Source organism: Corylus avellana, chromosome 4 (assembly GCF_965113065.1).
Source record: "Corylus avellana chromosome 4, dhCorAvel1.hap1.2, whole genome shotgun sequence".
NCBI classification, from domain to species: domain Eukaryota; kingdom Viridiplantae; phylum Streptophyta; class Magnoliopsida; order Fagales; family Betulaceae; genus Corylus; species Corylus avellana.
Genome location: NC_142493.1, coordinates 27,346,497 through 27,460,284, shown reverse-complemented (window position 1 = coordinate 27,460,284; position 113,788 = coordinate 27,346,497). Strand labels below are relative to the sequence as shown.

Here is a 113,788-nt window from a genome sequence, read left to right as displayed (position 1 = left end):
CCACTACGCTAACTTCTGACTTGTCTTCGATCTAGTGTTCCCCACATAGACTAGAGTGTGCAGTTTCATTTTTGAGTGATTTCAAGTGATTTTTTTCTCAAGTTTAGCCAAGTTGATGATCTACAGCATCCATCCAATTCCAAGATTGCATTATACGTACCAAGATGGAGCTGATTATGTCCCTCAACAGGTTATCGCAAAAAGCCTAAAGTGAAATGTTACTCTTTTATAAATTCCTAGTTCAGCATACGGCCATATTGCTGAAATAGGACTTTTTTCTTTTTGGTTGAAATCGGTGAACTAGGACTTAGAAAAAAGAGGATATAATACCTTGCTTAAATGAATTCATAATCATCAGTAGTGGTGGAAGTTCCAGTTCACAAGGAGGGTACTTGATGCAGCGTGACTTAGAGGGTTGCAGCGAAGAATATCTATAAAGCAGCGGATAACTAATTCTAGATCTTGAGTCTATCAATGACCTAAGAGTTTTTCTCAAAATATAAAGTCTATCTATGATTTCAAGGAAAAAATATGAAGAAATTAAAACTCACCTATAAGTAATTCTTATTCAACAAAATCAATAATAAACAACTGATAAATTAGAGGCTATAAGCATGTATTTATAGTCCCAAGACTCCTAGACCTAGTAAAATATGAAATAAAGACTCCTAAACCCTAATCCTAGTAAAACAAGGAAATAAAGACGGCTTAACTTAATTATAATGCGAAAAAATAACATAAGCAGCTCCGTATATGATCGATTGCAGGTACAGATACGTTCGATCGCAGGTACAGATGCGATCGATCGTAGGTACATATGCTATCGATTGCACAATTAGGGGTTTGGTGCGCAAGAGTCTGGAAGTGCACTCGATCGCACTCATGGTGCGCTCGAGTGCACTACCAGGGGCTTCTCTTATCCGAGCTGCATCAGTACTTCTTTGCGAGGCGGAATTAGCAATTGGAGTTTGGGGGGCAAGACTAAAAATAAAAAAACTTCTAGGCTAAAATTTTAATTTTTAAAAATTTTAAAGACAATTTTTAAAATTTTTAGGGAAAACATGGTGCCTTGAGGGGGCACCATGTAGTTCCGCCGCTGCTTCTTTCTCCTAACATGCTGCTGGTAAACAATTAGTTCCGTAAAAGAAACCAAACTATACTCACGGGTCACTAGTTGGTGGTTCAACCACTAATGTTGTCTGAAGACCTAGTGGCCCATAACTGAAGGGCCCAAAAAGGTTGACGGTCCACAACTAAGGGGTCGGGCAAACTTCAAATAGCTTACGGTCCACTCCAATCGAGTTTTAAGAAAAATTCTGTCTATATTTGTAAAAACTAAAAAATAAAAGTAAATAAACTTTTAAAATGAATCAAGTTGCTGGTGCCTTATGAAAATAAATAAATTTAGGATACATTCATTCCAAGTGAATTTTAAATAAATTATTTTTTAAGAAGTACCCTTTATAATTATAGTGAAAAAATATTTCATTCAAATAAGTTTGGTTTAGTTTAGAAGCCTAAAAGTAACTGTGTACGTAATGATGTTTTATGAGAACATAAAATAACCTTTTACTTTTTATTTTCTAGCTTTTATATACGACTTCGATTTCTTGAAGCATAGTTTTCAGCCAATTAAACTACTTCTTAGGGATCATAAACATGATCCTTAAACTTTTACGTTTTAAGGAAAAACACGAGATCTTATTATTGTATTATTTATAGTTGACTTTTGTTTATGAGAGGAACATATATATTTGATTCCTTTTTCAGAAAAAAAAAAAAAAAAAAAAAAACCCAAATAAAAAAACGCAAGAACAGGACAAATGGTGCAATTAATTAATTAAGTGGGTGTTTAGTGACATATATAGTTATCACTGTTTACTAAATAAATCATTTTTGAATTTCAACTTTCTTCCTGATAGGGGCCGTTTGATCTAGGGGTGCAAAGGCGGTTACGGTTAGCGGTTAGTGGCAATAACCGCTAACCGTAACCGCCTTAGCAGTTAGTAGATTTCGCTAACCGCAACCCTAGCGGTTAGCGGTTAGCGAAATAAATAACCGCCCGCTAACCGCTTTTTTAAAATTGGGCTTTTTTTAGGACTTTTTGGGCTTATTTTTTTGGGCTTTTTTTTACCCTAATTTTTTTTCTTGTATTTTTAATATCTTCTTAGGCCCAATTGCTATAAAAATAGCCCATATTGAAAAATCAAAAATATTTGACCCAAAATTTACATTTACTTTTGTACTTTAAAAAAATTTCCTTAAATATTAAATCATAACCGATTAACTTTTTTTTTTAAAAAAAAAAAAAAAAAAAAAAAAAAATTCAACACAACATACAAAAAAAAGTTCAGAATTCAGACAAATGTCACAACATATAAAAAAATATATAAAAAAAGTTCAACACAAAGCATATAAAATAAGTTCAAAAAATGGTTAAATTTCTTTTTCTAAAAAATGTTCAAAAAATACATTAATACTTCAATTGTGATTATAAGTAACACATTGTTGAATCTAATGTCAATTACTTAATTTGATATTATATAATTATATAGTCTCATTAAATTATATCATATGATTAATTATTTAAATTCTTATCATATTTACTTATAATCTTTTTTCTTTGAATTGAACTTAATATCTAATGGTAAATGATAATGTTCAAACTCCTAAATCCTAAATTCCTAAAGTATCTAATAATGCTTTAATTAAATTGTAGACTTGTAGTTATAAGTAATATATTGTTTAATTCAATTGAATCAATTGTGATTATCATTGTACATGAATCATATGATTAACTTGTAGATTTATGACTTATGAGTTATGTCATATTATATATGTATTATTTATTATTATATAATCATATGATTTATTGATCAAGTCATCATGTGATATAATCATATCAATTATAGTGATAATATATAAATTACAAAAATTATAATGATAATACATTAATACTTAAATTGTGTTTATAAGTAACACATTGGTTATTGTTTAATCCAATGTCAATTACTTAATTTGATATTATACGAATCATATCATCATTGTACATTAATAATATGATTCACTTGAAGTCTTGAATAAAGTATTTGAATTGTCATTGAATCATATGATTAAGTATTGATATTATACATTTATATTATTCATATACATATGTAGACTTATATAGACTTATAACATATATAGACTTATAAGTTTATAACATACATTGAAAATAAGTCTCTAGATATTTAATTGTTGTATTAGTATGAATTGGTATACTTATGAGTTATGTCATATGTATAATTTGTTATTATATAATCAAATGATTTAATGATCAATCTCATGTGATATAATCATATAAATTATAGTGATAATATATTAATACTCAAATTGTGATTTAATTATTTTTTTAAAAAAATTGTAATTTAATGATCAAGTGATTATGTTATATGTATAAATATTTTTATAATTATAATTATAAAAATATATTATATAAAAAGGTGGTTAGCGGTTACGGTTAGTAGACCTAATAACCGCTAACCGCTAGGCGGTTATAGCGGTTAGGCGGTTAGCGGTTAATGCGGTTAGGCGGTTGGCGGTTATAGCGATTAGTGGTTAGCGGGCGGTTTTTAACCGCCCATCTTTACACCCCTAGTTTGATCAAGGTTGAAGAGTCAATCTTGGGCAGATGGGTGGTTTAGGTCTCAACTCTCCAACCACCGGCCAAGAGGTCTTGATGCGAACATAGAATCGTATTGTTTGATATTGATCAAGAACTCCCGGACAATTTCCGGCGAAGTCATTGGGATAACCTGAACACCTGCCAGACGGAGACAAGCAATTTCCGTGTTGAGTTCTTTCATAAGGCCATGTATCCACTGGAATGCTGGCTTGTAAAGATATAAAGAGGAACTGATTTTTTGTTGCCATTAATTTTCCAACTGCATTTAGCGGAAATTCTGAGGCAGGAAAGAGAGCTGCTTAATGCTCATACGACTAGATACTTAGTAAATTAAGTAGCTTGAGGTCTGATTTGATCTAGACAACAAAAATGGATCCTTAAGAAACCAACATGGATCTTTTCGCTATTTTATACTATCGTAAGACAATTGGATATATATTTTTAATCTATGTTTTTGAATGATTATTGAATTACTTGCAGAATAAAAAAAAAAAAAAAATCTGTAGCGTACAACATGATAGTAAACAAATACTGATTCAAACTTATTGAGAAAATAATAATGGTCGGTCGTCTGCGGATGAGGTTGGCACTGTTGATGTGGGAACAACATCCCACAAGTCGTTTATTTCAGCTTGAACATATTGAAGCTCTTCATAGTTTTGTTGAAGGTTAGGAACTTTTTGCAACATTTGAACTGCCTCCAACTCCATTGCGACTTCTTTCATCGTAGGCCTTTTCTTCCAATTTAAGTTCAAGCACCTTTTCGCAAGGTTTGCGACCGTAATGATATCTTCTTTTTAACCTTCATTCAAAACTCGACTATCAATAATATCAAACAAATGGTTCTCCTTCATGGATTGAATGAAATATGTGGCTAAGCTTCTAGATTCTTGTGTCCTTGTTGAAGAGATCGCTTTTTCGCCAGTTAATAGCTCAGCAAGGACAACTCCAAAACTATAAACATCACTCTTTTCTGTAAATTGGCTTGACTGGAAATATTCAGGGTCTAAGTATCCAAAAGTGCCATGCACTAGTGTGGTTAAGTGAGTTTGATCAACAGCGATGGTTCTTGAAGTCCCAAAGTCGGCCACTTTAGCTCTGTATTTATCGTCTAAGAGTATGTTAGTAGACTTAATGTCTCGGTGGTAAATGGGGGTGGAAGCTGCTGAGTGTAAGTAGAAGAGAGCTCCTGCAATTTCTGTTGCAATTCGTAAGCGCATATCCCATGTTAGTGGAATCTCCTCAACTTGGCCATTGACATATTGGAAAAGAGTTCCGTTAGGAACATACTCATAAACTAGCAGAGGAACTTCCGTCTCCAAACAACAACCAATTAGCTTAACCACATTTCTGTGGTTAATTTGTGAAAGAATGACAACTTCATTAATGAATTCTTCGAGTTTTGCTTCATCAATTACTCTGGACTTTTTCACAGCAATGATTCTTCCGTCCGCCAGCATGCCTTTGTAAACAGTGCCTTGTCCTCCTTGGCCAAGTATTCTATTCATATTAAAACGGTCAGTAGCCTTCTCCAAATCTTTCGAATTAAACAATCTGATGTTCTCAACATTTGCTTCATGTGAAGATAATTGTTGTTGTAACAATAAACCACCATTTCGTTTGAAAAACATGTTCTTTTGTTTGATCATCTTCCTTTTCTTTACAACTTTATAGGACCACCATCCACCAACAAGTAGAACGAATAATCCAAGGCTGCTGCTAGTACCTGCTTAACGCAATGTACGTAATAGGAAAAGGTTACTAACGCAAGTTCAAACAGGCCAGACTCAAAACACATTCTTGTTCAGGTGGTTTCTGGCTCACTTTTCCAAAAGAAGAATAAAAATGGGAAGCCTTACTTAAACATTTAGATGTGAGAAAACATACCAATTGTGATCGCTCCGACCTGAGGCTTCAGGGGGTCAACTACTTTACAACTGAAAGACCCGTAGTTATTTTCACAATATCGAGTACTCCCGGCAGATCCATTAGAGGAATTGCAACGGTTTGGTATGCGATCGCATTCGTTAATATCTGACATGTAATTAAGGAGATAAGCACGATTAGTATCTAAAAAATCAAAAGCAAAATTCAAAGAATTAAAAAAAAAAAAAGAACTGTAGTCATTTAAATTAATATTATAATATTTTTTGGGTTTAAATTCTTACTCAACAAACAAAGTCGGACATTAATATCATTAATTATCCAAAAACTCAAATTGATTAAAAAAATAATAATAATATATAACTTGTGCATCAACGTGTGAGCGCAGGGAGCAAAACTTAAAACAAAAAACAAAAAAATTTAGAGACCATTTTAAATTTGAACATCCACTATAGACATATGCTTGTGTGATATTAGTCATGATCACGTGAGGCTCAAGTGAGAAAAAAAGAATAAATAAATAAATAAATAAGAAAAAAGAAAAGTTGATTACCTTCGCTTAAATTGAAAGTTCAAGAGAGGTAACAACTCGATCAAGAGGCTACAAGCCTACAAATGTAAAACCCAAACCAAAAAAGAATAAATTCATAAACTTCTATAATTAAATCACTTGATAAAATACCCAGATAATTCTGTGCATGAATGATTACTTCAATTACGTACTTATTCCAATAGTTCATTTTCTATTGAATATTCCGTTTAATACTCCTATGGGTGATTAGTTCAATTACTTATTCTGATTGCCCATTATCTATGAAGACTTCCATTGCCGAGATTTGAAAAGTCTTCAATAGAAGTTTTAATAGAAAATGGACTGTTTGAATAATAATTAAACTATCTTTAAAGTCTTCAATGGAGGCTTCGATTGAAAATAAACTATTAAAAAAAAAAGCAAATATCTAGATATTTTATCTACTTCATTTTCAATAAATTTTGTACTTATCTGAAATAAGATACCTGATAAAACATAAAAGAGGAAAGAACAAAAAAAAAAAAAAAAAAAAAAGATAAAAGAAAAATTAGGTACAAAGCTTTCATTTGTTAAACTAAATTTCAGAATAATATACCAAAAAGAGAAAGGTTTGTTTTTCGTCTTTTATTTATTTATTTTTTGTATCTTTATATAAGATTTGAGCAAATCCACCATTAAATATGTGAAACCACGTGCAAATCCTACGTATTCAATAATAGATTTATATAAAAAAAAATGAACAAAAAATGAATAAGGCACATACGTGTATGTGGTGACGTTGTTGTGACGCATGTGTTCTACAAGTCATGTTAATTCATAGAACTATATATTTAACGCAAACAAAAGAGAGAAGAAGAATCAAAGAGATAAATAGAGTGCTGCAAAAACTTTACCTTGACATCCTCCAAGAAGATAGGGATTTCCTTCAAAGCCGTTGTTGCAAGAACATGTAAAAGCTGTGTTCCGGCCGCTCACCGAAGACCCGGTACAATTATAGGTAATGTTTGCGAATGAGGCATTTTTGGTTGTCGGAAGCGAGTTGAATGATGTTTGAAAAATCCCCCATTCCAACACCACAGGAACGTACGGCATAATATTGGAGGATGTATTTTGTTAAAATAACTAAAGAAGACTAGAGAATATAGGGATAAACTGAATATTGTATTTCTGTGTGTTTAGAACTGTATACAATGAGGCCTATTTATAGTTGAATACGGCCAGACAGAATAGGAAATACAATCACGGAATTAATGTACAATATTACAGAATAATATCAATGTATATACAGGGAAAGTATATCAATCAGCAATTATGGTAGTATATCAATCAGCAATTATGGTGATTGGCAGAATATAATCAGAATATATTCTGATTATATTCTAACATCCCCCCTCAAACTCAAGGTGGTAATGTAGATGCCAACTTGAGTTTGGAAACAAGATCACGGAACCGTCCAGGTGGATGTGCTTTGGTGAACACATCGGCCAACTGATCAGCAGAAGCAATGGGACAGAGACGAAGAGTTCCCTGTAAAAGATGATGGCGCACAAAATGACAGTCGATCTCAATGTGTTTAGTACGTTCATGAAATACATCATTATGCGCAATTTGAATCGCACTTCGATTGTCACAAAAGATAGGAGAACTGGAGGTCTGAGAAACACCCATATCATGTAAGAGCCAGCGAAGCCAGAGGAGCTCAGAAGTGGTGTCAGCAAGGGCACGATACTCAGCTTCGGTGCTGGAGCGGGCAACAACAGATTGTTTCTTACTACGCCAAGAGATGAGAGAATCACCAAGTAAGAAACAATAACCCGTGGTGGAACGACGATCAGTGGGATCACCTGCCCAATCAGCATCTGAATATACATGTAAGTCTAATGATGAGTGAGAAGAGAAATGCAAACCATGAAACAAGGTGCCCTTCACGTAGCGAAGGATGCGAAGAACAGCCGCATAATGAACTGAGCGTGGCGCTGTCATAAACTGACTAACAAGGTGGACTGCATAGGCAAGATCCGGTCGTGTCACAGTAAGATAGATGAGACTGCCAACTATCTGTCGATAGAGAGTGGCATCAGAAAGTAGCTCACCATCAGTGGCACGAAGTTTGACATTTGTCTCTAGAGGACTATCAACAATTTTGCAGTCAGTAAGGCCAGCTCGTGAGAGGAGATCTGAAGCATACTTGGCTTGAGAGAGATAGTAACCATTTGGATCAGAAGACACTTCCAATCCAAGAAAGTAGCTGAGAAAACCCAAATCCTTCATCTCAAATTGTTGGCTAAAAAACTGTTGAAGGCTACGAATACCAACAGTATCATCTCCAGTAATAATCATATCATCAACATATAGTAAGAGGAGAATGAGACCAGCATCAGATCGCCGGATAAAAAGAGCAGAGTCATAGGGGCTAGAAACAAACCCAATCTGCGCAATAGTGGAACTGAATTTGGCAAACCAAGCCCGTGGAGCCTGTTTCAGACCGTACAATGCCCGGCGAAGTCGGCAAACCTTGTGTGGCGGATGATCGTACCCAGGAGGAGGCTGCATATAAACTTCTTCACTAAGATCACCATTAAGAAATGCGTTTTTCACATCCATCTGAAAAAGATCCCAACGACGCACAGAAGCCACAGCAAGGAGTGATCGAACAGAAGTAAGACGAGCCACTGGTGCAAAGGTCTCCTCATAGTCAATACCATACTCCTGATTGAACCCCTTTGCCACAAGACGTGCCTTGTATCGCTCAATAGACCCATCAGATTTTGTCTTAATCTTGTATACCCACTTGCACCCTACCGCAGTTTTGCCTGGAGGTAAATCAACTAAGTCCCAAGTATGGGTTTTGGAAAGGGCATTAAGTTCTTCTGACATAGCATTCTGCCAAAGAGGGTTAGCATAAGCCTCACGGAATGAGTGAGGTTCATGGAGAGTAGCAAGGGCAGAATAACAGTGATAATCATGAAGATGGGAAGGAAGAGATGTTACCCGAGTAGAACGACGAGGGATAGAGGGAGCAGCCTCAAGAGTAGATGGATCAACAGGCAGGGCAGTGTCATTGGGGTCGACCGTCGGAATGTCGTCTGGAGAGCTTGTCATCCCTGCATCAAGATCAGTAGTGTCGGGGAGCAAATCCACCGAGATATCAGTGAAGATAGGAGAAGAACTAGAGGGGCGAGTAGGAAAAGACTCCATATCACTAAATAGCCTATGTTCCCAAAAAGTGACGTGCCGCGAGATGCGGAGCCGTTTGGAAATAGGATCATAACAACGATATCCTTTGTGTTCAATGCCATACCCAAGAAAACAACATAGACGAGAACGAGGTTCTAATTTTGTTCGTTCATGGGGTGGAAGGAGCACAAAACAGACACAACCAAAGATGCGGAGAGATTGGTAATCAGGAGGAGATCCATACAGGAGTTCATAGGGGGACTTATTTAAGGTAGTGGGAGACGGGACCCTATTAATAGTATAAACAGCGGTAAGAGCAGCTTCTCCCCAAAAGTGTTCAGGGATAGAAGCAGATAGGAGTAAAGCCCTAACAGTGTCTAAGATGTGCCTGTGTTTACGTTCAGCTCGACCATTTTGTTGAGAAGTATTTGGGCATGAGCGATGGGGAAGAGTACCATTTTGTTTGAGAGTAGTAAGGAAGGTAGATTCACGATATTCCATGGCATTATCAGAACGAAAAATTTTTATGTTTCGAGAAAATTGGGTTTGAATCATCCGTTGAAATTCAGAGTAAATTTTCGGAAGTTCAGACCGATTTTGTAAAAGATAAAGCCATGTGTATCGAGAAAAATCATCCACAAAAATGACAAAATAGCGGGATCCACCCATGGTGGGAATAGGCGCAGGGCCCCATACATCAGAATGCACCAAATCAAAAGGAGCAGAAGAAATAGATGCACTATTATTAAAAGGTAAAGCACTTTGTTTTCCAAGTTGACAAGCAACACAATCAAATGACTCAGACTCAACAGACCCTAATTGACCACTTGTAGCTATAGAACGAATACGAGAAATAGATGCATGTCCTAAACGAGAGTGCCATAAACTGAGGGTGGTAGAGGAAGACCGAGATGGAGTGGCAGCTGACACAGCATGAGGAAGATGGAGTGATGAAAGCTCAAACAGACGTCCAATCTTACGGGCGGTCCCAATTAGCTGTCCCGTCTGTGGATCCTGCACATCACAACCTCGGTTAGAAAAGTGCAATTCTAAGCCAAGTTCACAAAGTTGACCAACAGATAAAAGATTTAATGAGAGATTAGGCACTAAGTATGTATCAGACACAGATAGTTGATTAGTAGAAACAGACCCGACATGACTAACCGCAAGATGGGAACCATTAGCTGTGTAAATGGTGGTAGGCTTAGGTAACACAGATTTTGCAGAAAATATGGAAGAGTTCGGTGTCATATGATTACAACAAGCAGAATCAATATACCAAGAGGAATTACCTAGTGTGGTGGACATGGCGGTATTAAGATTGGACTTAGATAAAACCTGATGAATGAGAGCTTCGATTTCTGCAGGAGAAAGAGTACTGGGTTGGGGTGCAGTATCGGTGTAAGGCATATCTGATGTATCAGTATGAGCGACCGCAGCAGCCTTATGACTAGGAGCTCGATGATTCTCATTCCCACGAGAAAGTCTTTTCCTGCATTCACTATATCTGTGGCCAAACTTTTGGCAATAGTGGCACTGGATGTTCCGATTGGATGAGGAAGATTCGGCAGGAATAGAATTAGGAGCGCGCGCATTGCGGGATGCAGTGGCCATGACCATCTCAGAAGTGTGTAACTTCATAGTAGAGAATCGAGTCTCTTCTGAAACAAGTTCACTAAGAGCACTTTCCAAAGATGGCAGTGGTGAGCGGTGAAGAAGAGAAGCTCGAGTATGCTCAAACTCATCTCGAATTGCTGCAAGAAACTCGGCTAGGCGCATGCTATCGCGAAAAGCGATGTACTCAGAGGCATCAACCTTATCCCTCCACTTTGGCTCACATAGTGCTAATTGATTCCAAAGACAAGTCATTTGTGAATAAAAATCAGTAATACTCTGACCTGGTTCCTGGCGCATGTGATGGAGCTTGGTCACAATCTGAAACCGCTGAGCAAGATCAGTCGTGCTGTAGCGCTGAGCTAACATGTCCCAAACATCTTTGGCATTGTCAAGATTGCCAAATGTCATGCTGATGGAGACAGCACAAGTGTTGGAGAACCAAGAAATAATCCTGTAATGGATACTTTTCCATGTGCGGAGGCGGGTAGAGAAAGCCGCAGCAGGTTCCTCTTTTCCAGCAAGAGGCTTAGATTCTTCACCAGAAACATATTCCCAGAGACAATGTCCTTTGAGCCACCTACTCATATTTTGAGACCAAGCCGGGTAATTGGAGCCATCGAGAATAGTAGGAATAGGTTGGGTAATATCTTTGGTGTTTGGGAGAGTGGTAGGAGGTACGGCCATTTTTTTTTTTTTGGATATAATCCGGTGTGGTTGGGTGTAGGATAGGTTCTGTGAGCCTGGTGAGAGAGTTGAATCCGGTGTGGTTGAGTGTATGATAGGTAATATGAGCTTGTTTTAAAAGGTTAGGATTTGGTGTGGTTGAGTATATAATAAGGAATATAGGCTTGGTTAAAAGGCTGAAATCTAGTGTGGCTGAGTGTATAATAAGTGTGTGAGCTCAAAAATCAGAGAAAAATCTGGTGTGGCCGATTGTAGAGTAAATAGGTGAGCTCAAGAATGACTTACAAAGGGGGCGGCGCGTGACGGCGCGTGGCGGCGCGTGGCAGCTCTGGGTGGCGCGTGCGACGGCTGGTTCGACAGATCGGCAGCCTCCGATCACGAATCTGTGATTCGTTTCTGAAAACGGCTGAGAATGGCGGCGCGTGGTGGCCGGAAACAGCGCGGGGCGTGTTCAAAATTCCACAGAAAGTTGTGGCGGCGCGTGGGGACTCCTGGTGGCGCGTTCTTTCGGTAGGTCAGTAGGTCGGCAGCCTCCGATCTGGATTCTGGCAGAGTTTTCTGAGAACGGCTGACTTGGGCGGCGCGTGGTGGCCGGAGGCGGCGCGTGAGGCGCGTGAATAGTGACACAGAAACTTCAGGCGGCGCGTGAGAGCGCGTTGAACCTCAGAACGGTGATCTGATAACTCCACAGGATTTATCGGACCTTTTTGAGCCTGTTGGTATAATAATTATACCAAAACAAGATCGAAAAGGCTTTTGAACGAACTGACTTCCTACTTCTCTAGAGAAGGCCAAAACTTGGCTTTGATACCATGTTAAAATAACTAAAGAAGACTAGAGAATATAGGGATAAACTGAATATTGTATTTCTGTGTGTTTAGAACTGTATACAATGAGGCCTATTTATAGTTGAATACGGCCAGACAGAATAGGAAATACAATCACGGAATTAATGTACAATATTACAGAATAATATCAATGTATATACAGGGAAAGTATATCAATCAGCAATTATGGTAGTATATTAATCAGCAATTATGGTGATTGGCAGAATATAATCAGAATATATTCTGATTATATTCTAACATATTTATTGAACCACGTTTCTGGAACCACTCTTCTTCTACCAAGACTGCAGAGTTGCATCCTTGGGTACTATTATTTGGCGTTGGAACAATAGTTGTCTCAAACGCATCGAGATATGAAGGAATTGTGGTTTGGCAGCAGTTGTTAGTACCATAGCAACTACTACCATTTGTCACTTTATAACTTGAATCACAATTTGATATGCACCCAATAAATGAACCATCCGAGGACTTGATTGAGGCAGAGTTATTGCAACCCATGGCAATGAATTGGTTTTCGGCCTGGGAGAAGATGAAAGGGCTTTTTGCTAAATCCTCATTTTTTTTTGGTTTGAACCATTTGTACAAATAGAAAATGTCGGATAATTGACGCGAACTGTACTGCTTCGTAAATAAATGCCTACTCCAAACGAAATATTCAGCACCTCCAGGTTGGGGCTCCTCAAAACAGGTTTGGGAGAGCCCGAAGAGTCATTATTGCAAACTACTTCAAACCAGTGATCAAGGTAGCATGAAGGTCGAAATCAACTCTTATGAGGCTCTAACCTCTCTCTAGAAATTTTTATCAACCTTCGTTTTTTTCTTCCATCTCCCTGGTGAGAGCAGCCACCTCCTTAGTGAGGTTTTTCTGGGGAGGAGATATGGAGTTTTTCTCAATTCTCCTCCCTCTTCTCTGTCTATATTTCCTGTTTTTGGTGTTTTCTTTTGTTGTTTTTGTTGTTGTGCAGTCCGACCAGACCAGGAGCTCCGGCCTCCTTCATCCTCTTCGATCAGCCTCCGTTCTGTTGCCGTCCGTTCACCGTTGTACAGCGCCGCCCGCCTCCTCAAAACTGATTGGGTTTTTAGATCTAGTTTCTCTTCGGTCAGTTTTCCACCAACACGCGTCATCTCACCTTGTTTCTCGGCCTTTCAACTTCCCAACGCCACCTCCTCCGGCCAGATCCGACCACCACGCGTTGGCGCGTGGATCTCACGCGCCGGCGCGTCAGCGCCACGCACCTATCAGTGCTCGCCTTTTTCCGTTCCCCGGCCGTTGTTACTGTTTTCTGGTCTTTTTGTTGTTGTTTTCCTGTTGTTTTTATGTATTGTCGTTTTTTGTTGTTTTTGAGGTTTGTGGGTTGCTGTCTCCTAGCTTTTTATTGGTTTATTTCTTTAGTGGAGACTTTTGTAACTGAATTTGTGGTGGTTCCTCTCTTTACAACTGTCCTTAGTACGGACTCTAGCAGTGCTTTTATCACTTCAACCTCCTTTTGGCGGTTGTTGCTGGTTACAAGTGGGGGTTCAGATAGGTTCGCCTTAATCTGTGCTCCTTTTGCATCTAAAACCGCCTTGCGCGGCCCCTTAAGAGGACCGGGGCATTTGTTTGTCCCATTTCCTACGTTTTGTATTTATTTCCACACTGCTTTAGTTTGTTTTGGGTCTATTGTTGGGGAGCCCACCCCTTTTTCGTTTTTAGGATCGTCCTCTCTTTCTTCCTTTTGGATCAGGAGTGGAAATGATCATTTCCTGTAACCCTTTCCTTAATCAATTAGAAAAAAAAAAAAAAAAAAAAAAAAGTAGCAAGAAGGTCCTATTCCAAAAGGATATGGAATGCTAACATTCCCACAGCTTGCTTGGCATGAACTGCTAATTGATTGTCCAGATATTGCATCAAATATTGAACACAACAGCCAAAGGATCTGAAATACCATTTGCAGTTGCACCACCACCTGATCTCTCTCTTTCTAGGATATTGATGAATTGGCGTGAGATGAGTGAAGCAGCAAAGCCTAAGCCCCCGGCCGCTTTTTATAACGCCATGCAATATTATCGTCCTTTTCTAAAAGTCGCCAAGAATTGTCTGGAAGTTGCCAACAAGACCAATTCAAAAAAATAATAATAATAAATAAATAAAGTTGCCAACAAGACTTATTCCAAGTTGTCTTGATTTCTGTGGGCTAGTTTGTTGTTTCTGTACATGAACCTAGCTCGCTAGCAGTCATGATTGACCTTCCAAAATTAAATTACCAGGAAAATAATATCCCATATGGATGGGATATTTTAGGTTTATGTTTGGCGAGGAAAAAATGAGTATAATAATGAGTATAGAAAAGTAAAATAGTAGTATTGAAAAATGAAAAAAATTTATTTTGTAATGATTTTTTTTATTTAAATAGTAGTAAAAAATAAACGATGTGATATAAAAAGTGAATTATATGATATAAGAGTGAAAATATTTTGATATTAATTTTTTTGGAGAATGAAATAAATAGTATTGGGGAATGTTAGTGTTGTTTAACAAACAAGGCCTAGAAGGCCGTCTCACGCATGAGGATACCACCCTTAAAATTTTGTAACAATCAATGAGAAGGCCCCACACTAACTTCTGACTTGACTTGTCTTCTGTTAACAACGATCAAATAGCCAAGTTGATGATCTAGGCCATTCATCCAATTTTAGGCTATGTGGAGTATGGTTTGTATCTGACTTGGTTTGAAGTTGGAAGTGCAAATTTTTTTTGACCCGTTTTAGTGTTTTGACTCAGTTAAGGATCGTATTTAAACTCACATATGACTTTAGGATTTTGTACGGATGTAATTGACGCATGGTGTAATATGGTTTCTCAAAAAATAATGAAACTTCGTTGAAATTCTATATACGTAACTTTTAATGGTGAACAACGTAAATCTTTATGTTTATGATTGCTTGTTTTTGCATTCTTCTTATTTTTCGCATGCATCTCACTAATTCTGAAAAATATGATAAATTTCATAACAAATTATGTCAATATAGATGATATATGTTGCAAAAAGCCTAAAAGTCATTACATTGACTTTTGGTCACAAAACAGTCCATCTTCGCGTCTTCGCAAAAATCCTATTGAAAAAAAGGATTATTTTTGACGACATACATGATCTAGACAATAATAACCCTTTTACGACCACAATTTCCTCGCTATTGCCACTTTATGGTCATAGCCAAAAATCACCTCATGATCAGCTAGAGGTCGCTAATAGCTCCCATATTAGGGATGACCATAGCGTTTTGATGAATAAATAGCTTTCATATCAGTGTTGGGAAGGTAAATGATTTGAAATTTATTACCAATAATACATTAAAATATATATTTGAACACCACTCTAGCTCAAAAGCCTAAGCTAATGAGCTTGTGTCGACTTAGGTATATTAAATACTATTTTATTTTATTTTTTATTTTATATTTTCTCAATATGAGACTCAACACTCTCAAGTATATTCACAACAATCTCTCCCTCACTTGTTACATGGAACACTCTTGGACAATATCGACGACATTTACTGTCACAAATAATTAATTAATTTAAAAAAGGAATATAAATTTCTAGTTAGTAAACAAAAATATTAGTAAATATTTACAATATTTAACTGTAATTTATATTTACAATATTGGCATTTCACAATATTTCATTGTAACAATTACAATGTACTCCTACAGAATATGTTTAATTATGTAGTAAAATAAAATAAAGAAATAGAACAATATCTTATTAACCAAAAACATTTAGAACCAAAGGCTAGATTCTTGATTACGTACCCTCCATGTTGTTGCTCCTTAAATCTCCTGATCAAGACACCTCCTATAGCAACATTAAAAAAAGCGTATTCTTGCGGTGTTGCAAAATTTTGGGTTACCAATGTGAATGGTGGAAATTAAGGTTTATAGATTGCTTGATTAATGGTGGAAATTAATGGCATTTCACAATATTTCAAGACACCTCCGGAATGTTTGACGAATATTCATGGTTGATTGATTTTATATTGACAAATGCGCACTCTTTTGATGCTGTAGTAGGCAGAGTTTCTAAGTCCTTCTTCAGAACTTTGACCATGTCATAAGGACTCATAAAAAGTCTTTTAACACTATTCCTCTTCCTATCAACTACAATATTTTTATTTTTTATATTATATTAATTATTTTTTATTATTTTTTGAATAAATAAAAATCACTACAAAATAATTTTTTGTTTATATATATATATATATATATATATATATTAATCAAATTTATTACAGTTCTCATCCTAATAACCTAATCTTTTATTTTGTTCTTTGTTTGCTTTCATCGTCTTTTTCAAACTGATCGAGAAATGAATGATAAGGACTTTGGACAAGTCCCAAAACATGCCTAATAATCTACATTTGTTTCCAATAAAATTTATAAAATATTCAAGCGGCTTGAAACTTGCTTAGAGCTTAGAACATAAAGCATATGGTGGGCAAGCATTATTACTTTTCAGACTAAAACTGGTTCACCACAAAATCGGGCTCTGCTTCTTGTTTTGTTGTTTTCAATAAAAAATGCGAAAGACGAATTGATTTTATATTGCAGGATGATACAACCTTAACTTTTTTTGTCCAAAATATATAAGTTCAACTTTTGCCTTTTTATTTATTTATTTAATTTTTTTTTTTAAATAAAATAAAAAATGAAAAAAAAAATGTCTGAAGCAACTCTATTTATTTTTTGTCCTTATTTTATTTGGTATTTTTTTAAAAAATAAAAATGATATTTTTCTTCATAAAAATGGTCATTTTTTTTTAAATGTCATTATTATGAAAAAAAATACCACTTTTTTTTTTTTTTTTAAATTCCAAATAAAAGAAGGACAAAAAATGGGTAGGGTTGCTTCAGACATTTTATTTATTTTTATTTTATTTTTAAAATAAAAAACGCAAAAGTTGAACTTATATATGTTGGGCAAATAAGTTAGGCCTTTAGCATTTCCATATATATATATATATATATATATATATATATATATATGGAAAAAATATAAAAAAAACTCTTCAAATTACTAGCCGTTTTCGATTTAGCCCCCTAATGTTTTAAAAGTGATAAAGTAGTCCCAAACTGCCAAACTATTGCATTTTGGCCACTCCGTTAGTCAAAACCGTCAGTTTGGACGAAAACTGCAAAACGACGTCATTTTGTAGGGGACTACTTTATCATTTTCTGAACATTATAGGGTTAAAATGAAAACGGCTGATAGTTTGAAGAGCTTTTTTATATTTTTCCCAATTTTTTTTTTTTAAATGGCATTATAGTAACTTACCCATAACAAAACAACGTCGTTTTGCAGTTTCGGTCCAAATTGACAGTTTTGACTAACGGAGTGGCCAAAATGCAATTGTTTGGTAGTTTGAGAGACCACTTTGTTACTTTTAGAACAATAAGGAGTTAAATAAAAAACGGCCCATAGTTTAAGAGGTTTTTTTCTATTTTTCTCTAATCCTTTCCTCCTCTTCCTCACAACTCACAACTCCCCTCTCCGCCTCTCTCTCTCTCTCTCTCTCTCTCTCTCTCTCCTCTTCTTCATAGCACTCCCATCTCCCATCTCCCCTCTCCGCCACTTTCTCTCTTTGTGTCTCATCTTCTCTCCTCTCCCTTTCTCGGTCAAGAATGGGATTGAACAAACAAAAAATGGAAGACCAAAATCTTCAAAACGATGAAACACAAAATCCTCAAAAAGCATAAATCACAAATCCACAAAAAATCTTCAACCCAAAAACTTTGAATATTCCACCACTCAAAATCAGCAGAAATCAACAAACAAAAAATAGTACCCAGAAATAAACCAAAAAAGAAAAGAAAAGAAAAGAACATGAACCTAGAAATCAATGGAGCCGAGTTGAGAGACGAGGATGAGAGAGAGAGAGAGAGAGAGAGATTCAGAGACGGAGACGAGAGAGAGAAGATGTAGATGTGAGAGAGATTGAGAGATAAAGAAGAAAGATCCAGGGACAGAGATGAGAGATTGAGAGAGAAAGAGCGAGACAGAGAGAGAAAAGCCACAAATGGTGAGACGGAGAAGAGAGAGATGGGGGAGAAAAGACACGATTTTTCGAGATTAAAAAAAAGAAAAGTAAAAGTAAATAAATATTATTTTAATGATATATAGAAGATTTAGGAACTTTATAGTAGGGTGTATTTAGATAGGAACCAAAAAGTAGAATTATTTCATAAATTTAAGAAAAATGGTTGGTTATCTGCTGCTAATACTATTAGATTCATTGTTTGTCTTATAATTCCAATCGGAGACCTTTGCCGACTTGTATTGGAAATTGTCCAACTTGTTGGGTACCGATCCAACTCAGGCGGGCCCAACCCCGGCCGACTATAGTAGGGCCCAAGTTGAGCCCTTTTCAACTTGCAGAGGATGCTCGACTATATCTGCATAGCTCGAGGCCCCCTCGGTGATACGACTGCATTTATGAAAAGAATGCGGGAGATGGTCTCCTGTACCCAAGACTGTGTCCACATTTATTAAAAGAGGCCGAAGATCCAGCACATTTATAGTGAGGGCACAGGAGGTCGCTTCTCACCTTGAGAATGCAGTCAGCATTTACGAGAGTGGTGGTAGGTAGAACGCATTTATGGTGAGGGCACAAGAGATTAATGGTTAAAATCTCTTTAAAGTCATAAATAAAATATTTGTCCCATTAATTAAAAAAAAAATTAAAATATTATATATAATTTTTAAAAAAATTATAAAACAAAATTAGAAAAAATTATAAAAAAATTAAGGAGTGGTTGGCCACCCCATTGGGGGTAGCCGGACCACCCTAGTTGGGGCTGGGGGTGGCTTGACCACCAGTCTGGGGTGGTCGAAGCCACCCCATGGCCCTTGGGGGTGACCACCCCCAAGGGCCAAACATTTTTTTTTTTTTTAAAGTTTGGGTTTAGGGGAGTGGCCAAACCACCCCCAAGGGCCATGGGGTGGTCTAGCCACCCCTAGCCGGCTATTAGGGTGGCTTGAGAGCCACTCCCAGCTAAAATGGGTGGTCCGGCCACCCCTTATGGCCTAGGCCATCCACCTTTTATTTTTATTTTTATTATTATTAATTTATTTTTATATTTTTTTTTTAATTTGAATTTTTTTTGTAATTAGATATGTGTCTTATTTATGGCTTTAGAATTTTTTTAAAAAATTTCAGGTATAAATTAAATATTCTCTTATTTATTATAGATCGAAGATGATCATTTTCTCAATGAAAAATGTTAAAAGCACAACACAAACTCAACTCAAAATCAACTTCTCTCCTAGGTGGCTTTTTTTTTTTTTTTTAAAAAAATAAAAGTTGAAATTTTAAACCATTCGGATCGTCTTTTCCCCTTTCAGATCCAAACATCCTCTCTCAGTCTCTCACTCCCCCTCTCGCGCTCATCCTCTTTCTCCTCCGGCGAGTTGTTCGGCCACCGGCGAAGCTGTCCGTACGTCGCTCCTGTCTCTCTCACTCCGGCACAAGGTTCCGTCTCTGTCTCTCTCACTCCAGCGACGTCTTCGGCCACCGAGTACTCCAAGAAGCACGTCGAGGCCCCAAAAGCAGCCGCCGCGTCCGAAGAACGCTCCACCTCCGACGACGACGACCTCAAGGCCTGGGACGCCGAGTTCGTCAAGTTCGACCAGGCCACCCTCTTCGATCTCATCCTGGTGTGTCTTCTTCCTTATAAACTCAAATCCCCCTGTTAGATCTTTTTATTATTGATTTTTTTTCTTCTGATTAGGGTTTTGGTTTTGTTTTCTACGCTTCAGTGTCTTTGATGTGTTTTTGTTTGGTTGGTGAGAAATATTCAGGGGGAATAGTAAATAGATTTGAGTGCTTCCGTTGTTTATTGACCAAACAACCTTTAAATATGTTATGGCGTTGAAGTGGCATGAGAAGAAGTAAATAATCAAATAAGAACAAAGAGAAAGCATGAGAAGAAGTAATCAAATAAGAACAGAGATTGCTGAAGATGTCAAATGAGACGGTTTTGTTTATGATCGAAATCTTATTTCTCTTTGATTTATTCATCATACTATTATAATATATGATGACCCAAAAAGGCATGCACATGTATGTATCGGTTGTCCAAGTTTGTTCTTTTTTAATAATTTTTTTTTTCTTTCAATTTTCTCGTTTATCTGGTCTCTAACAAAGTGAGATTTTCCCGAAAGTACTTATATTTGCAAAGACTATGTATAGAACTTGGTTTGAATTGGTGAGCGGAGAAAATGATAATGAAATATTCCAGATAATGACCTCTTCATATCTCAATCTTTTAGCATTGTTGGGTTAATATATATATATATATATGTTAGATTGGTGGCTGAAGCAAGGCATGAAGGAATTGCCAATGGCTTCATAAAAGTGTTTGAAGTGTATGGTATAAGTGTGCTTGCAAAAGTGAAGCATCCATTATCAAGGAATTGTCTCGGAATAGTTGCTAGTGTTTAAAGTGTTTGGAATGGCTGCAATGCACTGGCAATTGGCAAGTGCTATTATTAAGTAATGGATCGGAACATGGACTTATGGGTCTTTGAAGTATTAGGGTCATCATCTAGGTGAATTTTTGGCCAAGTGAATATTGCTTTTATCAGGCTTGTTACTTTTTCCAGTCTTTTATTTAAGGAATTCGTTTGGTAGTTCTATCTGTTTTCTTTTGTGAAGTATTGCTTCTGTAAGCGTAGGCTCTCGTTTGTTTTTTTCTTTTTCTTTTTTTCAATTTTGAATGTTCTTTCCTTCGTCTCCATAAGTGGGTGTTTATCTCATTTACTCTATTTCTATTTAGGTTGTGCCCCTCTACGCCTTACCTTCTATGTCTTAATAAGATTGAACTACTTTTCCAAATACAATCTGGTTTATGCTTATGAATCAGTTGATGACTAAATTTATCAGATTATGGGATTTCTCTCCTTCTTGAAGGTCCAGTTAGTAGCACAAGTTTTTTGGACCTGCAATTTGTAGATCATCATGGCGGTAGATTTTTTTTTTGGGTGTTCCTTGAAGGGTGTTTGTTCTTGCATTTAACATGCACTAAACTACTATTGCATTATATGAGTAACTTCAACCATATTCACACACCTTAAATTTCAATCTCACTTTGGAGTATGTCTGATTGGCAGGCTGCAAACTATCTGAACATCAAGAGCTTGCTGGATTTGACTTGCCAGACAGTGGCTGACATGATCAAGGGCAAAACTCCTGAGGAAATCCGCAAGACATTCAACATTAAGAATGACTTCACACCAGAGGAAGAGGAGGAGGTTCGCAGGGAGAATCAATGGGCCTTTGAGTGAAGATCCAAAATAAAGCACATCTGTTTTTTTGTGGCTTATGTTTCTCATTTGTGCTGGCAAAAGGGGATGTTGTTTCTACCTATCTAAGACTTCTTAAGATATTAACTTACTATTCTGGCAGTTACTATTGTAGACAATGGTTGTTTTGCTCAAACCTTGGCCCCACTTCCCTCCCTCTCCATTTATTTTTCCCATGATGTTCAATGGATCTTTTTTTTCTATGCTAATATGGTATATGCTGTTTTCATTCATTGCTTTGTCCTTGTGATTCTTTTATCTACAATTTAGTCTTTGTTAGATTAAGGCAATTCACCATTGACTTTGCTAGAGGGGATCCAATTGAGCTTTGGTTGCAGAGGTCGTGAGACAGGGGGTTGTCTCATTATGCTACGTCCAAAGAGATTTCTTCAGTAGGTTGTTTATAATAGCTCTATCTAATGAGCCAGATGTAGAATTTTGTAGGTGCTTCATTTATATTGCTATGTATATGCTCCTTATCTCATCCTAACATTTATTTGATATTATCTTCCAATGATAATGTGCTAAAGAGAAATGATCAACCTTAACAGCATCCAAAGTGGTTAAACATCATCATAATCAAATCCGTTTTTCTGGTTTTAGCCTTCTGCAATCAATCTTGCTTTGTATCTTTCAATCTTCTTACCATTTGCAGTGAGTGTTTCTCTTTTCTTTTCTTTTTTTTTTTTTTTGGTGCACACTAATTGTGGTCAGGATTATACTCCAATCTTATTTTGCTCAACAAGATACGTGCACAAAAAACATTAATAAGCACGACAAAATTTAGATCACATCATCACATAAAACGCGAAAAAATCAATGAATGGAATTTTCATCATTGAATACAAATTAAACATCGTATGATTATATACATAAACAAGTCCGGCGGGTATGATAACAATGACTTCAATGAAAGAATTGAATTCAATGAAGAAGAAGAAATTCTCATGCTTTCTATACTGTAGGCAAAGATTGTGTCCTTTCCTATGTAATTGCTACACTATAGAGAATTTTTCCCGGAAAATAATCAAACCTGCAGCAAATGCTCCAACATCTTAAAGAAAGAGTTGTCTAAAGGAAATTGTTTTGTTCACACTCTATTCCAACAGTGGCTCCATTATAGGTTTCGAAAAAGGGGTATGGAGTTTCATGGTGTATGTAACTGCCACCCCAACTAGTAAACAAAATGGTGGTATGAGACCCAAACCAATCCTTGTAACTGAAATATAGACATGTATTGGACTGGTCAAATGAACTGCTGGAGAGGAACCTGCAGTAGGAGCATATATGAAGTTAAATAGAATTTAAATTGAGAACTATTATTGGCATTTGAGAGTAAGAACTCATGAATTTCACACAAAAAAAAAATGGGGGGGAAGAGGGGGGGGGAGGGGGGGGGGGGGGGTGGAGGAAAAAGTGTTAATGCTACTGATTGAGTCTGCAAATTACAAAGACAACAAATAACAGAGGAATTAATCTGGAGATTAGAAGAAACTACATGTCCGGAAAAACCAGTATCAAACTTTGATCAAACTACATGGCACATGTACTGGTTCTTGGTGTTTTCCACCGTTTTGGTTCCAGATTACAGAATCTTTACAGAAAACACCAAGAACTAGTACACAGGAATCAAAACAGCACTAACATTTGAAACAAAAACAACAGCCCAGCAAACATTTTACAAGCTCAACAAATAGAAGCCGTTATGTTTTCAGTGGTCAATGAAAAACAGTTTTGGGCTGACCACTATCTTATGCTGCTCCAAACACGCAAAAAAGGAAAAAAAAAAACAAAAAAAAAGTTTTCCAGACAATCTTTTATGCCGAAATAAATGGGGCCGTAATACTTGAATAATCATGGGTGTGCAGAATCTGCAGATACACACCCAACAAAGTACCTAGTATCATATGAGAAAATCCTTTATGTTAAAGCTGTTGCAGAGAATGAAGATTCAGATGACATACTTTGAAACGACTGAAGAACATACAAGGCAAGCCCACATGCGATTTTGTCCAAGAAGCTCAATGATCCACACACAAATGCACAGCCGCCAAGATTCTCACCAATTAGAACACTTTGCATGCTTACTCCAGTCACTTGTTATATTTGAGAAAAAGTTAAAATTTAAAAAAGAACCAAGATGAAAGTAATTACAAACGAGATCATATGCAACTAAGATGGTTTTTGTTTCTTTCCTATATATATATATATTTGGGTTTTTGGTCATGCTAGGATTTGAACCGCTCTTCATGTGGTTGTTATTTACCACCTATCATTCTATCTACTGCAAATTGGAATTCAGCTCCCATATAAATTACATTGACCGAAACTACAATAAAGTGTCCACACCTCTCTTCCCAATATTGCCAAAAAAAAAACATTTGCACAAAAGACCATAACCAACCTAACCGAATGTACTGCAATTGATGTAGAATACTCTTACATTGTCATCTAGTAAGTTTCTTTTCCCCTGATAAAAGAAAATATTTTTTTTATAACAAAAATTTTATTTTACTAATGTTAAATCCAGAAAGCAACAATCAACTTTGAAACAGTCCAAAAAACTGAGATATATAGAAAACCAAAGTAATAATAGAGATATTCATATTGGTACATTTTTATTCACAACATTCATAGTGTTGTTACTAAAAGAAATAATGCAATACAAGGACTTACATTTGACAAACCGCAGAGAATAATGCAAATGCGAAATCTGACCAAAAACTATCTTTCTCGGGCATGAACAAACACAGCCTCAACCAACAGAAAAAGAAGTAAAAACCTAAACCCTAAATAATATTCAAAAAACAGAAATCTAAACCCTAAATACACATAAATCTAATACACTATTCTAGCACCCACTACACATAAATCAAAAAGCCCTAGATTTTGAATGTGGATGAGAGAGAGGGATTACTTACCATCGGTGGAGGAGAGAGAGAGCCTTTGGCTTCGCCGGAGTGAGAGAGAGACAGGAGCTTCGCCGGTGGCTGTAGACGTCACCGGAGTGAGAGAGACAGTGGACGGAACCTTGCGACGGACGGACAGCTTCGCCGGTGCCGAAGAACTCGCCGGAGGACAGAGAGGGTGAGCGCGGGAGGGAGAGCGATGGAGTGAGAGAGGATTTCCGGTGGCCGAAAAACTCGTCGGAGGAGAGAGAGGGTGAGCACGGGAGGGAGAGCGAGGGACTGAGAGGGGATTTCCGGTGGCCGATGAACTCGCCGAAGGAGAGAGGGTGAGCGCGGGAGGGAGAGCGAGGGACTGAGAGAGAACTTTTAGAATTCTGAAAATTTGACTTTTACAGACCTTTGATTTGGTTTTAAAAAATATATATAATAAAAAATAAATAAATGCCATGTAGGAGAGAAGTTGATTTTAAGTTGGGTTTGTGTTTTGTCTATATCAAATCTCTTTCTCAATAGGTTGTTTCTCACCTCGGGAGAACGATCAACATTGATGAAGGGAATGGCTAGTTCGGCTCATTTATTCCAAAAGCATGAGAGGTCACTTTGGCCTTGGAAGGGCAACCCACACGCTGAAGGTAGAAGTGACAGGTTCAGCTAAGCCTCCATAATATGGTTATCCAAATATATGATTGGACAATTAAAAAAGGGGTAAAGATAAATAGGCACGACGGCAAAATTTTTTTTTTTTGGATTAAAATATTAAAAAAAAATGTTTGCTGCCTGGGCGTGCCTAGCACGAGACGTGCTGTGAATCATGGCCCTTAAAAAAGAGGGCAAACTTGTATGAACATGTTACATATGTAATATAGGACCAGGTATTGCAAAATTATGGGCTATCAATGTGAATGGTGGAAAGGTTTTATCGGAGGCATGGCTACAATGCACTTGCTGGACATTCAGATATAAAGTATGACACTTTAAAAGGAGCAGATTATTAAGAACATTAAGGAGAGAGAAGAAAAAAAAATCTAGTAATTATAGCAATTATAGTTTCCGAATGTCAGGAGTAATAGAGGGAACAAAAAACTCAAAATCGAGTTCAAATATAAAAAACTGTGTTTTTACAAGGAATGCATAAATTTTTGAGGTTGCCAAAGACCATCAACTTGGAATAGGATATTCTCCGATCTAAAATGGACTAGAGAATATCCAGTTCATGGTTAGAATTTCTTCTTAAAAATACTAAAGCCACAAATAAGACACATGTCTACTAACTGAAAATAATAATAAAATATTAGTTTAAATTTAAATAAAAATAAAAAATAAAATTATAAAATATTAAGGGGTAGCTAGCCACCCCATTGGGAGTGGCCGGACCACCCCAGTTAGGGGCTGGGATGGCCGAAGCCACCCGATGGCCCTTGGGGGTGGTCTAGGGGCCAAATCTTAAAAAAAAAAAAAAAAAAAAAAAATTCCGTTTGGCCCTTGGGGCCATGGGGTGGGCTTCGGCCACCCCATACGGCCGGTCTGCGGTGGCCGAAGCCACCCCCAGGCCCAATGGGGGTGGCCGGACCACCTCCAAGGGCCATAGGGTGGCCGAAGCCACCCTATGGCCCTTGGAGGTGGTCCGGCCACCCTAGACCAGCCGTATGGGGTGGCCGAAGCCACCCCCAAATGGAATTTTTTTTTTTTTTTTTTATTTAAGATTTAGCCCTTGGGGGTGGCCAACTACCCCTTAATATTTTATAATTATGTTTTTTTTTAAAAAAAAAAAAAAAAAATTAAATCTAAAATAATATTTGATTATTATTTTTGGTTAGTGGACATGTGTCCTATTTGTGGTTTTAGGATTTCTTCTTCCATAAACTCAATATTCTTTCGTCCAAAATGGACTGGAGAAGATCTGATTCCCATCAACCTAGCATGTAGGCCTGGAATTGAGATCCTCTCCAATTGAGGAGAAATTAAAGATTCTTCAATTGTTAATCATGCCTATTCATTTTAAATTCAATAGTCTATAAAATACCAACTGCTTTTGTATAACTGATGCATTAAATACTGGCTTTTGTTTTACCGAGGCTTAAATGATTTTATAGACCATTAAATTTAAAATGAAGAGTTACGATTAACAATTGAAGAATCTCTAATTTCTCCCCGATTGGAGGAAATCCAGATACGTAGGCCTGCCCTTACATCAGAAAATAGAGCAACAAAAAATATTAACCTTTAAAATTTCTTACAAAACTAACCTTTAAGGTTAGATGGTTGGTTGGGTCTTTGGGTTTATCTGAAATTATTTTATTAGTAATTGGATATAAAATAATTTATAACATTTTGTCTTGTTCAAGTCTGTAGGTTTTTGCTTTGGTAGCTTGTAGTTGGTCTTGAACCCTCTTGGGTTTATAGTCTCGATCTCCTTAAAAAAACAAAAAAACACACAAAAAAATGCCAAAATACATAGTCAAACAAGAATAAAATAATGAAAAATACGTGTCAAAGCAGCAAACTAAAAACAATATATATATTAGGAATAAAAGAATTGAAATCAAAGGAGAAAGTCAAGACGCCAACTTTCTGAGTTCAATCTTTAGTGATTAATTGAAGCTCTAAGAGTTAAATATAAAGGAAATTGAAACTATGAAGCTTGTTGTCCAAGCAAGAGGGTTATATTAATTGATCATTAGAGAATGACCAAACTGTGAGTTAAACTGGTACGTACGGCATTGCTCCTTCAAACATGAGTCATGAGGTGAAGCTTCATGGGACATGGCCTAGTCCATTCATTTACAGAGTCATATGGGCTCTGAAACAAAAGGGCATTCCATATGAATACATAGAAGAAGATCTTTTCAACAAAAGTCTTGTGCTTCTTCAACACAATCCAGTCCACAAGAAGATCCCTGTGCTTGCTCACAGCGGAAAACCAATTTGTGAGTCCATGGTTATCGTCGAATATATCAAAGAGATGTGGCCACACAACCCCTTGCTGCCCACTGATCCTTATGAGAGAGCCATTGCTCGCTTTTGGGTTAAGTTTGCTGAAGATAAGGTACATGCTTGCTTCCCCTTTTGCCACTTGTTCTTCTGTTTTTAGTTGCTTCATCTTTTCCTCAGTAAGTAGCTTGGTGGTCGTTATTATTATTTATTGTTGTTGTTATTATTATTGATCGTGAAGTATTCATGCATAACCCAAGCAAAAGCCTGTGGTCGGACAAGTACTAGGGTGCAGTCCCACTCTTGTAATGAAAAATTTTAAAGTTAATTAGTATTAATTAATTATCTTGAGTCTCACGGATGCTTTGATGGGACTTGGTCAAATTATAATTCAGTCAGACTTGAGAAAGTGTCTGCAGTTTTCGCCATCTAAGTCTCTCTTGTGCTTCTCATAACGGGCAGGTGCTATACTATGATCACGCCCACATAAAATAACCCGCTTGCCTTGAAGTAAAAAAAAAAAAAACAAAACAAAAAATATCTGAGTTTATTGATTTGATAACATGCAGTGTCTCTGATTTCGTTAGGGTCCTGCAATGTGGGTAGTTTACCGAACTAGTGGCGAAGAGCAAAAGAAGGCCATCAAAGACACCCTGGAGATGCTGAGAGCCATGGAGGAAGATGGGCTCGGCCAGGACAAGAAATTTTTTGGTGGGGACAATATTGGGATAGTGGACATTGCCTTTTGATGCAGCGAAGGATAGTAATGAACAAGAAAACAGCAAGTAGAAGGGATAAATATTTCTAAGATTGTGAGACTATCACAAGAATCAAAGAAACCTTCTCAAATCAATAGATGCTATCTATAAATTTAAGGGAAAAGTGATGAAGAAACTCAACTCTGAGTATTCTTTTTGAGAAAACCAAATAATAATCATAAACTGAGTTTGCTAGAGGCTATAAGCATGTATTTATAGCCTCCAATACTCCTAATACTACTAAAATACAGAATAGGGACTTTCAAAACCCTAATCCCAACAAAATAAGGAAAGAAAGTCGTTTTACAGCGAAATAAATGCGGAAAAGTAACATAGGCGCCCCTAGTGCGCTCGATCGCAGGTAAACTTGCGATCGATCGCACTTCTAGAGGCTAGGTGCGCTTAATCATGCGATCGATCGCCGAAACAGGGGCCATCGGTCGCAGTTCCAGGAACTCCATTCTCCAACACAGGGGAACTGCGATCGATCGCAATCAGGGTGCGATCGATCGCACTTCCAAGGACTACTTCTTTTGCTGCGCGAGTCTGGGATCGTGTCACCATCTTCTAGGGCGTCTTCACACACTTATCCATTCCCGTCTTCCATACACTTCGGTCTACATCATCCTCCCCAGGTTGGAGAGAATTCGCCCTCGAATTCGCATCCTCGTCCGAAGAATCTTCAGTGAACGGGATAAGGTGTTTGACATTAAAGACATCAGACGTCTTAGTATGGCTAGGCAACTTCAAGTGATAAGCATTTGAATTGTATTTCTCGACAACCTCGACTTGACCAATCTTGCGAGCCGCCAACTTGTTGTATTCTCCCACCGGAAACCTATCTTTAGTCAACACGGCCCACATGAAATTTCCCTCCTCAAATTTGACAGCCCGGCGCTTCCTATCCACATCCGCCTTATACTTTGCTGTGGAGGCTTGTAAATTTTGAATGGTGAACTGGTGACCCTCTATGATCTGGGCTACTAAATCTTCGGCCTTACCATGAGGTCGCTTCAAATCCGGAATAGGCGCCAAATCCAATGAGGCACGAGGATTACTCCCATAAATGATTGTGAATGGGCTAAGGCCGGTACTCCGGTTAGTGGAACGGTTGTAGGCGAACTCGGCTTGGAACAATTTCTGGTCCCACGACTTGAGGTGCTCCCCTACCAAGCTCCGAAGTAAGGCTCCTAGTGAGCGGTTGACGACCTCTGTTTGCCCATCCGTTTGGGGATGGTAGGCGCTGCTGAAGTCAAGCTTAGTACGAGACAAGTGCCACAAACATCGCCAAAAGTGGCTAAGGAACCGTGTGTCTCGATCAGAAACAATGGACAATGGTAGCCCATGTAGGCGGTAGACCTCTCGAAAATACAATTGTGCCACATATACCGCATCGGCTGTCTTCTTACAAGCAATGAAATGCACCATTTTAGAGAATCGATCAACAACCACAAAGATAGAGTCGTTACCTCTTTGGGTCTTTGGTAAGCCCAACACAAAGTCCATGCTCACATTGGTCCACGGCCCCTCTGGAATGGGAAGGGGCATATACAAGCCAGCATTGGTAGCCGACCCCTTGGACACGTGACAAATTCGGCAATTTTTCACCAATCTTTCCACCTCTTTCCTCATGCTTGGCCAATAGAATTGGTCCGCCACCAGTTGTAGTGTTTTATCCCGCCCCATGTGCCCCTCATTGTGGCGCGTTTTTGGATAATCTTCAAGCGCAGGCTGCCCTCAGGAATGCACAGTTGAGTACCTTTGAAAAGGAACCCATTGTACAAACCAAAGTCATCTCTGACCCCTGAGGAGACCTCTCCAACAATAGGACCAAAAAACGGATCAATAGACAAAGAATCTTTCAATAAGTCAAAGCCTAGTACCTCCGAACTCATGGCGGTCAACAGAGATGATTTCCGGCTGAGGGCATCGGCCACTTTGTTCAAAGTTCCCGACTTGTGCTTGATTGTAAATGAGAATTGTTGGACAAAGGCAGCCCATTTAGTATGTCGGGATGATAACTTATCTTGACTATGGAGGTGTTTGAGGGCCTCATGGTCCGAATACAAGATGAAGTCATTGTAGGCAAGGTATGAGCTCCAATGTTTCAGTGCTTGCACCAATGCATAAAACTCAATATCATATGTGCTATAATTAAGTTGTGCATTCTTCAATTTCTCACTGAAATAAGCCATAGGCTGGCTCTTTTGGCTGAGTACTGCCCCAATGCCAATCTTTGAGGCATCACAATGTAACTCAAAGGGTAAGTCAAAGTCCGGAAGGACTAGTAATGGAGCTGTAGTCAATTTTACCTTTATCAACTCAAATGCGGTAGTTGCAGCGTCACTCCACACAAATTTTCCCGCCTTCATACACTCCGTAAGAGGTGCCAAGATGGTACTAAAATTTTGAATAAAACGCCGATAAAAAGATACTAACCCATGGAAGCTACGTACCTCATGAAGTGTTGTTGGGAGAGGCCAATCCCGAATTGCTGCGACCTTTGACTCATCCACCGCCAACCCATCTTTGGACACCACGTAGCCAAGGAAAAGAACCGAATCGGCCATGAAAGAACACTTAGCCGGTGCCGCATAAAATTTTTCTCTGTGCAACACACCGAGGACCTCCCGTATATGTCGAATGTGTTCCTTCGCGGTGGAGCTATAGATGAGGATGTCATCAAAGTAGACGACTACAAACTTCCCGATGAAGGGGCGGAATGCTTGGTTCATCACCCTCATGAAGGTGCTAGGAGCATTGGACAACCCAAATCGCATCACCAACCATTAATAGAGCCCTTCGCGCGTTTTGAACGCAGTCTTCCATTCATCGCCAACCTGCACCCGAATTTGGTGGTACCCACTCTTCAAATCCATCTTGGTGAAAACCCTTGCCCCACTCAGTTGATCCAATAAATCATCCAAACGAGGGATAGGAAATCGGTACCTCACGGTGATTTTATTGATGGCTCGGCTATCTACGCACATCCTCCTTGTTCCATCCTTCTTAGGCGTGAGTAAGGCGGGGACTGCACATGGGCTTAAGCTCTCCCGAATATGCCCTTTGCCGAGAAGTTCTTCCATTTGTCGCCTCAATTCTTCATGCTCATTGGGACTCATGCGGTAATGTGGGCTGTTGGGAAGACTAGAACCGGGCACCAAGTCGATTTGGTGTTGAATGTCACGAAAGGGTGGAAGCTCCTTGGGTAACTCTACCGGGAACACATCGGAAAATTTGTCTAACAAACCCGTGACCGCAGTCGGAACTACCTCCGTAGAGCCACACTCCTTGCCATATAAGAGATACACACAATCCGAATCGAGCATCTCCTTAATGAACTCATGCTTAGCTAGCAATGTTTGACCTGCCCCTTTAGAAGGTTTGGAATCTTCTTTCAAGTTTGGAAGGAGAGTAAGTTTGACATTATCCACCAAAAAACTATAGGTATTCTTCCTCCCGTCATGATGAGCACTCCGATCATATTGCCATGGCCGTCCAAGTAATAAATGGCATGCATCCATGGCCACCACATCACACCATGTTTCATCTTTATACTTATTGCCAATCGAAAAATTCACAAGGCAACGTTTGGATACTATTACCTCGTTTCCTTTCTTAAGCCACTCCAAGCGGTACGGTGCCGGGTGTGTCTCGGTCCCAAGGCCCAATTTCAGAACCGCTTCCTCCGCTACTACGTTCTCACAACTGCCCCCATCAATGACAAGCTTGCACCCTTTGCCCCCAATTGTGCATGTTGTCTGAAACAAATTATGGCGTTGGCCATCGTCGCTCTCCGCCTTCCGTGGTGTAAAACACACCCTCCGAAGCATTAATAGAGGGCTGTCATCCCCGGTAACAAATTCTTCATCCACCCTACCATAGTCGTCGGACACCGCTTCATGCCCATCCTCCTCTCCTTGTTCTCCGAAGGCGTCTCCCGAGTCAATGAGTAGCCCCTTACCATATCTGTCTCCTTTGCAGCAATCCGCCATCCGGTGGCCCGGTTCTCCACACTTAAAACATTTAGGCCCATTGGATGTTGCAGCTCGAGTCGGTGGCCCCATGGTGGTTGGGGTACGGCCTTGGTTTGGGGTGGGAGTGGTGCTGCGTGCCGTGAAAGGCCCACTTGATCGGTTTGTGCTGCCCCCAGTCCCTCGACCAAATCCTCCAAAGGACCCTCTAGATGTCGTCCTTTCCAGCAATAGTGCCCTTTGATGGGCCTCGGACACGCTAGGGGGATCAAAGAGGTTTAGGGAATCCTGAATTTGTTGGCGCAAACCTCCAATGTATCGTGACACTAATTGGTCGTTTGTTTCGGCTAGATCCACGCGAGTGAGATACTTGTAAAATTCTTCCGTATATTCATCCACGGACTTCGAACCTTGGCTCAAATTTTGCAGCTTTTGATACATGGTTCGGGTGTAATTGTATGGTAAAAAGGCCGGTCGCATATGCTTCACAATTTATCCCAGCTGTTGATTTTCTTCTTGCCCTGCCGCTCCCTTGCTTGCTTCAATTGTTGCCACCATGCTGCTGCTCTTCCCCGGAATTTGGTTGCGACCAAAGAAACTCGTCGATCCTCAGGCACCCCTTTGAAATCAAGAATTTCTCCAACTGCTGCTATCCAATCCAAAAATTCTTCGGGTTGAAGGCCCCCGTGGAATTCTGGAATATCGAGTTTGAAACCGCTCTCCCATCGATTGGCATGGGCTTGTACATGGGGTTGATGGCCTTGTACTCGGTGCCCTGCAAAAGGGTTCCCAGCTTCATTCTCCGTACCTTGTTCGTCTTCCCCATCCGAGCCAGGCGGTGGGGGTTGGTGGCGACGCTCACGGTGGAACTCCGGATTGGCCAACCGAGTATTGGCGGCTGCAAGTTGTGCCCTCAATTCTGCGATTGTGTCCTCCATAAGTTGCCATTGTGCTGCCACTTGTTCTCCACGAACTGAGTCCTCACGTTCATACACATTCTCCAAATTTGCATAGCGGTTACCCCTTCCTCCTCTTGTGTTTGGTGCCATGGAAAGAAACTTGGGCTCTGATACCAACTGATGCAGCGAAGGATAGTAATGAACAAGAAAACAACAAGTAGAAGGGATAAATATTTCTAAGATTGTGAGACTATCACAAGAATCAAAGAAACCTTCTCAAATCAATAGATGCTATCTATAAATTTAAGGGAAAAGTGATGAAGAAACTCAACTATGAGTATTCTTATTGAGAAAACCAAATAATAATCATAAACTGAGTTTGCTAGAGGCTATAAGCATGTATTTATAGCCTGCAATACTCCTAATACTACTAAAATACGGAATAGGGACTTTCAAAACCCTAATCCCAACAAAATAAGGAAAGAAAGTCGTTTTACAGCGAAATAAATGCGGAAAAGTAACATAGGCGGCCCGAGTGCGCTCGATCGCAGGTAAACTTGCGATCGATCGCACTTCCAGAGGCTAGGTGCGCTTAATCATGCGATCGATCGCCGAAACAGGGGCCATCGGTCGTAGTTCCAGGAACTCCATTCTCCAACACAGGGGAACTGCGATCGATCGCAATCAGGGTGCGATCGATCGCACTTTCAGGGACTACTTCTTTTGCTGCGCGAGTCTGGGATCGTGTCACCATCTTCTGGGGCGTCTTCACACACTTATCCATTCCCGTCTTCTTCATGAAGTCCCATACACTTATGTCTACATCACCTTTGGACAGATTGCTCAATGGTTGGGAGTCATCGAAGAAGTTGTCGGGGTGAAGATGCTTGAGGCTCACAAGTTCCCTCGCTTGCATGCATGGATCAAGAACTTTAAGGAAGTGCCTGTAATCAAAGAGAACCTTCCTGATCGTGATGAAATGTTGGTCTTTTTTAAGCGTAGAAGGGAAATGTGGCTGCCATCTTCACAAGATTAGTCTTTAATCAACTCATGAGTTTTTGAGTCTCCATGTTTTTTTTTTTTTTTTTTTTTTTTCTTTTCTTTTTAATTTTCAATGTCGTGGCTGCTTTTGAGTGAGAGAATAAAATGTAGTTCCTAGTGTTATTAATTTTTGCTACGATTGAGATAATAAGAAAAATAATGAGGATTAGATTATATCCTTATCATAAATGAGGATTAGATTATCTTAAGTTAAGAGATTCGATTAGGATTGGTTACATTTAAATTATCATACTCAAACACCCACCCACACTATGTTTTCCATTACGTAGGGCACGTGTGAAAAGTTCTTTTGAGCGTGTAAGCCACTAAAATCTTTTTGCAGTATGGTGGAATGGGATTTCTACCCATCGACCAAAGTGATTACAGGTTTGAACTCAAATTTAATGCTAACTCAGCCTGAATTTATTAGTATCATTATTAGCCTGAATTTATTAGTATCATTAATCATCTATGGAAAATGTTTTGCTCTTGTAAAAATGGTATTCTATTGTCATGTTCTGTTGTAGTATATATTCATTTATTTTGTTCTTTGATTGCTTTCGTTCTCTTCTGCATTTTACTCATTTGATCTAGACCAACAAAGAAAAAAAAGAAAAGAAAACAAAGGATCCTAATTATAAAACGAACATGGGGCTTTCGGCTATCTTCTACTATAATAAGAATACCAAATATATATGGTTAATCCATGTTCTTGAATGATTCTTGAAATTACTTGTAGGAATACAAAGAAAAAAATAAATTATGTAGCATACAACATGACATTATACAAATATTAATTAAGACTATAATAATGGTTGAGCATCTATGGAAGAGGTTGACACAATTGATGTGGGAGCAGCATCCCATAGCTCGTACACTTCAGCTCCAACATATTCAAGCTCTTCATAGTTTTGTTGAAGGTTAGCACCTTTTTGCAACATTTAAGGAGAGAGAGCATCGAGTTTGGTCTAGTAGTCCAAAATGGAAGTGTTGAATTCTAATGATTTTGCTTTGCCATTAATGCTCGAACTATAGTGGAAATCCTGAGGTAAAAAAGAGAGCAACTCATAGGACAAAATACTTAATAAAGTAGATTAAGGCCTAATTTCACATAGACAACCAAATTGATCCTTAACATGGAGATTTTTGCTACCTTATACCATCATAAGACAATTGGATATGGTAAATCCATGTTCTTAGAAGATTCTTGAAATGACTAGTAGAATACAAAGTGCACAACAAATTATATAGCCCACAACATGACATTAAACAAATATGAATAATTCATACTGATTGAGAAGGTAATAATGGTTGGGCGTCCACAAATGAAGTTGACATTGTTGATGAAGGAGCAGCATCCAATGGCTCATACATTTCTGTTTGAACATATTCAAGCTCTTCATAGTTTTGCTGAAGGTTAGGAGCTTGTTGCAACGTTTGAACTGCCTCTAACTCCTTTGCGACTTCTTTCATTGTGGGTCGTTTCTTCCCATTTAAGTTCAGACACCTTTTCGCAAGGTTCGCAACGGCACTAATCTCTTCCTTCTTACCTTCCTTCGAAACTCGACTATCAATAATACCAAACAAATTGTTCTCCTCTATCGATTGAATGAAATTTGTTGCTAAACTTCTGGATTCTTGTGTCCTTGTGGAAGAGATTGCTTTTTCTCCTGTTAACAGCTCAGCAAGGACAACACCAAAACTATAAACATCACTTTTTTCTGTAAACTGACTTGACTGGAAATACTCAGGGTCCAAGTATCCCAAAGTGCCATACACTAGTGTGGTTAAATGAGTTTGATCAACATCGATGGTTCTTGACGTCCCAAAGTCAGCTACTTTAGCTCTATATTTATCATCTAAGAGTATGTTTGTAGACTTAATATCTCGATGGTAAATAGGCGTGGAAGCTGCTGAGTGTAAGTAGAAGAGAGCTCCTGCAACTTCTATGGCAATTCGTAAGCGCATATCCCATGTTAATGGAAACTCCTCAACTTGGCCATTGACATATTGGAAAAGAGTTCCGTTAGGAACGTATTCATAAACTAGTAGAGGAACTTCTGTCTCCAAACAACATCCAATTAGCTTAACCACATTCCTGTGATTAATTTGTGAAAGAATGACAACTTCATTAATAAATTCTCCGAGTTTTCCTTCGCCAATTACCTTGGATTTTTTCACAGCAACAATTCTACCATCTGCTAACATGCCTTTGTAAACAGTGCCTTGTCCTCCTTGGCCAAGTATTCTATTTGCATTAAAATGGTCAGTAGCCTTCTCCAAATCTTTTGAATTAAACAATTTGGTGTGCTCAACATTGGCTTCATGTGAAGATAATTGTTGTTGTAACAGTAAACCACCATTTCGTTTGAAGAACTTGTTCTTCTGTTTAATCTTCATCCTTTTCTTTACCACTTTGTAGGACCACCATCCACCAACAAGTAGAACCAACATTGCAAGGCTGCTGCAAATACCTGCTTAACACAATGTCATAGAGAAATATTATTCATTAATTGCAGTAAAATGTTATAGTAATAGTTTTGATTGATAATATTGACTTAAAATAGAAAGACATATAGACATATTCTCTTAATGCTAGAAATTAGTATGAAAAACTCTCAGGTGACAAAAAGTATGTTAATATATTTTGACTATTAAAGTATTCAAAAAGAGGAGATGGTAAAATTCAAAAAGAGGAGATGGCAAAAGTGGGCTATTGGCTGTGGAAGATGATTAAAAATAAAAAATAAAAGAGCATGAAAGTTTAAAGGTTTGCATTAGAATCCCTTACCTGCATTTTTTTAAGATTGTAACCATTATTTTAAGGCTTCGTTTACTTCGACGTAAAATGGTTTCCTTTGTAAAATATTTTCAGGAAAGTCATTTTCCCTGAAAATATTTTCCGTCGAAAACATTTTACGGCGTTTACCTTGCACACGGAAAATAATTTTTTTTAATATCTTTTTTATATATATATATATTTTCCAATAAGGTCCCCGCAAGGACCTGCACGGGACTTGACCGGGACCCCCATAGGACTTGATCGGGACCCAACCAGGCAAGTCCCAGGCGGGTCTTGGGCAGGTTCGGTCAAGTCTCGGGCGCGTCCCGGCGGGGTCCTAGACAAGTCCTGGGCGGATCTAGGTCAAGTCTCGGAGGGTCCCAGTTAGGTCCTGGGCAGGTTTGATCAAGTCCCAGGCGATTCCCGGTCAGGTCCAGGTCAAGCCTAGGGCGGGTCCCGGGCGGGTCTTGGGAGGGTCCTGAGCGGGTCCCGGGCAAGTACCGGTTAGGTCCCGGTCAAGTCCCGAGCGGGTCCTAGGCAGGTCTCGGGCGGGTCCCAGTCAAGTCCGGGAGGGTCCTAGTCAGGTCCCAGGCAAGTCCTGGGTGGGTCCCGGTCAAGTCTCGGGCAGGTCCCGGCCAAATCGCGGACAGGTCCCGAGCGGGTCCCGGTCAAGTCCTGGGAGGGTCCCTGTCAGGTCCCGAGTGGGTCCCGAGCAAATCCCGGTTAGGTCCCGGTCAAGTCCCGAGTGGGTCCCAGGCGGGTCTCGGTCAAGTCCTGTTCAGGTCTCGGGCAAGTCCTTCGGGGTCCCGATCAAGTCTCGGGCAGGTCCCGAGCGAGATCCAGTCAAGTCTCGGGCAGGTCCCGGGCGGGTCCCAGTCAAGTCCCGGGAGGGTCCCGGTCAGGACCCGAGCTTGTCCCAGGCAAGTCCCGGTTAGGTCCCAGGTGGGTCCCGGTCAAGTCTTGGGTGGGACTCGGTCAAGTCCCGGCGAGGTTCTGGGCGGGTCTTGGCAAGGTTCATCTATTTAAGAATGAAATGTTCATAGTCGGAAAATGGTTTACGGTTTTCAAAACCGTAAACCATTTTCCTAAAATTAAATAAAAATTTTTGGTCAAAAATAAATATTTTCCGTTGACCACTATTTTACGTCGAAATAAACACCGTAAAATACGAAAATCATTTTTTGAAACTCATTTTACGTCGAAGTAAACGGAACCTAAATGAAAGGTCATGATTTTGTAATGACATCAATTTTGAATTTTTTGTGAAAAAACACTTATAGGAATTGATTTCTTTAGCCAACACCTAAAGAGGTTGTGTGCACCACCCCTTAATATTTTTGGGGTGATATGCTATCCCAAAGAGGTGGTCAACCACCCTCATATGAGCCTTGAAAATTGGCCCAACCACTCCCTCAAGACTTGAGGGGGTGAGTGACAAACCACTCTTCCAAGGTTTATGGGAGTTGGTCGGCTTCTGATCATGATTTTTGGGATGATTTGGCCACCCCAAAACCTTTTAGGTGGTGGTCAACCACTTTCTTTGAGTGGCTAGCTAAAGAATCTAATTCTAGCAATTTTTTTTTTTTTTTTTTGCCTCAAAATGATTGACTTGGCAAAATCTGATTGTCCATTTAAACCATTTTAAGAAGAAGGATCTTGCAATTTTTGAGAATTTTGTGAAATTCTGATCCAAAAGGTTCCAATATATCTCAAAGATAATAGTAAGTGAATCTTACGGATATATTTATTTAAAATTGATTGCATAGAAAATGTACGATAAAATATATTAAAAAAAAGAAAAAAAGAAAAGAAGAAGTGATTTGATTCTCTACAGGCTTGGAAATACTTCAAAGATTGGAATATAAGCACTTTACAAGGAGTATAACCGAGTGGCATAAGTCTTAGAAACGTAATGGTCATGATGAGCCTATTTTGATCCTTTTATTTTTTTTCAAAATATGTGCTCAATTTTTTTTTTTTTTTTTCTCAAAACATGTTTTAAAATTAGAAATAAATAAACATACCTATCGTGGCCGCTTTTCCTTTATGCGGAGGAGGCTTGGTGGGGTCACTTATCCTACAAGCGTAATACCCATAAGTATTTTCACAGTAGTACTGGACACTCCCACTAGTCCCGGCTGTATTGTAAAGGGAACAAGGCTTCGAGCGCTCGCATTCGTTAATATCTTACATGTACGGAGACAAACAATGTTAGTATCTAATAAATCGAAAGCAAAATTCATAGTTTTATTTAAAAAGAATTTAAAAAATAAGAAATTTAATTATTTAAATTAATATTATAACATTTTTGTGGGTAACAAATTCCTACTGATCAATAAGAAAAGTCTAACAATATCATTGATTATTCCAAAAGTCTAAATTAATAAAAATAAGAAATTTAATCATATAACATGTGCCTAGTCTAGATGTGTGGCAATTTATTAGGGACAGTGATCTTCTCAATTTCACGATCATGATTTAAAATCTGTGATTTCACATTATTTAAATTTGTAAAAGATGTGTTAAAGATTGACTATGTATACGGTTAAATGACATCAACTTTAAATTTTTTTTTTTTTTTTTAAATTAGATCAATTTCATTTAAAATTGAGAGAATCATATTCTATTAACACAAGCTAAGATAACAAGTGGTTGGAAAAAGCAAGGTCTTGTTTTTAAAGGGACCATCCACCCATGGTAATAGGTTAATATGTAGTTCTTTCATCTAGCTAGTTCTTATCAATAAATTTTGTACTTATCTGAAAGAAAAAAAAAATTAAAATGGAAAAAGGACAAAAAAAAAAAAAAGACTTGTAAGATACTTGATAAAACATAAAATAGGAAGGAAAAAAAAAAAATTAAGTATGAAGCTTCCCTTTGTCTAATTAAATTTCAAAATGATCTATCAAAATGAAATTTTATTATATCATCAAAATTATCAATATATTTTTTTTCTTGGGACCATATTGGTGGCCACACGTGTAATTCAACACTACACAGGTTTATACTTGTGGTCTGCGCACAAGGGACATGAATGTACAAGTGTTAATTCATAGAACCAGATATTTAAATAACACAAATAAAAACGAAAAAGAAAAGAAGAATTAAAGAGATGGATAGAATAGTAGAAAGAAGTTTACCTTGGCATCCATGAAGAAGATAGGGATTTCCTTCAAAGCCATTTTCGCAAGAACATGTATAAGTCAAGTTCCAAGTACTCCAGTTATAACTTAACAAAGAAGAAGAAAAGTAAGTAATATTAGAACAAATGTAGCTTGGGAACGTATTATTATAAGCGGTGGAGGCGGAGACATTTATATAGGATATTGGAAGTGAGTAGAACATTGCATCAGGAATCCTCCATTCCAACACCACAGGAACGTGTGACATAATGGAGCTTATATTAATTGAATGTTTCTGGAACCACTTTTCTTCTACCAAGAATGCAGACTTGCATCTTTTGGAGTGGTAGTAAACGTCTTTATTTGCTGGCCCCATACTTGTATTGAAGGCATCGAGATATGAAGGAATTGTGGTTTGGCAGCAGTTGATGCCGTTGCAACTACTTGCATTTACCAATTCACCGAGACTAGTACTGCCACAAATTGATATGCACCCACCCATAATGAATGAACTACTAACAAATGAACTAGTAGTATTTCGACGATATAAGTCCACCATTGAGGCAAAGTTGTCGCAGCCGATGCCGATGAATCTGTTCTGGGACTGGGAGAAGATGAAAGGGCTTGTTGCTAACTCCGTATTTAATTTGCTCCATGAACGATGCTCGAATGTATCATTACACATAACAAATGTAGGATAGTTGAGGTGAACTGTGCCTCCTAATAATGAAATGTTGAGCACCTCCAAGTCGAGCTTCTTCAAAACAGGTTTGGGAGAGGACCAAGAGTTGTTATTATTGCAAACTACTTCAAACCACTCATCAACGTAGCAACCTGCAGCTCCTATCCCAAAAGGAAATGGGATGTTAACACCCCCACAGCTTGCTTCACATGAACCATTAATTGCTAAACCCGCAGCTGCTTGTACAAATATTGCATCAATTGAAAACAATACCAAAATGATCTGAAATACCATTTGCACCCCCATCTGATCTCTCTCTCTCTCTCTCTTTCTTTCTAGGATATTGATGAATGGGAGTGTGAAGCAGCAAAGCCCAAGCCCCCGCTTCTTATAACGCCATGCAATTATTATCGTCCTTTTCTAAAAGTCGCCAAGAAATTGTAAGGAAGTTGCCAACAAGACTTAGATCGACCAAGTCGTCTTAATTTGTGTGGACTAGTTTGTTTTTTATGTGCATGAACCTAGCTAGCTAGCACCCATGACTGACCTCTCATAATTAAATTACTAGGAAAATGATCCCATATGGATGGTCCAGTTTCAAATATTTTTATTATTAAGAGACATCATTATAACTCCAATGACACAAAACAAGTTTTGGTCTATGAAGTTTGTGGGCCTAATTCATCTTATAAAACTCATTCAACAAGAAAGAGTGGTCCACTCTTTATAAACATGCTCAAAGTCTTGTTTACAAGTAATGTGAGATTATTCCTCAATACCCTCCATCATGTGCAAGCCAATATTTTTAAGCACTTCGAGGTCGAGTCTCCTCAAAACAGATTTGGGAGAGCTCAAAAAGTCATTATTGCAAACTACTTCCAACCATGGATCAAGGTACCAACCAGCTTCTATTCCAAAAGGAAATGGGATATCGCTAATGTTAGAATATATTCATAATATATAATATATTTTGATATTCACCATAATTGCTGATTTGATATATTTTCCCTGTATATATATTTTGATATTATTCTGCAATATTGTACATTAATTCCGTGATTGTATTTCCTAATTTATCTAGCCTTATTCAACTATAAATAAGCATCTTTGTATACAGTTCAATACACACAGAAATACAATATTCAATTTATCCCTATATTCTCTAGTATTTTCTGGTTTATTTTAACATGGTATCAGAGCTAAGTTCTGGCCTTGTCTAGAGAAATAGGAAGTCAGTTCGTTCTTCACGCAGTTTAAAGGCTTTTTCGATAAAAGGAAATGGGATGTCGCTAACATTCCCACAACTTCTTTGACATAAACTACTATTACTTGCTAAATCTGCTGCTTGTACAAATATTATTGCATCAATTGAAAAAAATAGCAAAATGATCTGAAATATCATTTGCACCCCCATCTCTCTCTTTCTTTGTGGATATTGATGAATTGGCGTGCATGTGAAGCAGAAAAGCCCAAGCCCCCGCTTTTTATAATTAACGCCATGCCATATTATCGTCCTTTTTCAAAAGTCGCAAGAAATTGTATGGAAGTTGCCAACAAGACTCAGACCAAGTCGTCTTAATTTGTGTGGACTAGTTTGTTTTTTCTGTGCATGAACCTAGCTAGCACCCATGACTGACCTCTCATAATTTAATTACTAGGAAAATGATCCCATATACTTGGATGGTCATTGGTCCACACAATTGTGACTTTTTGGGTGCGACTTTTATATATATATATATATATGCATGCGCATGCGCATGCTTTAAACAATCAATTAGTAGTAGGTCTCACGCTTGAGGATACCACCTCCCTTAACTTCTGACTTGTCTTCTGTTAACTTTTTCGTGTTCTTCACATAGACTAATTTTCTAGTGATTAATTTCAACTGAATTTTTGCAAGTTTGACAAAGATCAAACTGTCAAGTTGATGATCTGCAGCATCCATCCAATTCCAAGATTGCATTACACCAAGATGGAGGTGATGATTATGTCCCCCAGCAGGATATCGCAAAAAGCCTATAGTGATCATTTCATTAATGTTACTCTTCTATAAATTCTTAGCTAGTTCCTCATACGTACGGCCATATTGCTGAAATACGACTTTTTTCTTTTTGGTTGAAATCGGTGTACTAGGGGCCAGGGCTTATAAAAAAGAGGATATAATACCTTGCCTAAATGAATTCATAATCACTAGTACTAGTGGTGGAAGTCCCAGTTCACAAGAAGGGTACTTCTTTTCAAGCGACTGGAGTTTGGGGAGCAAGACTAAAAATAAAAAAAAATAATAAAAAAAAAATTAGAGGATAAAATTATAATTTTAAAGGCAATTTTTAAAATTTTTGGGAAAAACATGGCACCTTGGTAGGCAATATTGATCATTTTTTTTTTTTTTTTTTTAAAGAAGTACCCTTTATAATTATGGTGAAAAATATTTCATTCAAAAAAGTTTGGTTTAGTTTAGAAGCCTAAAAGTGACTGTGTACGTAATGATGTATTAATTATGAGAACATATATAAAATAATTAACCTTTTAAAAGTCCCTCTACTTTTTATTTTTTTAGCTTTTACAAACTTTTTTTTTTTTTTTTTTTTTTTGACATGTCCATAAAGGGGAGAAAAAAAAGAGAAGCGGATTCGATTTAGTGACTTTGGATTTTTGAAGCGTGGTCTACAACTAATTGAACTACTTCTTAAATACTGCAAACATGATCGTTAAGCTTTGCCGTACAGTTTAAGAAAAAACACACGATCTTATTATTATTATATAATTTCTAGTTTACTTTTGTTTTCGATTAATTAATGGAGACTTAAAAAGGCATTCCACTCAATTTATGAGAGGAACATATATATTTGATTCCCTTTTCAGAAAAACCCAAATAAAAAAACGCAAGAACAGTAGGTTCCTAAATTAATCTAATGAAACCGGCCGCCTCTACACTACTAAATTCAAAGAATCAAAAAGTGACAAATTTCTGAATGACAAAAGGAACAGGACAAAATAATAATAATAATAAAAATAAAATAATAATATTATAATTAACGCTAGCTTATTGCAAATGGGTGAAAGCCAATATATTGATTTTGTATTTTTTTCTCTTAAATTAATATTATAATTAACGCTTATTATCACTTGATAAGTGCAGTCCGCCAATACATAGCTAGTTGTTCCAAAACTTAATTAAAGTAAAAATAAAAATAAAAAAATGAATCATGCAAATTACTATTCTAACCGACATTAACATTCATACTAGGAAATGTGGTCATGTTTGTTAAACATTTTTGATCTGTCCATGGAACAAGAACTATATATCGTGTTATTGAGTAGCCAGTTAAGTGTTGTGGAGATAATTATATTGGAAGACACCACCTTTGTCATCTTCCTCCAGTACTGATCTGTCCATGGTACAAGAGCTATATCATCTTGAATCCAAGAGGTCTTGATGCGAAAATAGAATCGCACTGTGTAATGATCAAGAACTCCCGGGCAATTTCCGGGGAAAGTCACTGGGATAACAATATAATTACATGAACACCTGCCAGACGGAGACAAGTGATTTCCGTGTTGAGTTCTTTCATAAGGCCATGTATCCACCGGAATGCTGGCTTGTAAGCTAGGATATAAAGAGGAACTGATTTTTTGTTGCCATTAATTTTCCAACTGCATGTAGCGGAAATTCTGCGGCAGGAAAGAGAGCTGCTCAATGCTCATACGGCTATATACTTAGTGAATTAAGTAGCTTGAGGTCTGATTTGATCTAGACAACAAAAATGGATTCTCAAGAAACCAACATGGATCTTTTCGCTATTTTATACTATCGTAAGACAATTGGATATATATTTTTAATCTATGTTTTTGAATGATTATTGAAATTACTTGCAGAATAAAAAAAATTATGTAGCCTACAACATGAAAGTAAACAAATACTGATTCAAACTTATTAAGAAAATAATAATGGTTGGTCGTCTGCGGATGAGGTTGGCACTGTTGATGTGGGAACAACAATATCCCACAAGTCGTTTATTTCAGCTTGAACATATTGAAGCTCTTCATAGTTTTGTTGAAGGTTAGGAACTTTTTGCAACATTTGAACGGCCTCCAACTCCATTGCGACTTCTTTCATTGTAGGCCTTTTCCTCCCATTTAAGTTCAAGCACCTTTTCGCAAGGTTTGCGACCGTGATGATATCTTCTTTTTTACCTTCATGCAAAACTCGATTATCAATAATATCAAACAAATGGTTCTCCTCCATGGATTGAATGAAATATGTGGCTAAGCTTCTAGATTCTTATGTCCTTGTTGAAGAGATCGCTTTTTCGCCAGTTAATAGCTCAGCAAGGACAACACCAAAACTATAAACATCACTTTTTTCTATAAATTGACTTGACTGGAAATACTCAAGGTCTAAGTATCCAAAAGTGCCATGCACTAGTGTGGTTAAGTGAGTTTGATCAACAGCGATGGTTCTTGAAGTCCCAAAGTCGACCACTTTAGCTCTGTATTTATCATCTAAGAGTATGTTTGTAGACTTAATGTCTCGGTGGTAAATGGGGGTGGAAGCTGCTGAGTGTAAGTAGAAGAGAGCTCCTGCAATTTCTGTTGCAATTCGTAAGCGCATATCCCATGTTAGTAGAATCTCCTCAACTTGGCCATCGACATATTGGAAAAGAGTTCCGTTAGGAACATACTCATAAACTAGCAGAGGAACTTCCGTCTCCAAACAACAACCAATTAGCTTAATCACATTTCTGTGGTTAATTTGTGAAAGAATGACAACTTCATTAATGAATTCTTCGAGTTTTGCTTCATCAATTACTCTGGACTTTTTCACAGCAACGATTCTTCCGTCCGCTAGCATGCCTTTGTAAACAGTGCCTTGTCCTCCTTGGCCAAGTATTCTATTAATATTAAAACGGTCAGTAGCCTTCTCTAAATCTTTCGAATTAAACAATCTGATGTTCTCAACATTTGCTTCATGTGAAGATAATTGTTGTTGTAACAATAAACCACCATTTCGTTTGAAAAACATGTTCTTTTGTTTGATCATCTTCCTTTTCTTTACAACTTTATAGGACCACCATCCACCAACAAGTAGAACGAATAATCCAAGACTGCTGCTAGTACCTGCTTAACGCAATGTACATAATAGGAAAAGATTACTAACGCAAGTTCAAACAGGCCAGGCTCAAAACACATTCTTGTTCAGGTGGTTTCTGGCTCACTTTTCCAAAAGAAGAATAAAAATGGGAAGCCTTAATTAAACAGTTAGATGTGAGAAAACATACCAATTGTGATCGCTCCGACCTGAGGCTTTGGGGGGTCAACTACTTGACAACTGAAAGACCCGTTGGTATTTTTACAATATTGAGTACTCCCGGCAGATCCATTAAAGGAATTACAACGGTTTGGTATGCGATCGCATTCGTTAATATCTGACATGTAATTAAGGAGATAAGCACGATTAGTATCTAAAAAATCAAAAGCAAAATTTAAAGTGATTATTAAATCACCAATTATTTTAAAGAATTAAAAAAAAAAGAACTTTAATCATTTAAATTAATATTATAATATTTTTTGGGTTTAAATTCTTACTCAACAAACAAAGTCGGACAATATCATTAATTATCCAAAAACTCAAATTAATTAAAAAAATAATAATAATATATAACTTGTGCATCAACGTGTGCGCTCAGGGAGCAAAACTTAAAACAAAAAACAAAAAAATTTAGAGACCATTTTAAATTTGAACATCCACTATAGACATATGCTTGTGTGATATTAGTCATGATCACGTGAGGCTCAAGTGAGAAAAAAAGAAAAAAATAAATAAATAAATAAGAAAAAAGAAAAGTTGATTCCCTTCGCTTAAATTGAAAGTTCAAGAGAGGTAACAACTCGATCAAGAGGCTACAAGCCTACAAATGTAAAACCCAAACCAAAAAAGAATAAATTCATAAACTTCTCTAATTAAATCACTTGATAAAATACCCAGATAATTCTGTGCATGAATGATTACTTCAATTACGTACTTATTCCAATAGTTCATTTTCTATTGAATGTTCCGTTTAATACTCCTATTTTGTGGGTGATTAGTTCAATTACTTATTCTAATTGCCCATTATCTATGGAGACTTCCATTGCCGAGATTTGAAAAGTCTTCAATAGAAGTTTTAATAGAAAATGGACTGTTTGAATAATAATTAAACTATCTTTAAAGTCTTCAATGGAGGTTTCGATTGAAAATAAACTATTAAAAAAAAGCAAATATCTAGTTATTTTATCTACTTCATTTTCAATAAATTTTGTACTTATCTGAAATAAAAAACACTTGTAAGATACCTGATAAAGCATAAAATAGGAAAGAACAAAAAAAAAAAAAAAAAATTAGGTACAAAGCTTTCATTTGTTAAACTAAATTTCAGAATAATATACCAAAAAGAGAAAGGTTTGTTTTTCATATTTTATTTATTTATTTTTTGTATCTTTATATAAGATTTGAGTAAATCTACCATTAAATATGTAAAACCACGTGCGGATTCCACATATTCAATGATAGATTTATATAAATGATCAGAAAAAGTCACAAGCTACAGATTTATATTAAAAAAAAAAAATGATAGATTTATATAAAAATAAAAAAGCAAAAAATGAGTAAGGCACGAAAGTGTATGTGGTGACGTTGTTGTGACGCATGTGCTCTACAAGTCATGTTAATTCATAGAACTATGTATTTAACACATAAACAAAAGAGAGAAGAAGAATCAAAGAGAGAAATAGAGTGCTGCAAAAACTTTACCTTGACATCCTCCAAGAAGATAGGGATTTCCTTCAAAGCCGTTGCTGCAAGAACATGTAAAAGTTGTGTTCTGGCCGCTCACCGAAGACCCGGTACAATTATAGGTAATATTTGCGAATGAGGCATCTTTGATTGTTGGAAGTAAGTTGAATGATGTACTAAAAATCCCCCATTCCAACACCACAGGAACGTACGACATAATATTGGAGGATGTATTTATTGAACCACGTTTCTGGAACCAGCCTTCTTCTACCAAGAATGCAGAGTTGCATCCTTGGGCATTATTTGACGTTGGATCAATAGTTGTCTCAAACGCATCGAGATATGAAGGAATTGTGGTTTGGCAGCAGTTGTTAGTGCCATAGCAACTACTACTATTATCACTTTATAACCCGAATCACAATTTGACATGCACCCAATAAATGAACCATCCGAGGACTTGATTGAGGCAGAGTTATTGCAACCCATGGCAATGAATTGGTTTTCGGACTGGGAGAAGATGAAAGGGCTTTTTGCTAAAACCTCATTTTGTTTTTTGTTTGAACCATTTGTTGTACAAATAGAAAATGTCGGATAATTGACGCGAACTGTACTGCTTCGTAAATAAATGCCTACTCCAAACGAAATACTCAGCACCTCCAAGTTGGGGCTCCTCAAAACAGGTTTGGGAGAGCCCGAAGAGTCATTATTGCAAACTACTTCAAACCAGTGATCAAGGTAGCAAGAAGGTCCTATTCCAAAAGGATATGGAATGCTAACATTCCCACAGCTTGCTTGGCATGAACTGCTAATTGATTGTCCAGATATTGCATCAAATATTGAAGACAACAGCCAAAGGATCTGAAATACCATTTGCAGTCGCACCACCATCTGATCTCTCTCTCTTTCTTTCTCTCTTTCTAGGATATTGATGAATTGGCGTGTGATGAATGAAGCAGCAAAGCCCAAGCCCCCGGCCGCTTTTTATAACACCATGCATTATTATTGTCCTTTTCTAAAAGTCGCCAAGAAATTGTATGGAAGTTGCCAACGAGACCAATTCAAAAAAAAAAAAAAAAATTAAATAAATAAGTAAAGTTGCCAACAAGAGTTATTCCAATAAATAAATAAAGATTTCTGCGGGCTAGTTTGTTGTTTCTGTGCATGAACCTAGCTCGCTAGCAGCCATGATTGACCTCCCAAAATTAAATAACCTGGAAAATGAATATCCCATATGGATGGTCCATTTTAGGTTCAAGTTTGGTGAGGAAAAAATGAATTTAATAATTAGTATAGAAAAGTAAAAAAGTAGTAGTGAAAAATGAAAAAATTTTATTTTGTAATGATTTTTTTATTTGAATAGTAGTAAAAAATAAATGATGTGATATAAAAAGTGAATTATATGATATAAGAGTGAAAATGTTTTGATGTTAATTTTTTTGGAGAATGAAATGAATAGAATTGGGAAATGTTAGTGTTATTTAACAAACAAGGCCTAGAAGGCCGTCTCATGCATGAGGGTACCACCCTTAAAATTTCGTAACAATCAATGAGAAGGCCCCACGTACGCTAACTTCTTATTTGACTTGTCTTCTGTTAACAACGATCAAACAGCCAAGTTGATGATCTAGGCCATTCATCCAATTTTAGGCTATGTGGAGTATGGTTTGTATCTGACCTGGTTCGAAGTTTGAAGCGCTAACAAATTTTTTTTGACCTGTTTGAGTGTTTTGACTCGGTTAAAGATTGTATTTAAACTCACATATGACTTTAGGATTTTGTACGCGCGGATGTAATTGACGCATGGTATAATATTGTTTCTCAAAAAATAATGAAACTTCATTGAAATTCCATATACGTAACTTTTAATGATGAAAAACGTAAATCTTTATGTTTACGATTGCTTGTTTTTACATTCTTTTTATTTTTCGCATGCATCTCATTTATTCTGAAAAATATGATAGATTTCATAACAAATTATGTCAAGATAGATGATATATATTGCAAAAAGCTTAAAAGTCATTACATTGACTTTTGGTCACGAAACTGTCGATCTCCGCGTCTTCGCAAAAATCCTATTGAAAAAAAGGATTATTTTTGACGACATACATGATCTAGACAATAATAACCCTTTTACGACCACAATTTCCTCACTATTGCCACTTGATGGTCATCGCCAAAAATCACCTCATGATCAGCTAGAGGTCGCTAATAGCTCCCATATTAGGGATGACCATAATGTTTTGATGAATAAATAGCTTTCATATCAGTGTTGGGAAGATAAATGATTTGAAATTTATTACCAATAATGCATTAAAATATATATTTGAACATCACTCTAACTCAAAAGTCTAAGCTAATGAGCTTGTGTCGACTTAGGTATATTAAATACTATTTTATTTTATTTTTTATTTTATACTTTCTCAATGTGAAACTCAACACTTACAAGTGCATTCACAATAATTTCTCATTCACTTGTTACATGGAACACCCTTAGACAATATCGACGACATTTACGGTCACAAATAATTAATTAATTTTTTTAAAAAATATAAATTTCTAATTAGTAAACAAAATATTAGTAAATATTTACAATATTTAACTGTAATTTATATTTACAATATTGGCATTTCACAATATTTCATTGTAACAATTACAATGTACTCCTACAGAATATGTTTAATTATATAGTAAAATAAAATAAAGAAATAGTAAAATATCTTATTAACCAAAAATATTTAGAGCCAAAGGCTAGATTCTTGATTACGTACCCTCCATGTTGTTGCTCCTTAAACCTCCTGATCAAGACCCCTCCAATAGCAACATTAAAAAAAGCGTATTCTTGCGGTGTTGCAAAATTTTGGGTTACCAATGTGAATGCCGGAAATTAAGGTTTATAGCTTGCATGTCTACAATTGCACCCTCCGGAATGTTTGACGAATATTCATGGTTGATTGATTCTATATTGACAAATGCGCACTCTTTTGATGCTGTAGCAGGAAGAGTTTCTAAGTCCTTCTTCAGAACTTTGACCATGTCATAAGGACTCAGCAAAAGTCTTTAACACTATTCCTTTTCGTATCAACTTCAATATTTTTACTTTTTTATAATACATCAATCATTTTTTATTATTTTTTAAATAAATAAAAAATCACTACAAAATAATTTCTTTACAAATATTTTTTCATCTTTCTCGTATTAATCAAATTTACTACAATTTCGGTCATAATAACCTAATCTTTTATTTTGTTCTTTGTTTGCTTTCATGGTCTTTTTCAAACTGATCTAGAAATGAATGATAAGGACTTTGGACAAATCCCAAAACATAACTAATAATCTACATTTGTTTCCCAAAAAATGTATAAAATATTCAGGCGGCTTGAAACTTGCTTAGAACATAAAGCATATGGTGGGCAAGCATTATTACTTTTCTGACTCAAACTGGTTGACCATAAAATGGGGCTCTGCTTCTTGTTTTGTTGTTTTCAATAAAAAATGGGAAAGACGAATTGATTTTATATTGCAGGATGATACAACCTTAACTTTTTTGTCCTAAATATATAAGTTCAACTTTTGCCTTTTTTTATTTTTTATTTTTATTTTTTTGGTTTTATTTTTTATTTTTATTTTAAAAAAAAAATAAAAAAAAAATGTCTGAATCAACTCTATTTATTTTTTGTCCTTCTTTTATTTGGTACTTTTTAAAAAATAAAAATGATATTTTTCTTCATAAAAATGGTCTTTTTTTTTTTTAAATGTGATTATTATGAAAAAAAAAATACCACTTTTATTTTTTTTAAAAATTCCAAATAAAAGAAGGACAAAAAATGGATAGTGTTGCTTCAGACATTTTTTTTTTTTTCATTTTTTATTTTATTTTATTTTTAAAATAAAAAAGGCAAAAGTTGAACTTATATATGTTGGGCAAATAAGTTGGGCCTTTAGCATTTCCATATATATATATATATATCTTATAATTGATTCCCTTCCCTATATTTAGGAAATATTTCCAAAAAATCACAAAAATACACCCGAATCCCTAAATTTAAAATAGACCAAGGGTTTCTCAATGTTAAAGTGTTTCTCAATGTATTGAGAAACAATATAGGTACCCAATGCATTATTTTAATTGTACCTAATGTAGGTACCCATTTATTTAATATTTTAATCATAAAATAAAATTATAAAATAGTCACCCCATTGGGGGTGACCGGACCACCCCAATTAGGGGCTGGGGTGGCCGAAGCCACCCCATGGGTAGCCACCCCCAAGGGCCAAATCTTAAAATAATAATAATAATAAATAAATAAATAAATTCCGTTTGGCCCTTGGGGGTGGCCAGACCACCCCCAAGGGCCATGGGGTGGTATTGGGTGGGCGAAGCCACCCCCAAACATAATTTTTTTTTATTTTTTATTTTTTAAGATTTAGCCCCTGGGGGTGGTTGGACCACCCCCAAGGACCATGGGGCCCCAGCCCCCATATGGGGTGGCCAACCACCCCTTAATATTTTATAATTATGTTTTTTTTTTTTTTTTTTAATTTATTTTATTTAAATCTAAAATAATATTTGATTATTATTTTTTGTTAGTAGACATGTGTCCTATTTGTGGTTTTATGATTTCTTCTTCCATAAACTGGATATTCTGCCGCCCAAAATGGATTGGAGAGGATCTGATTCCCATCAACCTAGCATGTAGGTCAGGAGTTGAGATCCCCTCCAATTGAGGAGAAATTGAAGATTCTCCAATTGTTAATCGTGTCCCTTCATTTTAAATTCAATGATCTATAAAATACCAACTGCTTTTGTATAACTGAGGCATTAAATACTGGCTTTTGTTTTACCGAGGTTTAAATGATTTTATAAACCATTGAATTTAAAATGAAAGGTCACGATTAACAATTGAAGAATCACTAATTTCTCTCCAATTGGAGGGGATCCAGATCCGTAGGCCTGCCCCTACATCATAAAATAGAGCAACAAATTAAAAATATTAACCTTTAAAATTTCTTACAAAACTAACCTTTAAAAGTGCACGTGTGCCTTAGCATGTGTGAATAATGTTTTTTTTTTTTTCTAAAAAGAAAAAAGAAAAAAAAAAGTAATAGCTCAAAAAACTCCTATCACTCTTAAAAACTGATTTATAAAAAATTATGTCATCTACTAAAAGTCAATAATCGGGATAGCTTGCCAAACACAATTGTGGCCTTGCCCACGAAGTTGTATCTTTACCCTTTTAAGTGAAAAGAGTGTTACGTACACATATTCGTAATTATTTATTTATACGTGTAGAACACTTTTTGCAATAATATACGTGTAAAACCCTTTTTGACATTGAAGTAAAAATTATTATTGAAATTATGTTTTTGTTAAGTTACTTTAAGGTTAGATGGTTGGTTGGGTCTTTGGGTTTATCTGAAATTATTTTAGTAGTAATTGGATATAAAATAATTTATAACATTTTGTCTTGTTCAAGTCTGTAGGTTTTTGCTTTGGCAGCTTGTAGTTGGTCTTGAACCCTCTTGGGTTTATAGTCTCGACTCTCGATCTGCTTAAAAAACAAAAAAACACAAAAAATGCCAAAATCCATAGTCAAACAAGAATAAAATAATGAAAAATACGTGTCAAAGCAGCAAACTAAAAACAATATATATATTAGGAATAAAAGAATTGAAATCAAAGGAGAAAGTCAAGACGCCACCTTTCTGAGTTCAATCTTTAGTGATTAATTGAAGCTCTAAGAGTTAAATATAGAGGAAATTTAAACCATGAAGCTTGTTGTCCAAGCAAGAGGGTTATATTAATTGATCATTAGAGAATGACCAAACTGTGAGTTAAACTGGTACGTACGGCATTGCTCCTTCAAACATGAGTCATGAGGTGAAGCTTCATGGGACATGGCCTAGTCCATTCATTTACAGAGTCATATGGGCTCTAAAACAAAAGGGCATTCCATATGAATACATAGAAGAAGATCTTTTCAACAAAAGTCTTGTGCTTCTTCAACACAATCCAGTCCACAAGAAGATCCCTGTGCTTGTTCACAGCGGAAAACCAATTTGTGAGTCCATGGTTATCGTCGAATATATCGAAGAGATGTGGCCGCACAACCCTTTGCTGCCCACTGATCCTTATGAGAGAGCCATTGCTCGCTTTTGGGTTAAGTTTGCTGAAGATAAGGTACATGCTTGCTTCCCCTTTTGCCACTTGTTCTTCTGTTTTTAGTTGCTTCATCTTTTCCTCAGTAAATAGCTTGGTGGTCGTTATTATTATTTATTGTTGTTGTTATTATTATTATTAATCGTGAAGTATTCATCCATAACCCAAGCAAAAGCCTGTGGTTGGACAAGTACTAGGGTGCGGTTCTACTCCTATAATGAAAAATTTTAAACTTAATTAGTATTAATTAATTATCTTGAGTCTCACGAATGCTTTAATGGGACTTGGTCAAATTATAATTCAGTCGAACTTGAGAAAGTGTCTGCAGTTTTCGCCATCTAAGTCTTTGTTGAGCTTCTCATAAAGGGCAGGTACTATACTATGATCACACCCACATAAAATAACCTGCTTGCCTTGAAGTAAAAACAAAAAAAAAACAAAACAAAAAATATATGAGTTTATTGATTTGATAACATGCAGTGTCTCTGATTTCGTTAGGGTTCTGCAATGTGGGTAGTCTACCGAACTAGTGGGGAAGAGCAAAAGAAGGCCATCAAAGACACCCTGGAGATGCTGAGAGCCATGGAGGAAGATGGGCTCGGCCGGGACAAGAAATTTTTTGGTGGGGACAATATTGGGATAGTGGACATTGCCTTTGGACAGATTGCTCAATGGTTGGGAGTCATCGAAGAAGTTGTCCGGGTGAAGATGCTTGAGGCTCACAAGTTCCCTCGCTTGCATGCATGGATCAAGAACTTTAAGGAAGTGCCTGTAATCAAAGAGCACCTTCCTGATCGTGATGAAATGTTGGTCTTTTTTAAGCGTAGAAGGGAAATGTTGCTGCCATCTTCACAAGATTAGTCTCTAATCAACTTATGAGTTTTTGAGTCTCCATGTTTTTTTTTTTTGTTTTTTTTCTTTTTAATTTTCAATGTCGTGGCTGCTTTTGAGTGAGAGAATAAAATGTAGTTCCTAGTGTTATTAATTTTTGCTACGATTGAGATAATAAGAAAAATAATGAGGATTAGATTATATCCTTTTCATAAATGAGGATTAGATTATCTTAAGTTAAGAGATTCGATTAGGATTGGTTACATTTAAATTATCATACTCAAACACCCACCCACACTCTGTTTCCATTACATAGGGCACGTGTGAAAAGTTCTTTTGAGCGTGTAAGCCACTAGAATCTTTTCGCAGTATGGTGGAATGGGATTTCTACCCATCGACCAAAGTGATTACAGGTTTGAACTCAAATTTAATGCTAACTCAGCCTGAATTTATTAGTATCATTATTAGCCTGAATTTATTAGTATCATTAATCATCTATGGAAAATGTTTTTGCTCTTGTAAAAATGGTATTCTATTGTCATGTTCTGTTGTAGTATATATTCATTTATTTTGTTCTTTGATTGCTTTCGTTCTCTTCTTCATTTTACTCATTTGATCTAGACCAACAAAGAAAAAAAAAAAAAAAAAAAACAAAGGATCCTAATTATAAAATGAACATGGGGCTTTCGGCTATCTTCTACTATAATAAGACAACCAAATATATATGGTTAATCCATGTTCTTGAATGATTCTTGAAAGTACTTGTAGGAATACAAAGAAAACAATAAATTATGTAGCATACAACATGACATTATACAAATATTAATGATGACTATCACTACAAAAAAAACAAGGTTTAGTAACGCTTGGAATATAGGCGTTTTAATAAAACATCCCCTTATAGGGACGTTTTATTGTGTAAACGACACAAAATAAAATTAGCAACGCCTGCGCAAAAAAACGTCCCCTTAATTCGGGACATTCCAATAGGATATGCCCCAATTTAGTTAATTAAGTGTGCTTGGCTGGCAAGCGCCCTTAATTCAAGACGCTTGCTATCTAGGCGCCCTTAGTTAGGAGCGCCTGCCAGCTAGGCGCCCCTAATTAAGTGCACCAGGCTGGTAAGCGCTCCTAATTAAAGGCACCTGGCTGGCAAACGCCCTTAATTCGGGACGCCTACTATCCAGTTGCCCTTAATTAGGGGCGACTGTTAGTTAGGCGCCCTTAATTAAGTGCGCCTGGCTGGCAAACGCCCCTAATTAAGGGCGCTTGGCTGGGAAGCGCCCTTAATTCGGGACGCCTGCTATCCAGGCGCCCTTAATTAGGGGCGCCTGCCAGCTAGGCGCCCCTAATTAAGTGCGCCTGGATGGCAAGCGCTCCTAATTAAGGGCGCTTGGCTGGCAAGTGCCCTTAATTAGGGGCGCCTGCCAGCTAGGCGCACTTAATTAAATGCGCCTAGCTGGCAGGCACTCCTAATTAAGGGCGCCTGGCTGGCAAGCGCCTTTAATTAAGTGCGCTTGGCTGGCAAGTGCCCATAATTAAGGGCGCCTGGCTTGCAAGCGCCCTTAATTAAGTGCGCTTGGCTGGCAAGCGCCCTTAATTAAGTGAGTTTGGCTGGCAAACGCCCCTAATTAAGGGCACCTGGCTTGCAAGCGCTCTTACTTCGGGACGCCTGCTATCCAAGCACCCTTAATTAGGGGCGCTTGCCATTTAGGTGCCCTTAATTAGGGGCGCCTACCAGCTAGGCGCCCTTAATTAAGGGTGCCTACAAGAATTAAATTATTATTGTGGCCTATCCCGATAATTTCTGAATTAGTATTATTTTTGTTTTTATATCACATAGTTTAATTTTTAATCTCGACAACCACATTAACTGATTTTGCATTTATATATTTTTTAGTTTAAGTCTCTTTTAAATGTTTTTTAATTTTTAGTATTTACTTTTTATTTTTATAAATAAATTTATAAGTGTTTTTTAATTTTAATATATTTATATTTTTTGTTTTTGCGAGCGGGAACTTAATTTTCTTTTTGATTCCTCAGCTCCCGCTCTAAGACTTAATTTCTCCCTCAATATATATTTTCCCTAACCTCTCCCCGCGCGGCCCGCCTGTCCCCCCTCTCTGCATCAGGATATATATATATATATATATATATATATATATATATATATATATATATATATATATATATATATATATATATATATATATTAGATCCCTAGCCTCTCCCTCAATATATATTGATCCATATCTCTCTCTACGGCGCTAGTCGCCCCTCTCTCAATCTCGATTTTCCTATCTCTCTCTTCGGCGCCCAGTGACCCACACGTTTGGCCAACCTACCGGCCATCTTCTCCAGTCGAAACTGGCCTGCCTCTCTCTATGTTCCTGTACTAGTGAGTCTCTCTCTGTCTCTGTCTCTGTTTTTCTTTGTATCTGCTGTCTCTTTAAGTTGTCGATTTGGGATTCTAATAGTCAGATTTTTTATGTATTATGATTTTTATGAGAATTAGGAATTTTAAATTCAACAAAGTTTTCTCTACTTTTAGGGTGTAGTTGGTTTGTTGAATGCAACAATCACAATTTTGAAGAATCTCCGTGGTTGTCCTGGAGTGTTCTTTCAAATTTAATTCAGTTTTGATTTCACTGTGCAGTTCGTTCATATTAACATTTAGTATTGAATTATTATTGCAGAATTAAGTGGATCGGAATACCTCTTTTCTTTTTTTCTTTTTTTTTTAAAAATTTATTGTTTTTCCTTATCCTTTATTATCATGTTCCTTTGTTTTTCCTCTTTATTGGTAGTGCCAGAATAGTCCACTTTACTATCCAAAATTACTCGTCGAGATTGGTGCCATTTTTTTGAATTTTAATTGCCTTATGTAAGTTCTTTGGAAAAGTTGTATATATACCATTGTGGAAGAAACATGATGATCTTCTGGAGTCCGGAATATACCTTAATTAGGGTAGCGCTTGCCAGCCAGGCATCGTTAATTAAGGGCGCCTAGCTGGCAGGCACCCCTAATTAATGGCGCTTGCTATCCAGGCGCACTTAATTAAGGGCGCCTGGATAGCAGACGCATCAAAATTATTTTTAGTTATATAGGAGAATTAGCTGCTCAAACATTAAGTTATATAAAAATAACTTAAACACAATAAATGATAAAAGAGAAAGGAAGAACAACATAAAATTTGAAATTCTAATGTTGGCTTATATTTTATCCTTTATCTTTTATCCTTTAATGTTGGCTTATATAACTTAAACACAATAAAAATTATTTTATTGCTGTATAAATGATAAAAGATAAAGGAAGAACAACATAAAATTTGAAATTCTAATGTTGGCTTATCTTTCATCCTTTATCTTTTATCCTTTAATGTTGGCTTATATAATTTAAACACAATAAAAATTATTTTATGCTGTTCTTCTTTTATCTTTTATCCTTTTATAGGGGAACTAGCTGCTCAAACACAATTCATTACTGTTGACTTAAGAACATATATATGATTGCATAATATACATTTGCATCTATTTATATATAGGTGAGAATGAATTAACAAATGAAGATGAGGATGCAGCTGATGCAGAAGGCGACCATTGTGGATCATCACAAAGTATGTGTAGATCTTCATATCTTAGTCAATTGTAATATAATCTAATTATATATAGGTTTGAACTTTCAAAATAGTTAGATATAAGTTTGTAATTTAATATATATATTTTTTTTGGTTTTATCATTTGCAGGTAATCGTTAAGTGACGTACGTATACTTGACCTGTTAGGTTGAGTACGTATTTGACACCAAATGCTAAGCGAACTCGTTGATATATTTTATTTCATATGTAATAAACAATTTTTGTGAACTCTTTTAAGAGGTGGTACACTTTGTGATTATGATATCGTTTTGGATATTTTATTTCATATGTATGGTATAATTTTTGTTAACTCTTTAAGATGTGGTACGTACACTTTGTGTTTATGATATCATCATTTTGGATTTAATTGTCTTATGAGATATGAGATTGTATATATGGATTAGATATGTATTGTGAGATATATATGTATAAGATTGTATGAGATTGATGAATGGAGAAAATATTTATGGATTAATCCAATATTTATGGAGAAAATACGCAATACAATATTGTATTGCATATTGTATATCAGAAGAAAATAAAAAATATATATGGATTGCATGGGAAAAATATTTTCTCTAAATATTAATTATTGGAGGCGCTTCGCAGCGTAGAAGTGCTTCCATATAGAAATAGGGGCCCTTTACACGCAAGCGCCCCCATTTATGAAAGGGGACGCTTGCCCACCTGAGCGCCCCCTTTTTTAGGCAAGCGCCCCCATTTATGAAAGGGGGCGCTTGCCCACCTGAGCGCCCCCTTTTTAGAATGAGGGTGCTTCCTAGGTAAGCGCCCCCTTTTTTAGGCAAGCGCCCCCATTTAAAAAGGGGTCGCTTCCTAGGCAAGCGACCCCTTTTAAAAAATGGGATGCTTGCCTAGGAAGCACCCTTATTTTAAAAAGGGGGCACTTGCCTAGGAAGCACCCTTATTCTAAAAATGGGGCGCTTGATTAGGAAGCGCCCCCTTTTTTAAATGGCGGCGCTTGCTTAGGAAGTGCCCCCATTTAAAAACGGGGGCGCTTGCCTAGGAAGTGGCCCCATTTAAAAAAGGGGGCGCTTGCTTAGGAAGCGCCCCCATTTAAAAAAGGGGGCGTTTTTCACAACTAAGCGCCCCCTTTTAAAAAGGGGGGCGCTTTGTTCCAAACATCCCCTTTTCGAGGTGTTTTTTCGTAAAAAAACGTCTCAATCTTAAATTCTAGTCGCCATAAAAACCGACATGTCCCAAGTGCCCCTAATCAAGCGTTGCGAAATCAATAGGGACGTTTTTTTAGCCAAAAATGCCCCAAATAACCATGTCACTAAACCTTGTTTTTTTTGTGGTGTATAATAATGGTTGGGCGTCTATGGAGGCGGTTGACACAATTGATGTGGGAGCAACATCCCATAGCTCGTACACTTCAGCTCCAACATATTCAAGCTCTTCATAGTTTTGTTGAAGGTTAGCACCTTTTTGCAACATTTGAACTGCTTGTAACTCTATTGTGACTTCTCTCATTGTTGGTCGTTTCTTCCCATTTAAGTTCAAGCACCTTTTAGCAAGGTTCGCGACCGCAATTATCTCTTCTTTCTTACCTTCCTTCAAAACTCGACTATCAATAATATCAAACAAACTGTTCTCCTCCACCGATTGAATGAAATATGTGGCTAAACTTCTGGGTTCTTGTGTCTTTGTTGAAGATATTGCTTTTTCGCCAGTTAAGAGCTCAGCAAGGACAACACCAAAACTATAAACATCACTCTTTTCTGTAAATTGGCTTGATTGGAAATACTCAGGGTCCAAGTATCCAAAAGTGCCATGCACTCGCGTGGTTAAGTGAGTTTGGTCAACAGCGATGGATCTTGAAGTCCCAAAATCAGCTACTTTAGCTCTGAATTTATCATCTAAGAGTATATTTGTAGACTTAATGTCCCGATGGTAAATAGGGGTGGAAGCTGCTGAGTGTAAGTAGAAGAGAGCTCCTGCAACTTCTGTTGCAATTCGTAAGCGCATATCCCATGTTAGTGGAAACTCCTCAGTTTGTCCATTGACGTATTGGAAAAGAGTTCCGTTAGGAACATATTCATAAACTAGTAGAGGAACTTCTGTCTCCAAACAACAACCAATTAGCTTAACCACATTCCTATGGTTAATTTGTGAAAGAATGACGACTTCATTAATGAATTCTCCGAGTTTTCCTTCATCAATTACCTTAGACTTTTTCACTGCAACGATTCTTCCATCTATCAACATGCCTTTGTAAACAGTGCCTTGCCCTCCTTGGCCAAGTACTCTATTCACATTAAAACGGTAAGTGGCCTTCTCCAATTCTTTTGAATTAAACAATTTGATGTTCTCAACATTGACTTCATGTGAAGATAATTGTTGTTGTAACAATAAACCACCATTTCGTTTGAAGAACTTGTTCTTTTGTTTAATCATCCTTCTTTTCTTTACCACTTTGTACGACCACCATCCACCAACAAGTAGAACCAATAGCCCAAGACCGCTGCTAATACCTGCTTAACGCAATGTAGTAGTAAAAAGTTATAGCAATAGTTTTGATGTACCTATTGAAACAAGCAAGGGGAAAGAAAAATAAAATGGGAAGCCTTAAAACACTTTGATCCAAGTAAACATACCTATTGTGAACACTTCAACCCGAGACTCAATGGTCAAAAATATCGGACGGTAACAAATGTAAGACCCATTGTAAGTATAGATTCTCTCTTCTTCTTCATTATATGTATTTTCACAGAATATAAGCGGCGATGGATTGTAACCCAAACAAGGGTGTGTGAGCTCGCATTCCTCTATAACTGATCATGTAATTAAGGAGACAAACGCAAATTAGCATCTAATAAATCAGCAGCAAAATTCAGAGTGATTATTTAATCACTAATCATTTCAAAAGATTAAGAATAGAAAAACAAAATTAATCATTTAATTTTTTATGTAAATTAATCTGATCACGTGAGTTCTCTTGTGAGGCTCATGTGATTCCCTTCACTTAAATTTTAAGAAATATATAACCGAGGAATGATAGGGACCCAACTTTTTTGCCTTATTTAATTTTAAAAAATAAAATAAGATAAAAAATAGAAAAAATGTTTGAAGCAATCCTATCTATTTTTTGTCTTTCTTTTATTTGGTATTTTAAAAAAAATGAAAAATGGTATTTTTTTTTCATAATAATGTCATTTTTTTTTTAAGAAAATGTCATTGTTATGAAGAAAAATACTATTTTTTTATTTTTTAAAAAATACTAAATAAAAGAAAGGCAAAAAATAGATAGGGTTGCTTTAGACATTTTTTCCATTTTTCGTTTTTGTTTTTTTAGAAAAAAAAAAAAAGAAGGTAAAAGTTGGACTTTTGTTGAGCAAAAAAGTTGGGCCTTTAGTATTTCTCTATATAACCATGCATTGACGTACAGGAGGGTTTCTTCAGATTGCAGTGGAAATGGGTTGAGTGAGGGTAAAGTTTGTGGAGAGGTGTTTTTATAATGGTTAAAATGATAAATGACAAAAATGAGAATAGGTACAAAAAGCTTATAGAAATAAATAAATAAAAGCTATATTTTTTACACGTGGAAAATATGTAAAGTTGAGAGAACACTTTGTAAAAAAAACAATACGTGCTATAATTAGTGATTGCCAGCAGCCCACCGAGAATGTTCTTGTCATGTTTATGGTGGAGAAATATATATCTTTTGCTAGTGTTATTGAGACAAAGGTAAAGTTTAGGAATTGGAGTTTATGTTTAGGTATAATCTGCTGAAAAGTAAAATTTATACCCCTCTTGCATCTGGTATTTATGATAAATTTTATTAATCTAAATAGAATATACAAAGTTTATTAATTAGTTTATTAAGAATATTACTTAAATTGAATGTTCAAGAGGCTGCATATGTAAAACCCAAACCAAAATAAATAAATAAATAAAAATCATAAACTTCTCTAATTAGTTCAATTATTTATTTCAATAGTTCATTTTCTGTCTAAAATTTCATTCAAGACTTCTAATTTGTGAGTGATTAATTGGGTCAATTACTTATTCTAATTCTAGTTGCCCATTATCTATGGAAACTTCAATTGCCGACTTTTGAAAAGTCTTCATTTGAAGTTTTAATAGAAAATGAACTATTTGAATAATAATTAAACGATCTTAAAAGTTTTCAATGGAGGTTTCGATTGAAAATAAACTACTACTACAAAAAAAAAACAAAAAATTTCAGAATGAGATCTGTATCTATAAATGAAAAAGAAAAAGAAAGAATTAAAGGCATAGAAGTACTTGTACGAAAACTTACCATGACATGCTCCAGGAACATAGGGATTTCCTCCATAGCCGGCTTTGCAAGAACATGTAAAAGTTGTGGTCCGCTGCTTAACCACTACTTGCCTACAATTATAGGTGGAGGAGGTATTATAATTGGCTATTGGAAGTGAGATGAATGACGTATATGGAATCCACCATTCCAGCACCACAGGAACGAAAAGCGAAAGAGTGCGGTAATCAGTCTTGAACCACTTTTCTTCTACCAAGAATGCAGAGTTGCATCCATTGATGACAAGATCTTTACTATTCATGACCTCCATTGTTGTATTGAAGGCATCGAGATCCGAAGGAATTGAGGCTTGGCAGCAATTGATGCCAATATTGCAGCTACTTGCATTTACCACTTTAGTCGTGTCACAAATGGACATGCACCCACCAATGACTGAGCCAGACCCATCTACGGACTCCATTGAAGCAAAGTTGTTGCAACCCAAGGCGATGAATTTGTTTTCGGATTGGGAGAAGATGAAAGGGCTGTTTCGTAACTCCACAATGTTTGCTGTGCTGCTTGTACCGTTTGTGCAATTGTAAACTGTCGGAAAGTTGACGCGAACTGTGCCGTCTAATGAAATGTCGAGCACCTCCAGGTTGAGGATCCGCAAGAAAGGTTTGGGAGAGGGAGAGGCCAAAGAGTCATTTCTGCAAACTACTTCAAACCAGGCATCAGCGTAGCAACCGGCTCCTATTCCAAAAGGGTATTTGAGGTTAACATCCCCACAGCTTGGTTGACATGAACTGATTGAAAAGCCCGCTGCTTGCACAAATGCGTAAATTGAAAACAATAATAAAATGCTCTGAAACACCATTCGCACCACCATCTCTCTCTCTCTGTCTCTCTTTCTTTCTAGGATGATGAATGGGCGTGTGAAGCAGCAAAGCCCAAGGCCCCCCCAGCTTGCTTTCATAAGCGATTATCTTCCTTCTAGTAGTCGCCAATAAGACCAAGTTGCCTTTTGTGCATGAAGCTAGCAGCCATGGTTGACCCAAATGAATGGTCCACAATTGTGGCTTTTTGGGCGCGTCGTATATATTCGTAACATACGTTAAACAATCAATTAGTGTTGGGGTGGTCCCTCTTTATGTGGGACCAACCCACGTGGCAGCAACGAAGGGTTATAACCCTTTGTATGCTGTATAAAAAAAACCGTGAGACAAAAAGTTAAAAAGAGAGAAGAAAGAAACAGTGTGGCGCAGGGAGAGAAAGAAAAAGAAGAAAAAAATGTTACGCTTTTTTCACATCCATCAGAGATTGGAAGGTCTTTTGTGGTTCGATCTTGATGCAATTTTAAAGTGTTGCTCCTGAAGACGAGTGCTACATATTGACTGTGTCGATCGTTGGAATTCCTCTCCAATCGCTTGGTTACTAATACCTATTTGGTGAGATTTTTCTTTATTCTTGTCGGAATCCACTTTAAGATGATGAATTTTATGTTTGATCCAAGAATGCATGTATTCTTGATGTGGTGATAACTTCTAGATATTTATCTAGGGAAGACAATTGTAAACTCATTATTGTTGATAGTGGAAGATTTAACTGAATTAGGTCCCGTGGTTTTTACTTTCGCATTGGAGAGTTTTCCACGTAAAAATCTTGGTGTCTTGCTTGATTATTATTTTGCTACTGTGTTATCATTCAATTTGCACAAAGAGAAGTAAATTAATTCTGCTGAGTATCTGAAATTGGTGTTCACCTCTAACAATTAGAAGGCCTCATGATCTGGGCCATTCATCCAATTTCAAGATTTAATTAAAATCAAGATATAGGATACCGTAAAATTAATCAAAGGCCTAATTAAAAGTCATTGTAATGACTTTTAGTCAGGAAAACGTCCATCTCCGCGTCTTCGCAAGCATCCTATTGGAAAAAGATTAATTATTCTCGACCATCTATACATGCATGACCATAGACAATAATTATAACCCTTTTACAACCACAATCTCCTTGCTATTGGTCACAAGTAATTAAAAGATAACGATGGACGACTTAATTGGCTATGCTAATTACCTTTGGGTCAAACCCGAAGCTCATGCCCATATATGGAGGCACATGATCAAAAAGGAGGGTACCCGATGGCTATAGTATTTGACATAGAGTTTGGTCTAGTAGTCAAAATGGAAGTGTTGAATTCTAATAATTTTGCTTTGCCATTAATGGAAATCCTGAGGTAGAAAAGAGAGCTATTCATACGACAAAATACTTAGTAAAGTAGCTTAAGGCCTAATTTGACACAGACAATGAAATTGATTCTTATAAAAATAGACATAGAGATTTCTGCTACCTTATACTATCATAAGACAATTGAATATGATTAATCCATGTTCTTAGAAGATTCTTGAAATGACTATTAGAAAACAAAGTACACAACAAATTATGTAGCCTACAACATGACATTAAACAAATATTGATTCATACTGATTGAGAAGGTAATAATGGTTGGGCGTCCACAAATGAAGTTGACATTGTTGATGAAGGAACATCATCCAATCGCTCATACATTTCTGCTGGGACATATTCAATCTCTTCATAGTTTTGCTGAAAGTTAGGAGCTTTTTCCAACGTTTGAACTGCCTCCAACTCCTTTGCGACTTCTTTCATTGTGGGCCGTTTCTTCCTGTTTAAGTTCAAACACCTTTTCGCAAGGTTCGCAACGACACTAATATCTTCCTTCTTACCTTCCTTCAAAACTCAACTATCAATAATACCAAACAAATTGTTCTCCTCTATAGATTGAATGAAATTTGTTGCTAAACTTCTGGATTCTTGTGTCCTTGTGGAAGATATTGCTTTTTCTCCAATTAACAGCTCAGCAAGGACAACACCAAAACTATAAACATCACTATTTTCTGTAAACTGACTTGACTGGAAATACTCAGGGTCCAAGTATCCAAAAGTGCCATGCACTAGTGTTGTTAAGTGAGTTTGATCAACAGTTATGGTTCTTGACGTCCCAAAATCCGCTACTTTAGCTCTATATTTATCATCTAAAAGTATGTTTGTAGACTTAATATCTCGATGGTAAACGGGCATAGAAGCTGCTGAGTGTAAGTAGAAGAGAGCTCCTGCAACTTCTGTTGCAATTCGTAAGCGCATATCTCATGTTAGTGCAAACTCTTCAACTTGGCTATTCACATATTGGAAAAGAGTTCCGTTAGGAACATATTCATAAACCAACAAAGGAACTTCTGTCTCCAAACAACATCCAATTAGCTTAACCATATTCTTGTGATTAATTTGTGAAAGAATGACAACTTCATTAATAAATTCTCCAAGTTTTCCTTCATCAATTACCATGGACTTTTTCACTACAACGATTCTTCCATCTGCTAACATGCCTTTGTAAACAGTGCCTTGTCCTCCTTGACCAAGTATTATATTTACATTAAAACAGTCAGTAACCTTCTCCAAATCTTTTGAATTAAACAATTTAGTGTGCTCAACATTGGTTTCATGCGAAGATAATTGTTGTTTTAACAATAAACCACCATTTTGTTTGAAGAACTTGTTCTTCTGTTTAATCTTCCTCCTTTTCTTTACCACTTTGTAGGACCACCATCCACCAACAAGTAGAATTAATAGCCCAAGGACACTAGTAATACCAGCTTAACACAAAGTAATAGGAAAATATTACTCATTGTAGTAAAAAAGTTATAGCAATAGTCTTGATTGAGAAAGTTGAATTCAAAGATTGGGATGTGAAAACTTTAAGGGATAGGAGTATATCTGAGTGCCATAAGTTTTAGAAAATGTAACCATGTGGAGCCCATTTTGATCCCTTTAAATTTGTTCGAGAAATGTGCTATAAATGTTTTTCTCAAAACATGTGTTTTAAGAGTTTTCTCCAAAATATAATATTAATTATCTTAAAAGAATGTATATCCCAAACAAGTGGAACCAATTAAAACAAGCAAGGTAAAAGAAAATCAATCAAAACAATGTGGGACAAAATATGATGAGATTTCTTGTGCGGGTGCTTTTTGACTCACTTTTTCAAAAGAAAAATAAAACGGGAAGCTACACACTCCGATCCAAATAAATATACCTATTGCAATCATGGCCACCCTAAACGGAGGCTTGGTGGGTTCAACTACCCGACAAAAGAAAGACCTATTAGTATTTTCACAATATACACTCTCAGATCCATTATTGAAACAGGGTGACTTTAGGTTTTCGTATTCGTTAATATCTGACATGTAAGAAGATGAACAAGGTTTATCTAATAAATCAAAAGAAAAATTCATTGTGATCATTAAATCTCTAATTATTTAAAAGCAACATTAAGAAAATAAGAAACTTAATCATTTAAATTAGAATTATAACATTTTGGTGGGTTCAAATTCCTACCCAATAAGCAAATTTCAGTTTGATAATATCATGGATCATCCCAAAAGTTTAAATTAATAAAAATAAGAAATTTAATTATACAACATGTGCCTGTACTAGTAGCTATTTGGCACAGAGATATAATGATTTACATGATTTCACATTATTTGAATTTTCTTTTAAATGTATTAATGTTAACTTCATATATACAATTAGATGCACCAATTTTAAATCAATTTTATTTAAAATTGAGAGAGTCATATTCCATCTGGCATATATAGGGATAGCAAGTGGTCAAAAAAAAAAAAAAGGTCTTGTTTTTAAAAGGGACCATCCGCCTAGGGTACGTAATAGGTTAATATCTAGTTCTTTTCAATAAATTTTGTACTTATCTGAAAAAAAATAAAAAAAAAATTAAATCACTTGTAAGATATTTAATGATAAAAGATAAAATAGGAAGAAAAAAAAAATTAAGTACAAATTAAAGCTTCCCTTTGTCTAACTAAATTTTAGAATGATCTACCAAAAAGATATTATATTATATCATCAAATTTATCAATTTTTTTTTTTTCCAGGTTCACGTGTAATTCAACACTACACAAGTGTATACTTGTGCTCTGCGCACAAGGCACATGTATGTGGGGACATTGCTGTGAGCCTGTGACACTTACATGCATACGTGTTGTACAAGTGTTAATTTATAGAACTAGGTATTTAATTAACACATATAAAAACGAAAAAAAAAAAGAAAAGAAAAGAATTAAAGAGATAAATAGAGTAGGTGGTACAAAAAGTTTACCTTGGCTTCCATGAAGAAGATAGGGATTTCCTTCAAAGCCTTTTTTGCAAGAACATGTATAAGTGAAGGTCCAGTTTTCACTCCGCGAAGAATAATATTGAGTAATATTAGAACAAATGTAGCTTGGGGAGCTATTATTATTAGCGGTGGAGGCGGAGCCATGAATATAGGATATTGGAAGTGAGTTGAATGATGCATCAGGAATCCTCCATTTCAACACCACAGGAACGTGCGACATAATGGAGTTCATATTAATTAAACCACGTTTCTGGAACCACTTTTCTTCTACCAAGAATGCAGACTTGCATCCCTCCGAGGCTACGTTGTCATTTAGTGGCCTCATACTTATATTGAAGGCATGGAGATCTAAAGGAATTGTGGTTTGACAGCAGTTGATGCCATTGCAGCTGCTTCCATTTATCACTTCTCTGCCGAGGTCGCAAATTGATATGCACCCACCAATAAGAAATGAATTGAAGATAGAGATTGAAGATGTTATATTATCCTTCTCTTTCACTTGTATTGATTTAATGTTAAAGTAATAATTAAGTGATTAAATTTTTCATTCTTATAAGTTTGAACTTATGGGCCCTCTTGATAAAAACTTCAATAGTTGAGAGTGAAATGACCCTCAGGATAAAACCTTCAAATAAATATCTCATGGAATTTCAAAAAAATTAGAAATTCTCAAAAAATGAACTGCTTCTTCGGAACCTCCACAATTTTTTTTTATTATTATTTTTTTCTGTGGGCCCGATCGTCTAGAAACGAGTAGAAAAATTCTTCTCTTTGCTCTGTAACTTGTTTGGCAACTCCTTCCGATCCTTTTTTCTCTATTTCCTTTTTATTACTATTTAAAAAACTCTACAATGAGGATCCGTGCAGGGAGGTAAGATGGGAGTTTGTAAGTGGAAAAATTATTGAGGCTGGTGGACCCGGAACGTACGTCTTCATAGGGTAAGTCCTTTGACCTTTATTGATTAGATTCCCGTGTCAGTCATCCATGGAAAGCGCCAACTCGGAACGTCTTCGAATAAATATCTCATGAGTAAAACAAACTATAGTAGTTGAGAGTGAAAGGACCCGAGTCGATCTGGATAAAAACTTAACATAAATATCTTATGTACTTTCAAATAAATTATGAAATTTTGACTGTTTTTAGAAATTAAAACGCTTTAAAAATATTTTTTATTAAAAATGTAGTATATTACAGTTGATAATTAAATATATTTCTATCAAATTCTTGTTTTTTATGTTATAAAAAAAAAATAGTCAAAAACTATCTTTGTGTTTTATGAGTAAATGTCTTTACAAAAGTGAAGTGTTAGTTCTTGTGTTGGCTTAATTCAGTTCCAAAATGCAGATGCTACTGTTCACGGCTCAAACACTGATATAGAATACTCAGAATCCAATCTCCACCGTTCATAATGTAGATTCATGTGTTATGAACGTCCCTGCAAAATTTCAGCTCAATCGGACCACAAACGCCTATCGATCGGAGTTGTTGATGAAGACTGGACAGTCCGGGTCCGGACCTCCAGAAGCCGGGTCCGGACCCCATTTCCAGAAACTTGATTTTTCAAGCAGGGTCCGGACCTCAATTCCCCGGGTCCGGACCCCAGTTCCCGAAAGTGCATTTTATGAGGCCTGTCCGGACCTCAGATCTGCAGGGTCCGGACATGGCTGATTTATTAGGTTTATTTGTCTATTTAAGCTACGTGAGTTTGCCATTTACAACTACGTATTTTTGGAGAGCAAAATCAGAGAGCTTAGAGAGAGATATTGTTCTAGCTTATTTGAGAAGGGATTAAATACGTGAAGCCAATCGGAGTTCCGGTGAAAGGAAATCTTATAGAAGAATTGTGCCAGATGTTCTGGAAATGACTACTGCGGTAGAAGTCAAGTGGGTCGCTTGTCGTGTACAAGGAAGAGTAAAATTGCAAAGGTTTTGTAATTCTTCTTGTATTCCTTATTCTTCTTATAGTGGATTGATTTCCTGGGTTTGGCTGCCCCGGAGAGGTTTTACATTTAGAGAGTTCTCTAAATGGTTTCCTCTTCGTAACCAAATATCTGTGCTCTTGATTTGCATATTTCATATCAGTATTTGGTTGATTTCTTAACTGCTAAGTTAGATCTGTTTTCTGGTTTTTTTTTTCTGTAAAACTCCTAGACGTGTGAGTAGGTGATAATTGGAGTCGTTTTAGAATTTTCAATTGGTATCAGAGCGGGTTCACTCTGTGAAGGATTTATTTCCTGAGTGTGATCCGAGACTCCATATCAAATGTCTCATACTGTTGCTCCTAATTCTCTTCCCGTCTTTGACGGAACAAATTATACCCTTTGGAAAATTCGTATGAGAGCATATTTTAAATCCATTAATGTTTGGCATATTGTCGAATCTGGATGGACACGTCCAGAAAAAGCAATAGCTGAATGGACAACAGAGGAAAAGAATAATGCTACTGCGAATGACAAAGCTATAAATGCTATTTACATCTCTGTTTCAAATGAGGAATTTTCTAGAATTTCTAGATGTGAAATAGCTAAGGAAGCCTGGGAAACTTTAGAAATCACACATGAAGGAACTAAGGTTGTTAGAACTTCAAAAATTCAAATGTTGGTTTCTCAGTTTGAGGAGATTAGAATGCAGGAAGATGAAACTTTTGATGAATTCTATTCAAAGCTTAGTGTCATTAGAAACTCTACCATTAATTTGGGAAAGAAAATGGATGATGCTAAAGTGGTGAAAAAATTCTTAAGATCTTTGCCTGAGAGGTTTATTCCCCAAATTGCTGCTATACAACAGAGCAAGGACTTAGATACTATGAGAGTAGAAGAACTTGTAGGTTCCCTTCAGACCTTTGAGCTAATTCTTCCTAAACACAAGAACACCAAAAATATTGCTCTTAAGGCAAAAAATGTTAAGGTTGACTCTTGTGGTTCATCTGATGAGGATTCTGGAAATGAGGAAGAAATTGCTATGTTTGCTAAGAAGTTTAGGAAATTCTTTAGAGCCAAGAAAGGAAATCTTAGAAATAGCAATTCACAATTTTCTGAGAAATCTAGAAATGAGAATGTTGAGAAAGGAAAGTCACCTAAAGGTATCAAGTGTCACGAATGTGGAGGACATGGACACATTCGTGTTGACTGTGCTAACTTGAGAAAGTCAAATGGCAAGGCATTTAATGTGACTCAAAGTGATGAGTCAGACAAGGACGATGCTGAACAAGGAGTTAATTACTTAGCATTTGGAGTTAGTTATGAGAGTGAGCATGAGAATAGTGAGTGTAATTCTCAAGACAAACAAGGTGTGTCCGATAATGATTCGGAAGAAGAAGATGATTTGCAAAATGCTTATAATAATCTCTTTGTGGAATACACTAAACTGAAAAAGCTGAATAAGCAGCAATTGAAGAAACTCAATGAGGTTAATCTTGAAAATGATCAACTTTCTGTCACCTTAACTGATTCTCTTGCTACTCATAATACTTTGATGTCTGAAAATCAAATGCTAATTGCCAAAGTGAAATCCTTAGAGAATGAACTGAATGAATCAAAGAATCATTTAACAGAATTCTCTAGTGAAAAGCTAAATCAAATGCTACATAATCAGAAACATTCGTTTGATAGAACTGGATTGGGTTTTGATAAATCTGCTATTTTATCTACTAATGTTGCTTCTTCTTCAAAGATGATTTTTGTGAAACCAGTGAACAAAGAAGATAGCTTGGCTGAAAAGAAGGTAATTTCTCCTCAAATTTCCAAAGATGGAAAAGGTAAGGGAACTCTAACTGATTCCTATATGTCTAGTTCTAAGTCGAGAAGTATGCACATGTTAAGGAACCAACCTTCTCAAAGGTTTATTCCTACGTGTCATAACTGTGGTAAGATTGGACATATTCGTCCTAAGTGTTTTCAGCTTAACAGTCATGAGCCTAAAAGAGAATATTTCCATTCTAGAAATAGTTATGAGAAATTATTCAACATGATGAGAGACGTAGTAACACGGTTAGATGTCTTGGATAAGAGTCACACAGTTGTCCCTGATGTGAAGAAAGTTTGGGTCAAGAAGATTAATACCATTCACCCATTGAGGGGGAGTGGTAATGGACTCACCTAGATTAGGTGGGCACATAGACCATGCCTAGAAATTGAGCATATTGATATTTGTCTATAGCTGTTCTAGGGCATTTTTTTCTTAATTTTTGTTTGCTTTGTTTTTATTTTCTTTGATTATTTTTTATTCTTTTAGATTGTTTTAATTGTTAGATACTCAGTTTCTCATGTCTTGTGCTCAAATGAATATTTTACATATGAGTGGGGTCAATATTTCTGCAATTTACATCTATTGCTCCATATGTTTCTGATATACCTTGTTTTTCTGAAGACTGTTAAAGGAGTAAGAGTCAGTTTTTCTCATGTTCGAAATTGTGCACTTTTTGCCCCCATTAGGTTTAGATTTTTGTTATATGTTTGGAAATTTGGAGAAAACATTTTGTTTGGAAGATAGGCAGTGTAGAATCTTGCCACTTGACCAATTCGTTAGTTGAACCTAGCTCCAAAAAATTCCACCATTTTCCAAAAAAAAAAAAAAAAAAAAAAAAAAAAAAAAAAAGGGCATAAAATAAGCTCAGATGATTTCATTTTGCTTCTGTCTGTCCCTAAAGAAAGAATCAGTGATCAAATCATTGCGGAAATAGATGATTACTAAAGGACATGGTAAAAGAAAATGATCAGTCTCAGGGAGAGTGTATCGGATGAGGAAATCTAGGTCCTAACATTATAAGGTTTTACTGTGGTTTGAATCAGACTGCTGGTCTTCCTTTACAAAATGTCTGCCTAGATTTACCTTTCATTGATGAAATCTTAGTTAATGGGAGTACTCACACACTACACCATCACATGAGATTTCTGATTATTGCCTACTTGACTGCATTCACAGACCAAGGTTGTGTCATGCATATGGTACATTTACGGTGTAAGTGTAGCTTGTTGATCACTCCGAATTGTTCAGATATTCATACGAGCATGCATGATCTATTGCTTATCTATACAAGTTTTTTTTTGGTGTTTTGTTTTTTTTTTGTTTTTTTTTTTAAAAAAAAAAAAAAAAAAAGAGAGGAAAGCTTTTGGATATTCATTGTGCAATACATGAGTCATTGATGTGTTATCATGTGTGTTCATTTAACTTTTAAAGGGGGAGAAACATGCTTTGCATTTCCAGTTTCCTGTTGTTAATTGAGTCATACATTGAGGGGGAGTTTTGCTGATGTTTCTTTATAATCACGCATCATTTTTTTTCATGAGTTTTATTTATGTCTTCTTGTTCCACATATGCCTTGATGTATTTTGTGAAGTGTTTCAGGAAACATGAAGACCTTTTGTCATTCTGTGACAAAAAGGGGGAGTAAATATGGGGGGGAGATGATGGGATTGGCTCGACATTTTGGTTTTGTCACTGAATTGCCAAAGGGGGAGTTTGTTAGTTCTTGTGTTGGCTTAATTCAGTTTCAAAATGCAGATGCTACTGTTCACGGCTCAAACACTGATATAGAATACTCAGAATCCAATCTCCACCGTTCATAATGTAGATTCATGTGTTATGAACGTCCCTGCAAAATTTCAGCTCAATCGGACCACAAACGCCTATCGATCGGAGTTGTTGATGAAGACTGGACAGTCCGGGTCCGGACCTCCAGAAGCCGGGTCCGGACCCCATTTCCAGAAACTTGATTTTTCAAGCAGGGTCCGGACCTCAATTCCCCGGGTCCGGACCCCAGTTCCCGAAAGTGCATTTTATGAGGCCTGTCCGGACCTCAGATCTGCAGGGTCCGGACATGGCTGATTTATTAGGTTTATTTGTCTATTTAAGCTACGTGAGTTTGCCATTTACAACTACGTATTTTTGGAGAGCAAAATCAGAGAGCTTAGAGAGAGATATTGTTCTAGCTTATTTGAGAAGGGATTAAATACGTGAAGCCAATCGGAGTTCCGGTGAAAGGAAATCTTATAGAAGAATTGTGCCAGATGTTCTGGAAATGACTACTGCGGTAGAAGTCAAGTGGGTCGCTTGTCGTGTACAAGGAAGAGTAAAATTGCAAAGGTTTTGTAATTCTTCTTGTATTCCTTATTCTTCTTATAGTGGATTGATTTCCTGGGTTTGGATGCCCCGGAGAGGTTTTACATTTAGAGAGTTCTCTAAATGGTTTCCTCTTCGTAACCAAATATCTGTGCTCTTGATTTGCATATTTCATATCAGTATTTGGTTGATTTCTTAACTGCTAAGTTAGATCTGTTTTCTGGTTTTTTTTTTTCTGTAAAACTCCTAGACGTGTGAGTAGGTGATAATTGGAGTCGTTTTAGAATTTTCATGAAGAATAAGGCTTTTGGAATGAAAAATGTTTCTAGATGCCTTCGTGATAATATGTCATGTTTTTAATAGGTAGTATTTTCAAAGCGTGTTAATGCTTAAAAACAGTTCAAATTATGTAATTTAAAAATTTACAATGAATGCAAAGAATTATAAAAAATAAAAAATAAAAAGAATGCAAAGAATCATAATCCCCAAAACCTCAGAGGAGACTTTGAAGTCAACTTGGCTCAGTCCAATTAGAACTTTTCACTAAATGCCGGTGACACTTTATTGATGAGGTTGTGGAAAAATTAGAACGGTACTTTCTTTTCACCAACTGCTGGGGACAATCTATTGATGAGTTTGTGTGAAAAAATGACTTCTACTTTATCAGATATAATTCTTAATCGATTAAACTATCAATTAGAAACCAATAATTTGATTTATGAGATGCTCCCATGTCAAGTTCATCAATAGCTAAAATTCAATAACGTAATATTTTTTTTTTCAAGTAATAATGCTATTAGAGTGAAAGACCTAACAATCAACTTGTCAAACAAACTTTAATGCTTGAGAGCCAACGTCATCTTATGTAAAATAAACTTTAATAGTCGAGAGTGAAAGAACGGAGTCTGGATAAAAACGTCGAATAAATATCTCATGCAATTTCCAAAAAAAAAAAAAATTATAAATTTTCAAAATATGAAATTTAGACTCTTTTTAAACATTAAAACACTTTTAAAATATTACTTATTAAAAAAATGACATGTTACGGTTGAAAATTATATATATTTTCATCATATTCTTACTTTTTATGTTATAAAAAAAATTCTGAGTCAAAAATTATATTTTTGTTTTATGAAAAATAAGTGTCCTTTATAAAAGTAAAGAATAAGGCTTTTGTGATAACATGCCATTTTTTTAATAATAATAATAAAAAATAATAAAAAAAGAACGAACTCGTTTGGGAAAACTTTAGACGATTCCCTCGTCCTATCATTATAGAAATGTTATTTTTTTTTTTAATTTTTTCAATTCATTATTAAATTTGCAGAAGAGATCGAGCTGATCAAGGAAAAAGCCTATTCGATCTAGTTGTGTTGCGAGCGTGATGCTGCTGAATTACTGATGCCTTAAAAGGAGCCTTGTTTGTTGCGAATCAGTCAATGTCTGGTTGTTTTCTACTTTACTTCTGCTGCTGCATGCAAACGATGATCCCCACACTGCAAAGTTGGAACTGATTTTTGGTTCTTCTTTAGTGTCGTGGATCCAACTGTCTTTGTCCTTTTGTTTATCAAATTTTCTAATTTATCTTAATGACTTTGAGTACTGTTTTCATTTGTCAAGTTGGAATTTTTTTTTTTTTTACTGCTAAGTCTCAAGGTGAAACCGTGAGAGGGCCATGTTACATGTGGTTTTGTATACTATTCTAAAATTTGTTGATGACAAATCTCTTGTGTCTAGGGGCTGAGGAGTGAATATATATATATATATATATATATATATATATATATATATAAAGTTTTGCTTTTGCCCCTTTTCATAAAACTTCTGCTTTGTGTCCCTAGAAACTCTCTATTTCATTTATATTTATAACTTAGTAATCTAAACATTGATTTTTTTTTTAAATTTAAACATGTTAAATGACACTTGACATTTATTAGAATAAGTTGAAGAAAATTTCTTCCAAATTAGTTTAGAGAAAATTTGTATCATTTACTATTTTCTCATAAAAGTTAACGTCTTATTTTACTTTGGAGTATCCATTTAGGCAAAAAATGTGATAAAATTAAGATAAAATTGTCTTCAACTTTTAAAGTTTGGACAATTTAATCCTACAATTATGCCTAAATGGCTCTTCTCCATTTCAAATGAAATGAAGAGGATACCTTTCCGGTCCACTCCGAAAAAAAAAAAAAAAAATTAAGGCAAAAAAAAAAAAAATTAAGGTAAACAAAAAAATTTAAGGTTTTTTTTTTTTTTTTTTGGTCAATTGGTCCCCAAAAATTTTTTGGCCCTTGGCCCAAATTCAAAGCTAGTTCCCCCTGCTCCTAGGGTAAATCTTTATTGGTTAGATTCCCATGGAAAGCGCCCACCTCTGCTTCTTCGCAATTTCGCAAACTTGATGTCGGAAAAAGATTATCCCGTCTTTGTCGACCACATACATGTAACATGCATGGGCCTTATTTCTTAAACAACACTAACTCTCACACACTATTTATTTCATTTTTATTTTTTTTTTCAAAAAAAAATAAAACATTTAAATATTTTCACTTTTATATCACATCATTTACATTTTGCTACTATTTAAATAAAAAAATTACTTGAAACAAAACCTTTTCACCTTTTAATAACACTTTTTCATTTTTCTATACCAATTATTATTATTATTATTATTTTAAATTATAAACATTGTCTTAAAATTTCATTGTTTAACAAATAAGGCCATGGTCATAGACAAGAACGAAATACCCTTTTTATCCTCGTGTTATCAGTTAATGAGACCTATCCCCCTCAAACTACCACCCAATTAATAATGTTCCCCTCAAACTTTCAATTGCGACAATGTACTCCACAAACTACCAAAATATTGTCAATATCCCTCTCAAAACTAGCAAAAAGATCAAAATGCCCCTATATATTTATCAATATGACAAAAATACCCCTAAAATTAAAAAAAAAATTAAAACGAAAATTTTAACTTTTTAAAAAAATTATTTTAATTTTTAAACCGAAATTTTTATTTAAAAAAAAAAATCAATTTTTTATTTTTTTAGATTTTTTTAAAATATTCTTTAAAAAACGAAAATTTTATTTTTTTTAAACGAAAATATTTTAATTTTTTTTTAAATGGAAATTTTTATTTAAAATTTATAAAAGAAAACATTTAAAAAAAAAATCAAACGAAAAATTTTCAATTTTTATTAAAAAAAAAAAATCGAAATTTTTTATTTTTTTTTCTAATAAAAAAGATTTTTTTATTTTATTTTAGGTTTTTCCAGAAATTTTAGTTTTTTTTTTTTATAATTTTTACTAAGGGTAGTTTCATCAATGAGAGGGACATTGACAATGTTTTGGTAGTTTAGGAGTACATTGTCGCAATTTAAAGTTTGGGGAGGACATTATCAATTGGGTGATAGTTTGGGGAGGTATGTGAACTTTCCCAAAAAAAAAACCACCTCCATCGTGACTCGTGAGCTACCCGTTGTCGCTATTAGCGACGGCGACTGTGTCTTCATGAATATATATAGCTCCCATATTAGCAATAATTTAATATATAGTTTCCATATTAGTTACAGAAACAGCTGGCTGTTTCATCACTAGTAGCCTATACATTAGAGTATTTTTAATGAGGTCTTTAAATTTTATTTTTAGCTGAGATTTAGTTATATCTTAAAATATATATATAAGTTTCATCAAGCTTTTTATTTTATTCCCCTCTTTATTTTAGGGTTTGTCAAACTTCTCCCCACATTTAATTTAATTAGAGAACAAATTCTTTCTCTAGTACTTCATCTTTTATATTTTTATATTTTCTCTCACATTTTTTTCTCTCTTACTTTTTATGGGTTTGTGGGGGTGCTTTTGTGAATAAAAAGTGAATGAAGATAGAATATATTTTTTATTTAAATAGAATAGAGTAAAATTTAGAGAGTTTATTATTTGTTATTTTTGCATAGGTGCTAGTTAAACTATAAAAATTGAAATTTTTAGCCAAATTTTAATTAATCAATAAAGAGTTCATTAAGAACACTCTTAGTGACAATTCTTTGTGGTTGTAATTGTCATTACATTTAAAGTAGCAAATAAGTAAATTTTTTTTTTTTAAAATAACAATTTTAATTAGTAAACGAAATATTCATATATAAGTTTATTAAATATTTACAATATTTCACTATACGTAATTGATATTTCACAATATTTCATTGTAACGATTACAACATTGTCCAACAGAATATATATATATATAGCGGGTTCATCGCAGTTTGACACGTGTCCATATAATTAATTAATTAAAATAAATAATTTTTTTTTAAAAATTATATTTAATTAAATTTAAAATAAAATAAAATAAAACAAATTGGTCCACCAGGGTCCTATTCCAAAAGGATATGGAATGCTAACATTCCCACAGCTTGCTTGGCATGAACTATTAATTGATTGTCCAGATATTGCATCAAATATTGAACACAACAGCCAAAGGATCTGAAATACCATTTGCAGTCGCACCACCATCTGATCTCTCTCTCTTTCTTTCTCTCTTTCTAGGATATTGATGAATTGGCGTGTGATGAATGAAGCAGCAAAGCCCAAGCCCGCGGCCGCTTTTTATAACGCCATGCAATTAAAAGTCGCCAACGAGACCAATTCAAAAAAATAAAAATAAAATAAATAAATAAAGTTACCAACAAGACTTATTCCAAGTTGTCTTGATTTCTGTGGGCTAGTTTGTTGTTTCTGTGCATGAACCTATCTCGCTAGCAGCCATGATTGACTTCCCAAAATTAAATTACCAGGAAAATGAATATCCCATATGGATGGTCCATTTTAGGTTCATGTTTGGTGAGAAAAAAAAATGAGTATAACAATTAGTATAGAAAAGTAAAAAAGTAGTATTGAAAAATGAAAAATTTTTGTTTTGTAATGATTTTTTTTATTTGAATAGTAGTAGAAAATAAATGATGTGATATAAAAAGTGAATTATGTAATAAAAAAGTGAAAATGTTTAGATGATTTTTTTGGAGAATAAAATGAATAGAATAGGGGAATGTTAGTGTTGTTTAACAAACAAGGCCTAGAAAGCCGTCTCACGCATGAGGATACCACCCTTAAAATTTCGTAACAATCAATGAGAAGGCCCCACGCTAACTTCTGACTTGACTTGTCTTCTGTTAACAAAGATCAAACAGCCAAGTTGATGATCTCGGCCATTCATCCAATTTTAGGCTATGTGGAGTATGGTTTGTATCCGACCTGGTTCGAATTTGGAAGCGCTAACAAATTTTTTTTGACCCGTTTTAATGTTTTGACTCAGTTAAGATCGTATTTAAACTCACATATGACTTTAGGATTTTGTACGGATATAATTGACGCATGGTGTAATATTGTTTCTCAAAAAATAATGAAACTTCGTTGAAATTCTATATACATAACTTTTAATGGTAAACAACGTAGATCTTTATGTTTATAATTACTTGTTTTTGCATTCTTCTTATTTTTCGTATGCATTTCACTGATTCTGAAAAATATGATTGATTTCGTAATAAATTATGTCAAGATAGATGATTATATTGCAAATTGTTTCTAAAAGTCATTACATTGACTTTTGGTCACGAAACTGTCCATCTCCGCGTCTTCGCAAAAATCCTATTGAAAAAAAGGATTATTTTTTATGACATACATGATATAGACAATAATAACCCTTTTACGACCACAATTTCCTCGCTATTGCCACTTGATGGTCATAGCCAAAAATCACCTCATGATCAGCTAGAAGTCGCTAATAGCTCCCATCTTAGGGATGACCATAATGTTTTGATGAATAAATAGCTTTCATATCAGTGTTGGGAAGATAAATGATTTGAAATTTTTTACCAATAATACATTAAAATATATAATTGAACACCACTCTAGCTTAAAAGCTTAAGTTAATGAGTTTGTGTTGACTTAAGTATATTAAGTACTCTTTTGTTTTATACTTTTTCAATGTGGGACTCAAAACTCACAAGCACATTCACAACAATCTCCCCTTCACTTGTTACATAGAACACTCTTGGACAATATTGACAACATTTACGGTCACAAATAATTAATTAATTAAAAAAAAAGAATATAAATTTCTACTTAGTAAACAAAATATTAGTAAATATTTACAATATATATTTAACTGTAATTTATATTTACAATATTGGCATTTCACAATATTTCATTGTAACAATTACAATGTACTCCTACAGAATATGTTTAATTATATAGTAAAATAAAATAAAGAAATAGAACAATATCTTATTAACGAAAAATATTTAGAACCAAAGGCTAGATTCTTGATTACGTACTCTCCATGTTGTTGCTCCTTAAACCTCCTGATGATCAAGACCCCTCCAATAGCAACATTAAGAAAGGCGTACTCTTGCGGTGTTGCAAAATTTTGGGTTACCAATGTGAATGGTGGAAATTAAGGTTTATAGGTTGCATACCCCCCGGAATGTTTGACGAATATTCATCGTTGATTGATTCTACATTGACAAATGCGCACTCTCTTGATGCTGTAGCAGGCAGAGTTTCTAAGTCCTTCTTCAGAACTTTGACCAAGTCATAAGGACTCAGAAAAAGTCTTTTAACACTATTCCTTTTTACATCAACTTCAATATTCTTATTTTTAATAATACATCAATTATTTTTTATTATTTTTTAAATAAATAAAAAATCACTACAATATATATATATATATATAAATTTTTTTTCTTTTTTTTATACAAAATATTTATTTTTCTTACATTAATCAAATCTGCTACAATTTCAGTCATAATAACCTAATCTTTTATTTTGTTCTTTGTTTGCTTTCATCATCTTTTTCAAACTGATCTAGAAATGAATGATAAGGACTTTGGACAAGTCCCAAAACATGCCTAATAATCTACATTTGTTTCCCAAAAAATTTATAAAATATTCAGGCGGCTTGAAGCTTGCTTAGAAAATAAAGCATATGGTGGGCAAGCATTGTTACTTTTCTGACTCAAACTGGTTGACCATAAAATCGGGCTCTGCGTCTTGTTTTGTTGTTTTGAATAAAAAATGCGAAAGACGAATTGATTTTTATATTGCAGGATGATACAACCCTAACTTTTTTGTCCAAAATATATAAGTTCAACTTTTGTTTTTTATTTTTTATTTTTTATTTTATTTATTATTATTTTTTTAAAAAAAAATGTCTAAAGCAACTCTATTCATTTTTTTGTCCTTCTTTTATTTGGTATTTTAAAAAAAATAAAAATGATATTTTTCTTCATAAAAATGGTCAATTTTTTTTTTTTATTAAAAAAATGTCATTATTATGAAAAAAAAATACCACTTTTATTTTTTTAAAAATACAAAATAAAAGAAGGACAAAAAATGAATAGGGTTCCTTCAGACATTTTTTTTTTCATTTTTTATTTTATTTTATTTTTAAAATAAAATAAAAAAATGCAAAAGTTGAACTTATATATGTTGGGCAAATAAGTTGAGCCTTTATCATTTTTCATCTGAGAATAACTTCTATAAAGATGTGGCATACACTTCAGCCACTGGGGGGTGGTTTCGGCCACCCCCATCCGGCCAGATGGGGGTGGCCAGGCCACTCCCAAATTTTTTTTTTTTTTTTTTTTTTTTTTTTTTTTAATATACATTTTTTTTTTTAATTTAAAAAAAGAAAATACATTTTAAAAATTTTTTTTTTTAAAAAAAATTAATATATGTGCCACGTGTCGATGTTTGATTGGTCCACGTGTCAGTCGTAACGGTCAACTAACGGATGAACTAATTTGGTCACTTATCAAAACCACAGGGACCTCCTGTGATAAAAATGAAACCTTAGGGGGGAGAAAATAAAGTTGAGAAACCCTAGGGGGGTTTGGAGTATTTAACCCTATAAAAAAATAATGAATATTCAAATATTCAAAGCTGAGAGATGGGACATATGCGAGCGGGGATTCCTGAAGCCTTCGCTTGAGGGGATTCCTGACGTGGTATTTTTACCACGTCAGGAAATTCTGACGTGCCAGGTGCCGCACGTCTGAAAAGCACTCTAAAAAAAAAAAAATCAGAAAAAAAAAATTATCTGCACACATATATATATATATATATATATATATATATATATATATATATGTGTGTGTGTGTGTGTGTGTTCTGACGTGGTGTTCTACCACGTCAGAAATCTTCTGACATGTTGGACAGCCACGTCAGAATTCTCTAACGTGGCACACCGACACGTCAGAAGATTTCTAACGTCGTAAAAGTTGCTATGTCAGAAAATATATAATTTTTTAATTTTTGAAATTGTTAAAATTTTTCAGACGTTTCAATTTTTAGCACGTCAGAATTTTCTGACGTGTTAAAACTGACACATCAGAAAATTCTGATGTGCCACTGTTGACACGTCAGAAAATTAATTTCTGACGCTTTAAAATTAACCAGTCAGAAATTTTCTGACGTGGCAACAAAACATGTACGATAGCCACGTCAGAAAATGCCATTTTTTTTTTTTTTTGTAGTGGGTAGAAGTGACAAGTTCAACTAAGCCTCCATAACATGGTTATCCAAATATATGATTGGACAATGAAAAAAGAGGGCAAACTTATATGAACATGACATATGTTATTGCAAAATTATCGGCTATCAATGTGAATGGTGGAAAGGTTTTATAGGAGGCATGGCTACAATGCACTTGCTGGACATTCAGATATAAAGTCTGATACTTTAAAAGGAGCAGATTATTAAGAACATTAAGGAGAGAGAAGAAAGGAAAAAAAAATCTGCTAATTATAGCAATTATAGTTTCTGAATGTCAGGAGTAATAGAGGGAACAAAAAACTCATAAAATCGAGTCCAAATATAAAAAACTGTGTTTTTACGAGGAATGCATAAATTTTTGAGGTTGCCAAAGACCATCAACCTAGCATGTAGGTCTGGAATTGAGATTCCCTCCGATGGAGGAGAAATCTGATATTTTTCAATTGTTAATCGTGGTCCTTCATTTTAAATTCAATGGTCTATAAAATGTCAGCTATTTTTGTATAATCGAGGCATTATGACTTTATAAACTATTGAATTTAAAATGAAGGGTCACGATTAACAATTGAAGAATCTCCACTTTCTTCCAATTGGAGGGGATCCGGATCCGTAGGCCTGCCCCTACATCAGAAAATAAAGCAACAAAATAATATTACCTTTACAAATTAAACTAACCTTTAAAAGTGCACGTATGCCTTAGCATGTGTGAATATTTTTTTTTCTTAAAAAAAATATAAAAAATAATAGCTCAAAAAACACATATCACTTTTAAAAACTGGTTTATAAAAAAATTGATGTCATCTACTAAAAGTCAAGAATCGGGTTAGCTTGCCAAACACAATTGGGGCCTTGCCCACGAAGTTGTATCTTGTACCATTTTAAGTGAAAAGAGTGATACGTACACATATTTTTAATTATTTATTTATAAGTGTAGAACACTTTCTGACATTGCAGTAAAAATCATTATTGAAATTATGTTTTTATTAAGTTACTTTAAGGTTAGATGGTTGGTTGGGTCTTTGGGTTTATCTGAAATTATTTTATTAGTAATTGGATATAAAATAATTTATAACATTTTGTCTTGTTCAAGTCTGTAGGTTTTTGCTTTGGTAGCTTGTAGTTGGTCTTGTCCCCTCTTGGGTTTATATTATTGATCTCCTTAAGAAAAAAAACACAAAAAATGCCAAAATCCATAGTCAAACAAGAATAAAATAAAGAAAAATACGTGTCAAAACAGCAAACTAAAAACAATATATATATTAGGAATAAAAGAATTGAAATCAAAGGAAAAAGTCAAGACGCCACCTTTTTGAGTTCAATTTTTAGTGATTAATTGAAGCTCTAAGAGTTAAATATAAAGCAAATTGAAACTATGAAGCTTGTTGTCCAAGCAAGAGGGTTATATTAATTGATCATTAGAGAATGATCAAACTGTGAGTTAAACTGGTACGTACGGCATTGCTCCTTCAAACATGAGTCATGAGGTGAAGCTTCATGGGACATGGCCTAGTCCATTCATTTACAGAGTCATATGGGCTCTGAAACAAAAGGGCATTCCATATGAATACATAGAAGAAGATCTTTTCAACAAAAGTCTTGTGCTTCTTCAACACAATCCAGTCCACAAGAAGATCCCTGTGCTTGTTCACAGCGGAAAACCAATTTGTGAGTCCATGGTTATCGTCGAATATATCGAAGAGATGTGGCCACACAACCCCTTGCTGCCCACTGATCCTTATGAGAGAGCCATTAATTGCTCGCTTTTGGGTTAAGTTTGCTGAAGATAAGGTACATGCTTGCTTCCCCTTTTGCCACTTGTTCTTCTGTTTTTAGTTGCTTCATCTTTTCCTCAGTAAATAGCTTGGTGGTCGTTATTATTATTTATTGTTGTTGTTATTATTATTAATTGTGAAGTATTCATGCATAACCCAAGCAAAAGCCTGTGGTTGGACAAGTACTAGGGTGCAGTTCCACTCTTGTAATGAAAAATTTTAAACTTAATTAGTATTAATTAATTATCTTGAGTCTTACGAATGCTTTGATGGGACTTGGTCAAATTATAATTCAGTCGAACTTGAGAAAGTGTATGCAGTTTTCGCCATCTAAGTCTCTGTTGAGCTTCTCATAAAGGGCAGGTACTATACTATGATCACACCCACATAAAATAACCCGCTTGCCTTGAAGTAAAAACAAAAAATATATGAGTTTATTGATTTGATAACATGCAGTGTCTCTGATTTCGTTAGGGTTCTGCAATGTGGATAGTCTACCGAACTAGTGGCGAAGAGCAAAAGAAGGCCATCAAAGACACCCTGGAGATGCTGAGAGCCATGGAGGAAGGTGGGCTCGGCCGGGACAAGAAATTTTTTGGTGGGGACAATATTGGGATAGTGGACATTGCCTTTGGACAGATTGCTCAATGGTTGGGAGTCATCGAAGAAGTTGTCGGGGTGAAGATGCTTGAGGCTCACAAGTTCCCTCGCTTGCATGCATGGATCAAGAACTTTAAGGAAGTGCCTGTAATCAAAGAGAACCTTCCTGATCGTGATGAAATGTTGGTCTTTTTTAAGCGTAGAAGGGAAATGTTGCTGCCATCTTCACAAGATTAGTCTCTAGTCAACTCAAGAGTTTTTGAGTCTCCATGTGTTTTTTTTTTTTTTTTTTTTTTTTTTTTTTTTTTCAATGTCGTGGCTGCTTTTGAGTGAGAGAATAAAATGTAGTTCCTAGTGTTATTAATTTTTGCTACGATTGAGATAATAAGAAAAATAATGAGAATTAGATTATATCCTTATCATAAATGAGGATTAGATTATCTTAAGTTAAGAGATTCGATTAGGATTGGTTACATTTAAATTATCATACTCAAACACCCACCCACACTATGTTTTCCATTACGTAGGGCACGTGTGAAAAGTTCTTTTGAGCCTGTAAGCCACTAAAATCTTTTTGCGGTATGGTGGAATGGGATTTCTACCCATCGACCAAAGTGATTACAGGTTTGAACTCAAATTTAATGCTAACTCAGCCTGAATTTATTAGTATCATTATTAGCCTGAATTTATTAGTATCATTAATCATCTATGGAAAATGTTTTTGCTCTTGTAAAAATGGTATTCTATTGTCATGTTCTGTTGTAGTATATATTCATTTATTTTGTTCTTTGATTGCTTTCGTTCTCTTCTTCATTTTACTCATTTGATCTAGACCAACAAAGAAAAAAAAAAAAAAAAAAAAACAAAGGATCCTAATTATAAAACGAACATGGGGCTTTCGGCTATCTTCTACTATAATAAGACAACCAAATATATATGGTTAATCCATGTTCTTGAATGATTCTTGAAATTACTTGTAGGAATACAAAGAAAACAATAAACTATGTAGCATACAACATGACATTATACAAATATTAATTAAGACTATAATAATGGTTGGGCATCTATGGAGGAGGTTGACACAATTGATGTGGGGGCAGCATCCCATAGCTCGTACACTTCAGCTCCAACATATTCAAGCTCTTCATAGTTTTGTTGAAGGTTAGCACCTTTTTGCAACATTTGAACTGCTTGTAACTCTATTGTCACTTCTCTCATTGTTGGTCGTTTCTTCCCATTTAAGTTCAAGCACCTTTTAGGAAGGTTCGCGACCGCAATTATCTCTTCTTTCTTACCTTCCTTCAAAACTCGACTATCAATAATATCAAACAAATTGTTCTCCTCCACCGATTGAATGAAATATGTGGCTAAACTTCTGGGTTCTTGTGTCTTTGTTGAAGATATTGCTTTTTCGCCGGTTAAGAGCTCTGCAAGGATAACACCAAAACTATAAACATAACTCTTTTCTATAAATTGGCTTGATTAGAAATACTCAGGATCCAAGTACCCAAAAGTGCCATGCACTCGTGTGGTTAAGTGAGTTTGGTCAACAGCAATAGATCATGAAGTCCCAAAATCAACTACTTTAGCTCTGAATTTATCATATAAGAGTATGTTTGTAGACTTAATGTCCCGATGGTAAATAGGGGTGGAAGCTGCTGAGTGTAAGTAGAAGAGAGCTCCTGGAACTTCTGTTGCAATTCGTAAGCGCATATCCCATGTTAGTGGAAACTCCGCAGTTTGTCCAATATTGACGTATTGGAAAAGAGTTCCATTACGAACATATTCATAAACTAGTAGAGGAACTTCCGTCTCCAAACAACAACCAATTAGCTTAACCACATTCCTATGGTTAATTTGTGAAAGAATGACGACTTCATTAATGAATTCTCCGAGTTTTCCTTTATCAATTACCTTGGACTTTTTCACTGCAACGATTCTTCCATCTATCAACACGCCATTGTAAACAGTGTCTTGCCCTCCCTGGCCAAGTACTCTATTCACATTAAAACGGTAAGTGGCCTTCTCCAAATGAACATTGGCTTCATGTGAAGATAATTGTTGTTGTAACAATAAATCACCGTTTCGTTTGAAGAACTTGTTCTTCTGTTTAATCCTCCTTCTTTTCTTTACCACTTTGTACGACCACCATCCACCAACAAATAGAACCAATAGCCCAAGACCGCTGCTAATACCTGCTTAACGCAATGTAGTAGTAAAAAGTTATAGCAATAGTTTAATTTGATGTACCTATTGAAACAAGCAAGGGGAAAGAAAAATAAAATGGGAAGCCTTAAAACACTTTGATCCAAGTAAACATACCTATTGTGAACACTTCAACCCGAGACTCAATGGTCAAAAATATCGGACGGTAACAAATGTAAGACCCATTGTAAGTATAGATTCTCTTTTCTTCTTCATTATATGTATTTTCACAGAATATAAGCGGCGATGGATTGTAACCCAAACAAGGGTGTGTGAGCTCGCATTCCTTTATAACAGATCATGTAATTAAGGAGACAAACTCAAATTAGCATCTAATAAATCAGCAGGAAAATTTAGAGTGATTATTAAATCACTCATCATTTCAAAAGATTAAGAATAGAAAAAAAAAAATTTAATCATTTAATTTTTTATGTAAATTAATCTGATCACGTGAGTTCTCTTGTGAGGCTCATGTGATTCCCTTCACTTAAATTTTAAGAAATATATAACCATATTGCATTGACGTACAAATAGTAAAGAAAAACAAATACAAAAATTATGTATACAAATTAAGCTTAATTCTCTTTGTCAAATTAAATTTCAGAATGAGATCTGTATCTATAAACGAAAAAGAAAAGAAAGAATTAAAGGCATAAAATAGAAGTACTTGTACGAAAACTTACTATGACATGCTCCAGGAACATAGGGATTTCCTCCATAGCCGGCTTTGCAAGAATATGTAAAAGTTGTGTTCCGCTGCTTAACCACTACTTGCCTACAATTATAGGTGGAGGAGGTATTATAAATGGCTATTGGAAGTAACATGAATGATGTATAGGGAATCCACCATTCCAACACCACAGGAACGAAAAGCGATAGAGTGCGGTAATCGGTCTTGAACCACTTTTCTTCTACCAAGAATGCAGAGTTGCATCCATTGATCATGACAAGATCTTTACTATTCATTACCTTCATTGTTGTATTGAAGGCATCGAGATCCGAAGGAATTGAGGCTTGGCAGCAATTGATGCCAATATTGCAGCTACATGCATTTATCACTTTAGTCGTGTCTCAAATGGACATGCACTCACTAATAACTGAACCAGACCCATCTACGGACCCCATTGAAGCAAAGTTATTGCAACCCAAGGCGATGAATTTGATTTCGGATTGGGAGAAGATGAAAGGGCTGTTTCGTAACTCCACAATGTTTGCTGTGCTGCTTGTACCGTTTGTGCAATTGTAAACTGTCGGAAAGTTGACGCGAATTGTGCCGTCTAATGAAATGCTGAGCACCTCCAGGTTGAGGATCCGCAAGAAAGGTTTGGGAGAGGGAGAGGCCAAAGAGTCATTTCTGCAAACTACTTCAAACCAGGCATCAGCGTAGCAACCGGCTCCTATTCCAAAAGGGTATTTGAGGTTAACATCCCCACAGCTTGGTTGACATGAACTGATCGAAAAGCCCGCTGCTTGCACAAATGCGTAAATTGAAAGCAATAATAAAATGCTCTGAAACAGCATTTACACCACCATCTCTTTCTCTCTCTCTCTCTCTCTCTCTTTCTTTCTAGGATGATGAATGGCGTGTGAAGCAGCAAAGCCCAAGGCCCCCCCTGCTCGCTTTCATAAGCGATTATCTTCCTTCTAGTAGTCGCCAAGAAGACCAAGTTGCCTTCTGTGCATGAAGCTAGCAGCCATGGTTGACCCAAATGGATGGTCCACAATTGTGGCTTTTTGGGCGCGTCGTATATATTCTTAACATGCGTTAAACAATCATTTAGAAGGCCTCACGATTTGGGCCATTCATCCAATTTCAAGATTGAATTATATTAAGATAGTGGAATTAACAGTCATTGCATCTAGTGGCGGATCCAGGAGTTCATTCTACCGGAGGCGTCAATAAAATAAGAAAATATAATGATAAAATATTTTTTTTCCTTTATATATTATAATTTTATTATAATATGATAAATACAATCCAAAAAAGAAATTATACCACAATATGGGGGTGTTTGGCAAAAGTGTTCAGCCAGCCTAGACACTGTAGATTATCGGTATAAGTGCATTTTAATAAAATAATCCTCATAAACCTGATGTACAATTACCCTATTAGCCTTTATTTTTTTTATTTTTATTTTTATTTTTTTTTCTGACAAATTCTAGCGCTTTGATTTCTCTTCAGCTCCCTAGCTCATTTTCTTTCCTCAGCCAACTGACCCAAATCTACTTGTGTGAGCCCTTCTCACCCCCCACCCCCAAACTTGCATCCTCTCTCTCTGTCAAAAATATAAATACGCAAAAGAAACCCAGAGGGGCGAGGGAGAAGAGGGCGGAGGGTTTGAGTTGAAGACGATGAGGAGGTGCCACGTGTGGAGGAGCAGGAGTGGGACGAGGAACCGCTAGAGGGCTGGAGATTGAGCTGAGCCCTTGAGCCATAGAGGATGATGGCGGCGAGGTCATAGGCGCGAGCGGCGTCCTCGGCGGTGGTGAAAGTGCCGAGCCACTTGCGTGGCTCTCGGATCTCGGCTACCCAGTTGCCCCAACTCCGCTGCCGGGCTCCACCGTACCTGAACTTGCATTTCCTACTGCTTGAGCAGTTATCGGCGGTGGCAATGGTTGTGTCTGTGATCTTGTTTGTGATGGAAGAGAAGGAAGGGATGGGTGGGTGGGTGTCTTGGGGAGGGTGATGAGTGTCGTCCATAGGGTGAGGGAGCTTTAAAGATGGAAACCGCCTGGTTCAGTGTTCTTGACTAGTCGGAATAGAGGACTTTGGAGCTTTGTTTTGAATGTCATCTCTATAAATTGTGGATGAGGGCGGTGCTGTCTTTTGGGTATTTATCTTTTAACTATTCGTCATAACCGAATGGACTGGGCTGATAGCATGAGATTTTCTGTAGAAAAAATTCAATAACTAAGGGACAATACGGTAAAAAAGTGACAAATTTTAAGGATGAAAAAGTGGTCAACTGGTCAATAATGAACAGTATCTAGGCCATGGCCATTGCCAAACAGACCCATATGTATTTATATGCTAAATTGATATATTAGTTACCATGGATGTAGGCACTAGTACAAAAGTAAAGGAAAATACAAAATACAAAGTGCCTAAAATTGCATTCTATGCGGTCTTAGAGAAACAAAATTATTAAGTATCAAATCTGAATCGAAACTTTTAACAATTTCCCTTTCAATGTAGACAAGTAAATTATCTTCAAAAAATTCATCTTCCATTTTGTTATGAAGTATTGTTTTAATAATTGTTTACTTCTCACACTCTAATGATATTATAATAAAATTATTAGTATATTCCAATAGCTATTAGCCAAAAATGAATTAATAAAAAGAACAAATCTAAGATTGACAATAATCTTCTGAAATTCGTTGATGCTTGACAAAATTCCAAAGTATATAAAACACACCAAACAAAAAAAAAATAACAATATTGTTTTAGAATAAGATAAACAAAATGATGAAAATGAGAGATATATCTCAATTAAAAATCTTAAATTATAACCAGGTCAAATTAAGGACATTGTCATAACCAAGACAAATTAAGGCGTTAATGGCTTTAATTATAAACTTTACTCTCAACTTACTCGGTTGGGTACTTGGATTATGACAAGAAAATGCCAAATATTGATAAATAGACATTAAATTTCTTGACTTTTTTTTTTTTTTTTTTTAATGTGAAACCAAGAAACCGAAAAAGCTAGAGGAGTTTTTTTCCTTTTTTTTTTTTTAACAAAATTGTGTTACCTGGGGCGGTAAAAAATTCATGCAAGAAAAATACTTAAAAGGGCGACCGCCCCCAGGTTGCCCCCACTTCTCTCCGCCACTGCATCACTTACTAAAAAAAAAAAACAGTCATTGCATCATCTTTTAGACACGAAAACATCCATCTCCGCGTCTTCGCAAGCATCCTATCGGAAAAAGATTATTCTCGACCATGTACTTGCATGATCATAGACAATAATAACCCTTTTACAACCACAATCTCCTTGGTATTGGTCACAAATAAATAATTAAAAGATAACTATGGACGACTTGGCTATGCTTACATTTGGGTCAAACATGGCTTGGGGAAGGGGGGGTGGAGATGGGGTTGTTGTAATTAAGGAGAGAGAGCATCGAGTTTGGTCTAGTAGTCCAAAATGGAAGTGTTGAATTCTAATGATTTTGCTTTGCCATTAATGCTCGAACTGCATGTAGTGGAAATCCTGAGGTAAAAAAGAGAGCTACTCATAGGACAAAATACTTAGTAATTAAAGTAGCTTAAGGCCTAATTTGACATAGACAACCAAATTGATCCTTACAAAAATAAACATGGAGATTTCTGCTACCTTATACCATCATAAGACAATTGGATATGGTAAATCCATGTTCTTAGAAGATTCTTGAAATGACTAGTAGAATACAAAGTGCACAACAAATTATATAGCCCACAACATGACATTAAACAAATATGAATAATTCATACTGATTGAGAAGGTAATAATGGTTGGGCGTCCACAGATGAAGTTGACATTGTTGATGAGGAAGCAGCATCCCATGGCTCGTACATTTCTGTTCGAACATATTCAAGCTCTTCATAGTTTTGCTGAAGGTTAGGAGCTTGTTGCAACGTTTGAACTGCCTCCAACTCCTTTGCGACTTCTTTCATTGTAGGTCGTTTCTTCCCGTTTAAGTTTAGACACCTTTTCGCAAGGTTCGCAACGGCACTAATCTCTTCCTTCTTACCTTCCTTCAAAACTCGACTATCAATAATACCAAACAAATTGTTCTCCTCTATCGATTGAATGAAATTTGTTGCTAAACTTCTGGATTCTTGTGTCTTTGTGGAAGAGATTGCTTTTTCTCCTGTTAACAGCTCAGCAAGGACAACACCAAAACTATAAACATCACTTTTTTCTGTAAACTGACTTGACTGGAAATACTCAGGGTCTAAGTATCCAAAAGTGCCATGCACTAGTGTGGTTAAGTGAGTTTGATCAACATCGATGGTTCTTGACGTCCCAAAGTCAGCTACTTTAACTCTATATTTATCATCTAAGAGTATGTTTGTAGACTTAATATCTCGATGGTAAATAGGCGTGGAAGCTGCTGAGTGTAAGTAGAAAAGAGCTCCTGCAACTTCTGTGGCAATTCGTAAGCGCATATCCCATGTTAATGGAAACTCCTCAACTTGGCCATTGACATATTGGAAAAGAGTTCCGTTAGGAACGTATTCATAAACTAGCAGAGGAACTTCTGTCTCCAAACAACATCCAATTAGCTTAACCACATTCCTGTGATTAATTTGTGAAAGAATGACAACTTCATTAATAAATTCTCCGAGTTTTCCTTCGTCAATTACCTTAGATTTTTTCACAGCAACAATTCTACCATCTGCTAACATGCCTTTGTAAACAGTGCCTTGTCCTCCTTGGCCAAGTATTCTATTTGCATTAAAATGGTCAGTAGCCTTCTCCAAATCTTTTGAATTAAACAATTTAGTGTGCTCAACATTGACTTCATGTGAAGATAATTGTTGTTGTAACAGTAAACCACCATTTCTTTTGAAGAACTTGTTCTTCTGTTTAATCTTCCTCCTTTTCTTTACCACTTTGTAGGACCACCATCCACCAACAACTAGAACCAACATTCCAAGGCTGCTGCAAATACCTACTTAACACAACGTCATAGAGAAATATTATTCATTGCAATAAAATGTTATAGTAATAGTTTTGATTGATAATATTGACTTAAAATAGAAAGACATATAGACATATTCTCTTAATGCTAGAAATTAGTATGAAAAACTCTCATGTGACAAAAAGTATGTTAATATATTTTGACTATTAAAGTATTCAAAAAGAGGAGACGGTAAAAGTGGGCTATTGGCTGAGGAAGATGATTAAAAATAAAAAATAAAAGACAATGAAAGTTTAAAGGTTTGCATGAGAATCCCTTACCTGCATTTTTTAAGATTGTAACCATTATTTTAAATGAAAGGTCATGATTTTGTAATGTCATCAATTTTGAATTTTTTGATAAAAATAAAATAAAAAAAATAAAAAACTTATAGGAATTGATTTCTTTAGCCAACACCTAAAGAGGTTGTGTGCACCACCCCTTAATATTTTTGGAGTGATATGCTATCCCAAAGAGGTGGTCAACCACCCTCATATGAGCCTTGTAAATTGGCCCAACCACTCCCTCAAGACTTGAGGGGGTGAGTGACAAACCACTCTTCCAAGGTTTATGGGAGTTGGTTGGCTTCTGATCATGAGTTTTTGGGATGATTTGGCCACCCCAAAACCCTTTAGGTGGTGGTCAACCACTTTCTTTGAGTGGCTAACTAAAGAATCTAATTCTTGCATTTTTTTTTTTTTTTTTGCCTCAAAATGCATGATTGCTTGGCAAAATCTGAGTGTCCATTTAAACCATTTTAAGAAGCAGGATCTTGCAATTTTTTAGAATTTCGAGAAATTCTGATCCAAAAGGTTCCAATACGTCTCAAAGATAATAGTAAGTGAATCTTAGGGATATATTTATTTAAAATTGATTGCATAGAAAATGTACGATAAAATATATTAAAAAAAAAAAGAAAGAAAAGAAGAAGTGATTTGACTCTCTACACGCTTGGAAATACTTCAAAGATTGTGATATAAGCACTTTACAAAGAGTATAACCGAGTGGCATAAGTCTTAGAAACGTAATGGTCATGATGAGCCTATTTTGATCCCTTTTTTTTTTTTTTTCTCAAAACATGTTTTAAAATTAGGAAAAAAAAAAGAAAAAGAAAAAAAGTAAACATACCTATCGTGACCACTTTTCCTTTAAGCGGAGGAGACTTGGTGGGGCCACTTGTCCAACAAGTGTAAGACCCATTAGTATTTTTACAGTAGTACTGGACACTCCCACTAGTCCGGAAACAAGGATTTGAGCGCTCGCATTCGTTAATATCTTACATGTATGGAGACAAACAATAGATGTTAGTATCTAATAAATCAAAAGCAAAATTCATAGTTATTAATTATTAAATCCTCAATTATTTAAAAAGAATTTAAAAAATAAGAAATTTAATTATTTAAATTAATATTATAACATTTTTGTGGGTAACAAATTCCTACTGATCAATAAGAAAAGTCTAACAATGTCATTGATTATTCCAAAAGTCTAAATTGATAAAAACAAGAAATTTAATCATATAACATGTGTCTAGATGTGTGGCTATTTACTACGAACAATGATCTTTTCAATTTCATGATCATGATTTAAAATCGGTGAATCTAATGGTTTACATGATTTCACATTATTTGAATTTGTAAAAGATGTGTTAACATTGACTATATATGCGGTTAAATGACATCAACTTTAGATTATTATTTTTTCTAATTAAATCAATTTCATTTAAAATTGAAAGAATCATGTTCTATTAGCGCAAGCTAGGATAACAAGTGGTTGGAAAAAGCAAGGTCTTGTTTTTAAAAGGGAGCATCCACCCATGGTAATAGGTTAATATGTAGTTCTTTCATCTAGCTAGCTACTTCTTCGCAATAAATTTTGTACTTATCTGAAAGAAAAAAATAATAATAATAAAAAAAGAAAAAGGGCAAAAAAAAAAAGACTAGTAAGATACTTCATAAAACATAAAATAGGAAGGAAAAAAAAAATTAAGTATGAAGCTTCCCTTTGTCTAATTAAATTTCAAAATGATCTATCAAAATGAAATTTTATTATATCATCAAAATTATCAATATTTTTTTTTCCCAGGTTCATACTGGTGGCCACACATGTAATTCAACACTACACAGGTTTATACTTGTGGTCTGCGCACAAGGCACATGTATGTACAAGTGTTAATTCATAGAACCAGCCATTTAAATAACACAAATAAAAACGAAAAAGAAAAGAAGAATTAAAGAGATGGATAGAATAGTAGAAAGAAGTTTACCTTGGCATCCATCAGGAAGATAGGGATTTCCTTCAAAGCCATTTTCGCAAGAACATGTATAAGTCAAGTTCGGAGTCCAGTAGTGATACATCAACGAAGAAGTATAATTGTAAGTAATATTAGAACAACTGTAGCTTGGGAACGTATTATTATAAGCGGTGGAGGTGGAGGCAGTAATATAGGATATTGGAAGTGAGTAGAATGATGCATCAGGAATCCTCCATTCCAACACCACAGGAACGTGCGACATAATGGAGCTCTTATTAATTGAACGTTTCTGGAACCACTCTTCTTCTACCAAGAATGCAGACTTCCAACTTCCGTAGTTGTAACCCTTTTTCTTTGTTGGCTCCATACTTGTATTGAAGGCATCGAGATATGGAGGAATTGTGGTTTGGCAGCAGTTGATGCCATTGCAACTACTTGCATTTACCAATTCAATGAAATTCTTGTCACAAATTGATAGGCACCCAGCCATAAGTGCTGAACCACTACGAAATGAACCATTATCAATAGTATTAGGACCGTATACGTACACCATTGAGGCAAAGTTGTCGCAGCCGGTGGCGATGAATCTGTTCTGGGACTGGGAGAAGATGAAAGGGCTTGTTGCTAACTCCGTATTTAATTTGCTCCATGCACCATTACCAAGTCCTTTATCAACACACGCAGCAAATGTAGGATAGTTGACGAGAACTGTGCCTTCTAATAATGAAATGTGGAGCACCTCCAAGCCGAACTTCTTCAAAACAGGTTTGGGAGAGGACCGCCCAAACCGAGAATTGTTATTATTGCAAACTACTTCAAACCACTCATCAACGTAGCAATCTGCAGCTCCTATTCCAAAAGGAAAAGGGATGTTAACACCCCCACAGCTTGGTTCACATGAACCATTAATTGCTAAACCCGCAGCTGCTTGTACAAATATTGCATCAATTGAAAACAATACCAAAATGATCTGAAATATCATTTGCACCCCCATAAGATCTCTCTCTCCCTCTCTTTCTTTCTAGGATATTGATGAATGGGAGTGTGAAGCAGCAAAGCCCAAGCCCCCGCTTCTTATAAAGCCATGCAATTATGGGAGAGGCTTACATGCGGTCCTTCTAAACTACCGCAATCTGCAGTAGTTTAAAAGGACCGCTGAGATCTTCTAAAGGAAATTTTAACCCAAAACTGCAGTGCTTATTTTTAAAAAAAAAAAATTGACGGCAAAGAAGATGCCCGTTAAGTACTCCCATCCAAACGTTATATCCCTCTTCCCCAAAACTTCTGTGAGTTCTGTCTCTCTGTTCTCTGCACCATAGCCTACTATAAGATCAAGATGGTATTCACCTGAGATTTACATGCATACACACAACTTTTAGTAATTACCCAATCAAACAATAAGAAGAAGAAAGAATTAATATGGCTGTGAAAGTTCAATTATTGGAAGAGCCTCTCCCCTCTCTTTGTAGTCTGTACATAAGAGCAATAGATTATAAGCGAATCCTATTTGTCTTTTTCTTCTTCGATTGTATTTATATGCCAAGTTGCCAACAGAGCCTTCTAACTTGTGAAAGCCTTCCACATAGATCTCCTCATCACCTTAATGGCCTCCGAGCTCTCTGTGATTCTCCCTCGCGTTCTCATCGTCTCTAGACGCAGCCTTCGCAAGAACAAGTTCGTAGATTTTGTGGGTACGTACGTTAGATCTCTTCCAATAATTGAACTTTCACAGCCATATTAATTCTTTCTTCTTCTTATTGTTTGATTGGGTAATTACTAAAAGTTGTGTGTATGCATGTAAATCTCAGGTGAATACCATCTTGATCTTATAGTAGGCTATGGTGCAGAGAACAGTGAGACAGAACTCACAGAAGTTTTGGGGAAGAGGGAGATAACGTTTGGATGAGAGTACTTAACGGGCATCTTCCTTGCCGTCAATTTTTTTTTTTAAAAAAAAAAAGCACTGCAGTTTTGGGTTAAAATTTCCTTTAGAAGATCTCAGCGGTCCTTTTAAACTACCGCAGATTGCGGTAGTTTAGAAGGACCGCATGTAAGCCTCTCCCTGCAATTATTATCGTCCTTTTCTAAAAGTCGCCAAGAAATTGTATGGAAGTTGCCAACAAGACTTAGACCAAGTCGTCTTAATTTATTACAAAAAAAAAAAAAACAAAGGTCGTAACTACGCTAGCTTTTGAGTAGGGCCGTTAAGAGAGCAAGCCGCTTGCTCGCGAGTTCGAGCTTGGCTCGCATAAGCTCGTTTTGTGCTCGACTCGAATATTAAATGAAGCGTTTCATAAACACGAATTATGGCTCGAATATTAAACGAAGCTAACTCGGCTAAGCTCGTGAGCAGCTCGTATAAGGCTCAAATTGGTAGTTATTCACATAATTCCTTATATTAATATTAAAAATTGATGATTTTTTTTTTTTTTCCTAATAGCATCATTTTATTATAAAATGATGCATATCCTCTTTTTTCGAAACCAAGTGCCTTACTGTATTGACTCGGGCTCCATACTCCGCTAGCCAGACTAAGCAAATGCTCATATACAAGCTGGCTTCTTGAGCCGTTTAAGGGTACTTCAAGTTTAAATTTATAATAAAAAAATAAATTAATAAATTAAACAAATTAAATTAAATATAAGAGTCAACTTGTGAACTAGTTCGGCTCAGCTTGACTTATTATAAACTCGAATTTGAGCTCGATTTTTTGGCTCATCCTTAAGCTCGACTCGAGTTCGAGCTCGAGTAAAATTTAAACAAACCGAGCTCAAACAAGATAAGCTCGCTCAAGCTCAGCTCATTTACACCCCTACTTTTGAGTTGTCTTCTGCATGTTAACTTTTCCGTGTTCTCCACATAGACTAGTTCTTTGTTTGCTTTCATTGTCTTTTTCAAGTCAAGTCATTTTCTGATCTAGAAAGGAATGATAAGGACTTTAGACAAGTCCCAGAACTTAACATGCCTAATAAGAGACTTTTACGCATTTCAATCTACATTTAATTGTTTTCCAAAGAATATTCAGGCGGCTTCAAACTTGCGTAGAACGTAAAGCAGACGGTAGGCATGCATTATTACTTTTCAGACTCAAACTTGTTGACCATAAAATCGTCCTCTGCTTCTTGTTTTGTTGTTTTCAATAAAAAAAGTGAAAGAGGATTTGATTTTTCTTTTCCACTTTTTTCTGAGCAGTTTAACCATTATATTGTCAGAATATATTAGGGAATTTGATTTAGAAATTTAATTGTAATTAATTGTAATTTCAAGTCATCAGATTTGATGATAATTGATGGTAATCAAATCAGATTATCTACCTCAATTATCTTATAAATATGAGTATTTTGTATTGTAATAATATCAACAAATAAGTTTATAGCTTACTTTTTATCACAGGAGGTCCCTCTGGTTTGCTTAAAGACGACGATGGTTCATCCGTCAAAATTTCATTTAAAATTTGACGAAACATCACGTCAACACCAATCACGGTATGACATGTGTCCATACAATTAATTAATTAAAAATATTAATTTTTTAAAAAATATTGACAGACGGCTAGCCTGGGGTGGCCGAACCACCACAGGACGAATGGGGTGGCCGAACCACCCCCAGTGCAACGTCCTTTTTTTGGTTTTTTTTTTTTTTTAATATGACGTGCCACCCAAAAACTCAAGTACTACGCCATGTAGCATCTACGTGTAAGGATGACGTGACATTTCCTTAAAAAACTTAATGAAATCTTAACGGAAGTACTAAGTGGGTTTATTGCCTTACCACATGTACCATTTGCGATATTTTTTAAAACACATGTGGCTATTTGATTTTCGTACAAACAACAGATATTGGAATAGTATTTAACCCTAAAGAAAATAAGAAACCATAAGTTACATGGCTCGGTCTATGATTTACGTTCACCGAATAAAAGACCAAATGTGTGGATAATTAAGTGTGGATAATTAAGTGTGTTTGGAGGGTAATTTTTGTTTTTAGTTTGAAAAAAAAATTATAATATGACATAAATATAAAAATTATTTTTGTATTTTGAATTGTTTGTTAATATTTTTGTTCTTAGAACATAAAATAAAAGACAATAATCAAAACACCCAGATAAGTCCTACCTTAAAAAACTGACATATATATCTTCTTCTTTTTTCAAAGTTAAAGACATAAAAAACTTTTAGACTAGGAATATATATATATTAAAATCTTATGCGAAGAATTTTCAAAGAATATGTATTCATATTTCGCAACAAATTTTCTGTAATATATTTATTGAATGTGTTCATTCTCAGCCTTTTTTTTTAAAAAAAAAGTGAAAGTCAGCACACCGCTGTTGTATTTATAGACAGGATGACAACATAATGTCACGTAGACTGTGTAAACAATACACGTGTGAATCTGGCGCGTGGGTCGAGCAATTCCGAGCGGTAGACCCGAACAAAAAATTCCGTAGAGAATTTTGGAGTTAATTTTGTCGTCAAAAGGCCTGTGCATTCACGAGCCATCCACAACAATAACGTCCGCTTCCTCGTTGCTCCCACACACTTGGCACCTTCGAAGCGCTTGAAACTTGGCACCTTCGGGCTTCTTCGATGTCGTGCCACGTTGAGAGTGACTTATATACGGAGGAGTCGTACAAAGCCACTCCCTTTGTGTTCACCGCTTGATAATTATCCACACACTTAATTATCCAAAAAAAAAGAATCAAAAACTGTCTTTTTATTTCATGAAGAATAAGTGTCTTTATAAAAGTGAAGAATAAGGTTTTTGGGAGGGAAAATTTTTTTAGCTGCCTTCATGATAATATGCCACTTTTTTAATAAGTAGCGTTTTCAAAGCGTATTAATACTTAAAAACAGTCTAAATTATGTAATTTGAAAATTTACAATTTCTTTAAAATAAATATAAAGAATCATAATCCCCAAAACTTGAGGGAAGACTTGGAAGTCAACTTGGCTCAGTCCAATTAGAATGATCCGTCGATCTTTTCACTAAATGCTGGGGACACACTTTGATGAGCTCGTGGAAAAATTCGAACAGTCCTTTCTTTTCAATAATTGCTGGGGACAAACTATTGATGAGTTTGTTGAAAAATTGAATGAAATGTTGGAATATCGTGGAAAAATTAGAACAGTCCTTTCTTTTCAATAATTGCTGCGGACAAACTATTGATGAATTTGTTGAAAAATTGAATGAAATGTTGGAATATCGTGATGTTCGTAACATACTAACATGTAAATGCATTATATATATATTTTGGGAGAAAAAATATTCTTTACTCTTTCAAAGTATACACCATTTTCTGTTTTGGCGTCTAATGTTCAAAAAGGGACGATGAACCTTATCAAAATATCTAACTACATATGGCAAAAAGATATCTGACAACTTTTTCTGCTTCTTTGGATGAAAACCCAGCACCTGTGTCCCACGTGACTTTTGTTTTGTTTTATTTTTTTGTTTTTGTTTATTGTTTTGGTTTACTGTTTTTTAAAAATTTTTTTTTTTTTTTTTTTTTCTATTTAACCTTTTTTAAGAATTTTATATTTTACACTTTACCCTAAAGGTATTTTCGACTGAAAAAATCACGTGCTTTGCATGTGATTGGGTTTCTGTCTGTCCAAAGAGACGAAAAAGTAGACATAGGTCTTTTTTTTTAACAATTAGATGCTTTGGAGGATGCTGGCGAAAAATGATAGAATTCTTATATTTTTAATCATTTTTATAGTGAATAGATGAATTAATCATTGAATTTGTGTGGATCTAATGGTAGACATATTGAATTTGTACAATGAGATCGAGAAAATATGAAAAAATATTGAAGTGAATCATTTTTCCTTAAACATAGTACTATAATATTTAAAATTTAAAATAATTAAGAGAATTATAGATGTATCCACTTATGCTAAGAATATGAACTCTATAAAGTTCTATAAAGACCTGAGTCAAGGTATATAAATCCTGGTAAGTATCAACTCAAACTCAAACTCTATTTATTTAATTTCCTAAATATTTCTTCAAATTACTCAATTATTTTTGTCTATTTACGTAAAAGCCTTCATTAGTTAACTTAGAATCAATCTAGCGGATACTATAGAATAATGTTATAAGTTCCCCTATAGTCATCTTAGAGTCCGCCCAAATGTGATGTAACTTTTAAAATTATTGTTGAATTTGAGACGTGATTGATTAAACTTTGATCAATTGATTATTTTAAAAGCCATATCACATTTAAGATGACTCTAATAAAACTCTAAAAAAGCTTATAGCATTACTAGATACTATAATATCAGTATGTTTAAGGTGAGAAAAGGAGAGACCTTATAGTTTCTGACCTTATAGAATTAATCTAGCGGATACTGCTCAATTGCCATTCACAATGTGAAGTTGGATTGCGAAGAAAGTAGGGTGAACAGTGAGGACCAGTGCAGCGAGGTCAGATGGAGTTTGTAAGTGGAAAAATTATTGAGGCTGGTGGACCCGGAACATCTTCATAGGGTAAAATCTTTATTGATTAGATTCCCATGTCAGTCATCCATGGAAAGCGCCCACCTCCGCTAGCTTCTTCGCAATTTCGCAAACAGATAATGCTGTCGGAAAAAGATTATCCTCTTCCTCGACCATATACATGCAACATGGTCATAGACGATGACTAATGACTCTTTACTACCACAAGTCCTCGATATTGCCACTTGATTTGATGGTCATCGTCAAAAACCACCTCCATCGTGAGCTGGCTAGTCGTGTTGTAGCTATTAGCTAGCCACGACGACTGAGTCTTCATAAATATATAGCTCCCATATTAGCGATAATTTAATAGTTTCCATACCATATTAGTCACAGACACAGCTTATACATTAAAGCATTTTTAACGAGCTCTTTAAATTTTATTTTTAGCAAAGATTTAGTTAAATTTTATAGAAAATAAAAAATAAATATCAAGCTCTTTATTTCTCTCTATTTTAAGGCTTGTCAAATCTCTCACCACATTTTGGAGACCAAATTCTTTCTCTAATACTCCATCTTTTATGTTTGGGAAAACTTCACTTATCTATCCTAAATTTTTGCGCTTTTTACGGACACTTTCATATCATTCAAAAACTCTCACTTTGATGTATCAAATTTTTATTTTCTTTCACTTTGCTCATTCCGTTAGGATTTTACAGTTAAATTAAACGGTCAAATGAGTAAAAATCATTCATACCCCTAATTTTTTTAAATTCTAAATTTACCCTTATTTATAAATAAAAAATTATTATTTTAATTATTATATTTTTTTTAAAAAAAAAGGTTTGTGACCCGCCGGTGACTGCTGGTGTGTCACTTGTGACCCTCCGTTGGGTCATAAGTGACCCACCGGCGGGTGACACCGGCGAGTCACCCACTCATCTTCTTCTTTTCTTTTTCTTTTTTAATATAATAATAAAAATATGACCCCGTGAGTCACAATACGGGTGGGTTAGATCCGCCGGTAAACCCACGAGTCAAGAGTTAAACAAAAAAATTAATAAAAAATAAGGGTATTTTAGTAATTTAACACCAGTCTGTTAGGATTTCACAGAAAATCCTAACGGAATGGGAAAAATGAAAGAAAATAAAAATTTGATACATCAAAGTAAAAGTTTTTGAACAATAAGAGGATGCATGCAAAAAGCGCGAAAGTTTGAGGGGGGTAAGTGAAGTTTCTCCTTTATGTTTTTATTTTTTTTCGCACTTTATCTCTCGCTCTTATGTGTTTGTGGGTGTGCTTTTGAGAAAAAAAAATGATGGAAGATAGAATAAAATTTTTATTTACATAGAATAAAGTAAAATTTAGATAGTTCATTATTTGATACTTTTGCATAGCTGATAATTAAACTATAAAAAAAATAAGTTTTTTAACCAAATTTTAATTAATTAATAGAGAGTTCATTGAAATCGCTCTTGGTGATAATTCTTTGTAATTGTCATTGCACTTAAGGGTCGCAAATATATATATATATATATATATATATATATATAGTAAACGAAATATTCATATATATAAGTTTATAAAATATTTACAATATTTCACTATACGTAATTGATATTTCACAACATTTCATTGTAACAAATACAATATTGTCCAACAAAATATGTTTATATATATAACAGGTTCATCCTAAAAAACAAAAAAAGAAAAAAGAAAAATCGCGCGTTATTAATGTAATTCTATAAATCCCTCTGTCATTCGCCTTTCATGGGATGGGATGCAGATGGAATCGGAGGACGAGGAAGAGATGTCTAAAATTACTCGGGCTGAGTATGGCAAAAGCATGAAAGGAAGAATAAGGTGAGCGATACGGAAGTTTCAGAAGATGGAAGGAAGGAGAATAGGGGTGAAAAGGCAGTTACGATTAGCAGTTATTAGCTAAAACTGCTAACCGTAACCGCCTAGGTGATTAGCGGTTAATAACTTTAATAGCCGTAGTTTTAAAAGAAAAAATTTAAAAACTATATTCTTTTTCTAAAAAAAAAAACGATGTTGTTTATTTGGTAATACGATAATATCATACTATATACGACATCGTTTCTAGATTTATATATATATATATATATATATATATATGCGGCTAGCAGTTAACGGTTAGCGGTTTTGAAAAAATCTAAAACCGTTAACCGTAACCTTATAGGCGGTTAGCGATTTTTGCTAACCGCCTTAAAAAGCGGTTAGTACAATTGATGATTAACTATTAGTGCGGTTAGCAATTAGTGGGTGGGTATTAACTGCCACTTCTCACCCCTAAAGGAGACACAGAAAATTAAGGGATAAAACTGAAAAGGAGAAGGGAAGAGTAGTCTTGACAGGGGGTGTAAAGCTTAATGAAAGGGCGTGGATGAAAAGTAGCGTAAAAGAGTAGTTGTTGTGGGTAGCAGCAATAAATGTGCTAGGTGTTCAAGGTTGTTTACACATTCCTAGAATTGCTCTAGCATTAAAGGTGTTAGATATAGGGGTGTCAAGGCGGTTACGGTTAGTGGTTATTGATAATAACCGCTAACCGTAGCCGCCTTAGCGGTTAGTAGATTTCATTAACCGCAACTGCTAACCGCCTAGCGGTTAACCACCGGTTAGCGGTTAGTGAAATAGATAACCGCCCGCTAACCGCTTTTTCAAAATTTGGCTTTTTTTTTTTGCCTTTTTGGGCTTTTTTTTACCTTTTTTTTTTTTTGTATTTTTAGTGTCTTTTTGGGCCCAATTGCTCTAAAAAGACCCATATTGAAAAATCAAAAATATTTGACCCAAAATTTACATTTACGTGTACTTTAAAAAAATTTCCTTAAATATTAAATCATAACCGGTTAACTTTTTTTAAAGAAAAAAAAAAAAATTCAACACAACATATAAAAAAATGTTCAGAATTCAGACAACTGTCACAACATATAATGATAATACATTAATACTTAAAATTGTGTTTATAAGTAACACATTGGTCATTGTTTAATCCAATGTCAATTACTTAATTTGATATTATACGAATCATATCATCATTGTACATTAATAATATGATTCAATTGAAGTCTTGAATAAAGTATTTGAATTGTCATTGAATCATATGATTAAGTATTGATATTATACATTTATATTATTCATATGCATATGTAGACTTATATAGACTTATAACATATATAGACTTATAAGTTTATAACATACATTGAAAATAAGTCTCTAGATATTTAATTGTTGTATTACTATGAATTGGTATACTTATGAGTTATGTCATATTATATATGTATAATTTGTTATTATATAATCAAATGATTTAATGATCAAATGATCATGTGATATAATCATATAAATTATAGTGATAATATATTAATACTCAAATTGTAATTTAATTATTTTTTAAAAAAATTGTGATTTAATGATCAAGTGATTATGTTATATGTATAAATATTTTTATAATTATAATTATATAAAAAGGCGATTAGCGGTTACGGTTAGTAAACATAATAACCGCTAACCGCTAGGCGCTTATAGCGGTTAGCGGTTAATACAGTTAAGCAGTTAAGCGGTTAGCGGTTAGCGGGTGGTTTTTAACCGCTGCATTGACACCCCTAGTTAGATGAATGGTTGCTCAAGTATTCTAGAAAGCCACAAAAGTTAATTGGTAATAAATCTTTTACGAGATGATAAATTTGGGGTCAAATTTAGAATTTACAAACCTGAATGAAGTTTATTTTCTAATTTAAAAATTTGTTAACATGTCCTAACGTTCCTCTTCTGTTATGTATCAAGCTAGGGGTGTCAATGCGGGCGGTTAAAAACCACCCGCTAACTGCTAACCGTTATAACCGCTAACCTCTTAACCGTATTAACCGCTAACCGCCTAACCGCCTAACGGTTAGCGGTTAGCGGTTATTGGGTTTACTAACCGTAACCGCAAACCATTAACCGCCTTTTTATATAATATATTTTTATAATTATAATTATAAAAATATTTATACATATAACATAATCATTTCATCATTAAATCACAAATTTTTTTTAAAAATAATTAAATCACAATTTGAGTATTAATATATTATCACTATAATTTATATGATTATATCATATAATCATTTGATTATTAAATCATAATTTTTTTAAAAAATAATTAAATCACAATTTGAATATTAATATATTATCACTATAATTTATATGATTATATCACATGATTAATTGATCATTAAATCATTTGATTATATAATAACAAATTATACATATATAATATGACATAACTCATAAGTATACCAATTCATACTAATACAACAATTAAATATCTAGAGACTTATTTCAATGTATGTTGTAAACTTATAAGTTTATATAAGTCTACATATGCATATGAATAATATAAATGTATAATATCAATGCTTAATCATATGATTCAATGACAATTCAAATACTTTATTCAAGACTTCAAGTGAATCATATTATTAATGTATAATAATGATATGATTCGTATAATATCAAATTAAGTAATTGACATTGGATTAAACAATGACCAATTAATGTGTTACTTATAAACACAATTTAAGTATTAATGTACTTCATTATATGTTATGACAGTTGTTTGAATTATGAACTTTTTTTTATATGTTGTGTTGAATTTTTTTTTTTTTTTTTTTTTTTTATATGTTGTTTTTTTAAAAAAAAAAAAAAAAAAAAGTTAACGGGTTATGATTTAATATTTAAGGAAATTTTTTTAAAGTACAAGTAAATGTAAATTTTGGGTCAAATTTTTTTGATTTTTCAATATGTGCTCTTTTTATAGCAATTGGGCTCAAGAAGACACTAAAAAAAATAATAATAAATGAGGGTAAGAAAAAAGCCCAAAAAGGCCCCAAAAACCTTAAAGAAAGCCCAAAAACGCCCAAAAAGCCAAAAAAAAAAAGCTCAATTTTGAAAAAGCGGTTAGCGGGCGGTTATCTATTTCACTAACTGCTAACCGTTAACCGCTAGGCGGTTAGCGGTTAGGAAAATCTACTAACCGCTAAGGCGGTTACGGTTAGCGGTTATTGCCAATAACCGCTAACCGTAACTACCTTGACACCCCTATATCAAGCAGTATCATTAAAAATGTCTGATAGAACCACAGCACGAAGCTCAAATGCATGAGCTTACCTTATCAAAATCAAGTGAAGTGCCCATTTCGAAATACACATTTAGTCATTTTTGTTCTTTGGATCTTTTCGATAGGCATAGGCATACCATCCTGCAAGTTCTTGGTCTTTGAATCCCGGTAGCATTAATATTTTTTAGGGCTGGCAAAACAGGTTTGCGAGTCGACCCGTTTACGATTCGCGGGTACCCACGACCTTTTTAAGCAATACCCAAACACGACCCGCTTAATAAACGGGTCGGACCCCCCGACACGACACGCGTATTTTCACGGGTCACCTGACACGACCCGTGAGACCCGTTTAAAATAATGGGTCGTGCCGGGTCGATACAACCCGACACGACCCGTTTACCTGTTTAACTAAAAAAATGATTTTTTTTTTTGTTTTATATATATATATATATATATATATATATATATATCATGCAATGAAGCAAAACATAAAAACCTCATATTTGTAAAAATATTGACATTCAATAACTAATAAATCTCCTTCCATTTTCACATTAATGCTAACATCATGAGAAATTCACTAAACTCAAATCATGACAAAAAAAAAAAGAAAAAAAAAAGACAGATCTCAAACAAAAGGAATCAACGAATTAATCAGACGTCCTAGTTCTCATCAAAATCTTGTCATCGTTCTGTGCGGCGAGGAATCCCAGGAGGAGGCTTGAAAAATTAGAGGTGGGATTTAGGGGTAGGCAGGTATATGGGGTTTGGAGGAGGAGGAGGAGGGTCGATTGAGACAAAGGAGAGAGCCTTCCGGTCTCTATTAATTTATGGCTTCCTCACTCTCCGTGCTCTATTTTTCAAGCCTCTATGTTTCATTCTCGGAGATGGTGCTCTTGCCTCTAGGCTCTAACCGAACTCTCTCCCCAGACCCTTGATTGGGATTTGAGGAGGAACGCCACCACGTTCTCGTCGTGTATTGAAGAGGAACGCCGCTTTCTAGGTGTAAAGGGAACAAATTTAACACTGTACAAACAACAACCATCCACCAAGCAAATCCCACAAAATCAGAGCATGAGACTTGAGAGAGCAATAGACTGAAGAGAGAGATACATACCGGATGCGACATCGGCGGAAGAGAGAGAGCGGCAGTGGAGGAGCGGCAGTGGAGGAGCGGCAGTGACGTGGTGTGGGGCGTGGCTGTGTGAGGACTGAGGAGTGGAGGAGCGGCGAGAAAGAGAGAGAGAGCGGCAGTGAAGGAGCGGCGGTGGTGTGGGCATGGGCCGTGGCTGGGTGAGGTGAGGATTGAGGAGTGAGGTCGAGAGGGTCTGGGACTCTGGAGGATTCTGGATCTAGAGGAGACGCGTTTTTCACTTTTTCCTTTAAGCTAAAAGTTTAAAAATAAAAATAAAAAATAAAATAAACGAGTCTGGCGGGTCACCTGCGGGTCGACCCGTGACGTGACTCGCCAGACACTCATAAACGGGTCGACCCGTTTATGACCCAAACCCGCTAATTTCGTGTCGGGTTATCGAGTCGTGTCAAAATTGCCAGCCCTAATATTTTTTTTCTCCCTTCATTTTGAAAAATTTACTATATACAATAATTGGTTGTTTATATATTTACACATCGATGGGTAAATGGTACCAAATAATGCGATGTAGCCTATAACAATTTGGCCATTAACATCTTGAAAAAGCGTTCCGTTAGGAATGTATTCATAAACTACAATAGGAATTTTAGTCTCCAAACAACAGCCAATTAACTTAACCACATTCCTGTGGTTAATTTGTGAAAGAATGACAACTTCATTAATGAATTCTTCGAGTTTTCCTTCATCAATCACTCTGGACTTTTTCATTGTAATGATTCTTCCATCTACCAACATGCCTTTTGAAATGTCGAGCACCTCCAAGTTGAGGATCCGCAAGAAAGGTTTGGGAGAGGGAGAGGCCAAAGAGTCATTTCCGCAAACTACTTCAAACCAGGCATCAGCGTAGCAACCGGCTCCTATTCCAAAAGGGTATTTGAGGTTAACATCCCCACAGCTTGGTTGACATGAACTGATTGAAAAGCCCGCTGCTTGCACAAATGCGTAAATTGAAAACAATAACAAAATGCTCTGAAACACCATTTGCACCACCATCTCTCTCTCTGTCTTTCTTTCTAGGATGATGAATGAGCGTGTGAAGCAGCAAAGCCCAAGGCCCTCCCCCTGCTTGCTTTCATAAGCGATTATCTTCCTTCTAGAAGTCGCCAAGAAGACCAAGTTGCCTTCTGTGCATGAAGCTAGCAGCCATGGTTGACCCAAATGGATGGTCCACAATTGTGGCTTTTTGGGCGCATCATATATATTCGTAACATGCGTTAAACAATCAATTAGAAGGCCTCATGATCTGGGCCATTCATCCAATTTCAAGATTTAATTAAATCAAGATATAGGATATTGTAAAATTAATTAAAGGCCTAATTAAAAGTGATTGTAATGACTTTTAGTCACGAAAACGTCCATCTCCACGTCTTCACAAGCATCCTATTGGAAAAAGATTATTCTCGACCATGTGTACATGCGTGATCATAGACAATATTTATAACCCTTTTACAACCACAATCTCCTTGCTATTGGTCACAAGTAATTAGAAGATAACGATGGACGACTGAATTGGCTATGCTAATTACCTTTGGGTCAAACTCGAAGCTCATGCCCATGTATGGAGGCACATGATCAAAAAGGAGGGTACCCGATGGCTTTAGTAGTTCTGTGGCTATAGTATTTGACATAGAGTTTGGTCTAGTAGTCAAAATGGAAGTGTTGAATTCTAATGATTTTGCTTTGCCATTAAAGCACGAACTATAGTGGAAATCCTGAGGTAGAAAAGAGAGCTACTCATACGACAAAATACTTAGTAAAGTAGCTTAAGGCCTAATTTGACACAGACAACAAAATTGATTCTTATAAAAATAGACATAGAGATTTCTGCTACCTTATACTATCATAAGACAATTGAATATGGTTAATCCATGTTCTTAGAAGATTCTTGAAATGACTACTAGAAAACAAAGTACACAACAAATTATGTAGCCTACAACATGACATTAAACAAATATTGATTCATACTGATTGAGAAGGTAATAATGGTTGGGCGTCCACAGATGAAGTTGACATTGTTGATGAAGGAGCAGCATCCCATGGCTCGTACATTTCTGCTCGGACATATTCAATCTCTTCATAGTTTTGCTGAAGGTTAGTAGCGTTTTGCAACGTTTGAACTGCCTCCAACTCCTTTGCGACTTCTTTCATCGTAGGTCTTTTCTTCCCATTTAAGTTCAAGCACCTTTTTGCAAGGTTCGCGACCGCAATGATCTCTTCTTTTTTACCTTCCTTCAAAACTCGACTATCAATAATATCAAACAAATTGTTCTCCTCCACAGATTGAATGAAATATGTGGCTAAACTTCTAGATTCTTGTGTCCTTGTTGAGGAGATTGCTTTTTCTCCAGTTACTAGCTCAGCAAGGACAACACCGAAACTATAAACATCACTCTTTTCTGTAAATTGGCTTGACTGGAAATACTCAGGGTCCAAGTATCCAAAAGTGCCATGCACTAGGGTGGTTAAGTGAGTTTGATCAACATTGATGGATCTTGAAGTCCCAAAGTCAGCTACTTTAGCTCTGTATTTTTCATCTAAGAGTATGTTTGTAGACTTAATGTCCCGATGATAAATGGGCGAGGAAGCTGCTGAGTGTAAGTAGAAAAGAGCTCCTGCTACTTCAGTTGCAATTCGTAACCGCATATCCCATGTTAGTGGAAACTCCTCAATTTGGCCATTAACATATTGGAAAAGCGTTCCGTTAGGAATGTATTCATAAACTAGAAGAGGAACTTCGGTCTCCAAACAACAACCAATCAGCTTAACCACATTCCTGTGGTTAATTTGTGAAAGAATGACAACTTCATTGATGAATTCTTCAAGTTTTCCTTCATCAATTACTCTGGACTTTTTCACAGCAACGATTCTTCCGTCTGCCAACATACCTTTGTAAACAGTGCCTTGTCCTCCCTGGCCAAGTATTCTATTCGCATTAAAACGGTCAGTGGCCTTCTCCAAATCTTTTGAATCAAACAATTTGGTGTTCTCAATATTGGCTTCATGTGAAGATAATTGTTGTTTTAACAAAAGACCACCATTTCGTTTGAAGAACATGTTCTTCTGTTTAATTATCCTCCTTTTCTTTATCAATTTATAGGACCACCATCCACCAACAAGCATAACCAATAACCCAAGGCAGCCACTCGTAAGACCTGCTTAACGTAATGTAACATGAAAGATTAATTATTGTAGTTAAAAGGTTATATCAATAGATTTGATTGAGAACATTGACTTAAATTAGAGAGACATATTCTCTTAATGCTAGAAATTAGCCTCACAAACTATCGTGTAACAAAAATATGTTAAAATATTTTGATTATTGAAGTTGAAGTATTCCAAAAGAAGGAGATGGTAAAAAATGGGCTATTGAGGGAGGAAAATGATTTGACAGTAAAAGTATGAAGGTTTAAATGTTTGCATTAGACTCCCATACCTACAATTTTAAAAATTGTAACCATTATTTTAAAAAAACTTAGAGGAAATGATTTCTTCATAGCCAACACCTGAAGAGGTTGAATGCACCACCCCTTAAGATTTTTGGGGTGGTCAGCCATCCCAATGAAGTGTTCGACCATCCCCATTAAGCGTCAAAAGGTGACCAAACCACCCCATCAAGAGTTGAGGATATGGCCAACCACACTCTTAAGGCTTATGGGGGTGGTCGACCCTCATGAGTGTTTGCTCAACCTCAAAAAAATCCTTTTGGGGAGTGGTTGGCCACCCTCCTTGAGTGAATAGCTAAAGAATCTCATTCTTGCAATTATGTTTTTTTTTGTTTGTTTCAAAATGATTATCTTGTCATGCTAGAAATCTTCCTTATATCATTCGTGTCTTTCTAAAACTGATGTGATTTTAAAATCACCATTAGATTTATGATAGATATTTTGATTCAATGAAGATTTTAAAAACTACATCAATTTTGAAGGGATACAAGCGGAACATGAAAATGATATTTAGCATTACTAATCTGCAAAATCTTGTGTTCATTTAAACTATTTTAAGAATTGCACACTCATGCAATTGTTAAGAATTTTAAGATATCATGATCATAAAAGGTTCCAATATTTTCTCAAAAAAAAAAAAAAAAAAAAAGGTTCCAATATATCTCAAAATCAATTATATACTTGAAGCATACGTACCTCTAGATAGTCATAAGTGAATTTGAGGGATATATTTGTTGAACATCAATTGCATATATAGAAAGTATACGAAAAATATATATAAAAAGAAACGTAAGTTTTAGAAATGTAATCGGCGAGTCCATTTTATCCTTTTAATTTTTTTCAGAAGATGTGCCCAATTTTGTTTTTCTCAAAACAAGTGTGTTAAAAATGTACTCCATAAAGCATAATATATAGCAACTCTCCTAAAAGAATGTACATCCAAAACAAGTGGGACCAATTGAAAGAAGGAAAATGAAAGAAAATCAGTCAAAGTATGAGATTTATATTTATATTGTGTGGGTGGTTTTTGGCTCCTTTTTCAAAAGAAAAATAAAATGAGAGGCCTTAACACTTTGATCCAAGTAAATATAGCTATCATTTAAAAAAAAGAAAAAGAAAAAAGAAGTAAACATACCTATGGTGAGCAGTCTAGCCCGAGTCTTGGTGTCAACTTGCCCGTAACACATGTAATACCCAGGAGTATTTACACAATATCCATTATTGAAACAGCTGATGTTGTCGTTCTTGCATTCGTCAATATCTGACATGTAACGAGACAAACGCGGTTAGCATATGATATATATATATATATAGCACCAAAATTCAAATCAATTATCTTAGAAGCTTAAAATAAATAAATTCAATCATTTCAATTAATATTATTATAATTTTTATGGCCTATGCGTTTTTTGTGCTTATTTAGTCTATCTTTTTTTTTTTTTTTTTTTTTTTTTTTTTTTTTTTTTATTACCTTCTTTGAGTCTCTATTATGACCTATTTTAAACAATTCTAAAAATAATTTAGGTCGGGGGATTGTTTTAATTTATTTTATGCCTTAGTGTTTTGAAAAGGAAAATGTTAGGTGCTCTCATAGTATTCTCTTAGTCCTAGGTATATATTATTTTTTAAAAACCTAATGAGAGAAATAAGGGAACGTTTCTTTTTTTATTTCTAAAAAAAATAATATCCACCTAAGATCTGGATAATACAAGGAGAACACTCGGAAAACATGCACCTAACATTCCCAAAATATATCGATTTCACATTACTTTTGAAAAACAATGTAAACATAAAATGAAGATGTTTTGGATTAGATATATAAAAACATTTTCATTTTGACATTAAACACCAAAATAAAGTGGTTTTGGTGAATTTATTAAATATAATTATATATATAAAGGGTATGCGGATATGGTTATTAATCGTATCCACATACTCTCAAACCATTATCCACACCTACATATACCAATAATAGTTTTTGCTAACCCGACCCGCATCTGTGAGCAATTATATAATATCTGCCCGCATTTACACTACTAATACGAGGAAACGTTATTTTTTACTATAAAAAGTTTACAAATAAAGTACAAAGCTTCTCTTTGTCAAACTAAATTTCACACAAATTTATCAAAATTGTGTTTTATTTTTCCCCATGATTATATTCACGGCCACACGTGTAATTGATCAACAATATTACTACACTACTCTTCTTACAAGTGTTGCGAATTTAATTCATAGAACTATATAATTAACACATAAACGAAAAAGAAAAGAAGAATTAAAGAGATAAATGGAGTGCTACAAAAACTTTACCTTGACATCCTTCAAGAAGATAGGGATTTCCTTCAAAGCCATCTGTGCAATAACATGAAATAGTTGAGCTACTCGGGTTACTCGCTGAAATAGTACTATTGTCACTCGCTGAACGACTATAACAATAGTACTCGAGGTCCGCGCCATAATTGCCTATCTGAATTGAGATATTGGTTAATGATGTATTTGGAATCCCCCATTCCAACACGACAGGAGCGTACGACTTATTTGAGAATGGGTATTGGGTCTTGAACCACTTTTCTTCTGCCAAGAATGCATACTTGCATCCTTCCATGATAGGCGCCTTGGCATTTATTGGTTCTATAGTTGTATCGTAGGAAGCGAGGTTTGAGCTAATTGTGGTTTGGCAGCAGTTATAGCCATGGCAACTACCATTTATGATCACTTTACTCGTATCATCACAATTTGACCTGCACCCAATAATTGAACCATCTGAGGACGTCATTGTGGCAAAGTAGTCGCAACCCATAGCGACGAATATGTTTTCGTACTGGGA

General features: G+C 35.5%; 6 protein-coding genes, 1 long non-coding RNA gene and 6 pseudogenes across 10 annotated transcripts in view; 5 read left to right on the top strand and 8 right to left on the bottom strand.

Moving 5' to 3' along the window:
• Positions 1-4,206: 4,206 nt before the first annotated feature.
• On the bottom strand, positions 4,207-14,340 carry LOC148586553 (wall-associated receptor kinase-like 10; annotated as a pseudogene).
• A 4,479-nt stretch (positions 14,341-18,819) lies between these two features.
• On the top strand, positions 18,820-21,930 carry LOC148586552 (SKP1-like protein 1A pseudogene; annotated as a pseudogene). Its single transcript, XR_015911906.1, has 3 exons — positions 18,820-18,894; positions 19,783-20,094; positions 21,550-21,930. The product of XR_015911906.1 is annotated as an SKP1-like protein 1A pseudogene (transcript).
• A 5,454-nt stretch (positions 21,931-27,384) lies between these two features.
• LOC148586551 (glutathione transferase GST 23-like) lies at positions 27,385-34,248 on the top strand. The gene is made up of 3 exons (XM_088515238.1): positions 27,385-27,696; positions 28,169-28,318; positions 34,036-34,248. Exons 1-3 carry the CDS (start codon positions 27,385-27,387, stop codon positions 34,246-34,248), a joined length of 675 nt encoding a protein of 224 aa, XP_088371364.1.
• Positions 34,249-35,412: 1,164 nt separating this feature from the next.
• On the bottom strand, positions 35,413-41,160 carry LOC132178329 (wall-associated receptor kinase-like 6). Its single transcript, XM_088515354.1, has 4 exons — positions 40,319-41,160; positions 40,176-40,264; positions 39,060-39,221; positions 35,413-36,727 (listed from the first exon to the last, which is right to left on the bottom strand). Exons 1-4 carry the CDS (start codon positions 41,143-41,145, stop codon positions 35,538-35,540), a joined length of 2,268 nt encoding a protein of 755 aa, XP_088371480.1. The 5' UTR covers positions 41,146-41,160; the 3' UTR covers positions 35,413-35,537.
• Positions 41,161-44,776: 3,616 nt separating this feature from the next.
• On the bottom strand, positions 44,777-48,502 carry LOC132178345 (wall-associated receptor kinase-like 10). The gene is given in 4 exon segments (XM_088515424.1): positions 44,777-45,960; positions 46,122-46,268; positions 47,633-48,011; positions 48,014-48,502. Coding segments are annotated over 4 exon segments (2,199 nt in total).
• Positions 48,503-53,480: 4,978 nt separating this feature from the next.
• On the top strand, positions 53,481-54,659 carry LOC132177293 (glutathione transferase GST 23-like). The gene is made up of 2 exons (XM_088515305.1): positions 53,481-53,792; positions 54,270-54,659. The coding sequence occupies exons 1-2, from the start codon at positions 53,481-53,483 to the stop codon at positions 54,630-54,632; spliced, it is 675 nt and encodes a 224-aa protein (XP_088371431.1). The 3' UTR covers positions 54,633-54,659.
• A 2,315-nt stretch (positions 54,660-56,974) lies between these two features.
• LOC148586550 (uncharacterized) lies at positions 56,975-58,460 on the top strand. Its single transcript, XR_015911861.1, has 3 exons — positions 56,975-57,000; positions 58,148-58,219; positions 58,350-58,460. It is a non-coding gene; the product is annotated as an uncharacterized LOC148586550 (long non-coding RNA).
• A 1,043-nt stretch (positions 58,461-59,503) lies between these two features.
• Positions 59,504-63,450, bottom strand: LOC132177292 (wall-associated receptor kinase-like 10 pseudogene; annotated as a pseudogene). The gene is made up of 3 exons (XR_015911905.1): positions 62,523-63,450; positions 60,856-61,032; positions 59,504-60,732 (listed from the first exon to the last, which is right to left on the bottom strand). The product of XR_015911905.1 is annotated as a wall-associated receptor kinase-like 10 pseudogene (transcript).
• A 1,508-nt stretch (positions 63,451-64,958) lies between these two features.
• LOC132178343 (wall-associated receptor kinase-like 10) lies at positions 64,959-68,333 on the bottom strand (annotated as a pseudogene).
• Positions 68,334-75,465: 7,132 nt separating this feature from the next.
• LOC132177294 (glutathione transferase GST 23-like) lies at positions 75,466-84,906 on the top strand (annotated as a pseudogene).
• Positions 84,907-85,620: 714 nt separating this feature from the next.
• LOC148586549 (wall-associated receptor kinase-like 10) lies at positions 85,621-88,407 on the bottom strand (annotated as a pseudogene).
• Positions 88,408-91,136: 2,729 nt separating this feature from the next.
• Positions 91,137-95,792, bottom strand: LOC132178334 (wall-associated receptor kinase-like 1). Of its 2 annotated transcripts, none has more exons than XM_088515306.1 (3): positions 94,811-95,792; positions 93,673-93,819; positions 91,137-92,538 (listed from the first exon to the last, which is right to left on the bottom strand). In XM_088515306.1, exons 1-3 carry the CDS (start codon positions 95,790-95,792, stop codon positions 91,346-91,348), a joined length of 2,322 nt encoding a protein of 773 aa, XP_088371432.1. In that variant the 3' UTR covers positions 91,137-91,345. The 2 variants fall into 2 exon arrangements, with proteins under 2 accessions (XP_088371432.1, XP_088371433.1); XM_088515307.1 differs by having other exon boundaries at positions 91,137-92,535.
• A 13,549-nt stretch (positions 95,793-109,341) lies between these two features.
• The window catches only part of LOC148586548 (wall-associated receptor kinase-like 6), a 6,277-nt gene continuing 1,830 nt past the window's right edge, over positions 109,342-113,788 (bottom strand). Inside the window, exons 2-4 of the mRNA XM_088515370.1 lie at positions 113,272-113,788; positions 112,094-112,219; positions 109,342-110,667 (exon numbers count right to left, since the gene is read on the bottom strand). The exon at positions 113,272-113,788 is cut by the window's right edge and continues 352 nt beyond it. Coding sequence (XP_088371496.1) covers positions 109,475-110,667; positions 112,094-112,219; positions 113,272-113,788 — 1,836 coding nt within the window. The 3' untranslated portion in view covers positions 109,342-109,474. The remainder of the gene's footprint in view (positions 110,668-112,093; positions 112,220-113,271) is intronic.

Coding starts and splice junctions, on each gene's coding strand:
- LOC132178334 (XM_088515306.1), bottom strand. CDS start 95,792: ATGGGGGTGCAAATGATATTTCAGATCATTTTGGTATTGTTTTCAATT. Junction 93,820..94,810: donor TCTTCCTGATGGATGCCAAG/GTAAACTTCTTT, acceptor CATACATGTAAG/ATATTAACGAATGCGAGCGC. Junction 92,539..93,672: donor AGGAAAAGTGGTCACGATAG/GTATGTTTACTT, acceptor CGTTGTGTTAAG/TAGGTATTTGCAGCAGCCTT.
- LOC132177293 (XM_088515305.1), top strand. CDS start 53,481: ATGAGTCATGAGGTGAAGCTTCATGGGACATGGCCTAGTCCATTCATT. Junction 53,793..54,269: donor TTAAGTTTGCTGAAGATAAG/GTACATGCTTGC, acceptor TGATTTCGTTAG/GGTTCTGCAATGTGGGTAGT.
- LOC148586551 (XM_088515238.1), top strand. CDS start 27,385: ATGAGTCATGAGGTGAAGCTTCATGGGACATGGCCTAGTCCATTCATT. Junction 27,697..28,168: donor TTAAGTTTGCTGAAGATAAG/GTACATGCTTGC, acceptor TGATTTCGTTAG/GGTCCTGCAATGTGGGTAGT. Junction 28,319..34,035: donor ACAATATTGGGATAGTGGAC/ATTGCCTTTTGA, acceptor ACTTATGTCTAC/ATCACCTTTGGACAGATTGC.
- LOC132178329 (XM_088515354.1), bottom strand. CDS start 41,145: ATGGGGGTGCAAATGGTATTTCAGATCATTTTGGTATTGTTTTCAATT. Junction 40,265..40,318: donor TCCACCGCTTATAATAATAC/GTTCCCAAGCTA, acceptor TTCTTTGTTAAG/TTATAACTGGAGTACTTGGA. Junction 36,728..39,059: donor AGGAAAAGCGGCCACGATAG/GTATGTTTATTT, acceptor TGTGTTAAGCAG/GTATTTGCAGCAGCCTTGCA.